Source organism: Entelurus aequoreus, linkage group LG01 (genome assembly GCF_033978785.1).
Source record: "Entelurus aequoreus isolate RoL-2023_Sb linkage group LG01, RoL_Eaeq_v1.1, whole genome shotgun sequence".
Classification (NCBI taxonomy): domain Eukaryota; kingdom Metazoa; phylum Chordata; class Actinopteri; order Syngnathiformes; family Syngnathidae; genus Entelurus; species Entelurus aequoreus.
The window spans coordinates 73,312,665-73,425,875 of record NC_084731.1 but is presented as its reverse complement, the minus strand read 5'-3'; the positions used below and the strand labels follow the sequence as shown (position 1 = coordinate 73,425,875).

Sequence of the window (113,211 nt, the reverse complement as noted above, 5' to 3'; positions counted from 1 at the left end):
ATATATATATATATATATATATATATATATATATATATATATATATATATATATATATATATATTTATATTTATATATATATATATATATATATATATATATATATATATATATCTGTGGATCGATATGGTACCAATCGATCCACAGACCAGTACCGGGCCGCGGCCCGGTGGTTGGGGACCACTGTTATAGAGGATCTTTGACTAACATTTTTTCTATAGTCTGTCCTTAAAAACAGTCGAGCACTACAGTCATACTGAGGATCTTTGACTAGTGTTTTGGTAATATGTCCCAAAAAACCAGCTCAGTGCTAATGTCATAGAAAAGATCTTTAACCAGTTTTTTTTATAGTCTGTCCTTTAAAAAAAGCAAAGCGCTCTTGTCACATAGAGGATCTTTGACCAGTGTTTAGCAGTAGGTCCTTAAAAACAGCAGATATCTCCTGTCATATGACAAGCGTTTTTGTAGTATGTCTTTAAATGACGTGTTTGAGTATTTGTGTATATTGTACTGTATGTGTGTATAATATACAGTATGTGTGTATAATGTACTGTATGTGTGTATATTGTACTGTATGTGTGAAATGTATAGTATGTGTATATAATGTACTGTATGTGTATAATGTACAGCATGTGTGTATAATATACTGTATGTGTGTATAATGTACAGTATGTGTGTATAATGTACAGTGTGTATAATGTACTGTATGTGTGTATAATCTACAGTATGTGTGTATAATGTACTGAATGTGTGTATAATTTACAGTATGTGTGTATAATGTACTGTATGTGTGTATAATCTACAGTATGTGTGTAAAATGTACTGTATGTGCATATAATGTACAGTATGTGTATAATGTACTGTATGTGTGGATAATGTACAGTATGTGTGTATAATGTACTGTATGTGTTTAATGTACTGTATGTGTGGATAATGTACAATATGTGTATAATGTACTGTATGAGTGTAAAATGTACAGTATGTCTGTATAATGTACAGTATGTATATAATTACTGTATGTGTGTATAATGTACTGTATGAGTGTAAAATGTACAGTATGTCTGTATAATGTACAGAATGTATATAATTACTGTATGTGTGTATAATGTACTGTATGTGTGGATAATGTACTGTATGTGTGTATAATATACAGTATGTGTGTATAAGATACAGTATGTGTGTATAATGTACAGTATTTTTATATTGTACTGTACGTGTGTATAATGTACAGTATGTTAATAATGTACTGTATGTGTGTATAATGTACAGTATGTGTGTATAATGTACTGTATGTGTGTTTAGTGTACTGCATGTGTGTATAATGTACAGTATGCGTGTATAATGTACTGTATGTTTGTATAGTGTCCTGTATGTGTGTATAATGTAAAAAAAAGTGTGTATAATGTACAGTATGTGTACATTATGTTCCATCAAACAAAGAGATAAACCAGGACATACATTTTTTTTGCTACTGTGTACATTTTCAATCAAATGTCATATTTCAATCTTTGACCGTTGCTGAGTCGTGGATGAATAAAATCATGTAATCATAAATCTTTTTAATTTCTCTCATTAGTATGTTTTTACTTTCCATTTACACTCATTAACCTCCATTAGCCTCAGAGCGGCGTAACATAACGCTGCTTGTTCTTCCTTAACGTGTGTGTGCGTGTGCGTGTACGTGTGTGTGTGTGTGTGTGTGTGTGTGTGTGTGTGTGTGTGTGTCTTACACAGGGTGTGTGTGACGCGTCTAGTGCGGTAGAAGTAGAGAGATGTCTGTAGATGGTGCATGTTGCATGTTGCATGTTGCTTTCTGCTTGCTACTCTCTGCTTACAGCTACCGCCGCCAGCTAGCCCCCCTCGGGGGGGTGAAAAGAGGAGCCGAGTGCGTAAGTCTCCTCCTGTTGGTACAAAGCCTCTCCACCACCAAGACTCCTTCAGTGCCTCCTCGTGGCCACACACGGATAAGGGTCTTTGCAGACCCCGAACTAAACTGAAGGGGATCTCGGAGCAGCAGTGGGCCCCAGAGACGTGGCGTATAGGCCCACCATTGTGTGGAACACGCCCTGACGCCCGTCAACCCTGCCCCAACTATGGGTAAATAGCCCCATTGCATTGTGGGTCAGCTTATTTAGGCAAAGGCTAAGGGAGCACACCCTGACAGAAAAGCAATGTGCTTGCTGTGCGCAACAGGCGGGCCTTGAAAGATTAAGGACCCGGCAACCTCCTGCAGTAATGATGGGGGGCTGGTCGTCATGGGCTCACCCACGCCACCGGGTTTACCTCATTGTGGTGAAGATAGTGCTACTGGAGAAAGCGCACCTCCTTTGGCACTTAAATATCTCCTTGCGCAGGTACCCACTTCTGACCATGGTGAACAGTACCTGGACTAACATCTGGTTGAAGTCTGACGGCGATGGGGTTTCTGGCAACGGGAGCAGGTTTGAATGGACTGGAAGCTCTTAGCTAGAACCCTGCACGGCAGCAGCACAGGTTATAGGTCGCTAACAGCTCGGTTGAGTGGAAGCTGTTTTCGGCAGACCCCTGTGTGTTTGAGCAGCCTTATTTAGGGACGGCACTGCTCACCTCGATTGAGGACGGGCCTAGAAAAGGTGGCCTAAAAATTGCCCACTCAATCTCGCCTGGATAGGATACCGCACCTATCGGGCCATTCCATACCTGCGGTCGAAATAAATAAAAAAAATCATGCAACTTGAAACTGGCAACATGGAATGTAAGGACTCTCCTGGACTCGTACGGCAGATCTGACAGACCTCACAGAAGAACTGCCTTGGTTGCTGCAGAGCTGAATCGCTACAACATTGACATTGCAGCCCTGAGTGAGACCAGGATCCTGGATGAAGGCTCTCTAACTGAGGAAGGTATGGGCTACACATTCTTCTGGAAAGGCTACCCCTCAGGAGGACAACATCTGCATGGTGTAGGACTGGCCATCAAAAACACACTGCTGCCAAGACTCACTGAAACACTTGTCGGCATTAGTGAAAGACTAATGACCCTCCGTATCCCCCTGGTCAGGAATCGCTACGCCACACTTCTCAGTGCTTATGCACCGACCCTGCCATCTGAGAGTGAGGTCAAGGATTCCTTCTACCAGTCACTTGATGAGGCTCTCTGCCGGATCCCCAAGAATGACACGATTTTCTTGCTTGGGGATTTTAATGCCCGAGTGGGACAGAACAGCAGGATATGGAGTGGAGTACTTGGCAGACATGGGGTTGGTCAGGTTAACTCAAATGGGATGAGACTGCTTACTCTCTGCTCAGAGCATAACCTGACCATAACCAACACCATCTTCCAGCAGAAGGCTAAATATAAGACTTCCTGGATGCACCCCCGTTCTAAACATTGGCACCTGATAGATTATATCATAGTGAGGCGTAGTGACACCAAAGACGTCCTCATCACCCGTGCCATGAGAGGTGCAGAGTGCTGGACAGATCATCATTTGATTATGACCAATGTCCACATGCAAGTGCGCCCTCCCTTGAGACAGCGAGGACCCAAAAGGAAGAAGCTAGACTGCGCCCGCCTGGAAAACCCTGGTCCAAGAAATGACTTTCGTCGCTCCCTGGCTGAGAAACTTGGGGCGGTGGAGTCTTCCTTGAACTCTTCTGAGAACTCTATTGACCAGAACTGGAACTCTATCAGCTCGGCTCTCTATGAGGCAGCAGCCCAAACAATTGGCTTCAAGAGCAAGAACCACCAAGACTGGTTTGATGAAAACTCGGACACCATCCATGTCCTGTTGAAGGATATGCACAAAGCACACAGGGCAACCCGAGAGAACCCTTCATCCAGTAGCGCCAGGCAGAAATGGCAGAGAGCTCGAGGAGAAGTGCAAAGGGCTGTTAGGAGGATGCAGAATGAGTGGTGGAGAAAAAAGGCACATGAAATCCAAACCTTTGCCGATAAAAATGACATGCATAACTTTTACAATGCTGTCAAGAAGACCTACGGCCCAACAAACAGCTGCATCACTACCCTGAAAAGAGCAGACGGCCTGTCAACCTTGAAGGACCAACCTAGCATCCTGCTGAGATGGGCGGAACACTTTAGCACCCTGTTGAATCAGGAATCTGATGCAGACCCCACTGTTCTGGATGAACTGCCTACACTTCCCGTCATGCACAATTTGGACGAGCCCCCAACCTTCCTGGAGGTCCGATCAGCTACCCGCTCCCTCAAAAACAACAAATCCCCCGGTAATGACAACATCCCGGCTGAACTACTGAAGCAAGGAGGATACTTCTGCACAAGAACATTGCACCAGTACATCACAAAGATCTGGGCTGAAGAGAACGTCCCACAACAATGGAGAGACGCCAATGTTGTCACTATTTACAAGAACAAGGGTGACAAGGCTGTCTGTGGCAACAGTAGGGGCATTTCTCTCCTTGCTGTTGCCGGTAAAGTTCTGGCAAAAGTGATGCTCCAGAGGCTGATTAATAACATCACTGAGTCGATACTGCCTGAATCACAGTGCGGGTTTAGAAAGAATAGGAGCACAGTGGACATGATTTTCACAGCTAGACAGCTGCAGGAAAAATGTAGGGAACAACATCAGGACCTATTCATGGCCTTTGTCGACCTCTCCAAAGCCTTCGACACTGTTCAGAGAGAACTTCTATGGGAAGTCCTCCTCAAGTTTGGCTGTCCCCTTAAGTTTGTTAACATCCTCCGTCAGTTTCATGATGGAATGACTGCTCGAGTGACCATAGGAGGTCAAGAGTCTGCCCCCTTCCCTGTACATACAGGAGTAAGGCAGGGGTGTGTACTAGCACCAGTGCTTTTTAACATCTTCTTGCTATGTGTTACCAAGCTTCTCCACAAAGAGATTGAGGACAGCAGCGGTGTGACAGTGGACTTTCGTCGAGATGGCAACCTCTTTAATATCAGGAGGCTTCAAGCTACCACCAAACTGCAGAGGGAGAGAATTGTTGAGATGCAGTACGCAGATGACTGTGTTCTTGTATCTCACAGCCCACAAGACCTCCAGTCTGTTCTTGCGGCTGCGGTGAGAGCATACAGCAGGATGGGACTGACCGTCAACACCAGCAAGACGGAAGTAGTTTGCCAGTGGAGCTCCAACAAGCCATCTACATCACCTGTCTTCACTGTTTCTGGAGAACAAATACCAATCGTTCCATCCTTCAGATACCTGGGAAGCATTCTTTCTGATGACAACACTGTTGATAGTGAGGTCCAGAACAGGATCAAGCAGGCAGCGGCAGCTTTTGGGAGACTCAGGCGTCGGGTCTTCCAAAACAAGAACCTCCATCTCCACACAAAGGTCTCTGTCTATCAAGCTATTTGCCTCACTACCCTCTTCTACAGCTGTGAAGCCTGGGTAACCTACAGCCGCCACATCAAGGCCCTAGAGCAGTTCCACATACGCTGCCTTCAGCGCATCCTGGGGATCACATGGCGTGATCGTGTGCCTCACTCTGAAATACTCTCAAAAACCAACTGCAGGAGTATTGAGGCCATGATCACCCTGCACCAACTACGATGGCTGGGCCACGTAGCAAGGATGCCCTCAGACCGCCTGCCTCGCAAAGTGTTGTATGGCCAGCTACACCATGGCCGTCGCTCTGCTGGAGGGCAGAAGAAACGATATAAAGACCAGCTGAAGACTGCACTAAGGAAGTGTAAAATCAGACCTGAGGCCCTGGAGGGTGTGGCTGCTGATTGTAACACCTGGCGTCAGCTGTGCCAGGATGGCACCCGCCTGCTGGAGGAGGATAGGACAGCCAAGAGACAGGAGAGAAGACTCAGGAGGAATACACCTACAGTTGCCGTTTCCACCACCACCACCACATTTACATGCCCTACCTGCAGTAGGGTTTGTTTATCCAGGATAGGGCTATTCAGCCACCAACGAACTCACCGATAGAAGTGGATGTCGTCATCGGACTCGATGGACAACCATAAGCAAGTAAGTGTGTGTGTGTCTGTGTGTGTGTGTGTGTGCCTCGACGGAATCACCACCTTATCGTGGTGAGGCACTTTGCGCATCTCCATGACCCCTAGAGCTATGTCGGCTGGAGTCTCGCACTCCTGGCAGGGTCACCCAAGCCGAACAGGTCGAAGGGTAGAGACCAGACTAAGAGTGATCCCAAACCACGAGACCTCAACGGCAGAGCAGGCGGAGGGCGGTGGGTGTGACAACCACCACAACGGCTGCGAAGGCGGAAGAAGGCACCCCACAGCCATGTGGGTTAAACAGGGAGGGAGTATGGCTACGGGAGTAAACTCCAAATGAAAAATCTGTGCTCCGGGGACACACATGGGCAGGTTTCCAGCAGACCGGATCTGTAGCTGACTGGATCTCTGGCAGTCCCGTGCAACTGCACTCACCTGAAGGTCGTCTTGAGTTTCTCTCGTGCCACTGGAATATGGTGGGTGTGGCCAAGATTGTGGGGGAAGGAACTGCGCGCACCATCCCTCACACAAATACACTCTTTGCGCAGGCTTCAGCTTCTTCCAAAAAGTCCTCTGGTGACAGGATAAAGCGACGGGGGCAGGTCAAGGATGTGACTGGAAGATCCCAGCTTGAATCCTGCACAGAGGCGGCATGGGTGTGATGCAACAAAATGGAAGCTACGTCATCTTCGACTACGATGGACCGCCTAAGCAAGTGTGTGTGTGTGTGTGTGTGAGAGGGAGTACTGGAGAGTGCTCTCTCAGGTGATTCCCTTGTTCTGCCGGGTGATCACCACCTGCTGGTGAGTTGGCTCCGATGGTGTGGAATTTGATGCCGGACACACCTGGCAGGCCCAAACGCGTTGTGAGGGTCTGCTGGGAACGTCTGGCAGAGTCTCCTGTAAGAGAGTTTCAATTCCCATCTCCGGAAGAACTTTTGGGAGGTGCTGGACATTGAGTCCGAGTGGACCATGTTCCGTACCTCTATTGTCGAGGCAATGATTGGAGCTGTGGTCGCAAGGTGGTCGGTGCCTGTCATGGCGGTAATCCCAGAACCCGCTGGGGACATCAAGGGTGAGGGATGCCGTCAAGCTGAAGAAGGAGTCCAATCGGGTCCCTTTGGCTCATGGGACTCCGGAGGTAGCGGACAGGTACTGACAGGCCAAGGGGTGTGCAGCTTTGGCGGTTGCAGAGACAAAAACTCGGACACAGTAGGGGTTTGGGGAAGCCGTGGAAAAGGACTTCCGGATGGCCTCGAAGCGATTCTGAACCACTAGCCGCCGCCTCACTGTCAACACCGTGTATGGTGAGGATGGTGTGCTGCTGACCTCGACTGCGGATGTTGTGGATCGGTGGAGGGAATATTTCGAAGACTTCTTCAATCCCACCTACACATCTTCCTATGAGGAAGCAGGGCCTATGGAATCTGTGGTAGGCTCCTCTATATATGGGACTAAGGTTGTGTAGGTAGTTAAAAAGATCCTCTGTGGCAGGGCCCCAGGGGTGGATGAGAACCGCCCGGAGTTTCTTAAGGCTCTGGATGCTGTGGGGCTGTCGTAGTTGACAAGATTCTGCAACATTACATGGACATCGGGAGCGGTACTTCTGGATTGGTAGACCGGGGTGGTGATTCCGCTCTTTAAGAACTATCGTGGGATCACACTCCTCAGCCTTCCCGGTAAGGTTTATTCAGGTGTACTGGAGAGGAGGCTACGCCGTTATAGTCGGACCTCCGATTCAGGAGGAGCAGTGTGGTTTTCGTCCTGGTCGTGGAACTATGGACCAGTTCTATACTCTCAGCAGGGTCCTTGAGGGCGCATGGGAGTTTGCCCAACCAATCTACATGTGCTTTGTGGACTTGGAGAAGGCCTCCGACCGTGTCTCTCTGGAAGTTCTGTGGGGAGTGCTCAGAGAGTACGGGGTATCGGACTGTCTGATTGTGACGGTCCGCTCCTTATATGTTTAGTGTCAGAGCTTGGTCCGCATTGCCTGCAGTAAGTCGGACCCGTTTCCAGTGAGTGTTGGACTCCGCCAGGGCTGCCCTTTGTCACCGATTCTGTTCATAACTTTTATGGACAGAACTTCTAAGTGCAGTCAGGGCGTTGATGGGATCCGGTTTGATGGCTGCAGGATTAGATCTCTGCTTTTTGCAGATTATGTAGTCCTGATTGCTTCATCTGGCCAGGATCTTCAGCTCTCACTGGATCGGTTTGCAGCCGAGTGTGAAGCAACTGGGGTGAGAATCAGCACCTCTAAGTCCGAGTCCATGGTTCTCGCCCGGAAAAGTGTGGAGTGCCATCCTAGGTGGGGTAAGAGATATTGCCCCAAGTGGGGGAGTTCAAGCACCTCTGAGTCTTTTTCACGAGTGAGGGAAGACTGGATCGTGCGATCGACAGGCGGATCGCTGCAGCTTCTGCAGCAATGCGGACCCTGTATCGATCCGTTGTGGTAAAGAAGGAGCTGAGTCGGAAGGCAAAGCTCTCAATTTACCGGTTGATATACGTTCCCATCGTCACCTATGGTCATAATCTTTGGGTTATGACCGAAAGGACAAGATCACGGGTACAAGCGAGCGAAATGAGTTTCCTCCGTCTGGAGGCGGGGCTCTCCCTTAGAGATAGGGTGAGAAGCTCTGTCATCCGGCGCTCCCTACTTTTCGGGGGGCTCTATCTGCTTTTGGGAGGGCCTACCTACTTTTTGGGTGCACTACCTGCTTTTTGGAGGGACTCTACTAGCTTTTTGTGGTGGTTGTATCCACTTTTGAAGGGGCGCTACCTTTAATTGGGGGTGAACACTACCTGTTTTTAGTGGGGCGCTACCTACTTTTCGAGGGGCTACTACCTGCTTTTTGAGGGTACACTACTTGATTTTTGAGTAGCGCTATCTACGTATGAGGGGGCGTCACATAATTTTTTCTGTTTGGGGGCTACTGATACTTTCAGTGATGTGAGTCACTGGAGGCAGGTGAGGCGGGGCCTCACGTGCAATCATGGAAAGAAAAAAAATGTAAAAAGAAAAAAAATTATTAAATTGTTATATGTATCCAGTGATTAGACTATAAAGTTATTTTCCATTTAACTTCACCAGTTTTAGATTATTTTTATTCAAAATCGCTGAATTTTCACATTTGCCGTTCAAATACTGAGAAGAGACGGTGCAGTGATCAGCAGCCAGTTGAGGCACGTCACTGCGTTGTGCCTCAACATGGATTGCGGACTCGGCTAACTGGTGGCCTGCTGTGCAGTGAGACCGTATTGCTATATGAACTATATTATACATTTCCATAGTTTAGTTAGCTGAGGTATATAATGTGCAGTGTATTTTGTCAACAACTGTATGTATGTAAGTATTTCTTGTGCTGAGCAATCATAAAACTGCTGTGAAGACGCACTGGCTGAGGCTCGCAGTAATCCCGCCTCCTGGTGGTAGAGAATGCACCCCGCCGTAGAATGCACCCCCTGACGGGAGTGTTATATCAACTAAAGCCCACACTTAAATTTCCACGTGCAAGATTGAATCTATTTAAAAAAGTTATTTAATAAGAAGCCAAAAAGTGCAAAAACAATAATGTTCGTGTTGGAGGAGTTGTGAATGACTGCAGGGCCACAATATTAGGTACACCTGCAGACTGCAGCACGGATTTCATATTTCATTCATTCACACTCCCGTTAGTGGGTGCATTCTACAGCGGGGGTGCTTTAATCCAGCACAACAGCGGCGCATGGACTTCATTTATAAGTAAAGGTAAGACCATTGTAGCGGCAAACAGCTGTCTCGTCAGCTGATGCGCGAGCTCGCAACCGTGGCTGCTTAGCAACCAGCCAAGCCCCACTTAATAAAATTATATTTTATCTTAGAGCACAACCGCATCCATATTCACCTAGGCAACCCCAGGAAACGTATATAATTCTGCATTATTTCGGCCAATCGGCTTATATGATCAGAGCCGATCAATTTACGTTCACGCGCAGGTATAACGCGGCGCACTTCCGTCTCAACTGCTGGTGTGCGAGCCTGGTAATTAGACAGCTGTGTCAAATCAATGAGTACAAAAGACGCCAGTGCAGAGTGGAGAAAGGTTTAGTTCATTACAGATAACCCAGAGTTGTGCCAAAAGTGTACCAAAACCAAAAGCTGAACGGACAGCCGGGTTTTCACCTACTAAAGTCTACTAAAGACAGCTAATGACAGCTAAAGAAACTAAAGAAACTAAAGTCTACTAAAGTCTACTAAAGTCTACTAACACTGCTAAAGACTGCTAAAAAGACTAAAGAAGAAAAAAGAAGCTGTTTCTTCATAGGAAAAACTATTGCAAACTAAAGGAAAATTAAAGGAAAAAAAGTAACTACTCTCTGGTCTTTTGAGTGAAATCCAGAAGCCACATTCAGCATTGGTACATCCCTTCAAGTGTGGGATAAGCACATGTTTTTTTTATTAAATGTGCGTTTTTGTGTGCTACAGTTTGTATGTGTAAAGTTAAAGTTAAGTTAAAGTACCAATGATTGTCACACACACACTAGGTGTGGTGAAATTTGTCCTCTGCATTTGTTTGACCCATCCCTTGATCACCCCCTGGGAGGTGAGGGGAGCAGTGGGCAGCAGCGGTGCCGCGCCCGGGAATAATTTTTGGTGATTTAACCCCCAATTCCAACCCTTGATGCTGAGTGCCAAGCAGGGAAGAATGCTGGTATGAGCTTTTAAACAACCTGTTAACTGCTGCCAATCAAATGGTGAATAAGATACTCTTTAGGGTTTATATGTTTGTAAATCTGACTGTGATGAAGTCAGTGCCTCACCAGCCATGAACCTCACCGCACGTCACTGGACACTTTGGGGAGGGGGGGGGGGGGGGGGGCACTTTCTACTATTGGGGGCACTACCTGTTTTTAGTGGGGCGCTGCCTACTGTTTTGGAGGGTGCGCTACATGATTCTTGGGGGTGTACTACCTACTTTTTGGGGGGCGATACCACCCTGAAAAACATATTTTTTTAACAACAATACTTTAGGATGGTTGATTTCCCCAAACTGTTGATGAAGGAAATGATGTCACGTCCTTTCTTTCTTTCCCTGCCTGATTAGACGAGTATGTGGACAGAAGGAGTCTTTGAAGGGTCCCTGGCCTCCCCCACTGCTGGGGCTGCTCTCTTGAAAGTGCTGAGAAGGACACCGTCAGATAACAAACGACCTTCATCTGTCCTGAAACACACAGAAAGAAGACAACATTCATGATCTCTGGCGTACGGGGACTAGAGAGCGTTGCTCCTTGGCTTTGTTTTCGGGATCGATCGATTATCAACACTGATATTTGGCATGTTTACGTATATCGGTATCAGATACTATCATAATTTTTTCACAACTACATCAGAACGACATTAGCAGACACAATAGAAACGATATCTCGGACAAAAATCCAAACTTTATGGAAACAATATGTCACGGCGTGGGCTCAAACTCAATTAACCCGGCAGCTGGGTTTACCAGCACCTGCATTTTTCCCTCCGTGTCTGGCGTCCTTGTTGTCCTCCCACAGTGCCTTCCCCAGTCTTACCCCTTTGGGATCTCCCGTTGTTCCCCTGTGGATTTGGACTGCCTTCCTCGGTCCTCTACCCTCGCATGGACACGGACTCTGACACCTCTCTCTCTCGTCCTGGATCTTTCGCCTGCTCACGGACTGCCCTCCTGTTTTGACCTTCCTCTCGCTCTCGAGGCAACACTAGGTAAAACACTCAAGTAATTACCCACACCTAGTCTATTCTTGGATTTTGGTCACACTCCAATCTCTAGCCTAGTTTATATATATTTAGTATGGTTTATTATTATATATATATATTTTGCATATATATAATACATCATAGAGATTTACTGCCCCCTGGTGTCTATGCCGTCTAATCCATCCTGTCAAACACAATACAATATTGACAAATAGGAGATGATTATGTAAGTAAAGAAGAGCAGGCAGCAGCACACACATTCTCATACTTTCTGTGCCATCCAGGAAGAAATTATGTCAGCCATCTTGAAAAATGTCCCAACTATAATCAGTGTGAAGGAGCCCAGTATTGTTTTGATTTAAATGTTGGCAATACTTCATGGTTCCTCACGAGGAAACCTTACAATGTGTTAAACCCATAAAGTGTTATAGAATTGAGGAGATGCTCCTTTTAGACCCACATAATAAAGGTGTTTGGGCTGCTAAATGAACCACAACATTAGCGCCACATAAAACATTATGTTGATACTAGTCCCACGTTTCCTAAAAAAACAAAAAAACAACAACAACCAAAAGCCGTATCCAGCTATTTACTGACGTATACTGTAAATTCTGGACTATAAGCTGCTACTTTTTTTCCAACCCTTTGAACCCTGTGGCTTACATAACGGCGCGGCTAATATATGGATTTGTCTTTGCTCTAATGCAAATTGTTTTCATTAAACACAAGCAAAGACCCTGAAATGGTGTTATCATTTGTGCTATTGCGCTATTTTTCGGACGAGCACGTGTGAATCTATCAGTGTTCCTGCTGTTTAAAGCTTTGAACCGTTCCGTCTTTATAGCGTTTTTACTCGTATGGATTCTTCATTCATCCCTCCAAACAACGTTTGTCAGTTTTACAATACAACTAAAACAATTCTTACTTACTAAACCATCCCATGTGTAATGTCTGTATGAGTGTTTTCATGCATAATGGGATCAAGCTAGCGTCGTTAACATTAGCTAATATGCTAACACGTTTACGGGTGTCTGTGTTACAACGGCATTCTTTTTGTTTTGTTTCACTTTCACAAATTATTCAGTAAATTCACCAAAACGTCATAATGGAGTTATTGAGTCTGTTTAGCTGTTTAATGCCTTAAACCGGAAGTAAAACCGTCCGTAGCATTTCTTATTCATCACTCTAAGCAACGTTTGTAAGTTTTACAATATAGCTAAAACAATTCTTACCTACTAAAGCGTCCCATGTGTGATGTCTGTAGGAGTGTTTTCATGCATATTTGTACGTGCTATGGTAATGTAAGTAATGTAGTAGCGTCGTTAACATTAGCTAATATTTTATTATTATTTCAGTTTCACAAGTTCCTCAGTAAATTCACCAAATGTTACCGTGGAGTTATTGAGTCTGTTTAGCTGATTGGAGAGCAAGCTTGTGCAGCTAGTGGGTCCATGACGATGACTTCTGTTTTGTTTGATCAGCCGTTTTACTGCCGTGTTACAGACACTGCTTGGAAACAATTAAGGTATGTAAATAAACATTTTCAATATATTTATGTGTAGATAACTCATTTAACAAAGTATATATCTGTGGTTAATGAATAGAAAATATTGTTTTCTCAAAATTTTAGTGGGTGTGGCTTATATAGTACGGAAAATAGTTACTTTTCGTGTTTAGATAACTTTTACAAAATGCATATCGGCTCTAAATATGACTTATGGTCACCTTGACTACTAATAATCAGCACCAGCCCTGAGGAAAAACACACAAAGCCCTCACTGCAACTTCATGGTGTTTTGCCAAATCAGCGCAAATTTAGTTCATAGGTGACTAAAAAGCACAGGTGTGTGCAATTTGAGCAAGTCTTGGAAAAAAAACATGAAGGGGCTGCCTATAAGTCCTTCATCATATGGTGATCAAACTTCACACCCCATAGGGGGCGCTGCAAATGCCACTCACAAAAGATCTCCTCTCACCTTTGCACTTTTGTACAAAGCGGGTTTTTGCTGACAAGGGCAAACAAAAGCTGAGTCTCCTGTGAGACGGCAGCCGGGTGTCGGAAGAAATGAGGCGACAGGAGGGAGCAGACGGCTCCGTCACACTGATGGCCGTCCACTCGAGAGGTGTCGTCCGTGTTTCTGACACCCCCCGAGGATGACGTCAAGTTAAGTTTCCCAAACCTCCTCTGTATTTAAGAATGAACAAAAACACTTGTCAAATATCCTCTATATGACAGGAGCCCTGTATTGTATTCAAGAAGCTATAACAAAAACAGGAGTCAAAGATCCTATATTGGACAGGAGCCTGCTGTTGTTTAATAGTGTGAGTCTTCATAGATCCTTCATAATGTATGACAGGAGTTCAATGCTGTTTTCAAGGACCTTCTACAAAAAAAAAACGCTTGTCAAAGATCCTCTATATGACAGGAGCACTCTACTGTATTTAAGAAGCTACAACAAAAACACAGGTCAAAGATATTCTATATGACAGGAGCACTCTGCTGATAGTAAGCCACCTACTCCAAAAACAAATTATTGTCAAAGAGCCTCTATAAAACATGAATACTCTTTTGTTTTTATAAACGTACAACAAAAACAGGAGTCAAAGATCCTCTATTGGACTGGAGCACGGTGTTGTTTAACAGTGCGAGTCGTCATAGATCCTTTATATGACAGGAGTTCAATGTTGTTTTTAAGGACCTTCTACAAAATAAAAACCACTTGTCAAAGATCCTCTAAATGACAGGAGAGCTCTACTGTATTTAAGAAGCTACAACAAAAACACGAGTCAAAGATCCTCTATATCAGTGGTGCCCAACCACCGGTCTGTGGATCGATTGGTACAGGGCCGCAAAAAAAAAAAAAAAAAAAAGTTGTATTTTTTTAATTTTTTTTAAAATTAAATCGACATAAAAAAACACAGGATACACTTACAATTAGTGCACCAACCCAAAAAACCTCCCTCCCCATTTACACTCATTCACACTCATTCGCACTAAAGGGTTGCTTCTTTCTGTTATTAATAATTCTGGTTCCTACATTATATATCAATATAGATCAATACAGTCTGCAGGGATACAGTCCGTAAGCACACATGATTGTATTTTTTTGTGACAAAAAAAACCAACCCGCCCCCTCAAAGATCCTCTCTGAAGCAGAAGTGCTTTGCGTTTCTTAAGTATCGACTACAAAACACTCGTCAAAGATCCTCTAAAAAACAGGAGAGCTTTGCTCTTTTTAAGGACCTAGTACAAAAATAGTTGCCAAAGATCTTTTATACAACAGGAGGGATTTGCAGATTTTAAGGACCTACTACAAAAACACTAGTCAAAGATCCTCTTTATAAAAGGAGTGTTTTTTCTTTTTTTAGGGACCTACTACAAAAACACTAGTCAAAGATCCTCTATATAACAGGAGTGCTTTTGGTTTTTTTAAAGACCAATGTGAAGGGGGGCGTGGCCTGCGGGCCTGCAGCAAAGCAGGGTGTGCCAGGACCGGCCTAAAAGTCAGCGACAGGTGCGTTGATGGCCCACCTGGGCCTTGTTATCTAGTCACCTGTCGCTCTGTATAAGCAGCTACTGGGAGGAGAGACGTTGTTGGAGCTGGAGGGGAGCTGGAGGGAGAGCGAGAGCGAGTCTGACAGAGAGACAAAAGATAATTGCTGAAAAGCAACCCGTGGACATTGAGACAATAAAACTGTATTATAACCATGAAACAGGGTCGCCTGGCAATGCTTGGTGGTCTGGAGGACCCACTGGATGGCAACTTCCACAACCAACTACAAAAACTCTAGTCAAAGATCCTCTATATTACAGGAGGGTTTTGCTTTTTTTACGTACCTACACCAAAAAAACTAATCAACTAATCTCAGGAGTATTTGGCTTTTTTAAAAAACACCAATCAAAGATTCACTATATAATACGAGTGCTTTGCTGTTTTTAAAGACCTATTACAAAAACACTAGTCAAAGATCCTCTATATTACAGGAGTGTTTTGCGTTCTTTAAGTACCTACTACAAAAACACTAATCAAAGATCCTCTACATAACATGAGTGTTTTGTTTTCTTTAAGTACCTACAACAAAAACACTAGTCAAATATATTTTATATGACAGGAGTACTTTGCTTTTTAACGTCCTACTACAAAAACATTAGTCAAAGATCCTCTATATAAAAGGAGTGTTTTTCTTTTTTTAGTGTCCTACTACAAAACACTAGTCAAAGATCCTTTACGTATATGACAGGAGTACTTTGGTTTTTAAGGACCCACTACAAAAACACTAGTCAAAAATACTCTATATTACAGGAGCGTTTTGCTTTTTTAAGTACCTACACCAAAAAAACTAATCAAAGATTCTCTATACAACAGGAGTGTTTTGCTGTTTTTAAGTACCTACTACAAAATCATTAATCAAAGATCCTCTATATAACAGGAGTGCTTTGCTGTTTTTAAGTACTGTACCTACTACAAAAATAATAATCAAAGATCCTCTATATAACAGGAGGGCTTTGCTGTTTTTAAGTACCTACTACAAAAACACTAATCAAAGATCCTCTATATACCAGGAGTGCCTTGGTTTTTATAAGGCCCTATTACAAAAAGCACTGGTCAAAGATCCTGTAAATGACAGGAGCACTCTGCACGACTGTTAAGACAAAGCTGCTGACTCAGCATTAGTCTGGAGAAAACAACATTTTGTTGTTACAACAAATAACAGTCGTTTCGCGGCACACGGTTGCCATGGTGACCGCACACTTTTGTGTGTGTCAGCACTTTTCATTCACATTGTCCATGTGTGTGTTGCCTGACTCTTACACACACACACACACACACACACACACACGCACACGCACACGCACACGCACACGCACACGCACACGCACACACACACACGTACATGCACACGCACACACACACACACACACACACACACACACACAACCTCATGTTGGGCGACAGTGCAGAACAATTGAGGATGACGTCTATTTCAAAATAAAATACCCTCCTTGTGGAGAGAATAAATGATGGCGCTGAGCTAGCAGCGAGCTAACGAAGCTTGACGGGGTGATGATGTTCTTCATGGTCCAGCAGATGAATTTCACCTGACTTGGTCGGTCGGCCGACGTGTAATCAGGACTACCTGGCACTCCTTGAGTTGGACGCCCAATCGATGCAGACTCGGCACCGGCTCAAGCACTCGGCGGGCAAACAGGCGTATGCACAGTGTGCTGCTGTTACTGTAGGTCATTTTCCATGACAGCAAAGCGTTCTAAACTAAGGCTTCACTTTTCAAAATATGCTAGCTCAATGCTAATTTACATTAGATATGACATATACATGCTAATGATTAGCATTGACAATTTTACATGACAATTTCAACACCTCTAACATTTTAATTTTAAAAATGCGCTAGCTCAATGCTAATTTACATTAGATAAGCCATATACATGCTAATGTTCAGCAATGGCAATTTTGCATGGCAATTTCAACACCTCCAAATTTTAGTTTTTTTAGAATGCGTTAACTCAATTCTTATTTATATTAGACATGCCATATACATGCTTATGTTTAGCATTAACGATTTTACATGGCGATTTTAACACCACCAAATTTTTGTTTTTCAAAATGCGCTAGCTAAATGCCAATTGGATATGCCATTGTGGAGGGAGGTGAGTCAGCGCGTCTGCAGGAGCAAAGGTCAACGCCTCTGGCTATGGTGTCGAGGGCAAAGCACCATCAGCCAGGGGCGGGGCATGTGCACAGCTGGCAGGTGATTAGATGGCACAGGTGGTGCGTGTTAGTCCAATCATCTGTTGTCTTTAACAGTGAGCGACCAGCGGAGGAAAGGGGGGATGAGACTGGAGAAAAGCGACACAAAAGAAGTGTATGAGAAAAAGCTGCATGAGACGAATACAAACTCTAGTAAAACGACACGCCTGGCTCTGTAACGTGATATCCGTGGAACGGGTAGGGATCGACTTCCACATTTGGCGCCCAACAAAAAGACAAAACTGTAATGTCGTCACCAAGCCCGATAGAGGTGTTGGGACATCTCATGGTGGAGGTGTCGACCACAAACCACCGGCAGATGGCAGCGATGCAAGACCAAATGGTGCAGCAGTCAACCGCAAACCACCGGCAGGTGGAAGCCATGCAAAACCAAATAGCTCAGCAGAGCCAGATTTTGCGTGCGATGACGGAAAGGAACGCAGCGGAGACACCCGCAGCAACAGTAACGACAGTGGGGATGTACAGAATGGCTGAGATGGAAAATGCACAAACTTTTTTGGACATGTTCGAAGCGACGGCAAAGTCATGTGCATGGCCGGAGGAGGAGTGGGCGGTGCGGCTGTTACCGGTACTAGCAGGAGAAGCGCAGCGAGCGGCGCTCAGCCTGCCACCAGTGTCCCGAGTGTGCTACCGGGACGTGAGGAGGGCGATACTGGACAGGACGGGAGGATCCAAGGAGGACCACAGACGCCGGTTCCAGGCCATCCGACTCGGCCAGGAGGAGCGGCCGTTCGCCCTGGACCAGCAGCTGAGAGACGCCGCAATGAGATGGCTGCAACCCGAACAAGTCGAGGTGATTGAGCGGATCATCCTCAGCTTGGAACCGCTACCACCGGCCCCGGGACGTAGCAGCGGAAGTGGCCTTGGCGGAGGACCACCTGGCCGTCTACCGGGAAAAAGGGAAAGAGGAGAAGACTACAGGAGGAGCGGAGCGGCCATCTTCGGCGCCGCGCAGGATGCGGGCGCTGCCGGCCGAGGGAGCCCAGCCGTGGCCACAGCAACGACACAACAATATTCTGCTTTCTCCTCAGCAGGGCCAGGTTACTGTGGACACTGTGTTTCCCCCAAAAAGAGTGCCTCGAATGCCTGGGCAGGTGTGCTGGAGGTGTGGACAGCTCGTGTGTCCAATGATGGAAGTGGGGGGATCGATCCGGGCTGGCTATCCTCCGGCACCCTCCCCCCGTCCAGGAGAGACATACTATGTACCGGTAAGGATACAAGCGAGTATACGTCGGGGGATGGTGGACTCGGGCTGCGAACAGTCCATGATTCACCAAAACCTGATTCGACCCGGGGCATTTGAAAAGGTCACCCGGGTGCGGGTTAGATGTGTGCATGGGGACATTCACGAGTATCCCGTGGTGCCGGTGTCAATTTTTTTCGAAGGGGAAAAGCATAATGTGAAGCTGGCTGTAAGTTTGCGCCTAATACACCCCGTAATCTTTGGAACTAATTGGCCGGGGTTTAGCAGGTTAATAAAACAGTATATGGGGGTGTGTTCACGACCGATAGGGAAAAGGGATGACCACGCTGTTCTTAGCGGCGACGCCAGGCTATCCGACGCTGCCGGGGGGCGGGGGAAGGAGAGCCGGAGGGAACTTCGCAAGAGGTTGCCCCGGTTCCCCAATGGCGCCCCATGGACGATTTTCCACTCGAGCAGTCTCGAGATGACACTTTGCGTGCGACCTAGGGCCAAGTGATTTCAATTGATGGGCAGCGGGTTTGCCCGGGTATAGCACGGGATTTCCCACACTTTGCACTAATTAGGGACAGACTATACAGAGTGAGTCGTGACACTCAGACAGGGGAAGAAGTCACCCAATTGATTTTCCAGGCGGCACATTTCAACCCGATGGCCGGTCACATGGGATATGATAAAACACTCAACCGGGTAATGGGCCATTTCTATTGGCCGGGCAGACGTGCGCCGCTAGTGCGCGGCTTGAGCGGACTGTTAACAAGTCAACCCAGCGGCCACCCCTAGGGCACCTTTGCGGCCATTACCACACATAGAGGTCCTATTTGAGCGAATTGGGATGGACTTCGTCGGACCATTCCACCCGAGCACCCAGGGATATCGCTTTGCGCTAGTCCTGGTGGATTATGCAACGGGCTATCCCGAAGCAGTACCGCTGCGCTCCATCTCTGCAAAGAGTGTCGCGCAGGCGCTGTTTCAAGTTATCTCCCGAGTCGGAATCCCGAAAGAGATTCTGACTGACCAGGGCACGTCCTTTATGTCACGCACATTAAAGGAGCTGTACGGGTTATTGGGGATCAAATCAATTCGGACCAGCATTTACCACCCGCAGACTGACGGGCTGGTTGAGCGGCTGAATAGAACCTTGAAATTCTTTGATCCGGAAGTTCGTACACGAGGACAAACCAAATTGGCATAAATGGTTGGATCCCCTGTTGTTTGCAGTGCGGGAGGTTCCTCAGGCCTCCACGGGGTTTTCCCCATTTGAACTGTTGTTTGGCAAGAAGCCGCACGGGGTGCTTGACCTAGTTAAAGAAAGCTGGGAGGAAGGTCCAAGCCCAGTAAAAACGAAATTCAATACGTCATGGACTTGAGAGCAAAACTCCACACATTGGGGCACTTGTCACGGGAGAATTTGCTCCAAGCCCAAGAACGTCAACAGCGCCTGTATAGCAAGGGGACGCAACTCAGACAATTTTCACCGGGAGAGAAAGTACTTGTATTACTCCCAACACCCAGCTCTAAATTACTCGCCAAGTGGCAAGGACCCTTCGTGGTCACACGACGAGTAGGTGACGCGGATTACGAGGTCAGGCGGTCTGACCGGGGCGGGGCAACCCAAATATACCACCTCAACCTACTAAAAGGTTGGATGGAATCGGAGTCTGTCTCCATGGTGACGGCGATAGCAGAGAGCGAGGAGCTGGGCCGGAGGTTCCCCCCTCCCCCCGGCCCTTCCCTCTCCGCTGTGATAATCATCTGATGCCGTCACAGAAAGAAGATGTGGCCAATTTACAGCAACATTTTGCTGACGTGTTTTCCCCCCTGCCAGGCCGCACGAACCTCACCCAGCATCACATAGAGACCAGCCCAGGAGTGACGGTGAGGTCTCTGCCCTATAGGCTACCCGAACACAAGCGCAAAGTAGTTCGGGAGGAATTAAAAGCCATGCGGGAATTGGGGGTAATAGAAGAGTCACACAGTGCATGGTGCAGCCCCATAGTTCTGGTAGGGAAGAAAGATGGGTCTGTGCGATTCTGTGTGGACTGCCGCAAGGTAAATGATGTGTCACGTTTTGATGCCTACCCGATGCTCCGGGTTGACCAGCTCCTGGACCGGTTGGGCACTGCTCGTTTTTTTACGACACTGGATTTAACTAAGGGCTACTGGCAGATTCCCTTGTCTCCAGAGTATAAGGAAAAAATGGCATTCTCCACTCCGGAAGGGTTGTACCAATTCGTGACCCTTCCGTTCGGCTTGTTCGGTGCGCCTGCCACATTTCAGAGACTCATGGACTGGGTGCTACGGCCCCACGCGGCATATGCTTCCGCCTATCTGGATGATGTCCTCATCCGGGGCTCACCGCCAACCCGGCGAAGTGCGTGGTTGGCCGGAGGGAGGTACAGTATCTGGGGTACCACTTGGGGGAAGGCCAGGTGCGGCCTCAGATAGACAAAACCACGGCAGTTGCGGCCTGCCCGACCCCGAAGACGAAAAAGGAGGTGAGGCAGTTTTTAGGGCTGGTGGGCTACTACCGGAGGTTCGTCCCCCGGTTCGCGGACCTGACCAGCCCACTAACTGACCTCACCCGAAAGGGTGCTCCAGATCTGGTCCAGTGGACGGAGCAGTGCCAGCAGGCATTTGAGAAGGTGAGGAAAGCACTTTGGGAGGAGCCGGTACTGCACATGCCTGATTTTTCTATCCCATTTTGTTTGCATGCGGACGCGTCGGGCAGAGGGCTGGGAGCTGTTTTATCCCAGCAGAAGGGGGGCACCGACCACATCAGCAGGAAGCTGTCAGAAAGGGAGACTAGATACAGTACAGTGGAGAGGGAGTGCCTCGCCATCCGGTGGGCGGTCGGGGCCCTCTGGTACTACCTGCTGGGACGCCCGTTCAGCCTCTGCTCGGACCACAAACCCCTCCAGTGGCTCCATCGCATGAAAGATGCCAACGCGCGGATCACCCGTTGGTATCTCGCTTTACAACTCTACAATTTCAGAGTGATCCATAGGTCGGGGATGCAGATGGCCGTGGCGGACTTCCTCTATCGCTCTCATGCGGGGGGGGGGGGGGGGGGAGTGGGCGCGGCCGGACGATGTCCTGGCCTAAGTCTGGCGGTGGAGGTATGTGGAGGGAGGTGAGTCAGCGCGTCTGCAGGAGCAAAGGTCAACTCCTCTGGCTATGGTGTCGAGGGCGGAGCACCATCAGCTGCATGTGCAGGATGGAGAAGCACAGCTGGCAGGTGATTAGATGGCACAGGTGGTGCCTGTTAGTCTAATCATCTGTTGTCTTTAACAGTGAGCGACCAGCGGAGGAAAGGGGGGATGAGACTGGAGAAAAGCGACACGAAAGAAGTGTATGAGAAAAAGCTGCATGAAACAAATAAAAACTCTGGTAAAACGACACGCCTGACTCTGTGACGTGATATCCGTGGAACGGGTAGGGATCAACTTCCACAGCCATATATCCCCATATGCGGGGGAAACCTATGGACAGACCTGGCAAACCCAAACGTGTTATGCGGTTGAACTAGGAATGTTTGGAGGAGTCCTCTGTCAGGAGGGACTTCAACTCCCGCCTTCGGCAGGACTTCTCTGCCATCCATGTGGAGGTTGGGGACATTGAACAGGAATGGGCAATGTTCAAAGCATCTATTGCTAAAGCTGCAGCTGCGAGCTGTGGCCAGAAGGTCTTAGGTGCCTCAAGGGACGGTAACCCTCGAACACCTTGGTGGACAGCGGTGGTCAGGGAAGCCGTCCAACTAAAGGAGTTCTACTGAAGTGAAGTGAAGTGAATTATATTTATATAGCGCTTTTTCTCTAGTGACTCAAAGCGCTTTACATAGTGAAATCCAATATCTAAGTTACATTTAAACCAGTGTGGGTGGCACTGGGAGAAGGTGGGTAAAGTGTCTTGCCCAAGGACACAACGGCAGTGACTAGGATGACGGAAGCGGGGTTCGAACCTGGAACCCTCAAGTTGCTGGCACGGCCACTCTACCAACCGAGCTATACCGCCCCTGGTATGTTATCCCAGGGGACTCCAGAGGCAGTTGCAAGGTACCAACAGGCCCGAAGGGCAGAGGCCGTGGCTGTGGACGAGGCTAAGCAGAGGGTGTGGGAGCAGTTCGAGGAATCCATGGAGAAGGACTATCGCGCCACCAAAGCTGTTCTGGAAGACCATACGGCACCTCAGGAGGGGTAAGCAGGGAACTATCCAAGCTGTGTACAGCAAGGATGGGACTCTGCTGACTTCAAGTGAGGAAGTCGTAGGGCGTTGGAAAGAGCACTTTGAGGAACTCCTGAACCCAACTACATCAGACACACCCTCCTGACAGGAGTGGAGCCTGAGGATGATAGGGGATTGACGTCGATCTCTCGGAGTGAAGTCACTGAGGTAGTTAGACAACTCTACAGTGGCAAAGCTCCGAGGGTTGACGAGTTCCGTCCAGAAATGCTGAAGGCTCTGGGTGTTGAGGGGCTGTCTTGGTTGATATGCCTTTTCAACATTGCGTGGGAGTCTGGGACAGTGCAGAGGGAGTGGCAGACTGGGGTAGTGGTTCCCTTATTCAAAAAGGGGGACCGAAGGGTGTGTGCTAATTAAGTTTACGCCAAGGTACTGGAAAAGAGGGTCCGGCCGATAATCGAACCTCAGATTCAAGAGGAGCAATGTGGATTCCGTCCTGGTCGGGGAACAACTGGCCAGCTCTTTACTCTTGTGGGAATCCTGGAGAAGGCCTGGGAATATGCCTATCCAGTCTACATGTGCTTTGTGGATTTGGAGAAGGCATATGACCGCGTCCCCCGGGAGCTCTTGTGGGAGGTGCTGAGGGAGTACGGGGTGAGGGGGACCCTGCTGAGGGCCATTTAATCTCCGTACAACCAAAGCAAGAGTTGTGTCCGGGTACTTGGATGTAGGTCGGATCCGTTTCCAGTGGGGTTTGGTCTCCGCCAGGGCTGCGCTCTGTCACCTATCCTGTTTGTGATTTTCATGGACAGGATTCCTAGGCAGAGTCGTATCCGAGAGTATACGTCTCGGGGGGCTAAAGGTTGCGTCACTGCTGTTGGCAGATGATGTGGTCCTGATTGCACCATCGGTTTGTGACCATCAGCTCTCACTGGATCGGTTCGCAGCCGAGTGTTCAGCGGCTGGAATGAGGATCAGCATCTCTAAATCTGAGGCCATGGTTCTCAGCAGGAAACCGATGGTTTGTACAGTCCAGGTAGAGAGCGAGACTCTGTCCCAGGTGGAGGAGTTTAAGTATCTCGGGGTCTTGTTCACGAGTGAGGGAAAGATGGAGAAGGAAATCAGCCGGAGAATTGGAGCAGCTGGGGCAGTATTGCAGTCTCTCTGCCGCACTGTTGTGACGAAACAAGAGCTGAGCCAGAGGGCAAAGCCCTTGGTCTACCGAGCTATCTACATTCCTACCAGTGGCGGATTCTGGTCTCTCAAGGAGGGGAAGCTCAATTTCGGCCTACATCATAAAATGTGTTGGTTTATTTATACGTAAATTCAACCCTCCGTTCCTTTTCAAGAAAGTGATCTGTGACCCTGTCGTACCAAGAAGGCGTTTTTTCCAGGGATTTGACAAGTGTTCTCTCAATGGCCAGCAGAGCTAGGCTGCTTAAATGGCCTTGGCCCATGGTGTTGCAGGTGTAAGACTTGAGCCCCTTTAAACAGGAGAAGTTCCTCTCTACATCTGCAGATGTAGCTCCAATCGTTGCCACTAATGCCAATAGTTTGTACACCTGAAGCATTGCTCAACCCTGAGTCTGCCCAGACTCACATGTTCATAATTTTTTTTCATGCCTTTTGTATGCCCTGTCAAAGTTACAAAGATCACCAAAACCCACTTTTGACCAGACAACACATCCCTGAGATGGTTTCATCAAGAGGCATGGCCAACAGTACATTTTATTTGTTACAACACTTCCAGTCAGCCAGCTCACTTTGTCGTACCAGGTCAACTGAAAAGACCTGTTACTTTTCCCCACCTTCTGCACCAAATTAATCTGAGGAGTTGATCTGCCCTCCTGTTTAATTCAAAGTTTTTCTTCATAAGGAAGACCATCAAATGGCTTCGCCAAAATCCAATCCACAACATTCAAATTATCTGCCATTATGTGCAGCTTGCTACCTAGCTAGCTCGCTAGCTGGGACTGGCGCGAGACTAGTGCGAAGTGTGTTCGCCTGTGAGTGCTTTGAGACGGTGGAGGGACTCAGCAGCACCTGCTGCTCGGTAAGGACAGAAACTGCAGAGTGAAAGAAGTCTGCTCCAAACACAAAAAAACACTAGAAATGAAAGCTCTATATGTCGCTAGTCATTTTTAACAATGAAAATGTCTCTAAGAGGATCTGGAAAGTCTCCGGTTCAACTCAGAACAACAGAATGAATATTGAAAAATGCTCCCACGGACGTTTACAACACAAGATCGCTGATTCACTCCGTTTGCTGTCAATCAAAAAGGGAACCAGCCTTAGAGGGGGGGGGGGGGGGGGTTACCCACATATGCGGTCCTCTCCAAGGTTTCTCATAGTCATTCACATTGACGTCCCACTGGGGTGAGTTTTCCTTGCCCGTATGTGGGCTCTGTACCGAGGATGTCGTTGTGGCTTGTACAGCCCTTTGAGACACTTGTGATTTAGGGCTATATAAATAAACATTGATTGATTGATTGATAGACAGATCATTCAATCATCATGCATCCGGGCCAACCGAGGCCAGCTCACTACCCCACAGACCCCCAGAGACGTTGAGTGTCCGATGGGCGGGACAAAGCCCAGCATTTATCCAATGACTCGTCTCGTTTCGCTGCAGTGTTTGCTTCCCCATTGAAGTCTTTGGACACGCTGCGTCTACACTGTTTAAAGCACCGTGAAGCTGCGGTAATGAGAGAGAGGAAAGCCGCGTCGTTACTAGTGATAAGAAGCTGATTCTGAACAAAAGAGCGCGTTGTAGCGCATATTTAGTCAATAACATGTACACACACTATATATTTAATCACTTCCATCCATCCATCCATTTTCTACCGCTTATTCCCTTCGGGGTCGCGGGGGTGCTGGAGCCTATCTCAGCTACAATCGGGCTGAAGGCGGGGTACACCCTGGACAAGTCGCCACCTCATCGTAGGGCCAACACAGATAGACAGACAACATTCACACATTTAATCACTTATTTTTTGAAATTTTAAGGGCCCTAGCAGTCTTAGAGCAATCACGTCTGATTCCTACTCTCACCTATGGTCATGAAGTGTGGGTCATGACCGAAAGAATAAGATCGCGGATACAAGCGGCTGTAATGAGTTTCATCAGAAGGGTAGCTGGCATCTCCCTTAGAGATAGGGTGACTCTGCCTTGCTGGTATCCGGCAAGGACAAGTCACAGGTGGAGAAAATCCTCAGTGCTGAGCTCTGTAGAACTTGCACCTGGCTCGCTGACAACAAGCTATCCATACACTTGGGTAAAACAGAATCCATCCTGTTTGGGTCCCACATCAACCTCAAGAAAGTCAATGACTTCACCATAAAAGTGGGTGACATTGTTATCACCAGGAAAGATGAGGTCACCTACCTAGGTTCCATTCTAGAGGCTAACCTTTCCTGTGATAAAATGGCAACCAAGGTAATCAAAAAGGTTAACCAACGAACGAGATTTATCTACATAATCTCCTCTCTGGTCAACAAAAGCACCTTGGGGATTCTGGCGGGAACTCTCGTTCAACCCTTTTTCGATTACGCATGCACCTCCTGGTACCCTAGCACCTCCAAAACCCTCAAATCTAAACTCCAAACATCTCAGAACAAGCTAGTCAGGTTACTGCTAGACCTCCACCCCAGATCCCACCTCACTCCTACCCACTTCTCTAAAGTGGGCTGGCTCAAGGTGGAGGACAGAGTTAAACAACTAGCACTGAGCCTAGTCTATAAAATCCGGTACACCTCCCTGATACCGAAGTACATGTCAAACTAATGACCGCCATAACCACAACACCAGGGGGAGCTCCACTAACCACGTTAAACCCAAATTCCGAACTAACAAAGGTCTTAACTCATTCTCTTTCCACGCCACATCAATGTGGGATGCGCTCCCAACAGGTATAAAAGAAAGGGCATCTCTATCCTCCTTCAAAACCGCAATAAAAGTTCACCTCCAGGCAGCTACAACCCTAAACTAACACCCTCCCCGGATTGCTAACAATCAAATGTAAACAATCAAATGCAGATAATTTTTCTTATGCCTCCTGATCTCTCTCTCTCTCTCTCTCTCTCTCTCTCTCTCTCTCTCTCTCTCTCTATGTCCACTACTTGATGTCCATATCCCACCCCCCCCCCCCTCCACACCCCTGATTGTAAATAATGTAAATAATTCATTGTGATTATCTTGTGTGATGACTGTATTATGATGATAGTATATATGATAGTATATATCTGTATCATGAATCAATTTAAGTGGACCCCGACTTAAACAAGTTGAAAAACTTATTCAGGTGTTACCATTTAGTGGTCAATTGTACGGAATATGTACTTCACTGTGCAACCTACTAATAAAAGTCTCAATCAATCAAAAAAAAAGCAGTTCAGTCACCCGAAAGAGACTCGGAGTAGAGCCGCTGCTCCTTCGCTTGGAAAGGAGCCAGCTCAGGTGGTTCGGGCATCTCGTGCGGATGCCTTACGAGCGTCTCCCTCAGGAGGTCCTCGTTGCACGTCCCACAGGGAGGAGACCCCGGGGCAGGCCAAGGACCAGATGGGGAGATTACATCTCCTCTCTGGCCTGGGAACGCTTTGGGGTCCCCCAGGAGGAAGTTGCTAATGTTGCTCTGGAGAGGGAAGTCTGGGGGTCTCTGCTGGAGCTGTTGTCCCCGCGACCCGATTCCGGATAAGCGGTTTAAAATGAATGGACGGATGGATGGATATACATGCTAATTATTAGCATTGACAATTTTAGATGGCAATTTCCAGACCTCTAAAATTTTAAATTTCAAAATGTGCTAGCTCAATGCTAATGTACATTAGATATTCCATATACATGCTAATGTTTAGCAATGTCAATTTTACATGCCAATTTCAACACCTCTAAATTTTCATTTTTAGAATGCGCTAGCTCAATGCCAATTTGCATTAGATAGGCTATACACATGCTAATGATTACCATTAGTGATTTTAAGTGGCGATTTCAACACCACCAAATTTTCGTTTTTCAGAACGCGCTATCTTAATGCCTTATACATGCCAATGATTAGTATTATCGTTATTACATTAACATTTCAAAACCTCAAAATTTTCACTTTTCAAGATCCGGTAGCGAAATGCTAATTTACATTGGATATACCGTATACATGCTAATTATTAGCATTGACAATTTTACATGGCAATTTCAACACCTCTAAAATTTCAATCTTCAAAATGCAGCGTGGTGGAACAAGCGTTAGTGTGTGTGCCTCCCAATACGAAGGTCCTGGGTTCGATCCTGGGCTCGGGATCTTTCTGTTTGGAGTCTGCATGTTCTCCTCGTGACTGCGTGGGTTCCCTGCGGGTACTCCGGCTTCCTCCCACCTCCAAAGACATGCACCTGGGTATAGGTTGATTGGCAACACTAAATGATCCCTAGTGTGTGAATGTGAGTGTGAATGTTGTCTGTCTATTTGTGTTGGCCCTGCGATGAGGTGGCGACTTGTCCAGGGTGTATCCCGCCTTCCGCTCGTGTGCAGCTGAGATAGGTTTCAGCACCCCCCGCGACCCCGAAAGGGACAAGCAGTAAAAAATGGATGGATGGATGAAAAATGCGCTAGCTCAATGCTAATTTATTTTAGATATGCCATGTGCATGCTAATGTTTAGCATTGTCAATTTTACATGGCAATTTCAACACCTTAAAATGTTTGTTTTTTAAAGTGCGCTAGCGCAATGCTAATTTGCTTAAGATATGACATACACATGCTAATGATTAGCATTAGCGATTTTACATGGCGATTTCAACACCACCAAATTTTTGTTTTTCAGAATGCGCTAGCTAAATGCTAATTTACATTGGACAATCCTGTATACATGCTAAATATTAGCATTGACAATTTTACATGGCAATTTCAACACCCCTAGGATTTCGATTTTCAAAATACGCTAGCTTAATGCTAATTTACATTAGATATGCCATATAATGATGCTAAAGTTTAACATTGGTAATTTTACATGGTAATTTCAACACCTCCAAATTTTCGTTTTGTTTTGCAAAATTGAAAAATTATAAATACAAATTTTAAATTTTGTTAGAAAAAATCAGATTATCAAAATTACGTAATTTTACTCAAATTAAATTTAAAAATATTTTTTATATTTTTTTAATACACCAGAATAAAGTTTGAAAATTATGACAAACATGTAATATAGATAGAGAGTGAATTTCAAAATCATATGAGTAAAACTTTTATTAAAAATAAAATTTAAAAAAAGTCAGAATATTACAAAACTAATGGGCAAAATTACTCAAATTGAATTAAAAAAAATAAAAACTGAAAATATTTACTATTACTAGAATGAACTGTTAACTGTAAACATTTATAAAAACAATTTAAAAAAATAAAAACTAAACACAATTATAGTGGATTGGATTGGATTGGATTGGATAGTGAGAAAAAACTGGAATTATTGAAGAATGAATGCAATACTCTAATAATAAAGTCAAAATATTATGAAAACAATCTGTAATAATATAAAAATACATTTTAAATAACAAAACTTGGAGTATTAACCGAAAAATGTGTAATATTACTGGAATACATTTTTTTTAAATTACCAAACCCTAAAAGATGGTTTAAAAAGCATGTGACTATTTAAATTTGATCAGAATGCATACAGCATTACATGCGTAATAATATAGATGTTGATCTTTTTGCCAACCTGCTTTAAAAACTTTAAAACTTTAAATCAAAATGATAGAAAAAAAATCGGTGATTAATAACTGTACATTGATAAACTCACGGATGGACTGCCGCCAGATCGCTATCTATTAACGTCTTTCCCCATTAAGAAACAACATATGATCTAAATTTATACAAACATATCACTCTCTGAGCAACTAAGATATGCAATTGTGTATATTTAATCTACAAGCTGTGATCTGAGAACAGAGTGATCATTTAATAATCAGAGGAAAACGAGACAGAGGTGTTTTTACGGGGCGTTCAATGATCGCCGAAAAGAATAGGATGCCACAACGCCCGCCAGAAATAATAAATAATAATACATGGAATTTGTTTCGCACTTTTTCTTGAAATGAATGTTAACTAAATGCATGTAATCTAGGAAGCATATGTTCATATACTACATTACCCAGAAGGCTCAGCGCTGTAGACAGGAACAGGAAGTAGGTGTGTGCTACGCCAAATTGTGCTGTTTGAGCAACAAAAGGTTGATATATTGTTACACGTTGTTGTGCCTGCTTCGTCCACACAAGAAACAAACATACGTTTTTAGTTAGACTGTTGACGTGTGCGTTTGAGCGTCGCTCAGCGACAAATGTAACTATGCACTTTAAAATCAAGTTAACAGTCTCAGCATATTGTTTTTGAGTAAAGACAGTTTCCATTGAACTTTTTTCTTTTCATTTAAATCATTTCATGTTTGTATATACATTAAACACTTATAATAAAAAAAATAATGGTTGTTGGTTTTTTTTAATAATATTTGGGGATTATGCACAACAGGAGTGAGCCATTAGTCTGGAAGGCTGGATCACAAAAACCCGGGCAACACTGCTCTCTGGCGGCAATAGCTAAACTACAAAAACACAAATACAAGGTAGGGTACCAAGCGAAAACCTGAATCGCATATCTTATAATGAAGTTTTACCTGTAAAAAAATAATAATAACTATGAATGTTTGGAAAATAGCTGGCAACACACACCTCCTACTTGTCTGTAAAGAGTCACGTGACACAATACTGGCCATCAGGCAGTGCAGGATCGTTGTAATACCGAAGGGGTCAAACTATCGTACACCAAGATAATATTGACCGTATAGATGGTGAAATTATCGTACAAATACAATAATGATTGCACATTTAGAATTGTAAATGATTTTTTCCTGAATATTTTTTAAGTTCCCTGACCAAATACTCACGAGAAGTTACTACTTCCGTCTAATGTGGTGCGTTCTTATCTTATGTGTATTTACCTTGCTTCCGAAATTGCCTTAAAAAAGAATTGTACAAATGTACAATTTTAGCATATTGTGTTTAAGAATGTAGTATATATTAAAGTATACAGTATATTCGACTCGCCTCAAAAACAATCAAGACGCAGTAAAATATAATCATCAACTACAAACGTGTAGATGTGTCCAACTTTTGCCAAGCTTCTTGGACGCCTCGGGATCCCCCGGGAAGAGCTGGACAAAGTGGCTGGGGAGAAGAAAGTCTGGGCTTCCCTGCTTAGGCTGCTGCCCCCGTGAACCGACCTCGGATAAGCGGAAGAAGATGGATGGAGGGATGGGCACTTCCGCGTTCTGTGGCGCCGAAAGAGAAACGCTCAATCGTAGCCACCTTTAGTTTAACTGTTGTGGTTTTGTGTCCTTGGTTAAAGTTCTCCGTTTGTTTCGCCTTTTTAGTGAAGTTACCAAGATGAAGGCGAAGTAAAAGTATGTATAAACATCTATGAATATGTTGTCTTGCAGTGGAAGAGAGTGACAGGTAGAGCAAGTCAATTTGTCTAAGAGTGGCGTTTGTTTACACTCTTTTATTTGAATTGACAGCAGGTTTAACAACTGCCTCTGGTCATTTAATATGACTGGTTGCTATCTCTTTGTGGCTGCAACGCCTAGCACCACCTCTTGCAACAATAACCTTTCTTTCACTTTGTTTTTGTTCTTACATTCATGGCTTGATCAAACAATAGGGGTTGCGCGGGAATATGTCATGCCGTGCAATGTCACCCTCTAGTGGCCAAATGTGACACGTGTGTGTGTGTGTGTGCGTGTGTGTGTGTGTGTGTGTGTGAAAAAAGTATTCAAAATGGTATAGTAATAGTAAGTATAAAGGCTTTTTTTTCCATCCATCCATCCATTTTCTACCGCTTATTCCCTTTGGGGTCGCGGGGGGCGCTGGAGCCTATCTCAGCTACAATCGGGCGGAAGGCGGGGTACACCCTGGACAAGTCGCCACCTCATCGCAGGGCCAACACAGATAGACAGACAACATTCACACTCACATTCACACACTAGGTCCAATTTTAGTGTTGCCAATCAACCTATACCCAGGTGCATGTCTTTGGAGGTGGGAGGAAGCCGGAGTACCCGGAGGGAACCCACGCAGACACGGGGAGAACATGCAAACTCCACACAGAAAGATCCCGAGCCCGGGATTGAACCCCAGACTATTCAGCACCTTCGTATTGTGAGGCAGATGCACTAACCCCTCTTCCACCGTGCTGCCCGGCTTTTTTTTCTGAAATAAAAATTAGAGGGAAAATATATTTTGAGGGTTATGGGATATTTTAGGAAAACAAAGCCATATTTTTTGTGGAATAAAATGTTTTCAAAAATTATTATTTCACACGGTCAAAATTAGTGGAAGAAAACGTTTGATCCTATGTGGATGGTTTTTTGAGGAAATGTAAGTCATTTTTACAAGAATAAATCAATATGTGAGGAAAGATAATACGTTCAATTATTAATATTATGTGAGCTACTTTTAACATATCAGTGTGAGTGTCTAAAAGCGTTTTTGTAAATGTAATTCAATATCACACAGAAAAAAACTTTAGTATAAAGTACAGGTTTTTTTTTAGGAGAATAAAGGTCAATTTTGCCAAGAATAGAATAATTCTACAAGACAAAACATAGGGGTAAAAACTTTCTATCACAAAGATAAAACAATTTTCTTTTAGGGGGGAATGTGAAAATGTATTCATATTTTAGAAGAAGTATGATGGTTTTTGCAATAATAAAATCGTATGTTTACCAAATTAAATTGAGAAAATGCTTTCTGCCTCTTTATGAGACTTTTTTTTTGGAAGGACGGAAAAGTGTTGTTTTATGAGATAAAAGGCAAATATTTGAGAAAAAAAGTCATGTCTTAAACAGGAAAACAACTTGGGACGAAATCATATTTTTTCTTAGCAAAAATAAAAATGAGGATAAAGTCAATTACCGTAAAAGACCCATTTTTACAATAATAAAAAAAAATCTGGAGACGATTAAGTTACATATTTATGCAAGAATAAAAATATATAGAGGAAACAATGTTGTCCATTCTCAGGGTTAATGTCATACTGTGGAGGGAGGTGTGGCCAGTGCGCCTGCAGGAGCTAAGGTCACCGCCTCTGTCTATGGTGCTGAGGACGAGCACCATCAGATAGGGGCGGTGCATGTGCTGACGGCGAGACACGGCTGGCAGGTGATTAGATTTCACAGGTGGTACGTGTTAATCTAATCATCTGCTGTCTTTAACAGTAAGCGACCGGGAGCAGGAGGGGAGAGAGGATACAGACGTGGCTGAAAAGTCGCGTCCTGCTGGAGAGAAAACTTTTGATAAAATCTATGTACATTAAAACCTGGTTAAAAACTGCACGCTTGGCTCTGGTGCTGTGTCTAACAGTGAAACTGCTGGGAAGCAACTTCCACACATACTTTTATAGGAAATTAATACAAATTTTAAGAAAAAACTAAATAAAATAAAAACTATTTTTTGCAAAATGTTTACATTTTACAAGAATAACATGGGGAGGAGGGGTTATAAGTATAAAGCGTTTTTTACAAGACAAAAAATTCAAATTCAAAACAAAACACGTTTTTTTTTCAGGAGAATGAATTAAGTCATTATTGTTAGAATAAAAATATTAACAGGGGAATCATTTTGAAAAAAACACATCTATTCATAGAAATAAAGTCATACTTTTATGGGTAAATATTTTAAATATTTTATATTTATAAAGTCACAATCTTTTTACAAAAAAAAATATTTTGCATGATTGAAATATTTTATAAGAATAAAATTGGGGCGAATAAAACTAATAAGTATAAAGCTTTTTTACAAGAAAAATAATGGAAATTTGACAAAAAAACATATATATATTTTTCAGGAAAATAAACTAAAACAATTTTTGGAAGAATAAAAATCTTTATGGGGAAAACATTTTGAAAAAAATCCCATCTAATCACAGGGATAACGTCATACTTTTATGGGGAAATATTTTTACATTTTAAGAAAAAAGATTATAGAGTCACATTTTTTAATAACAACTATTTTTGCGAGATTAAAATATTTGACAAGAAAAATAATGGGTGAAAAAAAATTAAAATGGAGGAGAAATTATAAGCATAAAGCTTTTTTTTTATTTTTAAGATTATACATTCAAATTCGACACAAAAAACATTTTTTCAGGAGAATTAAGTAATTATGTTAGAATAAAAATATTAACAGGGGAATAATTAAAAAAAAAAAAATCCATTCACCGAAATACTTTTATAGGTAAATATTTTAAATATTATATATTCTAAATATTATACATTTGTAAAGTCACATTTTTTATAAAAAATATTTTGCATGATTGAAATATTTTTATAAGAATAACATTGGGGCAAATAAACTTTTAAGTATAAAACTTTTTTTTTTTACAAGAAAAACGTGCAATCTTATTTTTTATAAGAATTACATCATTTTATGCAAGTATAAAATGATACGTTTCCAAATGTCATGAGAAGAAAATCATATTTGTCGGAGGAAAAAAGTGAGATAAATGAGAAATATTTGAGGGAAAAAACGTGCACATTTTAGAGGATCAAATCATATTTCAGGTGAACGTTCTCTATGAGGAGGGAAAATATACTTATTTTTTAGTGACCTGGATTCAAAATGGCGGATAAAAAAGGAGTTAATTCTATGATTGAATATTCTGTAAAAGGAGAATGAAATGAATGATCTAATAGTACAAATGAAATATTGATGTTCGCAATGTTTGGTGTCACTAAACACACCCCATACACGTGCACGAGCGTGCGCGAGTGCACGTAGCACCGTGCGGCACGCTGCCGACATCTCGGCGCAGGAACGCAGACGTGACGGCGCGGGGCTCCAACCCACGGTAAGTTCCGGTCTTTCATCGACTGTAGCCCAGTCCTGACGTGCGGCAGACAAACCGCATATGCGCCGTATTTACCGGCCACGCGATGGGACGTTTCTCGTTTATTGTCTTCTGTCGCCGCAGAGTCACGTGAGGGCGGTTCCCGCCATGAGGGGGGCGGGGTGTCACGATTATGCTAGCAGCCTGTCACGTGACTACAGCTGCCTTCTATAAACTGCTAGCAGGTGCACTTTAGAGTAGTCCGTGTACAGCGCTGTCCACTAAACCGCTGGCAACACAAGGAAGTAGCAAGATTGTTGGTTCTTGCCTACAGCCAAGCATGGCGCTGGTGTTGTGCGCGAGTGCCACCCACACTGGGGGAGCTGCGGTTCGTTGAGTTAAAACAAGAATTCCAGCAAGTACCGCGACATTGTCACATAGCGCCTGGCGCCCTCCCTTGGGGAACAGAACCAACTGTTATCATGGTCTGGGGCTGCACGAGTGCTGCCGTCACCGGGGAAGTGGGTTTCACTTAAGAGGGGATTGTGACCAACTCCTATTGTGGTCTGGGGCTGCACGAGTGCTGCCGTCACCAGGGAAGTGTGTTTCACTTAAGGGAGGTTGTGGCCAACTGTTATCATGGTCTGGGGCTGCACGAGTGCTGCCGTCACCGGGGAAGTGGGTTTCACTTAAGAGGGAATTGTGACCAACTCCTATTGTGGTCAAGGTCTGCACGAGGTGTGTTTCATTTAAGGGGGGGAGGTTGTGACCTACTGTTATCATGGTCTGGGGCTGCACGAGTGTTGCTGTCACTGGGGAAGTGTGTTGAAACTGAGGGGGATCATGACCATCTGCTATCACGGTCCTGGGCTGCACGAGTGCTGCTGTCACTGGGGAAGTGTGTTTCACTGAGTGGGGTCATGACCAACTGCTATCGTGGTCTATGGCTGCACGAGTGCTGCTGTCACTGGGGAAGTGTGTTTCACTGAGGGGGTTCATATAACTGCTATCGTGGTCTGGGGCTGCACGAGTACTGCCATCACTGAGGAAGTTTATGTCACTGAGGGGGATCATGACCAGCTGCTATCATGGACTGGGGCTGCACGAGTGCTTCCGTCACTGGGGAAGTGTATGTAACTGAGGGGGATCATGACCAGCTGCTATCGTGGTCTGGGTTTGCACGAGTCCTGCCGTCACTGGGGAAGTGTATGTCACTTAGGGGGATCATGACCAGCTGCTATCATGGACTGGGGCTGCACGAGTGCTTCCGTCACTGGGGAAGTGTATGTAACTGAGGGGGATCATGACCAGCTGCTATCGTGGTCTGGGTTTGCACGAGTCCTGCCGTCACTGGGGAAGTGTATGTCACTTAGGGGGATCATGACCAGCTGCTATCGTGGTCTGGGGCTGCACGAGTGCTGCCGTCACTGGGGAAGTGTGTTTTACTTAAGAGGGGATCATGACTAACTGCAACCGTGGTCTGGGGCTGCACGAGTGTTGCTGTCACTGGGGGAAGTGTGTTTCACTAAGGGGGATCATGACCAGCTGCTATCACGGTCCTGGGCTGCACAAGTGCTGCTGTCACTGGGGAAGTGTGTTTCCCTGAGGGGGATCATGACCAACTGCTATTGTGGTCTATGGCTGCAAGAGTGCTGCTGTCATTGGGGAAGTGTATGTCACTTGGGGGGATCATGACCAGCTGCTATCGTGGTCTGGGGCTGCACGAGTGCTGCCGTCACTGGGGAAAGTGTATGTCACTAAGGGTGATCATGAACAACTGCTATCGTGATCTGGGGCTGCACGAGTGCTGCCATCACTGGGGAAGTGTATGTCGCTAAGGGTGATCATGACCATCTGCTATCGTGGTCTGGGGCTGCACGAGTGCTGCTGTCACTGGGGAAGTGTGTTTCACTGAGGGGGATCATGACCAACTGCTGTCGTGGTCTGGGGCTGCACAAGTGCTGCTGTCATTGGGGAAGTGTATGTCACTGAGGGGGCTCATATAACTGCTATCGTGGTCTGGGGCTGCACGAGTGCTGCCGTCACTGGGGAAGTGTATGTCACTGAGGGGGATCATGACCAGCTGCTATCGTGATCTGGGGCTGCATGAGTGATGCTGTCACTGGGGAAGTGTATGTCACTGAGGGGGATCATGACCACCTGCGATCAGGGTCTGGGGCTGCACGAGTGCTGCACCACTGGTGAAGTGCGATCCACTAAGGGGGAACATTAATTCCAACATTCTGAGGTGGAGCCTGATTCCCTCCCTTGGGGAACAGGACCAACTATCATCATGGTCTGTGCTCTGTAACTCTGATACATTAGAGTAGTCAGTGTGCAGCTTGTACTGCAGCGTGGATTTAACTTGTAAAAAGATCAATCTAAAGCAGGGGTGTCAAACTCAAATACAGAGTGGGCCAAAATGTAAAACTGAACAAAGCCGCGGGCCAAGGTTGAACAAATTAACCTTTTAATAGGGACCCAAACAAGTTTTGCATTGAATATTGAACAAGCAAGGCTTATATAACTTTATAGTGACATGCAAAATCCAGTTTCAAATAATAATAATAATCATTAAAAAATATCAATAAAAATTGAATGCCTCTTTTCTATTTGCAGTTTTCTGAGGTAAATATCAACATTAACTTTTTCCACAGGCTAATAAACTTGAAAATAAAATAACAATGAATAAACCAACCATTCAGGACTTTAAACTGCTCAGTTTGCAACACACTGATCTTATCTGATGTGCCCAAGCCAGATACCTGGCATCTTTTCTTGGATGCTGGGGCTCAGGCTTTGAGCTGAGGCAACCTTCATTATCGAACGAAGGTGTTCATCAGTCATTATATCTCGTAGTCCACCCGGGCCAAAGTCTTGGGGGCGAGCCTTAAAGGCACTGCCTTTGACGTCTTCTATGAGCTGTCGTCACGTCCGCTTTTCATCCATTCTAACAACGTGTCGGCCCAGTCACAAGATATGTGCGTCTTCTGTATGAACACTCACGGGAATGCAATGCGTACTTGATCAACAGCGATACAGGTTACACTGAGGGTGCCCGTATAAACAACTTTAACATTGTTAGAAATACACGCCACACTGTGAATCCACACCAAACAAGAATGACAAACACATTTCGGGAGAACATCCGCACCGTAACACAACATAAACACAACAGAACAAATACCCAGAACCCTTTGCAGCACTAACTCTTCCGGGACGCTACAATATACACCCCCGCCACCACCAAACCCCCCCCCCCCCCCCCCCCCCCTGCAAAGGGTTCTGGGTATTTGTTCTGTTGTGTTTATGTTGCGTTGCGGATGTTCTCCCGAATTGTGTTTGTCATTCTTGTTTGGTGTGGGTTCACAGTGTGGCGCATATTTTTAACAAAACTTAAAGTTTTTTATACGGCCACTCTCAGTGTAACTTGTATCGCTGTTGATCAAGTATGCATTGCATTCACTTGTGTGTGCGTGAAGAAGCCGCACATAGTATGTGACAGGGCCAGCACCCTTAGGACTGGATGAAAAGCGGATGTGACGATTTTCGGGAGGGGCACTGAAATCTGGGACTCTCCCGGGAGGGTTGGCAAGTATGAGAATTAGCGGTGAATGCGGTGCTACCGCGGCACCGCCGCTGAATATAATCGGCGTGCCAGCTCTAGTGTTAATTTGATATCGCCTCAAGGGCCAAGTGAAATTACACGGCGGGCCAAATTTGGCCCGCGGGCCAGAGTTTGACACCCATGATCTAAAGCATCACACCTAAACATGTCGTAGAGTGAGCAACGTTGCTTAGTGCTTTTGGGCCTGGTAACAGTAACCATGATGATGTCACAGATCACATTAATATTTCTGAGTGAACCTTCTCTATGAATGAGTCACGTGACATATTCAGCTGCTCATCAGTCGGTCATTGAGGTTTCCGCCGCTCCTTGACATCAAAGAAACTTTGCTTGGAAAAAAAGTCAAAGTATGTCAAAAAAAACATACTTTGTGTCTTTGAAGAGTCTTTATGACGTCAGATAAGTTGAACAGGAAGTCAGAACAACAAAGATATGATTAGACCAAAGGATGAAAGAGTCAGTAGACCACAGTAGGGACTTAGTACCACAGCAGGGTCCTAGTACCACAGCACGGAGTTAAGTACATCAGAACACTTCTCTGTCAGGTAATGTTGCTCTTTTTTCATGTTTGTCCCCAAATATTTAGCGTAAATACTTTTTTTTTTTTTTTGTCATAAAGAAATGCAATCATGTGTGCTTACGGACTGTATCCCTGCAGACTGTATTGATCTATATTGATATATAATGTATATATTGTGTTTTTTATGTTGATTTAATTTAAAAAAAAAAAAAACTTTTTTCTTTTCTTTTTATTTTTCTTTTTTTTCTTTTGCGGCCCGGTACCAATCGGTCCATGGACCGGTACCGGGCCGCGGCCCGGTGGTTGGGTACCACTGCTGTACAGTATGTTGCACATATTCATAACTGTACATTATGTTACACATATTCATTACTGTACAGTATGTTGCACATATCCATAATTGTACATTATGTTACACATATTCATTACTGTATTGTAGTGTTGTCCCGATACCAATATTTTGGTACCGGTACAAACATGTATTTTGATACTTTTTGATACTTTTCGATACTTCTTTAAATAAAGGGGACCACAAAAAATTGCATTTTGGCTTTATTTGAACAAAAAGTCTTAGGGTACATTAAACATATGTTTATTATTACAATTTAGTCCTTAAATAAAATAGTGAACATACAAGACAACTTGTCTTTTAGTAGTAAGTAAACAAACAAAGAATCCCAATTAGTCTGCTGACGTATGCAGTAACATATTGTGTCATGTATCATTCTATTATTTTGTCAACATTATGAGGGACAAACTGTAAAATTGGATTATTAATCTACTTGTTCATTTACTGTTAATATCTGATTACTTTCTTTTTTAACATGTTCTATTTACACTTCTGGTAAAACGTAATAATCACTTATTCTTCTGTTGTTTGATACTTTACATTAGTTTTGGATGATACCACAAATTTAGGTGTCGATCTGATACCAAGTAGTTACAGGATCATACATTGGTCATATTCAAAGTCCTCATATGTCCAGGGAGGTATTTACTGAGTTTATAAACATAATATAAATTTTATTTAAAACGAAAAAAGATTTTTGATACTAAAAACATCGATGTAATCATAGTAGTATCGACTAGATACGCTCCTGTACTTGGTATCATTACAGTGGATGTCAGGTGTCGATCCACCCATGACATTTGTTTACATTCATGATCGGCGTCACCGGCCGGTGAGCTATGGTGTGTAGTGAAGCATGTTTAGCTATTCCTCGTCCTCCAGTGATAATGGTACCATGGAGGCCAGGATTAGTGATTTAGTAGCTAAAACACATAGCTAGCTAGCCATGTCTTAAAGCACCTCTTCCCGAGGGCGTTTCAGTGTTATAACTTCACCTTTATCTTTAGTTTTTAAGCCAGAATGCGTCTGTTCTCCCTTTTCTGTCTACACACTGTGTCTGATTGTAAGTACTCCGTGTGTGTGCGCTGCCGAACATGCTCCTCTGCTCGTAAAACCAGCAATGTCACGACGTGGCGACAACTGGGGGGGTGAGTGGGTAGGGGACCGGTACTTTTTAGAGGCGGCATAGTACCGAATATGATTCATTAGTATCACGGTACTATACTAATACCGGTATACCGTACAACACTACTGTACTGTATCTTGAACATATTCCTTACTATACAGCATGTTGCACATATTTATTACTGTACTGTACAGGATGTTACAACTTTTCATTACTGTACTGTACAGGATGTTACACATATTCATTACTGTACTGTACATTATGTTGCACATATTCATGACTGTACTGTACAGTATGTTGCACATATTCATTACCATACTGGATAGTATGTTGCACATATTCATTACTGTACTGTATGTTGCACATATTCATTACTCTACAGTATGTTACATATATTAATTATTGTACTGTATGTTACACACATTCATTACTGTACTGTACAGTATGTTGCACACATTCATTACTGTACTATATGTTACACATATTCATTACTGTACATTATGTTGCACATATTCATTGCTGTACTGTACATGATGTTGCACATATTCATTACTGCACTGTACAGTATGTTACACATACTAATGTGAATTTTAACAAGTGTCACTTTGATAGTTTGAAGGTGCTTCATTTTGGCTCCAAAAAAAGTCAAGATGCAAAAGTGCTGAGCAGATTGAAGGATTTCAAAGTTCTTCATGACAAGTTTGTTTAAAGTGAGATTACTTTTTATATGGACTTTTTAAGAATCAAAGTTGTTAGATATTCCACTTAGTCGGTTACAAAACAAAGCGAGTTTTAGCATCTTTAACCTCCAAAATGTCCCTAAAGTTTTCCGTTATTGTTCAGAGTTGATGTGTGACTATGAAGCAAAAGTAGATAGTGCACCTCACCTCACCCCACCCAACCCTCCCCTGCCCCGTTGTTGCGGTTTTAGAAATGGCACGCTTTCTGGGAAGTCCCCTTCAAGGTACACGGTCATATTGTAACTCATACTATGATACATTTTTATACTATGATACATTTTCATACTATGATACATTTTCATACTATGATACGTTTTCTCTGAACACAGTCAGTCCTTATCACCCACTCAGGCGGAAAGTTGTCACGACAACACAATTAGTGTCATAAACACACAAAGTAGACACAAAAAGAACAGAGGTTAACTACAAACAGTAAAGTTATAAAACATGCGGATTTAGTTAATATATATAATTTTTTTAAATATTCCTGGGATATATTTTTCAAAAAAATAAATTTTTTGCTGTAATGTAACATTTTCTTTAGTCATGTCATATTTTTTGTCAAGAAAAAAAAATCCTGTATTAATTAAACCTTTTTTTTGCTTTCAATAATGGATTTAGTTAATGTAAACGTCCGTCTCATCAAACAATGTCTAATACTTTATAATATTCGGCCTGTTATTGTTGTTTAAGATTGATCTAACAAATATTGTACAGTTGCAACACCTTTAGTCTTGTCATATTTTTTAATTCACTTTTTTTTTCTTGTACTAATATATTTTTATGATATTGGTTAAAAAATATATATATATTTTTTCAAAATGAAAACTTATTTTGCTGTAATATAACCTTTTTTTATTCTTGTCATTTAAATAGAATAAAGAAAATTTAAAAATGTTTTTTTTGTTTTAATACATTTTTAAAGGCAACTTTTTTAACGTAATTTAACACTTTTTAGATTTGTTGTATTAGAAGCATACAATTTCTTGTATTGACATAATTTTTTAGAATAAAGCTTTTTTTCTGTTGTAAAATTCACTTTTTAGTGTTGGTGTGTTTTTAAAAAATTAAATGAAATAAAAATGTTCTTATATTGCTATGATTTATTTTGTTTTCAAATATGAACTTTTTTGCTGTAATAAAACTGTCTTTAGTAATGTCAGATTTTTTTCAGCTAAAAATATTCCTTTATTTTTCAAAAAATGAAAACTTTTTTGCTGTAATATAACACTTTTTAGTCATGTCATATTTTTAATACACAAAAAAATTCCTGTATTATATTTTTGTAAAATTTTATTTTTTGGCTGTAATATAAAACTTTATGTAGTCTAAAATCTAAACTTTTTTGCTTTGAATTGTGGATTTATTTCTTGTGAACGTCCATCTCATACAACATTGTCTAATCATGTGTAATTTTACTATATGATATTTGGCCCTTTATTAACCAATATTGTAAAGTTGCAACACTTCTACTCTTGTCATATTTTTTTTACTTTTTATTTTGTACTAATATATTTTTTCAAAAATAGCACATTTTTTACTGTAATATTGCACTTTCTTTAAACATGTCAGATTTGTTTTTAATTTTAAAGGAATTCCTGTATTAATGTATTTTTAAAAAACAGAAAAGTTTTTGCTGTAATATAACACTTTCTTTTATCAAAAATGTTAATATTATAACAGTTTTATTAGACAAAAAATATAAAACTTTTTACATGTATTATAGTTACATTTTTGAAAAGTAAAACCTTCTTTTGTAAATTTATAAACACCGTTACAGTTTTGTATTCTTGTATATATTAAAAAAAAAAAGTACAAGTTTAAATGTAACATTTCTCGTGAAATTAAAACCTTTTTTCATCCCCCCAAAAATGTTTTCTAAGATAGCAGCTTAGGTTAATTACTTTTTTACTTAATTCAACTTTTTGTTGTAATACTACAACTTTTTTTTAACTTTTCTTGTAATATTGGATTTCATTTTCGAAATATAACACCTTTGGTCTTGTGATTTGTTGCCTTTTAATTGGGAAAAAATCTAGTTTATTTTTTTTGTTTTATTTTTTTAACCAAAATTACGCGACCCCGAAGGGGATAAGCGGTAGAAAATGGATGGATGGATAGCTTCACTCTGCTGCCATCATGTGACCAAACTTTTAAATTACAAGATGATAGGCAACGTTTTATTATACATAATATACAGTGTTTCTCATAGATTCATTTACTTGTGGTTGGCCGCCGCAGATAAACTTAGGGTCGCCACAAGTATAAAAAATGAAAAAAATAAAATAAAATTCACAAATAAAGCAATGGGAATAATAACAAAATAAATGTTTTCTTCAATTGGATATCTGTGTTTACCATAGATTAATTTACTTATGGAAGGCAAGTACATTTGTAGCCGCCACCAATACATTTTAAGTTAAAAAATTGACGTAGGAGAAAAAAATGCCATTGAATATCAGTGTATGTCAATTTAGGGCCCCCACAAGTAAATATTAAAAAAAAGATTCAGGAGAAAAAAATGATATTAAATATCAATGCATGTAACTTTAGGGCTGCCACAAGTACATTTTAATTTGAAAAAAATTGACTCAGGAGAAATAAAATCAAATGAACATCAGTGTATGTAAATTTAGGGCTGCTACATAGATTTAGGGCTTCTATGAGTAAAAAAAATGTTTTTAAGAATTATATATTTTTTCCAATCGAAAAGCAGTGTTTCACATACATTCAGTTATTTGTGGCGGGGCACAACAAGTAAATTAAGGGTTATAAAATTGACCCAGGAGAAAAAATAATAATTCAAGACCAGTGTATGTAAAAGTGGGGCTGCCACATGTAAATTTAAGGCTGCTTTGAGTAAAAAAAAAAAAATAATTAGGAATAAAAAAAAAAAGTTTTTCAATTGAATGTAAGTGGTCCGCATACATTGTTATTTGTGGCGGGCCACAAGTAATTGAGGGCCGCCACAAGTAAATTTAAGGCTGTGATGAGGAATTTTTTTTTTTTTTTTTTGTTGAATATTTTTTTTCTCTTCTTTTCAATTGAATATCAGTGTTCTGCATGCATTGTTATTCGTGGCCGGCCACAAGTAAATTGAGGGCTGCCACAAATCACTTTAAAGTTAAACTGACCCAGTAGAAAAAAACATCTACTGAATATCACCGTATGTAAATTTATGGCTGCCACAAGTACATTTAAGGCTGCGATGAGTAAAAAATATATGTCTTTGTTAGGTTTTTTTTCTCTTTTCAATTGAATATCAATGTTTCGCATACATTTTTATTTGTGGCGGGTCACAATAAGTAAATTTAGGGCTGCCATGAGTTAATTTAAATTTAAAAAAACTGACTCAGGAAAAAAAAAAAATCAATTACAAATCAGTGTATGTAAAGTCAGTACATTTAGGGCTATGAGTAAAAAAAAATAAAGAATTATTCTTCTTTTCCAATTGAATATCAGTGTTTCGCATACATTCATTTATTTGTGGCGGGGCACAACAAGTAAGTTTAGGGCCGCCACAAGTACATTGAAGGCTGCCATAAGAGAATAAACTATCCAATTATCATATCATATCATAACATTATCCCATTGAACTTTTAGGTTTTTTTACGTGAAACACCGATATTCAACTGAAATATTTTTTGAATCCTTTTATTTTAATTTTACTTGTGGCCCCGAATTGTCTTGTGATGGCCCGCCACAAGTACGTGAATGTTTGCAAACACTGCTTGTCTCATCCAGACTGTAGTCCAGACAAGCCGCGTGCTCTCACCCCTTCACAATAAAAGGGCATTCAGCGCTGTGTTTTACGTGACGACCACTTTTCCTTATAGAAAACTCCTAAAAGGCTGGGGTAAAAACGATCTGAAAAGTTGCAGGACGGAACTTGAAGCTCCTTCTGAGACGAGCACTTCAGAGCGTTTCCTGGCTGCTTCTTCAGAAGTCTTTGTGTACGGCGGAGGAGGAAAGACTTGCCTGGTCCAAAGCAAGCAACTTTCTCCTCCTTGAGGATGAAATGATTATTATTTTTTGAAATCACAAAGGAAAAGGCGTGCATGTGAGATTGTCCCAAAGAAACCACCTTTATAGCGTAAAAATGAGCATGAAAAATCAAATAGTGTGAGCCCTGGGTGTGTTTCTTTGCGAAGCGATGGTCCCCGGGACGTTGATGGCATTTACTATATAATCAGAATCAGAATCAGAATCGTTTTATTGCCATTGTTTGAGAACGGGTTCACAAACTAGGAATTTTTCTTGGTGCAAACGTGCGACATAAGACACATATAACACATATTTGGTATAAAAAAGAGCTGTGACTGAGCTATCAGATAGACTTAGAAGGGATTCAAGGAATTCAAGGAGCTGCTGTTAGGAGTTATTGTTCATTTGCCTGATGGCCGAGGGGAAAAAACTGTTCAGGTGGCGGGAGGTGTGGGTCTGGATGGAGCGTAGTCTCCTGCCTGAGGGGAGAGGGGAGAATAGCGTGTGTCCAGGGTGAGAAGAGTCAGCTGTGATCCGACCCACACGCCTCCTGGTCCTGGAGGAGAACAAGTCCTGGAGGGATGGGAGCTTGCAGCCAATCACCTTCTCAGCAGCACGTACGATGCGCTGCAGTCTATTCTTATCCTGGACTGTGGCGCCGGGGAACCACACTGTGATGGAGGAGGTCAGGATGGACTCTACGATGGCTGAGTAAAACTGCACCAGCATCTCTGTCGGCACCTTAAGTTTCCTCAGCTGCCGCAGGAAGTAAATCCTCTGCTGGGCCTTCTTGATGAGGGAGCTGATGGTCGGCTCCCACTTGAGGTCCTGGGTGATGGTGGTGCCCAAGAAACGGAAGGAGTCCACAATGGGGACGGGGGTGGGAGAGTCAATCAGGGTGAGGGGGGATGGTGGGGCTGTGACTTTCCTGAAGTCCATGATCATCTCCACTGTTTTCTGGGCGTTCAGCTCCAGGTTGTTGAGGCTGCACCAGGACGTCAGCCGGTCCACCTCTCTCCTGTAGGCGGACTCATCGCCATTCGAGATGAGCCCGATGAGGGTGGTGTCATCCGCAAACTTGAGAAGTTTTACGGATTGGTGACTGGAGGTGCAGCAGTTTGTATACAGGGAGAAGAGCCAGGGGGAGAGTACACAGCCCTGAGGAGTACCAGTGTTTGTGGTTCGACTGCCTGAGACAATCTTCCCCAGCCGTACGTGCTGTCTTCGGTCTGTCAGGAAGTCATTAATCCAACTGCAGAGGGAGTTGGGCACGCTGAGCTGATAGAGCTTGTCTCGTAGCAGTCCAGGGAGGATGGTGTTGAAGGCAGAGCTGAAGTCCACAAACAGGATCCTAGCGTAGGTTCCTGGGGAGTCCAGATGCTCCAGGATGAAGTGGAGGGCCAGGTTCACTGCATCATCCACAGACCTGTTGGCTCTGTAGGCGAACTGCAGTGGGTCCAGGAGGGGGGCGGTGATGTCCTTGAGGTGGGGCAGGACCAAGCGCTCAAAGGACTTAATGACCACAGACGTCAGCGCGACCGACCTGTAGTCATTTAGTCCTGTGATCCGTGCTTTCTTGGGGACAGGGACAATGGTAGAGGTCTTAAAGCAGGACGGCACGCGGCATAGCTCCAGAGAGGTGTTAAAAATGTCAGTGAAGACAGGAGCCAGCTGGTCCACACAGTGTCTGAGAGTGGAGGGGGAGACACCATCCGGCCCGGGGGCCTTCCGCGTATTCAGCTTCAAGAACTGCCGGCGTACATCCTCTTCTTTGATGGAGAGGATCTTTACAGTCTTATGATGTTTTTGGAGTCCTGTGATGTCATTGGAGTCCTTTGAGTCCTTTAATGATGTGCTGGCATTGGTGGGGAGGCTGATGGTGGGGGGAGCATGGCTTTGATGAGCTGAAGGCCGTTCATGACGACAGTAATGTGTGTTGAGGCCCTGGGCGAGAGTCCGGTCATTCAGGGCCTGGGGGGTTTTGGGCTTATAGTTCGTAAGGGCCCTTAGACCTCTCCAAACTGCCGCAGAATCATTGGAGCGGAACTGTTCCTGTAGACGGTTAGAGTACACAGATTTAGCTTTCTCCACTTCCCTGGTGAAGTGGTACTTCGCTTCTCTGTATGTACTTCGGTCCCCGCTTCTCCACGCAGCCTCCTTCTTCTTGCGCAGCTGTCGGAGCTTGGGTGTGAACCAGGGCTTGTCGTTGTAACAAACCCTGGTGCGCGTTGGAATGATGCGCGCCTCATTGAACTGTATGTATGAGGTCACAGTGTCCGTATACTCGTCCAGATTGTTCGTGGCCACTCCAATTGCCTCCCAGTCTGTCGTTTCCCAGCAAGCACGCAACTCGTCCATAGACTCGGCGGTGAAACACTTAATGTTCCTCATAACAGGTTTAGCCAGTTTTAGTCTCTGTCTGTATGAAGGGATTAAGTGCACCATCACGTGATCTGATAGTCCAAGAGCAGCGCGCGGGACTGCATGAAAAGCTTTGCTCAGTGTAGTGTAGCAGTGATCCAGCGTGTTCTCCTCTCTGGTCGGGCATTTAATAAACTGTCTATACTTTGGTAATTCCTGGCTCAAATTTCCCTTGTTAAAGGCCTACTGAAATGAATTTTTTTTATTTAAACGGGAATAGCAGATCCATTCTATGTGTCATACTTGATAATTTCGCGATATTGCCATATTTTTGCTGAAAGGATTTAGTAGAGAAAACCGACGATAAAGTTTGCATCTTTTGCTCGCTGATAAAAAACCTTGCCTGTACCGGAAGTAGCGTGACGTCACAGGAGGTAATATTCCTCACAATTTTCCTTTGTTTACAATGGAGCGAGAGAGATTCGGAGCGACAAAGCGACGATTACCTCATTAATTTGAGCGAGGATGAAAGATTCGTGGATGAGGAACTTTAGAGTGAAGAACTAGAGGCAGTGCAGGACGTATCTTTTTTCGCTCTGACCGTAACTTAGGTACAAGCTGGCTCATTGGATTCCACACTCTCTCCCTTTTCTATTGTGGATCACGGATTTGTATTTTAAACCACCTCGGATACTACATCCTCTTGAAAATGAGAGTCGAGCACGCGAAATGGACATTCACAGTGACTTTTATCTCCACGACAATACATCGGTGACACACTTAGCTACTGAGCTAACGTGATAGCATCGTTCTCAAATGCAGATAGAAACAAAATACATAAATCCCTGACTGGAAGGATAGACAGAAGATCAACAATACTATTAAACCATGTACATGTAACTACACGGTTAATAATTCTCAGCCTGGTAAAGCTTAACAATGCTGTTGCTAACGACGCTAAGGCTAACTTAGCAACCGGACCTCACTGAGCTATGATAAAAACATTCGCGCTCCACCTACGCCAGCCAGCCCTCATCTGCTCCTCAACAGCCGTGCTCACCTGCGTTCTAGCGATCGACGGCGCGACGAAGGACTTCATCCGTGGGTTTGGCGGCTAGCATCGGCTAGGCGTCTGCTATCAGGGTAAGTAGTCCTTGTTGTGTTGCTACAGCCAGCCGCTAATACACGATCCCACCTACAAAGTTCTTCTTTGCAGCCTCCATTGTTCATTAAACAAATTGCAAAAGATTCACCAACACAGATGTCCAGAATACTGTGGAATTATGAAATGAAAACAGAGCTTTTTCTACGGGCTCTGAATACTTCCCTTGCCCTCGTGACGTCACACGCATACGTCAGCATAATAAAACGTTTTCAACCGGAAGTGTGGCGGGAAATTTAAAATTGCACTTTATAAGTTATCCCGGCCGTATTGGCATGTGTTGCAATGTTAAGATTCCATCATTGATGTATAAACTATCAGACTGCGTGGCCGGTAGTAGTGGGTTTCAGTAGGCCTTTAAAGTCACCAAGCACGATAACAAGAAAGTCAGGAAAAGACCGTTCCACATGTAAGATCTGTCCTGCGAGCGCGCGCTGAGCGTCACGCACGTCCGCGCCGGGCGGGATGTAAACAGCCACGAGAATGAATGAAACAATCTCACGCGGTGAGTAAAAGGGCTTACAGTGGATGAAATAATGTTCCAGAGAGGAAGAACAGTGTCTAAAAATGACAGTCACGTCTGTGCACCAGCTATTGTTGATAAAGAAGCATAGTCCCCCGCCTCTTTTTTTGCCAGAGAGCGCCGCGTCTCGGTCCGCGCGGAGGAGATGAAAGCCCTCCAGTTGAAGCGCGCTGTCCGGGACACTTGCGCTCAGCCAAGTCTCCGTGAAACACAACACACAGGATGAGGAGAAGTCCTTGTTCCTTCTCATCAGCAACGCTAGCTCGTCCATCTTGTTGGCAAGTGAGCGGACGTTGGAGAGGAAGATGCCTGGTAGAGGCGTGCGTAATCCCCGTCCGCGAAGACGGACAAGTGCGCCCGCTCTCTTTCCTCGTCGATTCGGTTTCCCTCTTTTGATCGCAGAATGGATCAAATCCGCAGCTGACGCTAAGATGACCGGTAACAAGTCCATAGGGATGATGGATCTGATGTTCAGTAGCTCTTCACGGGTGTAAGAGCACCCGGAAACACAATTTATGTACAAAAACAAACAAAACAGAGCGCACGAAAGCACCGAGGCAGCCTTCATCGGCGCCATATACCAGTGTTTCTTAACCCAGTGTTGGGTTGCAAGCGCCCCCGAAAATGTCATGTGTTTTTCAGCTGAGGTCCATATAGGCCGCAGCAGCACTCAGTTGTAATACACTTTTCCACCACTTGTGGCAGTAATGACAATACAAAACAAACAGAAGAAGTCTGTCGCTAATGTCTTTGAGAAATTTCTTAAGCGCAAAAATTACGACTCAAGTGGTGAAGCTGTATTTTTATTTGCACTTTAATTTTATTGACAGTTTAGTTCGGGGATCAGCAACGTGCGGCTCTATAGTGCCACTCTAGTGGCTCCCTGGAGCCTTTTTTTTTTAAAAAAAGGATTCAAAATGGAAAAAGATGGGGGGGGGGGTGGGATACAAACGCACGCAACAGTTTGTTTACATGTAAAATCTTCCACTCCTTCTTTGTCCCATTTTGTCCACCAAAAGTTTCATGCTGTGCGTGAATGCACAAAGGTGCTCTTTGTTGATGTTATTGACTTGTTGGTGTGCTAATCAGTCATATTTGGTCAGTGCTAATCCATGCTAACGTGCTATTTAGGCTAGCTGTATGTTTTTGATTGATTGATTGAAACTTTTATTAGTAGATTGCACAGTACAGTACATATTCCGTACAATTGACCACTAAATGGTAACACCAGAATACGTTTTTCAACTTGTTTAAAGGCCTACTGAAATGAATTTTTTTTATTTAAACGGGGATAGCAGATCCATTCTATGTGTCATACTTGATCATTTCGCGATATTGCCATATTTTTGCTGAAAGAATTTAGTAGAGAACATCGACGATAAAGTTCGCAACTTTTGATCGCTGATAAAAAAAAGCCTTGCCTGTACCGGAAGTAGCGTGACGTCACAGGCTGAAGGGCTCCTCACATTTCCCCATTGTTTACAATGCAGCGCGAGCGATTCGGACCGAGAAAGCGACGATGACCCCATTAATTTGAGCCAGGATGAAAGATTCGTGGATGACGAACGTGAGAGTAAAGGACTAGAGTGCAGTGCATGGCGTATCTTTTTTCGCTCTGACCGTAACTTAGGTACAAGGGTTCATTGGATTCCACACTTTCTCCTTTTTCTATTGTGGATCACGGATTTGTATTTTAAACCACCTCTGATACTATATCCTCTTGAAAATGAGAGTCGAGAACGCAAAATGGACATTCTCAGTGACTTTTATCTCCACGACAATACATCAGCGAAGCTCTTTAGCTACGGAGCTAACGTGATAGCATCGTGCTTAAATGCAGATAGAAACAAAATAAATAAACCCCTGACTGGAAGGATAGACAGAAAATCAACAATACTATTAAACCAGGGGTCACCAACCTTTTTGAAACCAAGGGCTACTTCTTGGGTACTGATTAATGCGAAGGGCTACCAGTTAGATACACACTTAAATAAATTGCCAGAAGTAGCCAATTTGCTCAATTTACCTTTAACTCTGTTATTATTAATAATTAATGATATTTATCTTTGTGGAAACACTGATCATCTTAATGATTTCTCACAATAAATATATATAGAAACAGATAAATATCAATATGCAACACTTTATTTTTATATTTTCTCTAAGTGCACATTTTTCAAATTGAACATTTTCAAATGATCACTTCTAAGACAGTCTTGTGAAATCACAATATCCCATTTTAACTAGATAGCCACTAACATTTTTCAACAAATCATGAATTACTTTGCACCATGTTTGTACAAATAATAACTCATGTAAAATACAAAAGTAAACTCTCAAATTTTTAAATCATGTCACACTTTGAACTGGACACCAAATATGTTATGTTTCTTTGTCAGTTAGTGGGAAGCCTGGCATTGCATGCTGTTAACTAGTGTGTTGTACTCTGGTGTGTAACTTTACACTGCAACTCTGAGTGAGTCTTGCAGATGTGCATCAGTGAGGCGTGTTCTGTGTTTGTTCTTGATGAAGTTCATGTCAGAAAAGGCTGATTCACAAAGATAAGATTTTTCCTCATTGTTTGCGGAACCTTCTTAATCTTTGGGACATATTTTCACAGCAATCTGGCCTTAAGCTTAATTATGATAAATGTAAAATGTTGAGGATCGGAAATCTAAAGGGAACGTCCTTTCGAATGGAATGCAAAGTGCCTGTTTTGTGGACAGATGGACCAGTTAACATACTTGGTGTTGTTGTCCCAGAAAATCTGGAAGATCTGGGCTCAGTAAATTATGATAATCGACTAAGAAAGCTGGACAAAATTATGCAATTATGGAAAGGGAAATCCCTAACCTTGTATGGTAAAATGTCTATTGCCAACTCGTTAATTATTCCTCAATTTATTTATTTGTTTTTGTCATTACCAGCTCCATCACAAAACTTTTTTAAGATTTATGAGCGGAGGGTCTTCGATTTTGTCTGGAACGGCAAACCAGAAAAGATTAAAAGAAAGGTTTTGTACAAAGAGTATGAATATGGGGGCCTGAAACTTCTCAACCTTGAAGTTATGTGTCTGTCTTTAAAAGCATCAATTGTTCCAAAGATGTATTTAAACATTGAGTGGTACACAAATGTCCTGTTGGACAAAAAACATGTACTGTATCAAAAGAAATTGTATCCTTTTTTACAAGTGATCCCCTCCCAGAGAGTCTGCTGGGAAACATGGCGGGGTTCATAAAGGAAACAATCCACTCATAGTGGTGTTTTCAATTGTATGTACCAGAAAAAAGAGACGATATTTTGCAGCAGTTAATATGGATGAACTCCAATATTGTAATAGATGGAAAGCCTTTCTTTTGGAAAAATATGTTTGAAAGAGGAATCATTTTTGTCAATGATATTATCAATGAGAATGGTAAAATTATGAAATATGATGAATTTAGAGCTATGTATGGTGATGCTTGCTCAAGCTTTTCATTTTATCAACTAACTGGAGTAATTGGGAAAAGATGGAAACAAATAATTAATTATAGAACTACTAAATTTTTTGTTTGTAAACCTCTATTAAGAAATTCTAGTTGGCAAAAAGGAACTAAAATAAATAGAAAAATATATAATTTTTATTTAATAAAGAAATCTTTGAAGGCTGCCTCATACAACACAAATGGAAAATGGGAGGACTTTTTTGACTGCCCGTTGCCATGGGATGCCATATTCAAACTCCATCCATCCATCCATCTTCTTCCGCTTATCCGAGGTCGGGTCGCGGGGGCAGCAGCTTAAGCAGGGAAGCCCAGACTTCCCTCTCCCCAGCCACTTCATCCAGCTCCTCCCGGGGGATCCCGAGGCGTTCCCAGGCCAGCCGGGAGACATAGTCTTCCCAACGTGTCCTGGGTCTTCCCCGTGGCCTCCTACCGGTCGGACGTGCCCTAAACACCTCCCTAGGGAGGCGTTCGGGTGGCATCCTGACCAGATGCCCGAACCACCTCATCTGGCTCCTCTCGATGTGGAGGAGCAGCGGCTTTACTTTGAGCTCCCCCCGGATGGCAGAGCTTCTCACCCTATCTCTAAGGGAGAGCCCCGCCACCCGGCGGAGGAAACTCATTTCGGCCGCTTGTACCCGTGATCTTGTCCTTTCGGTCATAACCCAAAGCTCATGACCATAGGTGAGGATGGGAACGTAGATCGACCGGTAAATTAAGAGCTTTGCCTTCCGGCTCAGCTCCTTCTTCACCAGAACGGATTGATACAGTGTCCGCAATACTGAAGACGCCGCACCGATCCGCCTGTCGATCTCACGATCCACTCTTCCCTCACTCGTGAACAAGACTCCGAGGTACTTGAACTCCTCCACTTGGGGCAGGGTCTCCTCCGCAACCCGGAGATGGCACTCCACCCTTTTCCGGGCGAGAACCATGGATTCGGACTTGGAGGTGCTGATTCTCATCCCAGTCGCTTCACACTCAGCTGCGAACCGATCCAGCAAGAGCTGAAGATCCTGGCCAGATGAAGCCATCAGGACCACATCATCTGCAAAAAGCAGAGACCTAATCCTGCAGCCACCAAACCAGATCCCCTCAACGCCTTGACTGCGCCTAGAAATTCTGTCCATAAAAGTTATGAACAGAATCGGTGACAAAGGGCAGCCTTGGCGGAGTCCAACTCTCACTGGAAACGTGTCCGACTTACTGACGGCAATGCGGACCAAACTCTGGCACTGATCATACAGGGAGCGGACCGCCACAATCAGACAGTCTGATACCCCATACTCTCTGAGCACTCCCCACAGGACTTCCCGAGGGACACTGTCGAATGCCTTCTCCAAGTCCACAAAACACATGTAGACTGGTTGGGCAAACTCCCATGAACCCTCAAGGACCCTGCCGAGAGTATAGAGCTGGTCCACAGTTCCACGACCAGGACGAAAACCACACTGTTCCTCCTGAATCCGAGGTTCGACTATCCGGCGTAGCCTCCTCTCCAGCACACCTGAATAGACCTTACCGGGAAGGCTGAGGAGTGTGATCCCACGATAGTTAGAACACACCCTCCGGTTCCCCTTCTTAAAGAGAGGAACCACCACCCCGGTCTGCCAATCCAGAGGTACCGCCCCCGATGTCCACGCGATGCTGCAGAGTCTTGTCAACCAAGACAGCCCCACAGCATCCAGAGCCTTAAGGAACTCTGGGCGACTCTCATCCACCCCCGGGGCCTTGCCACCGAGGAGCTTTTTAACTACCTCAGTAACCTCAGCCCCAGAAATAGGAGAGCCCACCACAGAATTCCCCAGGCACTACTTCCTCATAGGAAGACGTGTTGGTGGGATTGAGGAGGTCTTCGAAGTATTCCCTCCACCGATCCACAACATCCGCAGTCGAGGTCAGCAGAACACCATCCTCACCATACACGGTGTTGATAATGCACTGCTTCCCCTTCCTGAGGCGGCGGATGGTGGTCCAGAATCGCTTCGAAGCCGTCCGGAAGTCGTTTTCCATGGCTTTCCCGAACTCCTCCCATGTCCGAGTTTTTGCCTCCGCGACTGCCGAAGCCGCACACCGCTTGGCCTGTCGGTACCTGTCTGCTGCCTCAGGAATCCTATGAGCCAAAAGAACCCGATAGGACTCCTTCTTCAGCTTGACGGCATCCCTCACCGCCGGTGTCCACCAACGGGTTCTAGGATTACCGCCACGACAGGCACCAACTACCTTGCGGCCACAGCTCCAATCAGCCGCCTCGACAATAGAGGTGCGGAACATGGTCCATTCGGACTCAATGTCCAGCACCTCCCTCGTGACATGTTCAAAGTTCTTCCGGAGGTGGGAATTGAAACTCTCTCTGACAGGAGACTCTGCCAGACGTTCCCAGCAAACCCTCACAATGCGTTTGGGCCTGCCAGGTCTGTCCGGCATCCTCCCCCACCATCGCAGCCAACTCACCACCAGGTGGTGATCGGTAGAAAGCTCCGCCCCTCTCTTCACCCGAGTGTCCGAAACATGAGGCCGCAAATCCGACGACACAACTACAAAGTCGATCATGGAACTGCGGCCTAGGGTGTCCTGGTGCCAAGTGCACATATGGACACCCTTATGCTTGAACATGGTGTTTGTTATGGACAATCTGTGACGGGCACAAAAGTCCAATAACAAAACACCGCTCGGGTTCAGATCCGGGCAGCCATTCTTCCCAATCACGCCTCTCCAGGTTTCACTGTCGCTGCCAACATGAGCATTGAAGTCCCCCAGTAGAACGAGAGAATCACCCGGGGGAGCACTCTCAAGTACTCCCTCGAGTGAATCCAAAAAGGGTGGGTACTCTGAGCTGCGGTTTGGCGCGTAAGCGCAAACCACAGTCAGGACCCGTTCCCCCACCCGAAGGCGGAGGGAAGCTACCCTCTCGTCCACCGGGTTGAACTCCAACATGCAGGCTCTGAGCCGGGGGGCAACAAGAATTGCCACCCCGGCCCGTCGCCTCTCACTGCCGGCAACGCCAGAGTAGAAGAGAGTCCAGACCCTCTCGAGAGAACTAGTTCCAGAGCCGTTGCTGTGCGTCGAAGTGAGTCCGACTATGTCTAGTCGGAACTTCTCCACCTCGCGCACTAGCTCAGACTCCTTCCCCCCCAGCGAGGTGACGTTCCACGTCCCAAGAGCTAGCTTCTGTAGCCGAGGGTCGGACCGCCAAGTGCCCTGCCTTCGGCTGCCGCCCAGCTCACATCGCACCGACCTCTATGACCCCTGCTATGGGTGGTGAGCCCATTGGAGGGGGAACCCACGTTGCCTCTTCGGGCTGTGCCCGGCCGGGCCCCATGGGGACAGGCCCGGCCACCAGGCGCTCGCCATCGTTCCCCACCTCCGGGCCTGGCTCCAGAGGGGGGCCCTGGTGACCCGCGTCCGGGCGAGGGAAATCTGGGTCCATAGGTTTTATTTTTCATTGAGGTCTTCGAGCTGCTCTTTGTCTGATCCCTCACCTAGGACCAGTTTGTCTTGGGAGACCCTACCAGGGGGCATAAAGCCCCCGGACAACAAAGCTCCTAGGATCATTGGGACACGCAAACTCCTCTACCACGGTAAGGTGGCAGCTCAGAGAGGAGCCATATTCAAACTAATCTATAAAACCACTATCGATGTGCAAAATCGTTATTTTCAAATTAAAATTATTTATAACTTCTTACCCACAGGGAAAATGTTAAAATGATGGAATATGACAGAGTCAGATGATTGCCGATTTTGTTGTCAGGAGCCTGAATCCACCCTGCATTTGTTTTGGTATTGTCATATTGTGTCTTTGTTTTGGGTGGAAGTTGAAAAAATGTGTTTAAGGATTGGTTTGTTTATGAAGCTTGATGTGGTTTCTGTTATTTTAGGAGAGTTCATTGAAAATCATGATTTAGTCAATTTAATTATAGTACTCGGTAAAATTTTTATTTTTAAGGCCAAAAACAGATATTCACTTAGTATTACTTTCTTTAAAACATGTATTCAGTATTTTCTCATTTTAGAAAGTTACATGGTTGAAAACAATAATGATGCCAAAAAACATTAAAAAAAAGATGAGAAGTCCTCAAAGGCTTATTTTGAAAGCATAACTATGTTTATAGATTATATGATATCTGTTGTTGTGTTCCCTAATTTGAGTGACCTGGACATAATCTGGACTGTACATAAATGCTTATTTTGAAAATGTAATTTTGTTTATAAATTATATGCAATCTGTTGTGTTCCCTAATTTTTTTCTGTGTACATGAATGAAGGTGTGTGTTTCTGAGTCCGACTTGGACATTATCTGGACTGGGCCTGGTTTAAAAAACCCTTTAAACAAATCTAATTTCATTGACAACCTGGTCTGTTGAAGATAAGGCCCTTTTTTAAAAAATAAAATAAAATAAGATAAATAAATAAAAAACATTTTCTTGGATAAAAAAGAAAGTAAAACAATATAAAAATAATTACATAAAAAATAGTAATTAATGAAAATGTTAGTGGGCCAGCAGCCTATACAATCATATGTGCTTCAGGGACTGTGTCCCTTGCAGATGTGTTGTCTATGTTGTGGGAACCAGAATATTGGTAGAAGAAAGAAATAACCCCTTTTGTGTGAGTGGGTGTGGATGAGTGTGCATGGGGGAGGTTGTTTGGGTTGATGCACTGATTAAAAGTGTATCTTGTGTTTTTTCTATGTAGATTTAAAGGCCTACTGAAACCCACTACTACCGACCACGCAGTCTGATAGTTTATATATCAATGATGAAATCTTAACATTATAACACATGCCAATACGGCCGGGTTAACTTATAAAGTGACATTTTAAATTTGCCGCTAAACTTCCGGTTCGAAACGCCTCTGAGGATGACGTATGCGTGTGACGTAGCCCGGCGAACACGGGTATGCCTTCCACATTGAAGCCGATACGAAAAAGCTCTGTTTTCATTTCATAATTCCACAGTATTCTGGACATCTGTGTTCGTGAATCTGTTTCAATCATGTTCATTGCATTATGGAGAAGGAAGCCGAGCAAGCAAAGAAGAAAGTTGTCGGTGCGAAATGGACGTATTTTTCGAACGTAGTCAGCCACAACAGTACACAGCCGGCGCTTCTTTGTTTACATTCCCGAAAGATGCAGTCAAGATGGAAGAACTCGGATAACAGAGACTCTAACCAGGAGGACTTTTGATTTGGATACACAGACGCCTGTAGAGAACTGGGACAACACAGACTCTTACCAGGATTACTTTGATTTGGATGACAAAGACGCAGACGTGCTACTGTGAGTATGCAGCTTTGGCTTTTTTTTGCGTATGTACGTAACTTTTTTAAAATATATAAGCTTTATGAACCTTGGGTTAGGTGAACGGTCTTTTGGGCTGAGTGATTGTGTGTGTTGATCATGTGTTTGAATTGTATTGGCGTGTTCTATGGAGCTAGGAGCTAGCAGAGGAGCTAGGAGCTAGCATAACACGTACCGTACCGTACGTGCGCGTCACGTATGTAACTTTTTAAAAATATATAAGCTTTATGAACCTTGGGTTAGGTGAACGGTCTTTTGGGCTGAGTGATTGTGTGTGTTGATCGGGTGTTTGAATTGTATTGGCGTGTTCTATGGAGCTAGGAGCTAGCAGAGCAGCTAGGAGCTAGCATAACAAACACGCAGGTGTTATTATGCAGGATTAATTTGTGGCATATTAAATATAAGCCTGGTTGTGTTGTGGCTAATAGAGTATATATATGTCTTGTGTTTATTTACTGTTGTAGTCATTCCCAGCTGAATATCAGGTACCGTGAGTATGCAGCCTTGGCTGCTAAACATTCGATAACTTGACCGTATGTGCGCGTCACGTACGTAACTTTTTAAAAAGATATAAGCTTTATGAACCTTGGGTTAGGTAAACGGTCTTTTGGGCTGAGTAATTGTGTGTGTTGATCAGGTGTTTGAATTGTATTGGCGTGTTCTATGGAGCTAGGAGCTAGCAGAGGAGCTAGGAGCTAGCATAACAAACACGCAGGTGTTTTTATGCAGGATTAATTTGTGGCATATTAAATATAAGCCTGGTTGTGTTGTGGCTAATAGAGTATATATATGTCTTGTGTTTATTTACTGTTGTAGTCATTCACAGCTGAATATCAGGTCACCCCCGGCTCTCACAGCATCTTCCCTATCTGAATAGCTTCAACTCCCCACTAGTCCTTCACTTGCACTTTACTCATCCACAAATCTTTCATCCTCGCTCAAATTAATGGGGAAATTGTCGCTTTCTCGGTCCGAATCTCTCTCACTTCATGCGGCCATCATTGTAAACAATAGGGAACTTTGCGTATATGTTCAACTGACTACGTCACGCTACTTCCGGTAGGTGCAAGCCTTTTTTTTATCAGATACCAAAAGTTGCAATCTTTATCGTCGTTGTTCTATACTAAATCCTTTCAGCAAAAATATGGCAATATCGCGAAATGATCAAGTATGACACATAGAATAGATCTGCTATCCCCGTTTAAATAAAAAAAATTCATTTCAGTAGGCCTTTAATTTTAAAAAAAATAAAAATAATAATAATAATAATTTTTTGTTTTTTTTATTTTTTTTATTTTTTATTTTTTAGAACAGGCCCGCGGGCGACTCATCTGGTCCTTACGGGCGACCTGGTGCCCGCGGGCACCGCGTTGGTGACCCCTGTATTAAACCATGGACCTGTAACTACACGGTTAATGCTTTCCAGCTTGGCGAAGCTTAACAATGCTGTTGCTAACGACGCCATTGAAGCTAACTTAGCAACGGGACCTCACAGAGCTATGCTAAAAACATTAGCGCTCCACCTACGCCAGCCAACCCTCATCTGCTCATCAACACCCGTGCTCACCTGCGTTCCAGCGATCGACGGAAGGACGAAGGACTTCACCCGATCATCCGTGCGGTCGGCAGCTAGCGTCGGATAGCGCGTCTGCAATCAAGTCAAAGTCCTCCTGGTTGTGTTGCTACAGCCAGCCGCTAATACACCGATCCCACCTACAGCTTTCTTTTTTGCAGTCTTCATTGTTCATTAAACAAATTGCAAAAGATTCACCAATCCGAATACTTCCGTTTAACTATTGACGTCACGCGCATACATCATCATACATAGACTTTTTCAACCGGAAGTTTAGCGGGAAATTTAAAATTGCACTTTATAAGTTAACCCGGCCGTATTGGCATGTGTTGCAATGTTAAGATTTCATCATTGATATATAAACTATCAGACTGCGTGGTCGGTAGTAGTGGGTTTCAGTGGGCCTTTAAGTCGGGGTCCACGTAAATCAATTCATGGTAAAATATTGTACATATTGCATCATTATGCCTCATTTGTAGGTATATTTGTGCTCATTTAATATCCTTTACTTTTATCCTCTTTGTATATAATTTAGTTTTGCATGTCTCATGACACATTATCTGTATGTAATATTGGCTGAATTTCAGCATGGCGAAGTTGGTAGAGTGGCTGTGCCAGCAAGCGGAGGGTTACTGGGGTTCAATCCCCACCTTCTACCATCCCGTTGTGTCCTTGGGCAAGATACTTCACCCTTGCTCCTGATGGGTGCTGGTTAGCGCCTTGCATGGCAGCTCCTGCCATCAGTGTGTGAATGTGTGTGTGAATGGGTGAATGTGGAAATACTGTCAAAGCGCTTTGAGTACCTTGAAGGTAGAAAAGCGCTATACAAGTATAACCCATTTATCATTTATTTACATCATATGTTGCCTTCATTATAACACTTATATAAGACTTTTAAAGTCATTTTGATAGTAGGATAATATAGCTAATATAGACACTTACGTCATTTGTTGCTTTCATTATAAGACTTATATACAGCTTTTCATTTTTTGCGGCTCCAGACAGATTAGTTTTTTGTATTTTTGGTCCAATATGGCTCTTTCAACATGTTGGGTTGCCGACCCCTGGTTTAGTTAAACATATTTATAATTAATGTATTTATTTTAGCATAACATAATACATATTGTATGTAAATGTATTGTTTATTTCTTTTTCAAATCAGCCTGACCTAAACATGAGGTTTATTTGTTAAATTAATAATAATCTTTGTGATGAACACATGCTTTTATATCATTTGACAAGGTAGTAAACTGTCAGGAGGTTAGATATAAATATTGAATATGATCAAAATCAAGAGGAAGATTACTAATTCAGATTTTTTTTCAATAAAACAAATCCTGTAATAATAAATGGTTCACAATTTAAAACATGTTGTGCTTTGATGTTACCCTTTCTTTATTCTTGGCATTTTTAGATCAATAAAATTAAAATTTGCTTTCTTGCATTTGTTTTATTGCAACTTAAATACAGTTTAAAAAAGCTTTAAACACTTTGTTTTGTTACAAGAAAAAAAATTTAAATATATATTGACTTTTGCCGTAAGAATACATTTTTAGTGTTGGTGTATTTAAAAAAAAAAAAAAAAAAAAAAATAGATATGTTTTCCTATTAACTATGTATTTTTTTCAAAAACAACTTTTGCTGTACTTTAACACTTCTTTTTGTCTTATATTAAAAATACTTTTATTTTCTTTTTTACTTGTTGGCAGTAACATAAAACTTTTTATTTATTTAAAACCAAAAAAAATTAAATTTTGAATTTTTTTAATGACATTTTTAATACCATTTGAAATGACTAAAGTGGTGAAGCTGTATTTTCATTTACACTTAAGTTTTATTAAATCGACCAAATCCTGCCAAAAACGCTTAAAAAAGAAATTTGACGATAATACGACTTTGTTGCTTTGAAAGCACCGATGCTGCAAAAGAAAACAGCTCGGAGTAGTGGCACAACGATTAGTCGACAACAAAATTTGGCGTCGACAACAGTCCGGGCGGAAGCGGGTCCGCGCCGCCGCCGCTCGCAAAAACATTTCCCCCTGTTCTTGGTAAAGACATGAACGCCGTGCTCATTTTGGAAAGCCGTCTTTGGTTTTTTGTGTCAGCACGTCTGTGATAATGCGTAGTGATGGGAATTGATTAGCGTTTTCCAGTTCCCGTTCCACTTCCGATTCTGCTTAACGCTTCGGTACTTTAACGGTTCTCTTATCGATTCTTCCATCCATCCATTCATTTTCTACCGCTTGTCCCTTTCGGGGTCGCGGGGGCTCTTATTGATTCTTATTATAACATGAGGTCTTAAAAGAGGCACAATGGTCATAACCAGTACTAGCTGTAGTACTACTATTAGTGCTACTTGGAGTACTAGTATTAGTACTACTAGTTCATCCTACTTTAATGTTTGATGTGGATGAAATATTATCTGAGAATTGCCCTCCTTTGTGATTGTGCTCCTAACCAGTATTAGTTTTAGTACTAGTATTAGTGCTACTTGGAGTACTAGTAGTAGTACTACTAGTTTGAGAGGGACGGCGTGGCGAAGTTGGTAGAGCGGCCGTGTCAGCAATCGGAGGGTTGCTGGTTACTGGGGTTCAATCCCCACCTTCTACCATCCTAGTCATGTCCGTTGTGTCCTTGGGCAAGACACTTCACCCTTGCTCCTGATGGCTGCTGGTTAGCGCCTTGCATGGCAGCTCCCGCCATCAGTGTGTGAATGTGTGTGTGAATGGGTGAATGTGGAAATACTGTCAAAGCGCTTAGAGTACCTTGAAGGTAGAAAAGCGCTATACAAGTATAACCCATTTATCATTTATTTATAGTTTATACTACTTTAATATTTGATGTGGATGACATATCAGTGAGAACTGCCCTCCTTTGTGATTGTGCTCATAACCAGTATTAGTTTTAGTATGAGTATTAGTGCTACTTGGAGTAGTAGTATTAGTAATACTAGTTCATACTACTTTAATGTTTGATGTAGAGCTGCAGCTATCGATTATTATAGTAATCGAGTATTTTATTGAATATCCCGATCGATTAATCGAGTAATCAAATAAATCATATTTTTGCTTTATTTTTTTTTTGTCCTGTCCAGCTTCTCAGGCAACTCATATTGTTGATGTAGATGCCCATATCGGCTGTACAAATTTACTTTACAAAAGAGAAGTGTGGGATACTTCTCTTGTTGCCTTATTTGTATTTTGACTTTATTAAATGGATTTATATTAGAATCAGAATAACAATCAGAATCAGCTTTATTGTCATTACGCAGGGTAACGAGATTGAGGCCATTCCATACAGTGCGATAAAACAAGTGTACACTCTATACAGAGGGTGAAATGAATATGTACATGAACATCTACATGAAACAGGGTGGTTGGTGGAATGGGTTATTGCACCGAAGACAAGGCAGTTATGAGGGTCAATGGGGAAGTCTGTTCAGGGTGGTTATGGCCCTGGGGAAGAAGCTGTTTTTTAGCCAGTTCGTCTTGGTTTTAATGCACCTGTAGCGCTTCCCAGAGGGCAGCAGGTGGAACAGGTCATAGCCAGGGTGGGTGCTGTCCTTGATGATGGCACTGGCTCTGTTGAGGCAGCGGGAGGTGTAGATGTCCATCAGAGAGGGGAGAGGGCGGCCGATGATCTTTTGAGCCGTCTTGACCACTCTTTGCAGCCTCTCCCTGTCTGCTGCAGTGCAGCTGCCGTACCATACTGTAATACAGTGGGTCAGCAGGCTCTCGATGGACGAGCGGTAGAAAGTCAGCAGCAGGTCAGGCTTCAGGTTGTACTTCCCGAGGACTCTCAGGAAGTGTAGCCGCTGCTGAGCCTTCTTGATGATTGCTGTGGTGTTGACTGTCCAGGAAAAGTCGTTAGAGATGTGGACTCCAAGGTACCTGAAGGTGTGGACCCCCTCCACATGCTCGCCGTTGATGTAGAGGGGGGCAGGGTCAGTGCTGCTCCTCCTGAAGTCGACGATGATCTCTCTGGTCTTGCTGGTGTTGAGAGCGAGGTTGTTCTCCGAAGACCAGGCCGTCAGCTTCAGGACCTCCTCCCTGTAGGCAGCCTCATCACCCCTGGAGATGAGCCCGACCACTGTGGTCAGCAAACTTGACGATAAGGTTGTCACTGTGGGCTGGACTGCAGTCATGGGTGTAGAGGCAGTAGAGGAGGGGGCTCAGCACACAGCCCTGTGGGGAGCCGATGCTCAGCGTGCGGGTGGATGAGAGGTGGGGGCCAAGTCTCACATTCTGGGGTCGGTCCGTTAGGAAGTCCCTTATCCAGGCGTTTGTGAGAGGGGGGAGGCCAAGAGTGTCCAGTTTATTGCAGAGTCTGTCCGGGATTATTGTATTGAAGGCAGAACTACAATCCACAGAGAGCATCCGGACGTAGCTCTGCTGCTGCTCCAGGTGGTTCAGAGCAGAGTGGAGAGCAACAGCGATGGCGTCCTCTGTGGATCTGTTCGCCCGGTATGCGAACTGGTGGGGGTCAAAGTCTGGAGGGATATGGTCCTTGATGTGCTGGAGAACCAGTCTCTCGAAGCACTTCATGATTACCGGAGTGAGGGCCACTGGTCGGTAATCATTCAGGCTGGTGATGGGAGACTTCTTCGGCACCGGGATTATTGTAGATGACTTCAGGCAGGATGGGATGACTGCCTGAGCCAGGGAGAGGTTGAAGATCCTGGTGAGGGGGGGGAGCGAGCTGGTGGGCGCACGCCCTGAGCACCTTTCCAGGTACTCCGTCTGGTCCGGCAACCTTCCTGGGGTTCACAGCCAGGAGCACTCGTCTGACACTGTGCTCCTGTACAGTGGACTTGGCTGGTCATCCAGGGTTTCTTGTTGGGGTAAACCCGGATGTTTTTTTCCACAGTCACATTCCCGATGCAAAACGGTATCTAGTCCAGCACCGTTCCTGTGGCTGTCTCCAGCTCCTGTTGTTGGAAGAGGTCCCAATTTGTGTGTTGGAAGCAGTCCTGAAGTTTGGGGAGTGCATCGTCAGGCCAGGTCATAACAGTCTTTGTGATGGGCCTGGCCTGGCGTCTGATGGGGGTGTAGGTAGGAGAGAGCAGGAGGGAAAGATGGTCTGACTGTCCAAGCTGGGGCAGGGGTGTAGCTCTGTACGCGTGCTTCACGTTGGTATACACGTGGTCAAGGGTGTTCTTGCCCCTTGTAGAACACTTCGCGTGCTGGTAGAACTTAGGGAGTACAGTCTTTAGATTGGCCTTATTAAAATCCCCTGCTATGATATGAACACCGTCGGGGTGGGCCCGCTGCTGTTCGTTGACGGTGTTCAGCAGAAGAGAGAGCACTGTGTTTACTTTGGCGTCCGGTGGAATATACACAGCCGTGATGATAACAACAGACAGCTCTCTCGGGAGAAAAAAAGGCCGACATCTAACAGACATGTACTCCACGTCCGGGCAACAGTGCTGTTCAATGATTGTGCAACAACTTGTCCCGTTGTTGCACCAGTTCTCATGCACGTAAATACAGAGCCCCCCTCCTCTGCTCTTACCGGAGTCCTTAGTTCTGTCCCGGCGGAGCAGACTGCGGCCGGCTAGCTGCATGCTAGCATCGGGTATTTCCGGGTGAAGCCAGGTTTCGGTGATAATCATAGCACAACAGTCCCGAACATAGCGGTTTCCAGCGAGTTGTAACTCCAGGTCATCCATCTTCTGTACGAGGGATCTGGCATTGGAGAGGAACAGGCTCGGTAGAGGTGGCTTGTGGGGTTGTTTCCTAAGCCTGAGCAAGACGCCGGACCTGCGGCCACGCTTCTGCTTCCTCTCCCTCCTCCGTCTGCGCCGTCTCCCAGACCCGACAACAAACCACGGAGAGCCCGGTGCTCTTGCTATGTCGTCTGGGATGTTGTGCTCGTGGTGAAAGTCGCTCGAAACAGATATCTGGTGCGAGTTCCCGATATCCAAGAGTGACTGGCGGGTGTACCGGGTGTTTGCAGTACAGGTGGTGCACAAAAGGAAAAAAAACAAGAAGAAAAGAAGGAGGAAAGAGCACTGAAAAGGAGAGCCGTGAGCCGCTGCGTCTGTGCGCGCCGCCATCTTGGGAAAAAAAAAAAAATAGTATTAGTATTTGATGCAGCCGGGCCGGAGCAATATTTTTGCTTAATTAAGATTTAATTATACATGTTAAGATGTGCCCTCAATTATTGCGTTTGGCCTAATTGTCTTTTATTTCCTGAACGCCTGTTTTAATTATTAAAGGCTGACACGCACAGCTGAAAGGCATCCGTGGTTGATTGTGCCAATTTGTGTGTGCTAATAAAAACAGGTGCGCTCACAGCCCTATGTGCACCAAATAATTTTAACATTTTCATAAAATAATTGTACTTTTGCTATGGAGGTCCAGATGCGTCTATACAGTTTTGGGTTTTCATTTTGAGTTTTCTTTTTGTTTGTTTTGTTTTGTTTTTTGACAAAAGTTCAAATGAATAATGATGGAAAAATAATAAATAATATATACTGTAATAATGATGTTTTATTTTAATTTTTTTGACAAAAGTTAAAATGAATAATGATGGAAAAATTGAAAATAATAAATAATAATTACTGTAGTAATTCCAAAAAGTAATTGTATTTTTACTATGGCGGTCCAAATGGGTCTGTACAGTTTTGTTTTTTAAAAATTGATAATAGTAATAAATAATACATAAATAAATAAATAATAAGAACAATGTAGAAAATGAAATGGCAGTACTTATTTTTTTAATCTAAATTACATCTGGTAGATATTGAATACACAATAAGAAAAATAATATTTTCATGCATTCCAAATTATTATTAAAATTCCAAAAAGTAACTGTATGTTTACGATGTAGGTCCAGATGTGTCTGTACCGTTCGTTTTGGTTTCTACAAATTAATAATATTAATAAATAATAATAATTATAATAATGATGATGTAAATAATGATATAGTTGTTTTTTGTTTTTTTTATCTGAATCAAATCTGGTAAATATTGCATAAATATTGAATGCACAGTAAGAAAAAAAATATTTTTTTATGTGTTCCAAATTATTAAAATTCCAAAAAGCAATTGTATTTTTACTATGGAGGTCCAAATGTGTCTGTACAGTTTTGGTTTCTACAAATTAATAATTTAAAAAAATAATAATTATTGTTATAATAATAATGATGTAAAAAATGAAATAGTTGTTTATTTATTTACAAATCTAAATCAAATCTGATTTGCATCAATATAAAAATGCACACACACACACAAAAAGATACACTTTTTATGCAATCCAATTTATTACTAAATTTCCAAAAAGTAATTGTATTTTTACTATGGCGGTCGAGATGTTTTGGTTCCATTGTGACTAGTAAAAATGAAAGGGGAAAATGGGCTGGAACATGTTTGTCTATCAGCAATTTCCAACAGCAATAACACAGACCAAACCTCCTTTTGTGCCTGCAGGAATCCGTGATGCTGGCCCTATAAAAAGTGCACCAAGGTCTGCTCCACACTCCACAGCCGATCTTCTCTTTGCGCACACCTGCTGGTCTTCCTGCCCACCTGCTTGTCTTCCCGGGCGCGTCAATGCCGCACGCCAACAACTCCTTCAGCTCCGGTCGAGAGCTCCTGGACTTCCACCAGCTGCCCCCGAGCGGCCCCGTGGATTCTGACACGGACAATAACGATGCGAGTCGAGCATGCGTTTTCACGGGGGCGTCCGCCCCGGCCCAGAACGGACAAAAGGTGGCGTGCTGGGGTCAGCTGTGCGGCTGGGGGGCGCTGACCCCCAAAGCCATCCAGGTGTTCAACACGCCCCGCTGGGTGCTGTTCTTCCTGTGCGTGGCCTCCTTCCTGCAGGGCATGATCATCAACGGCTTTGTCAACACGGTGGTGACGTCCATCGAGAGGCGCTTCGACCTGCACAGCTACCAGTCGGGCGTCATCGTCAGCTCCTACGACATCGCCGCCTGCGTCTGCCTCGCCTTCGTCAGCTACTTCGGCGGCACGGGCCACAAGCCCCGCTGGCTGGGCTGGGGCGTGCTCCTCATGGGGCTGGGCTCGCTGGTCTTCGCCTTGCCGCACTTCACCACGCCGCCGTACCGGGTCAGCCTGTCCCAGCAGGCCGGCATGTGCGGTGGCAACCGGACCGGCCTGTGCCGGGACAGCGGCAACGCGGGTCTGTCCGGGTATCGTTACGTCTTCATGCTGGGACAGTTCCTGCACGGCATGGGAGCCACGCCCCTCTACACGCTGGGAGTCACCTACCTGGACGAGAACGTCAAGTCCAACTACGGGCCGGTTTACATCGGTGAGTACCGGGGGGGCGACGACTCCATTCTTGGGGGGATGATTCGATTCAGAATTGATACTTGATTCAAATCGATTCTCAAAAAATGTATTATTTGGTATGATAATCGCAGTAGGAAAGAGATTGATATGGCCCCAATTCGTCACAGTTTTCCTGACACCTGAAACAAGATTTTTTTTTAATTATACCAGGATAAAGTTAGAATATTATGACAAATATGTAATATTAGAGTAAATCTCAATTATAAGAGTAAAACTTGTAATTTTACTACAATTTAATTCTTGATTCAAACCAATTCTCACAATATATTTTTTGGTATAATAATTACAACAGGAAGGAGATTCAGATACCCCTAATTTGTCGCGGTTTTCCTGACACATGAAACATGACAAATTGTGGGTGGGGGGTGTACACTAGCCACTCTAACCAATTCTCGATTCAAACCGATTCTCACAGTGTATTATTTGGTATAACAATTACAACAGGAAGTGGATTCATATGGCCTCAATTCGTGGCGGTTTACCTGACACATGAAACGTGACAAATTGCGGGGTTGCACTATCCACTTAAAGTGATTCTCGATTCAAACCGATTCTCACAATGTATTATTTGGTATGATAATTACAACAGAAGGTGGATTCATATGGCCTCAATTGGTCGCGGTTTACCTGACACATGAAACGTGACAAATTGCAGGGGTGCACTTTTCACTTAAACTGATTCTGGATTCAAACCGATTCTCACAATGTATTTTTTGGTATAATAATTACAACAGGAAGTGGATTCATATGGCGTCAATTTGTGGCGGTTTACCTGACACATGAAACGTGACAAATTGCGGGGGTGCACTATCCACTTAAACCGATTCTCCATTCAAACCAATTCTCACAATGTATTTTTTGGTATAATTATTACAACAGGAAGTGGATTCATATGGCCTCAATTCGCAGCTGTTTACCTAAAACATGAAACTTGACAAATTGCGGGGGTGCACTATCGACTTAAACCGATTCTCGGTTCAAACCGATTTTCACAATGTATTATTTGTATAATATTTACAGTAGGAAAGAGATTCAAATGGTCACAGTTTTCCTGACACATGAAACGTGACAGTGTTTTAATTATACCAGAATCAAGTTAGAATATTATGACAAACATGTAGTATTAGAGTAAATCTCAATTATAAGAGTAAAACTTGTAGTTAGGGACCGAATGTCCCTTTGGGACAGAGGACCCTATTGTATTTCTAGTTTTACTAGAATTTGATTCTTGATTGAAACCGGTTCTTACTAAAATTTGATTCTTGATTCAAACCAATTCTCACAATGTATTTTTAGTATAATAATTACAACTGGAAGAAGATTAATTAAAGCCCCAATTTGTTGTGTTTTTCCTGACACATGAAACATGACGAATTGTGGGTGGGGGGGGTACACTAGCCACTCTAACCAATTCTCGATTCAAACCAATTCTCACAATGTATTATTTGGTATAATAATTACAACAGGGAGTGGATTCATTTGGCCTCAATTTGTCACGTTCTACCTGACACGTGAAACGTGACAAATTGCGGGGGTGCACTATCCACTTAAACCGATTCTCGATTCAGATCGATTCTCGCAGTGTATTATTTGTATAATATTTTCAGTAGGAAGGGGATTCATATGGTCCCAACCTGTCACGATTTACCCGACACATGAAACGAGACAAATTGGAGGGAGGAGATGTATTATCCACTTTAAATGAAACATGATTCAAACCGATTCTCACAATATATTTTTTGGTAAAATAATTACAGTAAGAAGGGGATTTTACCTGACACCTGAAAAGTGACAAATTTGGGGGTCCACTTTAGCCGCCATTCGGCAGTGTGTTGAATATCTTAAAATGTGTTTTGTGGCAATTCCAATTTTGACCACCGTGTCAGTTGCTATGGAGAGTGGCGCTTTCCATCTGACAAATCAAAGAAATCAAAGGACGCGGGGGCCATGTTGGTAGTTTGCACCTTCAAAACCAGTATATATTTTTTCAAAGGACTACAAATTGCAACTTCGGCAAACATTTCATGTGACTGGTGAAGAGCCAAAGCCAAACTGAAATGCTAACAGTTAGCACACTGGCCAGATAGCGTCAAGTCACAAAAAATAGTAGCAAAATGAGCTAACATGCTAACAATAACATGCTTACAGGTAGCATTAGTGACATACTAAACTATATGGCACTGAGGCGAATACCTGCAAAATTACCTAAAAAAAAAGCTAGCATGCTAATGTTAACATGCTAAAATGCTAACTGTAAGATGCATCAAACACCAAAATATATTACTGAGTTGTGTAAAGTTAAAGTTAAAGTACCACTGATAGTGTACCTGAGAAATGTGTTTAAAATGCTAGCATGCTAACATTAGCATGCATTAAGTACCAAAATGTGACTTTTGTGCATCCCTACAGAATTAGCTAAATAAGGAAAAAAAATATAAAGCTAGCATGCTAACGGTATCATTTGTCAAGTAACAAAATATTTGATACCTGGAAAATTTGCAGAAAAGCTAGCGTGCTAATATTGGAATGCTAACAATTGTGCCGCGGGCCGTTAAAAAAAACAGCTACACACTTTGGACACCCCTGTAATGAAGAATTGGTAATAAAAAAATACATGACACTACAATTGAAACAATAACACTGATCATTGATATTAGCGCTTGTATCGTTTTAAATGTAACTACATAAATTAAAGGAAACAATTTCATTTTTGGTCCCCCCTTTTTCATAAGTAATCATAACTATATCTTTGATTATTTTTGTACGTCTGCCCACCAGATGGCGATGTTTTTTCCTATTCAAAGCATGCAGCAAAATGTGAAACGTTACATAATCGGCAAGCTGAACTGTCCATTTAACAATTCTTAGTTTTTCAGTTTTTAACAACACAGGAAAAAGCTAGGAGCGCAAAAAGTGTGTAAAATGTAGATAAATATTTAAAAAAAACAAGATAAATAATATATAAAATAATATGTATAATAGATATGTTTAATCATGTAAAAAATAAAATGCTTAAATTCTATTGAATATATTTTTAGTCAATTACTGTTTGTACTGGAGAGCTGCTATTTTAAACAAAACAGAAATACAATGAAGTGGCTCCTTTTTATTTATGTAATGGTCGTTTCTAAACAACAAAAGGACCCTTATGAAGTTGCTCCACAGGAAGTGCTGGTTAGGAAACTGGAAGTACCTGAAGTGCATTGACTTTCTCTTCCCACAGGGATCTTCTACACTGCTGCCATTGTGGGCCCGGCTGTGGGCTACCTGCTGGGGGGCTACTTCCTCAACATTTACACCGAAACCTCCCTCACGTGAGTCTGCTCGCTACAGGCTTTGCTACACGTCCTAAAAGGGGAGCGCCGCCAACAGCGCACAGGCTAACCTAGTGTCATGTTACTACACTGGTTAAATGGTCAAAAGATACATGAGTAAAATAAAGTCTGCATCAGTTAAACATAAACAAACAACAAAACAGCAGGTAAATGGTGAAAGTAATGTTAGCACTTTCGCTCACGTAGCTATGCTAGTGTTGCTAACTTTTGCTTCGCTAAGCCCTACTAGCAACATGCTTTGTGTGTCTGTAGCTTTAGGATAGACTATAGTATAATGTATTACTATAGTAATGACTAAAATGTCACTATAGTAGTTTATTACTATAGTAATAACTAAAATGTCACTATAGTATAGTTTATTACTATAGTAATAACAACTAAAATGTCACTATGGTATAGTTTATTACTATGGTAATAACAAATAAAATGTCACTATAGTATAGTTTATTATTATAGTAATAACAACTAAAATGTCACTATAGTATAGTTTATTACTATAGTAATAACAAATAAAATGTCACTATAGTATAGTTTATTACTTTAGTAATAACTAAAATGTCACTATAGTATAGTTTATTACTTTAATAATAACTAAAATGTCACTATAGTATAGTTTATTACTGTAGTACTAACTAAAATGTCGCTATAGTATAGTTTATTACTATAATAATAATAACTAAAATGTCACTATAGTATAGTTTATTACTGTAGGACTAACTAAAATGTCACTATAGTATAGTTTATTACTGTAGTACTAACTAAAATGTCACTATAGTATAGTTTATTACTGTAGTACTAACTAAAATGTCACTATAGTATAGTTTATTACTATAGTAATAGCTAAAATGTCACTATGGTATAGTTTATTACTATAGTAATAACTAAAATGTCACTATAGTAATAACAACTAAAATGTCACTATAGTATAGTTTATTCCTGTAGTACTAACTAAAATGTTACTATAGTATAGTTTATTACTATAGTAATAACTAAAATGTCACTATGGTATAGTTTATTACTATAGTAATAACAACTAAAATGTCACTATAGTATAGTTTATTACTGTAGTACAGGGGTCGGCAACCTTTACCACTCAAAGAGCCATTTTGACCAGTTTCACAAATTAAAGAAAACAATGGGAGCCACAAAACTCTTTTGAAATTTAAAATGAAAAAACACTGCATACAAAGTTTTTTTTTGCTTTGTGCTATGTATTAACCAGGGGTTTCAAACACGCAGCCCGCATCTTAATATGAAAATTTAATGTTAGTGCGGACCACAAGTTTTATATGAATGGCGCTTGACAGCGTCATACTTACCAACCCTCCCGATTTTACCGGGAGATCCCCGAAATTTAAGTCTACTTTTCTCTCGAATGTCTGCTGATTTTCACCCAAACAACAATAATAGCACCCTCTACAACCAGCATTGACAACGTGCCAGTCCAGGTACATGTTGTATGCAGCTTCTGCTTGCACACTATGCAACAGCAAGGCATACTTGGTCCACAGCCATACAAGTTACACTGACGGTGGAAATATAAACAACTTTAACACTCTTACTAATATGCGCCACACTGTGAACCCACACCAAACAAGAATGACAAACACATTTTGGGAGAACATCCGCACTGTAACACAACATAAACACAACAGAACAAATACCCGGAATCCCATGCATCCCTAACTCTTCCGGGCTACATTATACACCCCCGCTACCACCAAACCCCGCCCACCTCAACTGACGCACGGCGGGAGGGGGGGGTTGATGTTTGGGGGGCAGGGTTGGGGGGCCTTCCGCGTATTTAGCTTCAAGAACTGCCGGCGTACATCCTCTTCTCGGATAGAGAGGGCCTTTACAGTCCTATGATGTTCTTGGAGTCCTGTGATGTCCTTGGAGTCCTTTAACTCCTTTAATGAAGTTCTGGCATTGGTGGGGAGGGTGATGGTGGGGGGAGCAGGGCTTTGATGAGCTGAAGGCCGTTCATGGCGACAGTAATGTGTGTTGAGGCCCTGAGCGAGAGTCCGGTCATTCAGGGCCTGGGGGGTTTTGGGCTTATACTTCGTAAGGGCCCTTAGCCCTCTCCAAACGGCCGCAGAATCATTGGAGTGGAACTGTTCCTGTAGACGGTTAGAGTACACAGATTTAGCTTTCTCCACTTCCCTGTTGAAGTGGTACTTCGCTTCTCTGTAGGTACTCCGGTCCCCGCTTCTCCACGCAGCCTCCTTCTTCTTGCGCAGCTGTCGGACCTTGGGTGTGAACCAGGGCTTGTCGTTGTTATAACAAGCCCTGGTGCGCGTTGGAATGATGCGCGCCTCATTGAACTGTATGTATGAGGTCACAGTGTCCGTATACTCGTCCAGATTGTCCGTGGCCGCTCCAATTGCCTCCCAGTCTGTCGTCTCCCAACATGCACGCAACTCGTCCACAGACTCGGCGGTGAAACACTTAATGGTCCTCATAACAGGTTTAGCCGGTTTCAGTCTCTGTCTGTATGAAGGGATTAAGTGCACCATCACTTGATCTGATAGTCTAAGAGCAGCGCGCGGGACTGCATGGTATGCCTTGCTTATTGTAGTGTAGCAGTGATCCAAAGTGTTCTCCTCTCTGGTCGGGCATTTAATAAACTGCCTATACTTTGGTAATTCCTGGCTCAAATTTCCCTTGTTAAAGTCACCAAGCACGATAACAAGAGAGTCCGGAAAAGACCGTTCCACATGTAAGATCTGTCCTGCAAGCGTGCGCTGAGCGTCACGCATTTCCGCGCCGGGTGGGATGTAAACAGCCACCAGAATGAATGAAATGATCTCACGCGGTGAGTAAAAGGGCTTACAGTGAATGAAAATATATTCCAGAGAAGGAGAGCAGTGTTTGGACATCACCGTCACGTCTGTACACCAGTTGCTGTTGATGAAGAAGCAGACTCCACCGCCTCTTTTTTTGCCGGAGAGCTCCTCGTCTCTGTCCGCGCGGAGAAGATGAAAGCCCTCCAGTTGAACCGCGCTGTCCGAGGCACTGGCGCTCAGCCATGTCTCCGTGAAGCACAACACACAAGATGAGGAAAAGTCCTTGTTTCTTCTCATCAGCAACGCTAACTCGTCCATCTTGTTGGCAAGTGAGCGGACATTGGAGAGAAAGATGCCTGGTAGAGGCGTGCGTAATCCCCGTCCGCGGAGACGGACAAGGGCGCCCGCACGCTTCCCTCTTCGGTTCGGTCTCCCTCTTTTGATAACAGAATGGACCAAATCCGCAGCTGACGCTAAAAAGACCGGTAATAAATCCATAGGGACGATGGATCTGATGTTCAGTAGCTCTTCGCGGGTGTAAGAGCACCCGGAAACACAATTTACGCACAAAAACAAACAAAACAGAGCGCACGAGAGCACCGAGGCAGCCTTCATCGGCGCCATGATGATGACGAAATAAAATATAATTTTAAGATTTTATTTAAAGGCCTACTGAAATGATTTTTTTTTATTTAAACTGGAATAGCAGATCCATTCTATGTGTCATACTTGATCATTTCGCGATATTGCCATATTTTTGCTGAAAGGATTTAGTAGAGAAAATCGACGATAAAGTTCGCAACTTTTGCTCGCTGATAAAAAAAAGCCTTGCCTGTACCGGAAGTAGCGTGACGTCACAGGAGCTAGTATTCCTCACAATTCCCCGTTGTTTACAATGGAGCGAGAGAGATTCGGACCGAGAAAGTGACGATTACCCCATTAATTTGAGCGAGGATGAAAGATTCGTAGATGAGGAACGTTACAGTGAAGGACTTGAGAGGCAGTGATGGACGTATCTTTTTTCGCTCTGACCGTAACTTAGGTACAAGCTAGCTCATTGGATTCCACACTCTCCTTTTTCTATTGTGGATCACGGATTTGTATTTTAAACCACCTCGGATACTATATCCTCTTGAAAATGAGAGTCGAGAACGCGAAATGGACATTCAGTGCCTTTTATCTCCACGACAATACATCGGCGAAATGCTTTAGCTACGAGCTAACGTGATAGCATCGTGCTTTAACTGCATATAGAAACAAAAAAAATAAACCCCTGACTGGAAGGATAGATAGAAAATCAACAATACTATTAAACCGTGGACATGTAAATACACGGTTAATGCTTTCCAGGCTGGCGAAGGTTAACAATGCTGTGCTAACGACACCATTGAAGCTAACTTAGCAACTTAGCAACCGGACCGCACAGAGCTATGCTAAAAACATTAGCTCTCCACCTACGCCAGCCAGCCCTCATCTGCTCATCAACACCCGTGCTCACCTGCGTTCCAGCGATCGGCAGAAGGACGAAGGACTTCACCCGATGCTTTTGGCGGCCCGGAGACGTAGGAAGTCAAGGTGAGGTCGGCGGCTAGCGCGTCTGCTCTCCAACAAAGTCCTCCTGGTTGTGTTGCTGTAGTCCGCTGCTAATACACCGATCCCACCTACAACTGTCTTCTTTGCAGCCTTCATTGTTCATTAAACAAATTGCAAAAGATGTCCAGAATACTGTGGAATTATGAAATGAAAACAGAGCTTTTTGTATAGGATTCTACGGGGTACCATAACTTCCGTTAAACTGACTTCGTCATGCGCATACGTCATCATACCGCGACGTTTCAGCCGGATATTTCCCGGGAAATTTTAAATGTCACTTTATAAGTTAACCCGGCCGTATTGGCATGTGTTGCAATGTTAAGATTTCATCATTGATATATAAACCATCAGACTGCGTGGTCGGTAGTAGTGGGTTTCAGTAGGCCTTTAAGTAATACCACAAATCTTTTTTATTATTGTGGAGGTTGCCTTCCAGTGGGTTCCTCAGACCACCGCACACTGCCACAAGAGCCCGGATCAGGGTTACAACACTGTTTTATTTCCATGAAAAATAGTGCAGGTGTTTTGCTTTCCAGCAAAGTGTTTTGTGCGTCTCGTGTCTCTCTCGCTCTCTCTGGCTCCCACTCCAGCTCCAACCATGTGTCTCGGTCCGGCTGCTGCTAATATAGGTGACAGGTGATTAGATAACAAGGGCCACCTGGGCCATCCGCTCACCTGTCGCTGTCTTCGAGGCCGGTCCTTGCACACCCCGTTCCGCGGCAGGCCCACAATTATATTCCGACTTTATACTGAAATATTTGCATGTTTTTGTTTTGTTTTTTGTTGCCATAATTAGAAAATATGTTCTCGTAATATCACACATTTTTCTTATGATATGCTGACATTATTCTGGTTTATTATTTACATATTTTTATTATTTCAATAATACCAGACACAAATCTCACATTTCTCACTGACTGATGGATACGCTTCATTTTAGGATGTGTAGCTTTTTTTTTTCCACTTTAGTCTAGTATGATAACAAAAAATCATTATTTTAGGATTAATTTGAGGAAAATCGAATATTGTAGTCAAATTTCTAATTTTACGTTAATAATTTTGAGATGTATTGTAATATAGTTACACATTTTCCTCATGATAATCTGACTTTATTTTTAATCGTCATCATTTTAAGATGTAAATTGAATAATATTATAATAATAGATTTTATTTGTAAAAAGCACTTTACTACAGTGCTACAGTGTATTAAAATAAAAAGATAATAAAAAATAAAAACTAGAACAGCCAAATAGCTAAAACTAGTATGCATATATCTAAAATTAAAAAAAAAGGCTTTTTTTTAAAAAGAAGGGTTTTTAAGCCTTTTTTATTACAAACCTTTCTCATAACATCTAGATTTTATTCTGGTATAGAAAAAAATATTTTATCAAGTAATATTATACATTTTTATTATAATATTTTAAATATATTATAGTAAAATTACCAGTTTAACTTAAGTTTCAATAACACAATTTTCTCAAAATTGTATGGCTTCATTCTGATATAATTTACAAAGTATATAATTTTAAGATTTTTTTTTAAGTAATACCACAAATCTTTCTCATAGTATTCCGACTTTGTACTGAAATATTTGCATGTTTGTTTTGGGGGGTTTTTTGGGCGGGAGGGCGTTTGTTGCCATAATTAGAAAATATTTTCTAGTAATATCACACTTTTTTTTTATGATATGCTGACTTTATTCTGGTCTATTATGTACATATTTTTATTATTTCAATAATACCAGACACACATCTCACATTTTGTCACTGACTGATGGATAAGCTTTATTTTAGACTTATACAAACTTTATTGATCCACAAGGGAAATTGTTTCACACAGTAGCTCAGTTACAAAGCTTTGAAAGGGTTTTTGATTGATTGACTGAGATAGGCTCCAGCGCCCCCCGTGACCCCGAAGGGAATAAGCGGTAGAAAATGGATGGATGGATGGATGATTGAGAAGTTTATTGACATCTTAAAGAATTGAATCCATGTAATGCTTTAAAAAGGCAAATGGATGGCACAAAAAGCCAAAAGGCTTGTTTCCATTGTGGTTTATTAAATATTCATCACATTTGATACATTCAATAATAAAAGATGTATAAATTGTAACATGTATATAAAAAATTACGTTCAAAAAATTTATGAATTGTGTACATATACACAGTATACATGTCAGGTGATTTGAAAAACAATATATACAAAAAATGGGGGGAGGGGGGGTATATACACTATGTACATGACACTATGTACTAGGGGTGTGGGAAAAAATCGATTCGAATTCAAATCGCGATTCTCACGTTGTGCGATTCAGAATCGATTCTCATTTTTAAAAAAATCTATTTAAAAAAAAAAATTACAAAAAATTATTTTAAAAAAATATAAATAAATATATATATTTTTTTTAATTAATCAATCCAACAAAACAATACACAGCAATACCATAACAATGCAATCCAATTCCAAAACCAAACCCGACCCAGCAACACTCAGAACTGCAATAAACAGAGCAATTGAGAGGAGACACAAACACGACAAAGAACAAACCAAAAGTAGTGAAACAAAAATGAATATTATCAACAACAGTATCAATATTAGTTACAATTTCAACACAGCAGTGATTAAAAATCCCTCATTGACATTATCATTATAGAAAAAAAAGAACAATAGTGTCACAGTGGCTTACACTCCTTCGCATCTCATAAGCTTGACAACACACTGTGTCCAATATTTTCACAAAGATAAAATAAGTCATATTTTTGGTTCATTTAATAGTTAAAACAAATTTACATTATTGCAATCAGTTGATAAAACATTGTCCTTTACAATTATAAAAGCTTTTTACTAAAATCTTCTACTCTGCTTGCATGTCAGCAGACTGGGGTAGATCCTGCTGAAATCCTATGTATTGAATGAATAGAGAATCCTTTTGAATCGGGAAAAAAATCGTTTTTGAATCGAGAATCATGTTGAATTGAAAACAAATCGATTTTGAATCGAATCGTGACCCCAAGAATCGATATTGAATCGAATCGTGGGACACCCAAAGATTCACAGCCCTTTACACATAACTATGCACATGTTGACTCCAAGAGTGTGCAAAACAGAATGAGAAAATATATACACCCTATAACCACATATAAATACTGTATATATAAACCACATGTAAATATATATACACTATAACCACATATAAATATATATAAACCACATATCAATATATATACACTATAACCACATATAAATATATACTGTATATACACTATAACCAGGGTAAGGATGGAAAGGATAATGCACACAGGGGCCCAAAAAGAGGGTGAAAACAAAAGCTATAAAGTAGACTAAAAATGTACCCTAGTAGCAATATAAAATATAACATATATGTCATATTTACATATAACCGCATTTTCCGGACTATAAGGCGCACTTATAATCCTTTTTTTTTCTCTCAAAACTTGACAATGCGCCTTATAACCCGGTGCGCCTAATGTAAGGAATACGTTTGGTGGCGCTTACCTCGAAGCTATTTTATTTGGTACATGGTGTAATAAGTGTGACCAGTAGATGGCAGTCAACATAAGAGATACGTGTAGACTGCAATATGACTCAAGTAAACAACAGCAACATTTTATATGTTCCATTGAAAATATAGAACATTACACACGGCGCTCAAAAATGTATCAAAATGTTTTAGTACGACTTTGGTAAGCTATGAAGCTGCACCGCTTGATGGATTGTACTGTGCTTCAACATACGAGTATTATTATGGTGTGTGTATAAGGTAAGACATATTATCTGGCATTTTGTTTCGCAATATTATGCAAAAGAAACTTTTCTTACCTTCTGGCACCTGCTGATCTGTATTTGGGATCTGCATAAGTCCTGAAAAATTGCGCACGTCCGCCTTTATAGTTTGTGTCGACACCGTAGTCGATAAGCTTCTTCTTTTCCTCTATCTTCTTGTTATGGGACATTCATCCGCCACTGTTGCCATTTTTAATATAAAGTGGTGTCAAGTTCTTTTTTATATCTGTCAGTAAACTCGCCATGACAGCGCTAAAACATACTGGTGTAGTGAGTTTACATTATTCACCCAAGGAACTTTCGTTATTAGAGTTCCGGTCGGATGTTTTTTCACGGGACACATTTCTGGTGTTGTTGTTTCCGGATGAGGAGATGCTGCTCCATTATTGATTGAAGTAAAGTCTGAATGTCATTAAAACAGTTAGTGCCATCTTTTGACACTTCTTCCACCCCCGTCCTTGCACGCTACACCGCTACAACAAAGATGAAGGGGAGAAGACACTGTCGAAGGTGAGCCACGTAAATAAGACTGCCCACAAGACGGCGCATCCGGAAGCGACTGTCAGAAAGCGACTGAAGATGATCTGTAAAACATCATCTATGCAACATTTTGACCAAAGAACCACCATCACATGTTATGTAGACCACAAGGAAGTATTTTACATTTAGAAGAAAATCATAATATTATGACCCTTTAATGAGCCTTATAATCCGGTGCTAATATATGAAAAAATATCAAAAATAGACCATTCATTTGCTGTGCGCCTTATAATCCGGTGTGCCCTATGGTCCGTAAAATACAATATATATACAGTAATTTGAGGAAAATCCGTAGTAAAATTAAACATTTTACAAAAGGCTTAGTAGGCCACATGCGTGGACAGCAACTTTTAGCTCTTTCCAAAATTGTGTACACTTTGGGGTCTTATGGCCCTTATGTGGACACTTATACTGCTATCTGGTGGTGTCAGAAGAGTATAACATACAATGGAGTTTGGGAAAAAAAAGTGTAAAAATAAGAATTAGCATGTCACTAAACATGGAGTACATGTTTGTTACTTATGGACTAAGTACATCATATAAAAAGATGATTCTTAGTTTTTATTCTAATTAGGGTCCAATAAGCCCAAATAGCAAAGAGAAATAAAAAAAAGCATGTAAACAAACAGCTTGGGCCTTAAGAGGTTAATAATTTTGAGATTAATTGTAATATTATTACACATTTTCCTCATAATAATGTGACTTTATTTTTAATTGTCATCTTTTTAAGATGTAAATAGAATAATTTTACAAACTTTTCTCATAACATCTTGATTTTTTTCTGGTATAATGAAATACATGTCTTTCCTTTTTTTTTATTATCAAGTAATATTATACATTTTTATTATAATATTCTGCATATTTTCTAGTAAAATGACACGTTTTACTCCAACTCCAACAAGTATTCTAGTAATAACATAATTGTGTGACTTTTTTCTAATATAATTAAAAAAACATCTAATTTTAATTGATGTACTTAGGGCCTTTTTTTTGTTTGTTTTGTTTTGGGGGTTTTTCTCCTTCAAACCTGTCTGGTTTTTTTAGCGGTGACATGAAAGCTGTAAAGCTGAAAAGTGCATTATAATACTAACCACCAGAGGGAGCTGTTAGGCCTAACAGCCAAGTTTGCTACCTGGAAATGAGCTACATTTTGCAACAATTGTGGTCATTGAATATATTTTCTCCCTCTGCTTGGTGGCAACAGGACAGAGATGACCCCGGAGAACCCCCTGTGGGTCGGTGCGTGGTGGATCGGCTTCCTGGTGGGCGGGGCCGCCGCTCTGCTGGTGGCGTTTCCCATCCTGGGCTACCCGAGACAGCTGCCAGGTATGTTGATGCTGCAAAACAGCTTTTTTTCTGGATGAGACAAGGTTGCGTTCTGCAGGGCACAAGACGGTGCGCTTGTCCGAGGCCCACCAGCTCAAAGACGGCAGCCACACTACAGCTTCTGACCCTCAGTTTGGCAAGTCGGTCAAAGACATGCCCAGGTGGGTCTGCCGTTCTGCCATGAAATGTGTGGGTCGATTCATGGAGCCCTTCTCGTGCAGGTCTGTGCTCCTCCTCCTGAAGAATCCCACCTTCTTGTTTCTGTGCTTGGCGGGGGCCACCGAGGCCACCCTCATCAGCGGCATGTCCACCTTTGGTCCCAAGTTCTTGGAGGCACAGTTTAGCCTCAGCGCGTCTGAAGCTGCCACCTGGTTTGGTGAGTGACAAATTATTTGTAAACAATGTTTAGTTTTTTATTATTTTTTGGTATTCAAAAGAATATATCATTTGATATATATATATATATATTATTTTAATTTCTTCGTTTGTATTATTGTTACTATTTATAATTTTTAGTTGGATATTTTTGTATCATTGTTTTTCTTAAAAGTTTTTATACATGATTTATTTGTAAATACATTTAAAAAAAAAAAAAATTAATATATATATTATTACATTTTTAATTACCGTATATTCTGTATTACTATACATAATTTCTATTTGTATTTTTTTTGTTTTTTTGTATTTGTTAGTATAAATTATTTTTTTCTTTTGTGTTATTACTATTATTATTTTTTAAATCATTTCTTTTTATTTGTTTTTTATATTTAATTATTTGTGGTTAATATTTTTAAAAGTATACTATTGTAATATTGTAGTTTTCCTATTATGTATTACTATTCATCTTTTTTATTTGATTTTTCATCAGTATTGTATTAGTTTTTTGAATATTTGTATTATCATTACTATTTATACTTTATATTTGTAGTATTTTTTATCATTATTTTTTTAATGCCATATGTATTGGTAGTTAGGTTTTTTTTATATTTTATTTGTATTTATATTATTGTAATTAGTTCTCTTAGTTGTATTTGTTCTTAATATATATTTTATTATATTTTTATTTTACTTTATATTTTATGATTTCGTTTTTCCTATTATGTATTGCAATTTATAATTTTTATTATGTTTTCTATTATTATTTTATAATCATTTAATACAATTGTTTTTGTAGTTAATGTTATTGTAATATTTTATTTTTTTCTATTATTTTAACAATTTTTTTTACTATTGTAGTTTTTTTAGATTTATGATTGTATTGTATACATGTATACATTTTGTATCTTTTGTATTTTTCCTTTTTATTATTAATATAATTATTTTAATGATTATTTTTGACGCTGAACACAACCACAGAAAAAGAGTGACTTGTTTCATATTTATTAATATTGCTGCCATTTTTGAGAAGCTGCCATATTTTTGTGAGGAGGCTGAAAGGCTTCTTTTTCTCCAGGCTTGATGGTGGTACCTGCGGGAGGAGGCGGTACCTTCCTGGGCGGCTACATGGTGAAGCGACTGAACCTGCGCTGTCGAGACATCATTCGCTTCTGCATCGTCTGCGGCGTGGTCAGCCTGGCCGCCATCTTCATTTTCTTCATCAACTGCCCCAACGTGCGGATGGCCGGCGTGGACGTTCCGTACTCGGACTTGGGTCCCTCGTATGACCGACTGCACGGCGCAGGAAACTGGTAGGGAACAATCGTTACGTCCCTAATTTCCAGTTAGTTTGGGTGTTAATATGCAAATGATTCTGTTTACAATTTGAACAATTCACATGTTTTTAGGAGTCTAATATGACTTATTGTGGTAATAATATCACTGCATTCTGGTGAAATGACCAGTTTTACTCTTTTAAATTATTTTAAGATTAAATCTAGTTATATAAAACATATTTTTGTTATTATATTTTGACCTTATTCTTACTCTTGTTACTCATCTTAATATTCCAGTTTTGTCTTACTAAAATTACATGTTTTTTTTCTTTCTTAAATAATGCAGCTTTTTCTCATAATATTCTAACTTTGTTCTGGTCAAATTGGGTTATGACCAAAAGGACAAGAACACGGGTACAAGTGGCCGAAATGAGTTTCCTCCGTCGGGTGGTGGGGCTCTCCCTTAGAGATAGGGTGAGAAGCTCTCTCATCCGTGAGGAGCTCAAAGTAAAGCCGCTGCTCCTCCACACCGAGAGGAGCCAGATGAGGTGGTTTGGGCATCTGGTCAGGATGCCACCCGAACGCCTCCGTAGAGAGGTGTTTCGGGCACGTCCGACCGGTAGGAGGCCACGGGGAAGACCCAGGACACGTTGGGAAGACTATGTCTCCCGGCTGGCCTGGGAACGCCTCGGGATTCCCTGGGAGGAGCTGGACGAAGTGGCTGGGGAGAGAGAACTCTGGGCTTCCCTGCTTAGGCTGCTGCCCCCGCGACCTTACCTCGGATAAGCGGAAGAAGATGGATGGATATCACACATTTTATCATAATATTCTGACTTAATTCCGAAATAAATGCATTTTTATGCCATAATTTAAAAATAATATTTTAGTAATGTCACACATTTTATTATAATATTCCTACTTTATTCCGAAATAAATGCATGTTTTTTTTGCCATAATTGAACAATAATATTCTAGTAATACCACACATTTCATCATAATATTCCAAAATAAATGCAGTTTTTTTATGCCATAATTTAAAAATAATATTCTAGTAACATCACACATTTTATCATAATATTCCGACTTTATTCCAAAATAAATGCATGTTTTTATGCCATAATTTGAAAATAATATTCTAGCAACATCACACATTTTATCATATTATTCCCACTTTATTCTGAAATAAACGCATGTTTTTATGCCATATTTAAAAAAATAATATTTTAGTAATATCACACATTGTATCATAATAAATGCATGATTTTATGCCATAATTTAAAATTCGTATTCTAGCAACATCACACATTTTATCATTTTATTCCGACTTTATTCCGAAACAAATGTATGTTTTTATGCCATAATTTAAAATTAATATTATAGTAATATCACGCATTGTATCATAATAAATGCATGTTTTTATGCCATAATTTGAAAATTATATTCTATTAACATCACACATTTTATCATAATATTCCGACTTTATTCCGAAATAAATGCATGTTTTTATGCCATAATTTAAAAATAATATTCTAGTAATATCACACATTTTATCATAAAACTCAGATTTTATTCCGAAATAACTGCATGTTTTTATACCATAATTGAAAAATAATATTCTAGTAATTTTACACATTTTATTATAATATTCCAACTTTATTCCAAAATAAATGCATGTTTTTATGCCATAATTTAAAAATCGTATTCCAGCAACATCACACATTTGATCATTTTATTCCGACTTTATTCCGAAATAAATGCATGTTTTTATGCCATAATTTAAAAATAATATTCTAGTAATATCACACATTGTATCATAATAAATGCATGTTTTTATGCCATAATTTGAAAATTATATTCTAGTAACATCACACATTTTATCATAATATTCCGACTTTATTCCGAAATAAATGCATGTTTTTATGCCATAATTGAAAAATAATATTCTAGTAATATCACACATTTTATCATAAAACTCTGATTTTATTCCAAAATAAATGCATGTTTTTATACCATAATTGAAAAATAATTTTCTAGTAATTTTACACATTTTATTATAATATTCCAACTTTTTTATGCCATAATCTAAAAATCGTATTCTAGCAACATCACACATTGTATCATTTTATTCCGAAATAAATGCATGTTTTTATGCCATAATTTAAAAATAATATTTTAGTAATATCACACATTGTATCATAATAAATGCATGTTTTTATGCCATAATTTGAAAATTATATTCTAGTAACATCACACATTTTATCATAATATTCCGACTTTATTACGAAATAAATGCATGTTTTTATTCCATTATTTTTTTAAAAATATTCTAGTAATATCACACATTTTATCATATTCCGACTTTATTACGAAATAAATGCATGTTTTTTTGCCATAATTGAAAAATAATATTCTAGTAATATCACACATGTATCATAATTTTCCGAAATAAATGCATGTTTTTTATGCCATAATTAAAAAATAATATTCTAATAATATCACACATTCTTCTCCTGACTACGTACATGTTTTCTACCTCAGTGTAAAGATGTTATTTTATTAATAGCAGACTTTATTTGGACATATTCTGCAGACAAAGTGGCCGAAAGGTAAACACAAAGCTTGCTAATTCCCTCAGGAGCTCCTGGGCGCCGCAGAGCTTGAACGCGGACTGCAACGCGGCGTGCGGCTGCGGCCGGGAGCTGTACAACCCGGTGTGCGGCGCCGACGCCATCATGTACTACTCGCCATGCCACGCCGGCTGCAGCGCCTTCAACCAAACGTCTAACATAGGCAGAAAGGTGCACAGGAATTGTGTGCAGCTATGATGGCGACAGGGAGGAGTGACCATTGTGTGCGTGTGGCCGGCAGGTCTACTCAGGCTGCAGCTGCGTGGTGGCCAACGCCACCCAGGACGTGGGCGTAGCGGTGGCAGGAAAGTGCAGCAGCGCCTGCAACCACATGTTAGTCTTCCTCATCTTTTGCTTCGTGGTGATGATGTTCACCTTCCTCTGCAGCATCCCCGCTCTCACCGCCACGCTCAGGTCAGGCACGCCATTTTCTTACTTATCCTCCTCCTCACCTCATGCTCTTCCATCCTCTTGTAGGTGCGTGCCCGACAGCCAGAAATCCTTCGGTCTCGGGATCCAATGGATTCTGGTGCGCACCTTGGGTCAGTTTCACTTTCACTTTCACAAACTTTGAACATATTTATGCAGTAGATACCAGAAAATGAAGTGTCTTTTTTGTATTGTATATATGTATGTATGTATGAATATATGCGTATATGTGTATATATATATATATATATATATATATATATATATATATATATATATATATATATATATATATATATATATATATATATATATATATATATATATATATATATACATACACATATATACATACACATATATATATATATGTATATATATATACACACACATATATACTCACACATTCATATACACACATATATATACACACACATATATACCAGTGGCGTGCGGTGAGGTTAATGTCTGGTGAGGCACTGCATCATCACAGTCAGATTTACAAACATATGAACCCTAAATAGTATCTTATTCACCATGTGATTGGCAGCAGTTAACGGGTTATGTTTAAAAGCTCATACCAGGATTCTTTACACAACTGTAGCACACAAAAAAGCACATTTAATTAAAAAAACATTATTATGGTCTTACCTTTCTTGCTGGACAGCCTTTGCGTGTGTACCACGCCGTTTGAAAAGAACGGGTCTTCTGTCCCGAAGTCAAAAGCAAACCTTTTAGCTCCGGCGTTGGTATACCTTTAATTATTACCTCCTGCTTCGATTGAAAGTCCAGTTTAGAAAACTGTTTTATTTTACATATGTAATCCTCCATGTTTTTAATAAAAGTCCAGGCTAGAGGAAATAAACAATCGCTTGCAAACTTTTTTTTTTTTTTTTTTTTTTCTTCTTCTGCGGCCGAGGAATGATCTCTGGGATCACTACCGCCCTCTACCACCAGGAGGCCGGATTACTGCGAGCCTCAACCAGTACGTCTTTTGCAGCAGATTTATTCATGCTCAGCACAAGAAATACGTTACACACATACAGTTTTTAACAAAATACACTGGACATTATATACCTCAGCTAACTAAACTATGCCATAGTTTAGTTAGCTGATATAATTCATATAGCAATACAGTCTCACTGCACAGCAGCTCAGCAGTTAGCCGAGTCATTGTGCACAATCCATGTTGAGGCACAAACCAGTGACGTGCCTCATCTGGCTACTGATCACCGCACCGTCTCTTCTCAGTATTTGAACGGCAAATGTGAAAATAAAAATAAAAATAATCTAAAACTGGTGAAGTTAAATGGAAAATAACTTTAGTATAATCACTGGATACATATAACAATTTAATTATTATTTTTTTCTTTTTACATTTTTTTTCTTTCCATGACGGCAGGTGAGGCCCCGCCTCCCCTGCCTCTAGTGACGGCACACCACTGATATATACATATATACACACACATATATATACAAATATATATATATATATATATATATATATATATATATATATATATATATATATATATATATATATATATATATATATATATATATATATATATTTTTTTTTTTAAATTACAACAAGGTGGTCTTGCCGCTGGGCCTTAGGCCTGTCGCACCCCCACCGGTGCCTGTGGTGGACTGTGCATGGCAGGGACGTCCTTTTCCCTGTGGCAGACCTAAACCTGACCGCATACCAGAAAAGGTTTTGCTGCAGGGTCTTCAAATGGGGACCACCACGCATTGATGTTTCGCCCCTTAGCCCAGAACATCTCCCGGTGGCGGGGCAGTGAACAGGGACGTCTCCCTGACACCCCCTGCAGCAAAACCTACTTGGATGTTGCTCCCCAAGCCTTGTCGCGTTGTTTGAGCCAGAGCCAGTATATATATATATATATACACACATATATATATATACACACATATATATATTTACACACATATGTATATATACACACATATATATGCACATATATATATACACACATATATACATACATATATATATATACACACATATATATATTTACACACATATATATATACACACATATATATGCACATATATATATACACACATATATACATACATATATATATACGTATATATATGTATACGTATATATATATATGTATACGTATATATATGTATACGTATATAGGTATGTATACGTATATATATACACGTGTATATATATGTATACATATATATATATAAATATATATATATATATGTGTGTATATATATATATATATATATGTGTGTATATATATATATATATATGTGTGTATATATATATATATATATATTTTTTTTTTTGATACATTTTATTATGTTTTTATCAAAAAAATACACCTGATAGAGAAAAGTTTAGCATCAACATTTTTCTATTCACCGGTTTATTAATACACATAAAATGTCAACATTTTTGTTTTAATATTCCAAGTTATCTATCATAATACACCATCTTTTTTCCCATAATTGTAATTAAGACCCAGAATGCTATTGTTATTATTATGGTTAAGTTTAACTATTGGTCCCACATAAATGATGTTGTTTTTAAGTTAAATTCAAACTTTTCAATGTCAGAATGTGAGCAATGGTAAGTAAGCAGACCTTTAGTGGACCATTGTAGACCTGGTCCGCCACAATCCTTACTCAGTGAAAGCAGACCATTAGTGGACCATTGTAGTCCTGGTCCGCCACAATCCTCACTCACATTGCTTTACATGTCGTAGTTTCATAACGATTGGTAATCCGTCAGTGGCTGTTCCCTCACAGGCGGCATTCCGGGTCCCATCGCTTTCGGCTCTATGATCGACGTCTCCTGCCTCCTGTGGCAGGACCAGTGTGGAGATCCAGGTTCTTGCTACCTCTACCAGAACTCCGCCATGAGCCGCTACATGCTAATTGCCGGCGTCATCTATAAGGTGAGTAGGTTGTAGACAGAACGGAGTACTGAACCTGATCCTCCTGGCGTGTTCGCCCCCAACAGGTTTTGGGCACCGTCTTCTTCTTGCTGGCCAGCGTCTTGTACCAACCTCCTCCGGAGTCGCCTCAAAACCCTGATCCCAAAAGCAGAGACAAAAAAGACTTGCCTGTGAAAGATCTTCCTGCGGACAGAGTCATCGCCAACCCGCATGCTTGGTTGTGATGTCCAAGAGAATTGCTGACCTTGGTCTGATTCCCTGGTGCTTCTTCAACCTTCTACACCTTCAGCCTTAACAAAGTTCAACAGGACTTCTATAGCATGAATCAACGTTTTGTCTGACGGGCACTAAAACTTTCCTATTGTTCAAGTTCCAGAGACTTATATGTGGGCCAACTGAGCAGTTTTGCTTAGGGAGTCCAGATCTGTATCCATGTCGACCACGATCCTTAACTAACCTCAACCAGTTCTGGTGGGAATGTTTCTTAGTCAGTAAACCGAACAACTGGATTAGTCCTGGCCTGTGTCCAAGTCTGTTACCATCCTAAACAAACCTCTACAACCAGACAGGTTTACACCAGAACCTGGATCAGTTCTGGTAGAAATGTTGACTGTCCTTCGACTTCATTAACCAGATTAGTTCCAGACACTTATGTGCCAGTTGGAGCAGTTCCTAAATATTTTTAATCAGATTAGTTCCAGACACTTCTAGAACAGATTTGGTGGGAAAGCTCCTTAGCAACGGACCGAACTGGAGTTAGTCCTGGCCTATGTACACATCTGTTACCATCCAAAACAAACCTTTACAATTAAGTTCCAGACACGTGCACACCAGGTTCTGGTGTCATGTGACCAAACTATATTCTTTGAGTCCTGGTCTGCCACAATCCTCAACCAACCAGTCTTCAAACCGTCAATTTAGTGTCTTGATTTCAACCGTTTCCTTCTGACATCTTAAAAAGCTGCAGAGACTTGTGCACCAGGTTTGTTTTTTTATGGTTGCGAAAGTTCAGAATGTTCATAGTCCACAGAGAACTACAGTAGAGTTCTAGTTTTTTTCCATGTCTGACACAATCTGGAACCAACTTTCTCCCACCTGTCAGATTGGCCTCAACTCCCACAGGATTTGACACCAGAACTTGCACTAATTTTGATTTGCAGGACTTTGTTCTATCCTAAATTTTGACTTGTAGGACTTTGTTCACAAATTTTGACTTGCAGGACTTTGTTCTATCCTAAATTTTGACTTGTAGGACTTTGTTCACAAATTTTGACTTGCAGGACTTTGTTCTCACACATTTTGACTTGCAGGACTAGAACAAATGTTGACTTGCAGTACTTTGTTCTCACACATTTTGACTCGAAGGACTTATTTGTCACAAATTTGGACTTGCAGGACTAGAACAAATTTTGACTTGCAGTACTTTGTTCTCTCAAATTTTGACTTGCAGGACTTTGTTCTCACAAATGTTGACTTGCAGGACTAGAACAAATGTTGACTTGCAGTACTTTGTTCTCACAAATTTTGAGTCAAAGGACTTTGTTCTCACAAATTTTGACTTGCAGGACTAGAACAAATTTTGACTTGCAGTACTTTGTTCTCTACAATTTTGTCTTGCAGGACTTTGTTCTCTCAAATTTTGACTTGCAGGACTTTGTTTTCTCAAATTTTGACTTGTAGGACTTTGTTTTCTTAAATTTTGACTTTCCCACAAATTTTTACCTTGCAGGACTTTGTTCTCTCCTAAAGTTTGACTTGCAGGACTTTGTTCTCACAAATTTTTACTTGCAGGACTTTGTTCTGACACATTTTGACTTGCAGGACTTTGTTCACACAAATTTTTACTTTCTTACAAATTTTGCATTTCAGGACTTTGTTCTCCCAAATCTTGACTGGCAGGATTTTGTTCTTAACTTGCAGGACTTTGCTCTCCCAAATTTTGATTTGCAGGACTTTGTTCTCACATATTTTGACTTGCAGGACTTTGTTTTCTTAAATTTTGACTTTCTCACAAATTTTACCTTACAGGACTTTGTTCTCTCCTAAATTTTGACTTGCAGGACTTTGTTCTCACAAATTTTTACTTGCAGGACTCTGTTCTGACACATTTTGACTTGCAGGACTTTGTTCTCACAAATTTTTACTTTCTCACAAATTTTGACTTGCAGGTCTTTGTTCTCCCAAATCTTGACTGGCAGGACTTTGTTCTTAACTTGCAGGACTTTGTTCTTAACTTGCAGGACATTGCTCTCCCAAATTTTGATTTGCAGGACTTTGTTCTCACAAATTTTTACTTGAATTGTGAACTTTACATATTGCACATTTTCCCCACATAAATGAAGACAATTTGTCAGCCCAACTTTATTCTGATCAAATTAATATTTTCCCCTCAAACTTGACATCTGGCGGTCATTTTGTTCTCCAACATTCTCCAACAGTCTGATACTTCTTAGAAAATCTTAGAAAATGAAGACGTGATCACCAAAAAGTTCCTTTGTTCACAGTTGTTGTGACATCAGACGTGCCAAAGCAACTTCCTGCTTTTATATGTAAATATTTCATGTTTAAAATATTATTGTGTTGTTTTGTACTCCTACTTACTTGGCTTTCTGTTTTTTTAAACCTATTTTTTATGGTAAAATGTCCACATTTTCTATGAACAAGAAATATTCGAATGAGCAGGCCCATAATAAAAACCTTCCATGATTTTCTTGCTATTCATTTTCTTCAGGATGGAGTTGGGCGAGGTTCCGGGTTTTGATCAAGGTTAGGATTGGAGTCAAGGTCTAGATCTGGGGGGTTAGGCTTTGGGTTCGCCATAAAATTGAAGTTATTTGTTTAGCAATGAGAAGCTCAATTCAACCTGACTGGAGTCTTCAGGTTAGACTCCTAGACCAGTCCTTTTCATACTGGTACTGGTACCACTAAACACGGTGTGACTGTTCAACGTGTGTGTGATGTTACAGTGACCAAGAAGATCAAATATACTTGCTAAAAATATTAAACCACGCCCTTGTTTTTAACGAATACTTAGGCCTACTACCCCACTGTAGTACTTTGTGAAAACTAGACCTTCAATATACTGTGATTGCATGAATTAGGTGAAGGGATAAAAAGATGGCATACCGACAATAAAAGAACTGCACTGAACACAAATATAAAAATATATTTCAGGTTTAATACTTTTATTCCCAATGTAAATCTCCTCAACACCGCACTAAGTGAATCCTTTTTTTTTTGGCCGCGTTACTTTGTTCTTTAAGTTGAGGTGGAGTGGTAATTATTTGTGTTTGATCATTCATGAAGTTAGGCTCATAAGTTGAATAATGCGGACACGTTTGTTACTGGATACCTTCTAGTACTGCCTTGGAGACTTTGTATGTGTGAGTGATATGTAAGTAGAATTATTTGATGCTTGTTTACGTTGAAAAATGTTCATTTTTCAATGATTATTACCTCTTGTGCTATTGTGTGCTTAGCTGTTGTTTAGCTGCTACAGCCTTACATGTGTACCTTTTGTAAACGACTTCAATTACTTTGCACAAGTAAACCCGCTGCAGGACTACCTTTTTTTCTTTTTTTTTTTTTTTAAATATCGGGTCGATACATGATACCAATATTGGATCAAAACACTCGGGTTTTTTTTTAGTTGATTTTGACAAACATTTTAGGTTCATGTTTGAGCGTTGAAGTGGTCGATCATAAAGTCCAAAGTTCAAATGTTTGTAGAAAACCAGAAACAACTTCAAAGGTGGAATTAGACCAACACAAAGAGGCCTTAAAAAGTCAAAAGCAGCTCTTCATCGCCTCCTAGTGGTGAATCTCATCTGTTGTTAATTCAATGACACCACAAGAGATTTCATTAACGGAATGTTTTTCTTCACTCAATTTTAAAAATAAAGAATTTATTTTGAAAATGTGCTTCTTTTTTTTTTAAAGCTAGCGGGTTACTTTTTTATTCAAAAAGGTTGCTAAATGACGGAAATTATAAATTGTAGCATTTTTGGTGACTGAAATGAGGCAAAAAAATTATTTAATGTTTTCCCCCATGGAGCAGGCTACTTCCTGGTTTTTCATTCAATTTAAAAGTTTTGAGAAACATTTTGCCTTTGTTACTATAGCCAGAAAATTAATTCCACGAACAAGATCGCTTGTTTATGTGTCTCTCTCCGTTTCTGTTAGCTAGCAAGCTACTTCCTGGTTCGCGTCTGGATTGAAGTTTTTTTTTCTTCCATTTTGTGACTTAAACAAAACTGAAAAAACTAAAGTGAAATCATCGCCTAGCATCTTATTTGTGTTACGTGTCTTTATTTTGGTATGTTTTTAACTAGCAGGCTACTTCGTGGTTCACAAAGGTTGACACATCATATTGTTTTTCTATCCTAGCGTGAGGGAAACTTCTATCTTGACTCAAACAGCAAAACAATTTTAATAGGTTTCTAAATAAAGTGAAACAATCATGGAGCATCTAGTCAGTATGTTTGTAGCTAGCAGGCTACTTCCTGGTTCACGGAAGTTGATATATAAAAGGACATTTGTGTTTGTTCATTTTATGCTAACGTGCTACTTCCTGGTTCGTAGAGGTTGATATATAACAAAACAAGTTTTAGCCTAAAACAAGGGGAACGTTTTTGACCAATGTGTAAGTGAAGTGAAATATTGAAAGAGCACCTATTGTAGGCTGACCATATTCTGAAATCACAAAAAGAGGACACATATATGCGTGCAGCACGCCAAGGCCGGGACTAGGTGAAAATTTGCCAATGATACTCGAACTTGCTTCATAAGTAATATATTTATTTAAATAAAGCATTTTTTCTCCTATGTCGACAGTAGTGTTGGTGCTAGGAATTTTCAAAATGGGGTCCCAGGGACCCCATCAAATCATACAAATGGGGTCCCACAGTAAATTTTTGGGGCACCACTTTTTTGTAAGCGTTTTGAAAACAAATGACAAATGTATGCATTATCCTGTTATATCTCACATTCTATGTTGTGTTTTGGAAAAAGGTTGTCATAAACGAGCTCTCGCCCTGCACAGCTGTTTTGTGCTTTGTAGTGTCGATATGGGCTTGTAGATCTTTATTTGCCACAGATATACACGTTCCTGCTTTGCACACAGTGCATTCTGCTTCTCATGTGTCACGGCCAGGACCAAAACACAAATACTTTTTCCGCAAATCATCCGTGAAGTTGCATTTACTTTTCGGCATTTCTTGTTTTCATGTCTGTCTCCACTCACTAGCTCTCTCGCTCTGTGTCTCTGCCCCTCCCTCACGAATGTTTCTGCGTGCGCACCTTCACAGCTTGTTTTGTTTAACCCCTTCTTAACTTAACCCTAGAGTCTAGGGTCGGCAACCTTTATCACTCAAAGAGCCATTTTGACGAGTTTCACAAATGAAAGAAAACAATGGGAGCCTCAAAACTCTTTTGAAATTTAAAATGAAATAACACTGTATACAAAGCTTTTTTTTGCTTTGTGCTATGTTTAAACCAGGGGTCTCCGACACGCGCCCCGGCCCGCACTTTAATATGACAGTTTAAAGTTAGTGCGGCCCGCGAGATTTACATGAATGGCGTTTAACAGCGTCATAGTTGCCAATCCTCCCACTTTTCCCGGGAGACACCCGAAATTTGGGCGTGATGGTACTGCCTTTAGCGCCCTCTTTAGCCTGCCTAAACAGCTAACCTGCTCGGCCACATGTTGAATGCATCTTCTGCTTGCACACGAACATGACAGCAAAGCTTACTTGTTCAGCAGCCACACAGTTTACACTGACGGTGACCGTATAAAACAACTTTAACACTGTTACGTTACAAATATGCGCCACACTGTGAACCCACACCAAAAAAGAATGACAAATACATTTCTGGAGAACCTCCGCACCGTAACACAACATAAACACAACACAACAAATACCCAGAATCCCATGCAGTCCTAACTCTCTAACCTCAACCGACGCACGGAGGGAGGGGGGGGTGATGTGTGTGTGGGGGGGGGTTGGTGCTAGCGGGGCGTATAATGTAGACTGGGAGAGTTAGGACTGCATGGGATTCTGGGTATTTGTTGTTTTGTGTTTATGTTGTGTTACGGTGCGGAGGTTCTCCAGAAATGTATTTGTCATTCTTTTTTGGTGTGGGTTCACAGTGTGGCGCATATTTGTAATGTAACAGTGTTAAAGTTGTTTTATACGGACACCGTCAGTGTAAGCTGTGTGGCTGTTGACCAAGTATGCCTTGCTGTCTCCCACGTGTGTAAGTTAAAGCTTCATACAACATGAGGCCGGGCTGGCACGCTGTTTGTGCAAGTAATAGAGGATAATATATGCAGTGCCATCACGGCACGCCCTTAATTTAGTTGTTAGGGGTTACCGATCCCTGCCCAAGACGTACATTGAAAATACACGCAACCCCAACCTTAACTCAAAATGCCAGACATTTGAGGCATTTAAGAAACCCCGCCCGGACAACCCCGCAAAAGAGGACATGTCCGGGGGAAAAGAGGACGTATGGTCAGCCTAACCTATTTATCTCTCAATTTTTTAAGCTAGCAGGCTACTTCCTGGCATACTTGCCAACCTTGATGTACAGATGTTAAGTACAATATCACATAGCGTCCAGAGGGGGCGCTGTTGAGTGTGTTGTGGGGATTAACAGTGTGGATTAAGAAGCACGAGTAAAGGAAGCTGTGTGAAGTTTACATGAAGTCTCTGGAGTGTGCTTTCACGCATGCACTACTACAACAACATGGTGTCAGAAGTAAGCGAACCTACTGTGGGTAAAAAGTATGTGTAGTTGAGAGAAGTGAGGCTGAAATAGTCCTGCCGAGGTCGTCATTGTTTACCTGGCCGGCGACAGGCTAAACTACGCTAGGCTACGGTGAGCACGGAGAGCAGCGGATCCGCATCGGAGCCCGGATAAGGACAGGAAATGACAGATCAAATATTCTCCATCACGCTTCCTGGCAGCTTCAACTTCGAGGAGCCCAGCTCGTGGCCGCAATGGGTGAGACGGTTCGAGAGGTTCAGAATGGCTTCAGGATTGAGCGGAAAAAAGGACGGCTATCAGGTCAACTCCCTACTGTATGTGATGGGTGAAAAGAGTGACGACATTCTCACTACGTTACCACTAAGCGACCAACAGAAGACAGTCTATGCAGAGGTGACAAAAGCCTTTGATGAACATTTTGTGGGTAAGCACAATGTCATTTATGAACGTGCTAAGTGTAATAGCAGACAGCAACAACAAGGCAAGTCTGCAGAGAACTTTATCACAGATGTGCATAATTTGGCAGAACACTGCAAATTTGGTGCCTTAAAGGAGGAAATTATAAGAGACCGCATAGTGGTCAGGATAAGAGACTCCAGGTTGTCAGAGAGACTTCAGTTAGACCCAGACCTGACGCTGGCAAAAACAATAACCCAGGTCAGGCAGCAGGAAGAAATAAAGAAACAACAGCAACTGCTACGAGAGAGACACATACTGCCTGCAGTTGATGAGACACTGGCGCAGCTGGAGGGGGCAAGAGTCTTTTCGAAATTAGATGCAACATCTGGTTTCTGGCAAGTTCCTCTACATGAAGAATCACAGCCTTTAACAACTTTTATTACCCCCTTCGGAAGACATTGCTTTCAGAGGCTCTCCTTCAGCATTTCTTCCACGCCTGATCATTTTCAGCTAAAAATCTCACAAATAATCGCAGGGGCAAAGGGCGTTCTGTGCCATGCAGATGACATCTTAGTCTATGGAAAAGACAAAAAAAGAGCATGATGAAAGGCTGCAGGAAGTACTGAAAAGGTATGAAAAAGCGGGCCTCACCCTCAATGAAAAATGTGAATTTTCAGTGGAAAAAGTGAAATTCCTTGGACACCACATAAGCGCATCAGGAATCGAGGCTGATCCAGACAAAATCAGCGCCATTAAAAACATGCCAGAACCTCGCAATGTGGAAGAGGTCCGCAGGTTCATGGGAATGTTGAATTTTGTCGGCAAGTTCTCACCCAGCCTACCAGCTCTCACAAAACCCCTACGTGACCTGTAAAAAAGTGACAGCACATGGACCTGGGACGCACAACAGAAAACAGCCTTTGAAAAAATTAAAAAAGAGCTGAGTTCTCCTCCAGTCCTTGCACAATACAGTCCTAAGAAAGAAACATTGGTATCGGCAGATGTGTCGTCATACGGACTTGGGGCGGTCCTCCTGCAGCAGCAGACAGATGGTAGGTGGAGACCTGTTGTGTACATATCACGGAGCCTGATGCCCACAGAGGTCCAGTACGCGCAAATAGAAAAAGAAGCACTAGCGGCAACATGGGCCTGTGAGCGACTCAGCTCATATCTGCTAGGCTTGGAATTCACAGTGAGAACCGATCACAGACCTTTAATCTCGCTGCTTGGCTCTCGGTCTTTGGATGATCTTCCTCCAAGAATTCTTAGATTTAGGCTAAGACTGTTGAGGTTCAACTGTAAAATCATACATGTCCCGGGAAAACAACTCGTCACTGCTGACACTCTCTCAAGAGCTCCCCTGGGAATGGAGGCCAGAGAGGCCAATAGCAGCTTGCAGAAAGAATGCTGTGCATACATTGATCACATTCTACACCATCTCCCTGCCACTGACAGTAAACTAGCTTGCATCAAGGAAGCTCAGAGCACAGACAGTGTTTGTAGGCAGCTGAAAACATTGACGGAAAAAGGCTGGCCCTCTCACAGGAGAAGCGTTCCTGAGCATCTTCTGCCATTCTGGTCAGAGAGGAACGACATCAACTGGGCAAAGGGCTTGCTTCTTAAGGGAACGAGGATTCTGATCCCTGGATGCATGCAGCAGGAAATGATGGAAAGGTTGCATGAAGGCCATCAGGGCGTGACTAAGTGTGTGGCAAGGGCACAAGGATCCCTATGGTGGCCAGGGATAACAAGACAGATTAAAGAGATGGTGGAAAGGTGTGAAATCTGTTGCCAATATTCACAGACAAAGACAGAACCTTTAATGACCACGCCCCTATCAGCACGACCATGGGAAAAAGTGGCGGCTGATATCTTTCAGTGGAAGAATGGACATTATATCGTGGTGGTGGACTACTACTCCCGATACATTGAAGTAGCAAACCTCCCGACCCTGATAACATCTACAACTATGGAGCGACTCAAGGTAATCTTTGCAAGATTTGGAGTGCCTGAAATCTTGGTGACTGACAATGGGCAACAGTTTGCTTCCACAGACTTTGCCACTTTTGCCCAGGACTATGGTTTCAACCACACGACGGGGCGGTATAGCTCGGTTGGTAGAGTGGCCGTGCCATCAACCTGAGGGTTGCAGGTTCGATCCCCGCTTCCGCCATCCTAGTCACTGCCGTTGTGTCCTTGGGCAAGACACTTTACCCACCTGCTCCCAGTGCCACCCACACTGGTTTAAATGTAACTTAGATATTGGGTTTTCACTATGTAAAGCGCTTTGAGTCACTAGAGAAAAGCGCTATATAAATATAATTCACTTCACTTCACTTCACTTCACTTCACGACCAGCAGCCCTCGCTATCCCCAGAGCAATGGGGAAGCAGAGAGAGCTGTCCGCACAGTCAAACAGCTGCTCAACAAAAGTCCAGACCCTCAGAAAGCTCTTTTGGCTTACAGAGCTACACCACTGGCTCACGGGCTGAGTCCAGCGCAGCTGCTGATGTGGAGGAGGAGAAAATAACAGTTCCTATCCCTCCACAAGCATTGACCCAGCCTGGCCAAACCTCAGAGCTTTCAGGGAAAAAGACAAATAACTAAAAGTGAAGCAGAGAGAGTCATTCAACCTGAGACACAGCACAAAAGACTTACCAGTTCTGGTTCCAGGACAGAGAGTGTGGCTTAAAACAGCGCAGACCACAGCTACTGTCCAGGGACCGGCTTCAAAACCAAGGTCGTACAATGTGGAAACAGACCAAGGGAGCTTAAGACGAAACAGGGCTCACCTGACAGTGCTCCCTGAAAGAGGTCTGTCCTGCCCTGATGAGACAGAGACTGTCCAAAGGCAGACAGATTCAGGTGAAACATTAACCAGGTCGGGAAGAGTTTCCCGCCCTCCAGATAGACTGGATTTATGAACATTCTAATTGACCAGAGAGTTTTCCCTGGTCTTTGGAAAGAATGGTGTAGACCTAACAGTTTGTTGTTCCTAAAAACATGTGTTATGTTGGGTACTAATGTTATTGAATGTGAGTTGAACATGCTCAGTTATTGTAGTGTGACTATCAGAAAGTAATTAGTCACTGAGAGTGGAAAGCAGGGTTCTGTCTGACACGCTGGGTCCAAGGATGCAACATGAAGTCATTACTGCTGTTTTGAGGGTGATTTATTTTCCCTTTGAGTAAAAATACAATACATTACATTCAGATGGTTTGTGGTCCCTTTGTGGTCCTTTTGCTGTCCTTTTGCGTTCTCTTTGTGATCCCTTTGCGACCCCTTTGCGGTCAACAGAAGTAACAGCACCCAGGTTCACACTTTCTCCATACAAGCCAAACAATTCACAGAGAGGTGCAGGTGTTATATATTCAGCAATCAGCCCCACACACACTCCGCCCACACACATAGCCACACCCACTATCCCAGGTGACAAGTGAGAAACAAATCCCTGCCTCTACATTCTGGCCCCTAATTATTATAACATAATAATTACTGGACAATAGTAGCAGCACTGAAATATTAAATGTAACATACATCAAATCAAAGTAGTTATAACAACAGTTCATTTTCAATGTCCTTGAACGAGCAGGTTCTTCACATATATGAAAGTGTCACTAGGCCAGAGGTTCCAGAACTTTCAGAGCATAGACAGAGTGTGGTCTGTGTCACAAGTCATATTCAAAGTCAAGTCCTGTCAACAATTAATCCCATCAGATGTCCTCGGCTTCCTGAAGCAGACACATCTTAGTGACAGGCCTATCCAGAAAGCTTGTCCTGGTCTTGACCGTGGCTTGTCGAACAAGTCCTCTTTTATCTTCAACAACCTTGACAACTCTCCCCATAATCCAAGAGTTGCGAGGTGCAGAGTTATCCACAACAAGCACAATGTCTCCTGGAACAAAATTGCGCTTCATTTTATTCCATTTTTGGCGCTCCTGAAGCTGCGGTAGGTATTCCTTTGTCCATCTTTTACAGAACAGGTTGGACATGTACTGGATTTGTTTCCATCTACGCACAGCATACAAGTCATCCTTTTGGAAAACACAAGGTGGAAAAGATGGCTGACCCTTGAGGATGAGAAGATGGTTGGGAGTTAGAGCCTCTAGGTCATTAGGATGTGTGGATGCCTTTGTTATTGGTCTGCTATTGAGAATAGCTTCGATTTCACACAGCACAGTGTGGAGACCGTCTTCATCCAGAGTTTGTTCTCTCAAAGTGGAGTTAAGGACTTTCTTGATTCTGGCTATGACTCCGATCAATGAACTTGTAAGATCAGGTCCCTGCAGCAGCTGTGTGTTCAGTGATGTACCTTTGAATGACGCAGCACAATCAAACACCACTCTGATTTTTTTCTTATGCGGATGGTATAGACCTACACCATGATGTGGAATATACCAGGTTTTGCCATGGTTACATGCCATATCTTCCACAGGCACTCTTTCAGCATAACCGCAGATAATGATGTTGTGCATGAACATGGTGTAGTTCGCATGGAATAAGGCATCCCTTTGGAACCTTCTTTTCAAATTCAAGGCGCGTTGCTCTGCTAACTTGCGGTTATCAGGCATGCATACATTTCCCTTTTTTAAAGGCAAACCAATGGTGTAGTGACCATCCACCATCTCAACAGAGCTTTTCACCATTTCCATAAACTGGCCATCTTCTCTTGATGGACCCAGTTGCTCTTTGTGCCTGCGTTCAGGGAAGTCTAGTTGAAACTGCTGCTTCCACAGTTCATCCAGTTTCACCACAGAGATGCGGTTAGCAGTAATGTTGGGTTGTTCCAAGTCTGCTTCACCACACATTGGCCTGTTGACAGTCCATCCCAACATGGTTTGAACGGCATATGGCCCTCCTTCTTCGCTTGGAATCACCTTTGTTGGCTCAAGAGCTCTTGGTGCATTTAAGACGATCAACAGTTCAATGTCTGCATCAATTTCAGGTAGGTGTACTCCACGCAAATATGGCCATCTGACCAGATCCTGCTCCCGTGGTATGTTGCTCCTGCCCACAGGCATTTTCTTCTGTGTAAACATATCTGGCAAGTCACAGTAGAGATCACTTTCCAGACCGGCTACCTCCAGATCTGACACAATGCAACATCCTACAATCTTTTCTTGGCCCAAAGTGCGTAAGAGAATTTTAGTTCCTCTTCCTGAAACATTCAACTTGCTCATCAGACTTGATGTACAATAGGAGCCAGAGCTGCCTTGGTCCAGAAAGGCATACGTTTCCACGACTTGGTGACCATTTTTGGACTTGATCTTTACTGGCACGATAGAGAGCTTACAGCCATGGTCACCGGCCCCAGTGAGACCACTACTTTGCACTGTTACCACAGAGCTGCCCACCGCTGTGTTTGTACCTGCTGCAACTGCTAGATCCTTCTCTTGCTCCTTGTTCTTTGGATGAATATGAAGCATGCTAGGGTGTTTAGCTCCACATGTTTTACATGACAGTCGCTTCCTGCAGTCCTTACTTATGTGCCCTATGCACAGACAGCCAAAGCAAACTCCATGTTGTTTTAAAAAAGTGATCTTGTCATTATGTGCCCTCTCTACCAATAGAGAGCACACCTCCAACGCATGTTCACCCTTGCAGTACAAGCAGGTCCTTTTGTCCAGTGGGGCTCCAACCTTTTTCACATGGGCCTTTCCATTAACTGATGTTACGGTAGTAGCAAAACTTCCTTGGTTTCGTATGTGACGCTGATAGCCATCTCTGCTGCCATTTTTGATTTGCATTGTCTTTGGAGTATCCTGTATATTTCCAAATATATGGTCTGCTGCAATTTTAACTTGACGTTCAATAAAACTGACAATGTCAGGGAAAGTAGCTCTTTGAGAACGGTCTCTTGAATATCACAAGCTACCGTCCTCCATTGGTCTCTCAGCTTATACTGTAACTTCTTGATCACCATCAGCATGTTCGCAGGCATGTTAAGCTCAGACATGTACTGTATGTCATCCATCGCATTACAACATCCTCTTAAGAAGAGACCATATGCTTGAAGAGATTTTGCATCCTCTGCTTTAACCAAAGGCCATGATAGTGCTTTATCCAAATAAGCAGAAGCAATCTTTTGTTCGTTCCCAAAATGCTCTTCCAATAAAGCCTTAGCCCTTTGATATGCTCTGTCTGGAGGCATTCGCTGACAGCTTTGAACAAGCTCATGTGGTTGTCCTCTTGTGTATTGTGCCAGGAAGTGCAAGCAGTCTCCAGCGTCACCTGTCCTTTCTTCAACATTGTGCTCAAAAGATCTCATGAAGGCATGATATTGAAGAGGATTTCAATCAAACACCTGGGTCTCTCTCCTTGGCAAATGAGAGATGTTCTGTTGTCGCGCCAGTAGAGCAGAAATTTCATTTTGCCTTACCATTATGGATAGCAAATTGTTATTGTCATTAATGACTGGCATCTGAACATGTGAATTTGTTGTAAATTGAGAAGCTGAAGCATTACTGTTCACATTAGTAGCCATTGGGAGTCCAGGCATCCTTTGCTGGATTATTTGAGATCCAACATCAACAGTAACTTTCCTTTCATTCGGCTGTGTTAAATGAGACTTAGATGTACTTTGACTGTCATACACTCCATGGCCACCAGGCACAAATGAATCAGTCTCAGCATTAAGAGCAGCATGTGCTTCTTTGGCCATATAAGATTCCATACCATCTGATTTTTTGTATCTGGTGCCTTTCACACTGCTTCCTGAGACTCTTAGGACCTCCATCCGAGCCTGAGCGACTGCAATATCCACTTCAAGCTCAAATCTCTCTTTCCTTTTCCTTATTTCCTCCTCTTGCTGATCCAGCTCTTGCTTTTGTTTGAGCAATTTTTGACGAGCGAGAAGAGCAGCCATTTCAGCCTCTGCTTTGACACGTGAAGAGGAAATAGAAGAGTTTGAAATTCTTGAAGTCCCAGTTTTTGATCCATGATTGTTGCTTCCCACATTTGAGATGCTGTCCTCTGGCTGAATGTCATCATGTAATACTTCACATGTGGCCTTCTCCTCCACATTGTCATTTGGTGCATGTCCTGAGACTGGTCTCTTAGTTTCAGAAAGCCACTGTGTCATATCCTTTGTTGTATTTATTGATGCTTACAAACCACACTTTTTGTTTATCCTTTTCCATCTCAGGTACTATTTCCACCAATGACTCATGCAGGGAAGTTGTTTCCTTATGTAATTGCATCAAAATGTCCAGTTGAGTTTTCACCTGTGAAACATTTTCATCATTCTCCACGAGCTTCTTTAAAACAATGATGATACATTTCATTTTATTCACTCTTGCTTGGCGTTGTTTTTGAAGCTTCTCCATTTTGCACACCAAGGCCTTTTCAGTGAGAATGATTTTTCTTTTCACAGTTTCATTGAAATCAATTTCCTTTGCATTTGAACCAGCTTTTGATCCATTCACTTGTGAACCAGCTTTTGATCCACTCATCTTGACATCCAGCAATATGTGCACCACAAAAGTTCAGAGAGCATATGCCACAATCCACATTTGCATCATGAATCCACATCCAACTTTGCTGCTTTGTTTTGGCACAAATATGACTCCATACATGAATCCACTGTTGCTTCCAAATCCACACTTTATTTCAGGCTTGACCATCAGCAATAAATGCATCAAACTTCCACATCCAACATCACTCCTTTAATGTGCACAAATAAGTGATCCACTTTTCTACAGGTTAATTCAATCCCAAGCAATAATGACATCAAAATGACAGCCACAGCTATCCAATGTGCAGCAGTATCCAGCATCAACTGTGTCCAGGCAAATATACTTCACAGTATGAATGAACTGAGTGTCACATACCATGGGTAGTGCACGATTCCAGCGAAATATCAGAAGGTCAGTGTCGGATCTGTAGCCATTTCTGTTGACAATGTAGTGTGACTATCAGAAAGTAATTAGTCACTGAGAGTGGAAAGCAGGGTTCTGTCTGACACGCTGGGTCCAAGGATGCAACATGAAGTCATTACTGCTGTTTTGAGGGTGATTTATTTTCCCTTTGAGTAAAAATACAATACATTACATTCAGATGGTTTGTGGTCCCTTTGTGGTCCTTTTGCTGTCCTTTTGCGTTCTCTTTGTGATCCCTTTGCGACCCCTTTGCGGTCAACAGAAGTAACAGCACCCAGGTTCACACTTTCTCCATACAAGCCAAACAATTCACAGAGAGGTGCAGGTGTTATATATTCAGCAATCAGCCCCACACACACTCCGCCCACACACATAGCCACACCCACTATCCCAGGTGACAAGTGAGAAACAAATCCCTGCCTCTACAGTTATTAATACCTGGTGATTAAGATAGAAGTAACTATCATTTTGGAATTATTTTATTTTGAAACAGTTCAATCTTTAAAATAAAGAAAAGAGGTTTACAAGCTAAAAGGGGGGATGTACAAATGTTAAGTACAATATCACATAGCGTCCAGAGGAGGCGAAGTTGAGTGTGTTGTGGGGATTAACAGTGTGGATTAAGAAGCACGAGTAAAGGAAGCTGTGTGAAGTTTACATGAGGTCTCTGGAGTCTGCTTTCACGCATATAAACACTACTACAACACTTGAGACCTCCGAATTCGAGTGTTTGGGGGGATGGGGTGGGCGGGGGCGGTGGGGGCGGGGTTAAGGGGGGAGGAGTATATTTATAGCTAGAATTCACTGAAATTAAAGTATTTCTTATATATATATATATATATATATATATATATATATATATATATATATATATATATATATATATATATATATATATAGTACAGTACACAGTAATGAAAACACAGTTATTCTACTAACTGTACTGTACTTGCTATTTACTTTTAAAAAAAATAACACTTACCTTTCACTATTTGAGTAGCCTTTGTTCTGCCATTTGAGTACTGGCGAGCGATCTCTGAGTCAGGGAACATATCCTTCACGGATTTGTTGAAAACATCCGCAAATGAGAACGGGATGTTGCTTGCAGCTATCAGCATAGCCTTCTTTGTCTCGGCATATGTTACACCCTCGGGTCTCCATTTAGCAAGGTGGCCCATAATACCGCGTTGCCGCCGCCTTGTGCTTCTCTGACCGTTCATGAGTGACTATATCCATTCGGCCACCGTGTTATGGGTTATAGATAAACCTATGGATAACGGAGACATATATAATAGTCTCCTTTTCAGGTGAGAGGACGCTAAAGGCAGTGCCTTTAAGGCACACCCCCAATATTGTTTGTCCGGCTGGAAATTTTGGACATTACTACTTGCCGTAGTTTTGAAGCAATGCATGATGGTAATCCGGATGTTGTGTGTCAGTGTATTAACGTGCCGACTGTAATAAACACACGCTGAGAAATAGCTCCGTGCCTGCCTACTTTATGGGTTATAGATAAACCTATGGATAATGGCGACATATATAATAGTCTCCTTTTCAGGTGAGCGAGGACGCTAAAGGCAGTGCCTTTAAGGCACGCCACCAATATAGTTGTCCGGCTGGAAATCGGGGGAAATTCGGGAGAATGGTTGTCTTGGGAGATTTTCGGGAGAGGCACTGAAATTCGGGAGTCTCCCGGAAAATTCGTGAGGGTTGGCAACTTCCTGGTTTACGAAGGGTGATATGCGACGGCACCTTAGTATGTTTTGGATTTTAGCGCAAAATAAACCTTTCCCATAAAGCCAGAAAATAAATTCCACCAATATAAAACAATCTTGGATCGCCTTTGTTTACGTTTCTCTGTATGTTTTTAGCTAGCAGGCTACTTCCTGGTTAACGTACGCTGGGACTTAAACATTTTTGTTTTGTGACTAAAATTAGCAACAACTAAAAAAAACAATTCTGCTAACAAAAAAGACACAATCATGCATATATTTAGGTTTCACAATTTGTGTTTTAGCTAGCAGGCTACTTCCTGGTTAACGTACGCTGGGACTTAAATATTTTTGTTTTGTGACTGAAATGAGCAACCACTAAAAAAACTACAAACCCCGTTTCCATATGAGTTGGGAAATTGTGTTAGATGTAAATATAAACGGAATACAATGATTTGCAAATCCTTTTCAACCCATATTCAATTGAATGCACTACAAAGACAAGATATTTGATGTTCAAATTCAGAAACTTTATTTTTTTTTTGCAAATAATAATTAACTTAGCATTTCATGGCTGCAACACGTGCCAAAGTAGTTGGGAAAGGGCATGTTCACCACTGTGTTAAATGGCCTTTCCTTTTAACAACACTCAGTAAACATTTGGGAACTAGGGGAGACACATTATTTAAGCTTCTCAGGTGGAATTCTTTCCCATTCTTGCTTGATGTACAGCTTAAGTTGTTCAACAGTCCGGGGGTCTCCGTTGTGGTATTTTAGGCTTCATAATGTGCCACACATTTTCAATGGGAGACAGGTCTGGACTACAGGCAGGCCAGTCTAGAACCCGCACTCTTTTACTATGAAGCCACGTTGATGTAACACGTGGCTTGGCATTGTCTTGCTGAAATAAGCAGGGGCGTCCATGGTAACGTTGCTTGTGAGGCCACATATGTTGCTCCAAAACCTGTATGTACCTTTCAGCATTAATGGCACCTTCACAGATGTGTAAGTTACCCATGTCTTGGGCACTAATACACCCCCATACAATCACAGATGCTGGCTTTTCAACTTTGCGCCTATAACAATCCGGATGGTTCTTTTCCTCTTTGGTCCAGAGGACACGACGTCCACAGTTTCCAAAAACAATTTGAAATGTGGACTCGTCAGACAACAGAACACTTTTCCACTTTGTATCAGTCCATCTTAGATGCACTCAGGCCCAGCGAAGCCGACGGCGTTTCTGGGTGTTGTTGATAAACGGTTTTCGCCTTGCATAGGAGAGTTTTAACTTGCACTTACATATGTAGCAGCCAACTGTAGTTACTGACAGTGGGTTTCTGAAGTGTTCCTGAGCCCATGTGGTGATATCCTTTACACACTGATGTCGCTTGTTGATGCAGTACAGCCTGAGGGATCGAAGGTCACGGGCTTAGGTGCTTACGTGCAGTGATTTCTCCTGATTCTCTGAACCCTTTGATGATATTACGGACCGTAGATGGTGAAATCCCTAAATTCCTTGCAATAGCTGGTTGAGAAAGGTTTTTCTTAAACTGTTCAACAATTTGCTCACGCATTTGTTGACAAAGTGGTGACCCTCGCCCCATCCTTGTTTGTGAATGACTGAGCATTTCATGGAATCTACTTTTATAGCCAATCATGGCACCCACCTGTTCCCAACTTGCCTGTTCACCTGTGGGATGTTCCAAATAAGTGTTTGCTGAGCATTCCTCAACTTTATCAGTATTTATTGCCACCTTTCCCAACTTCTTTGTCACGTGTTGCTGGAATCAAATTCTAAAGTTAGTGATTATTTGCAAAAAAAAAAAATGTTTATCAGTTTGAACATCAAATATGTTGTCTTTGTAGCATATTCAACTGAATAAGGGTTGAAAATGATTTGCAAATCATTGTATTCCGCTTATATTTACATCTAACACAATTTCCCAACTCATATGGAAACGGGGTTTGTAATTCTGTTAATAAAAAAGACACAATTATACATATATTTAGGTTGTGTTTTAGCTAGCAGGCTACTTCCTGTTTGACATATGTCGGGACTTTTTTTTTCTCTTTCCAACACAATGGAAATTATTTCCGTGACTCAAATTAGCAAAACGTATAGAGAAAATGTTAATATTTAAATACAAGTAAAAACATTGCAGTGTGTCCAGCTTGTGTCCATTTGTTTATGCTAGCAGGCTACTTCCTTGTTCATGGAAGTTGATATATAAAATGACAATGTTTTTTTTTTTGTTTTACTTTTTTCTATCCTAGCGTGAGGGAACATATTGACTCAAAAAGCAAAAAATGGTTACGTTTCTAAATAAAATGAAACGATCATTGAACATCTTGTCTGTTTTTTAAGCTAGCAGGCTACTTCCTGGTTCACAGAAGTGGATATTTAAAAGGACAATATGTTTTTTTTAACTTTTTTCTATCCTAGCGTGAGGAAACATTTTCTATCTTAACAAAATAAACTTTTTCATTGTGACTCAAACTTCCAAAGCCAGAAAATAAATTCCGCCAATAAAAAACAAATAATCTTGGATCGCCTTTGTTTATGTTTCTCTGTATGTTTTTAGCTAGCAAGCTACTTCCTGGTTAACATGCGTCGGGACTTAAAACATTTTTGTCAGTCAGCAAAATGATTTTCATGACTCAAACAGCATAAAATAGAGAGAAAAAAATAATTTAGCAAAATAAAAAAACATTGCGGTGTTTAATTTGTGTTTGTTTATTTTATGCTAACGTGCTACTTCCTGGTTCGTAGAGGTTGATATATAACAAAACAGGTTTTAATCTTAGAGTAAGGGGAACGTTTTTGACTTGACTCAAACAGAGACAAATTGTTATTAAATGTGTAAGTGAAGTGAAATATTGAAAGAGCATCTATTGTTTATCTCTCAATTTTTTTAAGCTAGCAGGCTACTTCCTGCTCCACAGAGTGGGAATCCGCCATTTTGTGTTTGGGGGCACATTGTGGTACATTTCTACCGTGGCTCAAAAGGATGCTGTGATATGTTGGAGTACTTGAAGTATTGTTTGGAAACTTTCACTGGAGTCGTTTTGGGGAAAAAGGTTGCAAACGAGCGAATCCTTTTTCGGCGCTGAAAACAAAACCACTCACCGACGAAGATGACGTCGTGTCATGTCATTGTCTTGAGGGTCACAGTAGGCGGAGCTACTTGTGCGGAGGCAATACTTTGTCGTCGGTGAAAGACAGAGGTGAGGGGGCGTAGAGGTCTGAGTCTGTGTCAGATTCGCCCTCGGCTAAGAAAGGTCTCACCTTGACGCAGAGTGGAGACGGGGCGCCGGGGTTGGCCCCTGCTGCGGCGGTGGCGGCGCCGCCCCTCCCCCGCCTGAAAAGAACGACGGGCCGAAAAAGTCCTCCTTGGCCTTAGAGATGCTGAATCCGCTGAATGAGCGCTCCTCGTGGTCCACCGACGGGATGGAGAGGGACGTGTCGCTGCCGGCGTTGGGATGCGGAATGGCGGTGGGGAATCAGGCGTGTTGGCCATGCTGCTGCTCTGGCTGGGTGACGGGGTGCTGTCGCTGGTGCTGCCACGACGTGGAGGGCCGGCAGCCCGGCGGCGTACCCGCCGACCCTGAGGCATCCGACAAAGGGTCTTTGGTGCACTGGGAATCCATGCCTGAGAACACTTTCGCTTCCTGCTCCGCCTCCACAAGCTCCTCCTTCTCCTCCGAGCTGTGGTAAGGCGGGGCCAGGTACGGTTCTTTGGAGTTAAAAAAGGCCTCAGTTTCATAGCGAGGGATGCCCATGCGCTGAATATACGCGTGGACCAGAAAATCCAGCTTCCTGTCCATGCAGACCACCTGCCAGGAGAAGAACGTCCACGAAACCAAGATGAGAAGACTTAAACCAAACCCAGCGAGTCACTTCCCACCTGCTTCTCCACTTTGACTAGACGTCCCATCATGCTCTGGTCCTCTGCCGCCTCCGCTTCCCCTTTCGGACCTTTGCCCACGATCTGGTCCACTCTAGCGTTGCAGAAAGGCAGAGCTGAGGTTAGAGATTCATTTGCATTGCTCTGTCGTGGTAAAAAAGGAGCTGAGCCGGAAGGAAAAACTCTCAATTTAGTGGTCGATCTACGTTCCCTATCCTCACCTACGGTTATGATCTTTGGGTTATGACCTAAAGGACAAGATCACTGGTACAAGATCTACGTTCCCATCCTCACCTTTGGTCATGAGCTTTGGGTTATGACCTAAAGAACAAGATCACGGGTACAAGATCTACAGTCCCATCCTCACTTATGCTCGTGAGCTTTGGGTTATGACCAAAAGGACAGGATCACAGGTACAAGATCTACGTTCCCATCCTCACCTACAGTCATGAGCTTCGGGTTATGAACTAAAGAACAAGATCACGGGTACAAGATCTACAGTCCCACCCTCACCTATGGTCATGATCTTTGGGTTATGACCTAAAGGACAAGATCACGGGTACAAGATCTACGTTCCCATCCTCACCTATGGTCATGAGCTTTGGGTTATGATCTAAAGAACAAGATCACGGGTACAAGATCTACAGTCCCATCCTCACTTATGCTCATGAGCTTTGGGTTATGACCAAAAGGACAAGATCACAGGTACAAGATATACGTTCCCATCCTCACCTACAGTCATGAGCTTTGGGTTATGAGCTAAAGAACAAGATCACGGGTTCAAGATCTACGGTCCCATCCTCACCTATGGTCATGAGCTTCGGGTTATAACCTAAAGACCAGATCACGGGTACAAGATCTACATTCCTATCCTCACCTACGGTCATGATCTTTGGGTTATGACCTAAAGGACCAGATCACGCGATTTTTCAGGTGACTTCCGGTTTTTAAACATAAGATCATTGTCTCCCAACAATCTTAACGTCATTGGTCTGCGGACCTGCAGCGAAACGGGGTGTGCCAGGACCGGCTTCAAGATCAGCAACAGGTGCGTAGATGGCCCACCTGGGCCTGATTATCTAATCACCTGTCGCTCTGTTAAAAGGCAGCAGCTGGGGAGGAGAGTGGAGTTGTTGGTGGAGTGCGAGCGAGAGCGAGACAGACGACACTGGAGAGAAACCATTCGTGTGCTCAATTGATAGAAAAGACAACTGCTGAAAAGCACCCCAAAAGACTTTGCACGTTTTATTGTAAAATAAAACATTGACGTCCCACTGGGGTGAGTTTTCCTTGCCCGTATGTGGGCTCTGTACCGAGGATGTCGTTGTGGCTTGTACAGCCCTTTGAGACACTTGTGATTTAGGGCTATATAAATAAACATTGATTGATTGATTGATTGATAAAACATTGTTGTCTACCTGGAAGAGCCTGGCATGTCGGTAATTGGTGGTCCGAAGAACCCGAAAGTGCAAGACTTCCACAATTTGGCGCCCGACATGGCTGGACCACCGGAGGCGGGTGAGGACGACCCCCTGACGGCTCTCGCGGGCGTGCTCGCCGAGGTGGCAGCGAACAGCCACCAGCAGCTCGAGGCGGTCCGCCAACAGATGGCCCAGCAGAGCCAGATCCTGCAGGCGTCGGCGGACCGGGTGAGCGCGGCACAGCCAACATCAGCGGCCGTCACCGTGCAGCGCATGGGGGAAAAAGAAGACCCCCATGCCTTTATGGACATCTTTGCGGCCAGGGCAAGAGCATGCGCATGGCCGGAAGAGGAGTGGGGGGTGTGGCTCTTTCCACTCCTGACGGGGGAGGCGCAGCGAGCAGCGCTCAGCCTGCCGGCGGCCTCCAGGGTGCACGTCCCAGACCGGAAGTGCACCCTTGGACCGGATGGGAGGCACAGCGGAAGAGTACCGACGCCGGTTCTGGTCCATGCGTCTGGGGAGGAGGACCAGCCATTCACATTTGACCAACGACTTCAGGAGGCGGCGACGTGCTGGCTGCAGCCGGGAGCGGGAGACGGCCGATACTACTCTTGGACCAGATCATCCGGGAGCAATTCCTGGAGGCGATCCCGACGCGGACGGCCAACCGGACCCGGTACCACCGGACCCGGGAACTCGCAGCAGCGGTGACCCTCGCAGAGGACCACCTGGCCGTTCACCGCGAGGCGCAACCGGCACCCACAACGCGCGGACAAGGCGCGCAACAAAAGGAGGAGGGAGTATTGCAGATTCCCAGACATGACCCGTGTGACTCTCCCTCCGCTCTTTCTCTGCAGGTCCCGGCTGCTGCCTCCAGAACATCCCCCGTGCAGACGGCCCCTCAAACGCCTGGGCAGGAGTGCTGGAGGCGTGGGCGGCCTGGTCACGCGTGTCAGGGACCTCCGCAGGTGGACGTGGCGCGCGTGACCCGGGTGGCCGGCCCTTCAGTGTCCTCCCCCCGCCCTGGTGAGACGTACTGTATCACGGCAAGGATACAAGGGAGTACATAGCAGGCGATGGTGGATTCGGGCTGCGGGCAGACCATGATCCACCAGAACCTGGTTCGACCCGGGGCTTTGAGGCAGGCAACACGGCTAAAAATTAGGTGTGTTCATGGGTATGTGCACGAGTACCCTATGGTGCCAGTGGAAATTTGGTATGAGGGACAAAAGCATAGGGTCAAGGTAGCTGTAAGTACGCACCTTTCGCACCCCGTAATTTTGGGCACAAATTGGCCGGGGTTTAACAGTCTACTGACACAATGTGTGGGGGTGCGTTCACGGACCATAGGAAAGGGGAATATCTGCGCAGTTCTCAGTGGCGACGCGGGTCCATCCGACACTGCCGATAGGGCACCCTTTTTCCCCTCGAGCAGTCCCAAGGTGAAACTTTGCGCACGGCCTGGGACCAGGTGGCTTACATCGACGGTCAGCTGGTGCGCCCGGGAACAGCGTGGGTATTTCCTAATTTCTCAATTATTAGAGCTAGGTTATACCGAGTGAGCCGTGACACTCAAACAGGAGAGGAAACCACCCAGTTGTTGGTGCCGAAACGCCGCCGGGAAATGTTTTTTTAGGCGGCGCACTACAATCCCATGGCTGGCCACATTGGGTATGATAAAACACTCAATCGGGTCATGGTCCGATTCTATTGGCCGGGCATCCGGGAAGACGTGCGCTGCTGGTGTGCTGCCTGCCCGTACTGCCAGCTGATGAACCCGGCGGCCACCTCCAAAGCGCCCTTGCGCCCATTGCCGCTCATGGAGGTCCCCTTCGAGAGAATTGGGATGGACCTCATCGGACCATTCCACCCGAGCACACGGGGATATCGCTTTGTGCTAGTCCTGGTGGATTACACAACGCGCTATCCCGAAGCAGTGCCACTGCGCTCCATCTCTGCAAAGAGTGTCGCTGTAGTGGATTGTCCGAAGCTTAAACAGGCAACAAAAGTAGTTTACCATTTTGGTCTCATGGTCTTTCCGCCTTCCTAGGAAGCTGCTGGTCCTGAGAAGTGCTGATCTTGTGACTGAAGATGATAACCTGTTTTCTTAAAATAGGTGCCGTTGTTTGACCTAATCTTTTTGGGGAAACCATGTCGGGATATTAGATAATTCACAAAACATTTAATTACTGAATTGGCACCCTCTTTTGAGGTTGGGGTTGCTTCCGCCAACCACTGCAATTGTCAATCTAAATCATTACGTTCCTTTATCCTTGTACCGGATTGATCATATCGATTAAATACCTCAACACGCTCAAACTTGACCCAATCCAAACTCA

At 42.5% G+C, this 113,211-nt stretch overlaps 1 protein-coding gene across 2 annotated transcripts; it reads left to right on the top strand.

Moving 5' to 3' along the window:
- Positions 1–34,597: 34,597 nt before the first annotated feature.
- On the top strand, positions 34,598–92,549 carry slco4a1 (solute carrier organic anion transporter family, member 4A1). Of its 2 annotated transcripts, none has more exons than XM_062057862.1 (12): positions 34,598–34,716; positions 66,872–67,718; positions 70,983–71,073; positions 81,021–81,142; positions 81,201–81,303; positions 81,364–81,518; positions 82,596–82,830; positions 85,430–85,592; positions 85,663–85,835; positions 85,899–85,963; positions 88,642–88,790; positions 88,856–92,549. In XM_062057862.1, exons 2-12 carry the CDS (start codon positions 66,995–66,997, stop codon positions 89,012–89,014), a joined length of 2,139 nt encoding a protein of 712 aa, XP_061913846.1. In that variant the 5' UTR covers positions 34,598–34,716; positions 66,872–66,994; the 3' UTR covers positions 89,015–92,549. The 2 variants fall into 2 exon arrangements, with proteins under 2 accessions (XP_061913846.1, XP_061913837.1); XM_062057853.1 differs by lacking the exon at positions 34,598–34,716 and adding an exon at positions 38,764–38,868.
- The last annotated feature ends 20,662 nt before the right edge of the window (positions 92,550–113,211 follow it).

Coding starts and splice junctions, on each gene's coding strand:
- slco4a1 (XM_062057862.1), top strand. CDS start 66,995: ATGCCGCACGCCAACAACTCCTTCAGCTCCGGTCGAGAGCTCCTGGAC. Junction 85,593..85,662: donor CGTCTAACATAGGCAGAAAG/GTGCACAGGAAT, acceptor TGTGGCCGGCAG/GTCTACTCAGGCTGCAGCTG. Junction 88,791..88,855: donor TTGCCGGCGTCATCTATAAG/GTGAGTAGGTTG, acceptor CGCCCCCAACAG/GTTTTGGGCACCGTCTTCTT.